General features: G+C 45.3%; 1 protein-coding gene and 1 long non-coding RNA gene across 3 annotated transcripts; both read right to left on the reverse strand.

The window, feature by feature from the left end:
* Positions 1-23,159: 23,159 nt before the first annotated feature.
* Positions 23,160-82,233, reverse strand: B4GALT5 (beta-1,4-galactosyltransferase 5). The gene is made up of 9 exons (XM_045529247.1): positions 81,937-82,233; positions 43,819-43,953; positions 35,621-35,734; positions 33,144-33,268; positions 31,806-31,922; positions 29,490-29,677; positions 28,660-28,782; positions 27,090-27,191; positions 23,160-26,245 (listed from the first exon to the last, which is right to left on the reverse strand). Exons 1-9 carry the CDS (start codon positions 82,049-82,051, stop codon positions 26,098-26,100), a joined length of 1,167 nt encoding a protein of 388 aa, XP_045385203.1. The 5' UTR covers positions 82,052-82,233; the 3' UTR covers positions 23,160-26,097.
* A 21,250-nt stretch (positions 82,234-103,483) lies between these two features.
* Positions 103,484-125,222, reverse strand: LOC123622707. 2 transcript variants are annotated; one of them, XR_006729611.1, is made up of 4 exons: positions 125,088-125,222; positions 104,815-105,058; positions 103,869-103,915; positions 103,484-103,709 (listed from the first exon to the last, which is right to left on the reverse strand). It is a non-coding gene; the product is annotated as an uncharacterized LOC123622707 (long non-coding RNA). The 2 variants fall into 2 exon arrangements; XR_006729610.1 differs by having other exon boundaries at positions 103,869-103,920.
* Positions 125,223-141,325: the final 16,103 nt, after the last annotated feature.

The following is a 141,325-nucleotide window of genomic DNA, read 5'->3' on the forward strand; positions in this document are numbered from 1 at the left end:
GTCTTCATAACAACCTTTGTCTGGTGGATGTACTGTCACCACCCTATTTGGCAAATGAGAGAGCAGAGGCACAGAAAGGTGAAGTCACTCGCCCCAGGTCACACAGCGAGGAGGTAATGGAGCTGGGATTGGAGCCCAGGCGGCCTGGCTCCAGGGCTGTGTGAAGCCAGAGGTCATGGAGGCTGGAACCCACCTTCACGCAGGTCATCTTATGCCCCGAAAGGCACAGTCCTTCTGCTCCCTTTGCACCCTGCCTGCCTAGCCCCCTGCTCTGGGGAAATGCTGCTCCCTGGAGATCCCTGGACTTGAGGGAGCCGGGAGGGAGGGAAGGTGAAGTTGGCCTGGGCGGCTCTGAGGTCAGGATCATAATGACCCAGTAATTTTCCTCCAAGATCAGTGTTCTCAGGATTAAGTTCTAACCATCCATCGTCCATCCGTCCGTCCAGTATTTGCTGGGGGCCTACTACGTGCCTGCACTGTGTGGGCAAGGACAGAGTGGGGACTAGACAGGCCTCTCTTGTCCCCCAGCCTCCCTCATTCCTGCCTCCACTCGCTCCTGGTCTGGAAAAACCCCTCTACTGGGAGATGCAGGGCCAGGGGAAGCGCAAGGGGGTGGGGTGGGAGTCGGGGGCTTCGGTGGCGTCTCTCTGTGGAGGCCTCCGCCCCTCCGACCACGTGGACAAAGTGCAAACCCTCGGTTTCCCTCCGGGGACTGAGGCCAGCGGGCTGGGCTGGGGCTGGACTCCAGGGGCTTTCACAGGGGGCTGGGGGTGAAGACTCGTGGTCCTGTGGGCGGGGGGCGAGCATGTGTCACCCATGTGTGTCATGAGGTGGAGCGAGGGGGAGCCTGTCTGTCTCTGTCTCTGTCGGGGACACAGAGAGCTGCCGCCGTGAGCTACAATCTGGCGGGGAGACGTCGTCGCTGTTTGCTCACAGCTGGCCAGGAACCCCAGCTCCTGCCCTACCGGGACACACTGGGTTCTGCGCCTCCAGGCAGGACGCAGCTCCCCCTGCCCTTCCTCCCTCCCTCCCTCCTCCTCAAACACTTGTCCCCATTAACCCCAGGCTGGCTGGGTTCAGCGGGGGACAGAGGACCACACACCAACCCCGGCCTCCTGTGGCCACTGAGGTGGGAGATTCCCGCGGGTAGAGTCAGTGGTGGGTTTGAATGCCGCACACCGCGGCTTTTCCAGCTAACCTTGCATCCCACACGGCCCCCCCGTCCTCAGTCGCACCAGTCCTCCAGGGAATGGACACGCTACGGCCCGTTTAGCCTCTCACCCCGCGCCAGAGAAAAGCCATTCCATCGCAGCCCACTGAGTGAGCTGCAGTGAAGTCCTGGGCGACTCACTTGCTGGAGTTTATAATTCACTTCATCCTGCCGCCAACGTCCCTGCGAGGTAGGCACTCCTATTGTCTCCGTTTTACAGATTTGGAGGCTGAGGCACAGAGGTTAAGTCCCTTGTCCAAGGTCACATGAGGGTGGGCAGCAGGCAGCCTGGCCCCTGAGCCACATGTCCCCACCAGATCAGTGGAAACTTAGATGCTAGGAGTGGGACCCTGGCCACCCTCCTGGCTCTTGCCAAAGCGTCTACACTGGACATGAGGGGAGGAAAGGGGTCTACACCAGCTCTGAACTTAAACCCTGGATCCTCAGGAAGCAGCTCTGACATCACCACCCGGGTCATATCTGTGACTTTCTCTAGCCCAGGTTTCACTACGTATTTCTTTGTTGATCACTTGGCTCCAGGAACTACATCAGCCCATGAAGGCAGGATCTTGTCTGTCTGGTTAGGGGCTGTGGCCTGGCACTGGGCACAGAGTCAGAATTCAATAGATTTTGGTCAAAGACCTTTTGGATCAATCGTCAGTGGTCCGTGTGGCTAAGACGCAGCCCTTGCCCCTGCGTGACCCTGGCAGATCGTGACCCCTTCTCGGAGCCTCCCTTCCGTGGTCTGTAACACAGGCTTCTCTCTCGGGTCCCACACGCATTGCACACCCACGGGATTTCTATGGAATGGATGAATGAGTGAAATCAGAGCTGGGAGGGCCTTTAGAACCCAGGGTTGCAAATTCAAACACCCCGTGAGCCAGGCAGGAGTCAGAAATGACCAAGCAGGCTGGGTGGGGACTGTGGCAGCCGCTACTCAGCTCCGGTCACTAGCACTGCCAGATCTTCTGATGTCTTAAGAGAAGCCAGAAATCTAGAGTTTTACAAGACATTTCCCGATTTTTAAGTACTGCCAACTAACTTAAAACATTTAAACACATCTATGGGCAGGATGTGGCTGCAGGCTGGTGGTTTAAGACTCCTGATGAATCTAACTATCGGCGGCACAGATGGGAAGACGGAGGCCCAGAAAGGGTGAGCCACCAGCCCCAGGGCACGGAGTGCAGGAAGTGGAGACAGCAGGAGGGAACAGTGACCTTTCTCCCACAGCCGCAATCTCGGGCACAGGCTGGACCCCAATCCTGCGGGAGGCCATGCAGCCTTCCGCTCCATCCCTGGCAGTTCAGGGTGAGGGAGAGGGCACGGTGTCTCTGCCCGGGTGCACCGCAGCCTCCCCACCCTTCCCGGGCCAGGCTGTATCAGGCACTGAGATCCAGAGAATAATTCCAAGAAATGTGCTGGCCCAGGAGGCAAGAGCTGCAGGGGAGGTGGGGGCAGGCACACTCCTCCTTCCTCCAGTGACTTTTGACATGAGTTCAGCAGCCCTGGGCAGAGCAGGGAAAGGGACAAGCCCCACTTCTGGAGAAACATGCTCTGCCACTGAGCCCGGGACCTCTGGCCCAGCATGGACGGCGCTTAGGAACTTGGACTGAGTCTCTGAGCAGCTCCCACGTACTAGGCCCGACTCACCCAAGCTCACAAAGTCCCTGGCCACCCCTCCCTCCACGCCCCCACCCCGGCTCACTCTGCCCAGGCGCAGGGGGCCCTGCTGTGCCTTGAACACACCAGCCCTGCTCCCACCTCAGGGCCTTTGCACTTGCTGTTCCTGCCACCTGGTGCACTTCCCATTGTGCCTGTGGCTCATACGCTCACCTCTTTAGGCCTCTGCTTACTGTCACCTTCTCAGTGACGCCCTCCCTGCCCGTTCACCCCGTGTAAAATTGCAGACCGTACCCAACACTCCCCAGCCTCCAGCCGGCCTTACTTTCCCCAGCGCACTTATCATCGGCTGACTTAGTGAAAGTCACACTTGTTTATTTGTGTATTATTTCCTGTCGCTGCTGGAACAAATCACCACAAACTTGGCAGCTGAAAACAACACACATCTACTGCCTTACAGATCTGGTGTCCAAAGCAGGTGTCCCCGGCTAAAGCCACAGTGCGCAGGGTGCTGTTCCTTTCTGGGGGCTGGACCGAGTGGCGGTTTCTTCCCCCTTCCCTGCTGCCCACGCCGCCTGCACTCCCTGGCTCGTGGCTCCATCCTCCGTCTTCGAAGCCAGCATGGCCAGTCCAGTCTTTCTCAGGCTGCAGCACTCGGACTCCGACACCCCTGCTCCCCTCGTGCACTTCTCAGGCCCCTTGTGATCACGGTGGGCACCTGCTCCACCCAGGGTGAGCACCCAGCTCAGGCCGGCTGCTTGGTGAGCCTCACTCCCCTCTGCCATGCGACCCAGCGTGTTCGCAAGTCCCAGGGATGAGGACGCCTTGGGGAGGGGGCATTATTCTGCTGCCACAAGGCACAGACTCGCCAGGTGTCAGCGCCAGGATGGCCCGTGCCTGGTGCTTAGTGGGTGCTCAGTAAGTCTCTGGTGGCTGCGTGGGTGAGGGAGTAGAAGGTGGTGGCTGAAGGAGAGGGAGGCAGGAGGTGACTCAGGGAGGACTCGGTCCTCCCCGTCTTACCGATGAGGAGACAGTGGCTAACAGAGACCCAACATGCTGGGGAGCTGTGACAGCCCCCAGGCCTTCCCCACCCACCCGCTGTCCTGTGCCCACGGAGAGGGTTGGGCCGGGCCCTCGCACCCTCCTCCCTAGCTCGGTGCTCTCCTGGGAGGAACAGGCTTCTCCTTTCTCCAAAAGGCCCCGGGCTGTGTGTGCGATCCCCAGAGAGAGAAGCCCTGTGGCTTTGGCAGTTTCAAAGGGGAAAGTCCTGGCCCTGAGCCCTCCCTCCGAGCGCCCCCACAGCCCCCGGGAGCTCCCGCCCAAGGCTGGGCCCGCAGCGGTGCGGACAGCGCCCCGGCCGGCCGTGCCACGGTGGACCTGACTCTCGGCCCGGCCTGAGGCCCGGGTGAGTCACGTAGCCGCTGGCGCTCTCTCCCCGGCACTGCACGGCCTCCCCGCTTCAAAGGACACAGGCTCCCAGCCCAGGTTTCCTCATGGCTGAAAAATGTTCCACCCCAAAAGACACAAGTAAACGGCCTGCCGAGAAGGAAGCAGACATGAATGGCTTTTCAGCGTGGAGAGCAAGGCTGGGCCGTGCACGGCCACAGGCAGTCTGGGGACAGAGTGTGGGCGCAGGATGCAAGAAAGAGAACTTCCCTGTGAATGAAACCCTCGTGCATAAAATAATACTGTTTGTTTTACAGGGACGCGTATACCTCCAGGGACTACAGCATGGGTGTCAGGGATGAAGGAGAAAATAAAACAAAATAAGATAAAACAGTGGGGCTTCAGGACACATATCAATGATCCTATGTTTAACTCGACAAACAAGAGGTACTCTGCTTCACTCTTCATTTAAACATAGAAGTTTAAACTATACTGAGATGCCTGCTGTCATCTGTTAGAGTGACAAAAAAGTCAAAAAGTTCATAGACATGGTATCAACAAAGTTGTGGGTAAACAGGCACCTCACACGGTGTTAGTGGGAGAGTAAGTTGGCACGACCGCTGTAAAGAATGGTTTGACCATGTGGTTCAAAATGCAAAATGCACAAATCAATCATAAAATCTGACTTCCAGAGATTTCTCCCACAGGTATAGTCACACACACGCACAAAGATGTTGAGGACAAAGACAATCACCACAGTATTGTTTTATAATAGCAAAAAGGGGAAACTACCTAAAGGTCCATCTGTAAGGAAATAGCTAAATAAATGGAATACTACGCAGCTGTGAAAAAGGATGACACTGATATGTACGGGATGAATTAGGAAGAACAACAAGATATGCTAAGTGAAATAAGCAAACTACAAGATGTTGGGCGTCTCGTTCTTCTGTCTGTTTAAATTAGTAGTGTATTAGTTGTGTGTATTTGCACAAGTACAGACTTTATGCAGAAGAGCCCACGGGAAACTGAAAGCAGGTCGCCTTAGAAAAGTGAACTGAAAACCTAGGATTCAAAGGTGGGGAAAGACTCAATTTCCACTGCATACTTTCTTGTGCCATTTGAGCTTTTTTCCATTTCTGTGTCTTACCTATGTTTTAAACATAATTTTTTAAAATAGGAAAGCAGTGCTCACTGATCACAAAATTTAAGCAATGAAATGCAAACAACATGAAACCAATGTTCCCTAACCTCTCCCCTGAAACCACGACTATTAACAGCTTTCCAGAGTTCATGAATCGTTTTAAGTTTGGCATGCTTCTGTATTGTTTGAACTTGAACAACAGGCTGCATGACTTGACATTAAACACAAAACCTTCTTCGCACATCAGAGATGGTCAAGGAGGCTGTTACAGTTGTAAAGGTGGCCTGGACAGGGTGGTGGCCATGGAGATAGAGAAGTGGCCGGCTTCAGGAGCCAAATGTCACAGGTTGAACTGACGGGACAACTACTGGGGACAGATGTACGGCTGGTAGAAACAGGAGGAAAGACATGCCACGAGCTCCCTTGTCCAGGTCCACACTGGGCCAACATGGGCCAGGTTCAAGGGCAGGACAGGGGAGACTGGGTCAGGCTCAGAAACTCAGCAATGGGGCTCCTGGGGCACCAGGAGTGGGTACAGGGGTCTCAGACACCACGGCTGGGACCCTCGAGGTCAGAGCAAAATTAATGGATGACGTACTCACTTTCAAGAGTTAAACCCCAGAGTTACTTAGCATCCTGGAGTCTGGACTCACTGCTGTGAAGCTTGAAGGGAGGTGATGATGATAACAATAATATAACAATAAGAACTGTAATATCAACAGTGGCCAACACTCTGTAGCACTTACTGGAAGCCAAGTGCTTCAATTCAGATGAGGGTGGAGGCTTCAGAATCTGGCAGGTCTTGGCCGGAGGGACTAAGTCTGGAGCAGAGGGTTCTGTTTTCCTGCAGTGGTTCTCTGGCCGAGGTTACCCTGGGGGCCCTTGTATTTCCTCCACTGCCTATGCTGCCTACGCTGGGTGGGTGGGGGTGCTGGGTAACTCCAGCTTCCTGGGCCACCACCTCCCAGAGGTCCCAGCAGGACTTAACCAGCAGTGCCGTCTGCCTTCCCTCTCCTCCCTGCTTCCAGAGCTGCTGGATCACCTCCCAGATTAACTCACGCCCTCCAATCCCCCAGGCATCTGCTGTGGAGGAGGCCCAAGCCGAGCCCCAGGAGGTAGATGATGGCCCAGGGCTCTGGGCTCATGACAGTCTGCACCTGCTTGTTCAGGGCCTGGTCTGCCCGCCTCCTGGGCAATTCCTGGTGATCACGAAGTCGGTGGTTTGCTCAATCCACACCCTAAGTAGGCTGGCGGTCCCCTGAGTGATTCCTGGGCATTCACTGTCAAACTCTCACTGCACATGGACTGCAGGCATAGCCTGGAGCCCCCGGCCATTTTACAGATGATGAAACTGAGGCCTGGAGAAGTCCCATCTGCCCAAGGTCACCCAGCCAGTAAGTGGGAAAGCCTGAAGTTGAACCCAGGTCTGTCTGACTCCAGACTCAGTCATCCAAACACTTATGCTGTGCTGTCACCTTATCATACCCACAGGGCACCTACTGTGCGTCAGCCCTTTGCCCCCAAACCTCTACCACACAGAGAGGGATGGAGCCCCCAGGGAGTTCGAAAGCGCTGAGGTGGGGATGATAAAAACTACCCCACATCACTACTACTTACTGAGCACCTATTACGTGCCAGGCTTTGGTCCATGTGCTTTACATACATTGTCTCATATATTCCTTCAGACCACCCACTTTTGTCACCTATATTTTACAGACAGAAAGTTAGGACTCAGAGAGGGGAAGGGAGTTCCCAAGGCCACACAGTAGGCATCTTAGGTAGGACTCTACCAGATGACAACGGTAGAACCTTGACTCAAATTGGCTGATGCCAGAGACGAATTTATAGCAAATATATCTAATAAAAGCGGGGATGGATGTAGGCTTCAGGCATGGTTGGATCCAGATGCTTAGACGCTGTCTACAGAGATACACTCCTTCTGGCTCCTGTCTCTTTCACTGCATACAGGCTGTGGAGGGTCCTTACCATGTCACCAAGATTGCCCCTGAGCAGCTCCCGGCTCTCACCCCACAAGCTCAGCAAACCCAGAGAAAAGGGAGCATCTATCTCCAACTGTTCCAGAACAAGGTCTATAGCAATGCTGCTCCAGCTTTAATGTGCACATGGCTCTTCTGGGGACTGTGTTAAGATGCAGATTCTGGCTCAGCAGGTCTGGGGTGGGGCCAGAGGTGCCACATTTCTAACAAGCTTCCAGATGATACCGACGCTGGTGATCTGTGGACCATGCTTTGAGGACTGGGGTCTTTGAATAATTGTTCTATGCACAAGAGCACATTGTGCATATGCATAAAACTATTTTGCTATGTGCCCTGGATTCTACCTGAACTAACGGATCAACTGTGCACAGGAATGTTAGAGGTGGGTGCTATCATTGCCCCATTTCTCTGCGAGGCCCAGATACTGTCTCAAGGCTGCACCGCCAGGAAGCAGCAAGGGTGGGATTTGACCCCCGGTAATGGATTCTCCAGAAAGATGAAACAGTCCCTGTGGGTGGCCCCTGAAGCTGTCTCTAGTTCTTCCCTATGGCAAAAGCACTGCAGCGAACAACGCGATAGATGTGTTTGTAAGCATGTACCAGTGTGTTCGTGGGACAGATTCCTAGAAGTGAAACTTCCACATCAAAAGATGGGTGTACATTTCTATTATTGTTAGGTGCTGCCAAAGGGAAAGAGACTGTTCACTTCCCCATATCCATGCCAGTACTGCATGTTACTGTTTTTTTGCCACTCTGGTGAATGAGCGGTGCCCTTCCTCACAGCCTAGGAAGGTTTGAACACCAAGGAGGAAGTTATATCCCGGCCCCAGACACTTGCCTCCTTCCTGGAACAGGACATCCAGGGAGCACCTCCCTGTCTTCATCTGCATGGGGAACAGTTCTGCTTCTTTTCTAAAAACAAAAAAGCCATTTTCCTTTGAAAAATAAAACACAGATACAGAAAAGCACACAACACAAACACGATTTGTTATAAGGCAACTAAACACCCTAGGGACCACCCCCAGGTCAAGAAAAATAACTTTGCCTGCTACCCCCAGAAGCCGCTGCACGAGCCCTGTCCCCTTACAGCCCCTCTCTCCTTCCCAAAGTGACCACTGCCCTAACTTTGATAGCCATCACATTTTACCACTGCTGCGTGCATCTCTGGACATCATATTTCATCTTGCCCATCTTCTGAAAATGTGTTGTCTTTTAAGTCTTTGAATTTCTCCTCCTCCTCTGTCCCCTTCTTTTCCGTGTAGTTTATGTGCTGCAGACCCTGGGCCGTCTGACCTGTAGACGGCCCCTGGGTCTGGGTCAGGCTGATGGTAGCACCATGGTGTGTGCCACATGTTCTGTCCTTGGATTTCCTGCAGAGTGGCAGCTGGATCCTGAGCCTTCATCAGAGATATTTCCAAGCTCCTGCCCTCCGGGCTGTGTCGAGGAGCGGTTGACATCAGTGGGCAGCCCCCGACTGCAGCCCCAGACTGTGCGGAGGTGCCCACGTGGCCTGAGCACGTGCAGCCGAGGAGACATTGAGTCTCAACAGCTTGTCCTGGCTTCTGTCCCCAACTCAGACCCACCCATCCCGCTCCGGGAAAGTTCCAGGGCTGCAGCCGCTTGTCCCGGTGGGAGCTGGCAGCAGAATGGCCTGTAATTTTAGCTGTTCCTCTTCTCTAAAATTATTTCCCATCTGGAAATGGTTTCCCAACCCTGCCCAGGAAAGAGCTGGTGGTGCAGGGAACATTTTTCTGCTAAAAAACAAAAACTAAATAAATAAAACCAGCCACCAAAGGCTGAATCTCCGCAGCCCCAGCTCTGTAGGACTGGCTGAGCGCCAGCTGTGTACCCTGCCTGGGGGGTGGGCCTCTGCCGGGGAGGGGCAGAGGGTGAGAAGGAAGAGTCGGGGCTCTGCTTCCGGGTCCCCATCCCACCCTGTGCACGGACAAGGGGTCTGGACGCAGGACCTGGGAGGCCAGGCAAGCTGAGGAGAAGGATCTGGCCTGGGGTTGAGTGGCCTGCTCAGCCACGGGACACTTGACAGCTGGGGGTTGTTCTAGGTCTTTCAGGGCATTGAGTCACAGAGAGCTGCTCTGAGCATCTCAAGGAAAAAACCTCCCTCGTTGCTGACATCTCCCGTCACCTCACTGACTCGCTCGCATCTCCCTTCTGACAAAGCTCTAGCAGGCCTGACTCCCGCCTGGACAAGCAAGAGCGTTGGATAAGAATATAATGACGGGTGGGTGTGGTGGCTCACACCTGTAATCCCAGCACTTTGAGAGGCTGAAACGGGAGGATCGCTTGAGGCCAGGAGTTTGAGACCAGCCTGGGCAACATAGTGAGACCACATCTCTACAAAAAATTAAAAATTGGCCAGGCATGGTGGCGTGTACCTGCAGTCCCAGCTACTTGGGAGGCTGAGGTGGGAGGATCACCAGAGCCCAGGAGTTCAAGGCTGCAGTGAGCTATGATCATACCACTGCACTCTAGCCTGGGCTGCAGAGAGGGATCCTGCCTCTAAAAAAAATTTTTTTTTAATTTTTAAAAAAGAATATAATTGGCCCTTATTGTATTTATTTTCATAATTGTCTTCATGATAAATAATAGGGGCTTTCCATATTTGCTAATAATATAAAGTTTCCTTTATACAGAAACAGGTTTAGTTTAAACAAAAAAAAAAATGGGAGCAGAAAGTCCATTTAAAATATAAAGAAAACAGAGCACAGTTGGCACAAAACTTGGAGCAGACTGGAGTTTGGGAGACTGGGTTCTCTGGTTAAGACATAGGCTCCATATCCCAGAGCTTGGGCTTGAATTCTGGTTCTGACACTTGTAGGCTCTGTGATCTTGGACAAGTTACTTGCCCTCTCTGAGCCTTGGTTCATTATCTGTAAAGGAAAGGAAAATAATAGCACCTCCCTCCTTCGGTTATCTCTGAGGATTCAATGCAATAACGCTGGGGAAACACTCAGCACAGTGCCAGGCACCTAAATGAGTCTGTAGATTCATTCGCTTGGTCAGAATTCATTGAACTGTCCTGAGTTTGTGGTGTTTGCTTGAAAAGCAGCAAAGCATGGAAGTTCCCAGAGCAGGTTCAAATCCAAACCCACCACTCGCTGGCTCTCTGGGAAAGTTGTCCCACCTCTCTGAGCCTCAGCTTGCCCATCTGTAGAAGCAGAACATTGATATCCCTTTGAAGCTCCCACAGGAGGTGGAGAGCCATTCTCCGAGACCCCACAGTGCCCACGTGCCCTGCACCTGACCGCCATGCTCTGTCCCTGCCTCTAAGCCTCAGCAAATGGAGCCGCATCCTGCCTTCACCATCCCTCTCACAGCACTTTAGCCAGACTCAGCTACTGGTTCCTTGAACCACCCCAGGGCCTTTGCACATACTGTTCCTTCAGCCTGAGATGTCCTCCTGCTTCTACCTGGATAACCGCTATTCCTCCCTGAAAAATCAGCTGGGCGCCCTCCCCTCCCCTCAGGAAGCATCCCCTGAGGCCAGGTCAAGCTTGGCATTCCTGGGCTCCCTCCCCCCCCCATCCCGGTTCTCTGACATGGAGCAGTCATGAATGTAATTATTTATTTATTCATTTATTTTTGAGACAAGGTCTTGCTCTGTTGCCCAGGCTGGAGTGCATGGCGTCAGCCTAGCTCAGTGCAACCTCCAACTCCTGGGCTCCAGCGAGCCTCCTGCCTCAGCCTCCCAAAGTACTGGGATTACAGACGTGAGCCACCGCGCCCAGCCGGTTTAAAGACAGTGTTATGCTCTGCCCCGTCCACCCTCTGGGTCACGAGCGTCCGCTTCCTCTGTTCAGCCTGCGGGCACACGCACCCCCGCCCAGGGGAGACCGCGCACACGTGAAACACACTCACGGCGTATGATCCAAAGGCCTGAGATCTGCCTCCGCGCACCCAGCATGCACATGGGGGACAGCATTGCCGCTGGCTACCCCTGTCCCGACTCAGTTACCGCCTCCGGGGTAACAACTGCATCCGGTTGTCGCGTAGGCTACATGAATTAACATATGTGGGCAGCCCTTGGCCCAGCGCCAGGCAGAGCATACGTGCTCGATGCAAGGCGGAAGAAGCGTCTCCTAGTAGGACACGGCCCTTCAGACCAGGGCTGGGACTCGGGTGACACAAGCCAGGTGCCGCGGTGCGATCTGCAAGGAGGCGCTCGCGCGGAGCGGTGCACCTGCAGCCCGGGCCGGTGCCCCAGAGAAGTCCCGGGCTCTGCGCGCCCTCTGCTGGCCACTCTGCAGAATGACAGCCCTTGCCTCCCCGTTCCCAGGGGTCCCTGAGCCTCACCCCGGAGCCGGCCAGGAGGGCACCTCAGCGGCTTCACGGGACGTTTCTTTACCTGTAAGATGGGGTAGGAGAGTCTGCCTCTCAATATGCATGGCAAAGAGGAGGCTCTCCTCACCAGGTGCAGTGGCTCACGCCTGTAATCCTAGCACCCTGGGAGGCCGAGGCGGGAGGATCGCTTGAGGTCAGGAGTTCCAGACCAACCTGAGCAAGAGCGAGAACCCCCCCCCCCCCATCTCTACTAAAAATAGAGAAAACAGGTGGCATGCACCTGTAGGCCCAGCTACTTGGGATCATTGAGCCCAGGAGTTCGAGGTTGCTGTGAGCCATGATAACGCCACTGCCTGCATTCTAGCCGGGGCAACAGAGTGAGACTCTGTCTCAATCAATCAATCAATCAATCAATAAAATAGGGCACAGATGGGGAAGGCGGAGGGCTGGAGTGTGTTTTAATTTTCAATAGTGGGGCAGGGCCTTGTGGGCCTCTTAGAGACCTCGGCTTGCACTGCGAATGAGGTGGGAGCTATGGAGGATTCCAAGAACGGGAGGGACAGTGCCTGACTTAGGTTCTCAGGGGACCCCTCTGGCTCCACGAGGAGGCCAGACTGTCAGGAACAAGGTGGAGGCCGGGAGCCCAGGGAGGAGGTGACTTGGGGTCCGGATGACGGTGGCTGGGCCTGGTGGGGGCAGTGGAGGTGGGGAGACTGAGTCAGAGCCTGGACATATCCTGACGGTGGAGCCCACAGGATTAGCGGGTAGATGGGGCATGGGGGTGACCCCTGAGCGCCTGGGGAGGGTGGAGCTGCCCTTGAGCCCGGGAAGGCTGCGGGCAGAACAGGCTTCAGGTGCGTCCATTCCGAGTTGCCTGGAGAGTGGATGTGGCGTTTGGATTTATCCAAATAAAACCGCTCGCGTTGACTGGCACACCGTGAGCCACGGGCGAGCCGGCGATCGCTGCTGTCGCCGCCGTGCGGTTACGATGCTGCTGGAATTATCATCACACCCCCGCTGGAGGGACCCTTTCTAACCCTGGGCGCCTGGGCGTGGGGCTGCTGCAATGTCTCGGGGCGCCACCAGGGGGCGCGGCGCCAGGGCCGCACACCGGGACCAGCTCGTCCGCCGAGCGGCCGTCCTGGGCGGGGCGGGACGTCGAGCGGCGTCTGGGCCTCCACGCACAGTGTCTGTAGCATCCCTCCCTCCCTCCAGTGTGACCACCAGAACGTCTTCAGACGCTGCCACGTGTCCCCTGGAGGGAAACCGCCCCCTGCCCCGGCACCTGCCCGGCCACGTTCATTTGCTGCGCCCACCGCGTGCGGGGCCCGCTGTCACAGAGGCGGGCAAGCGCCCCGCACGCTGCTGCCGGCGGGATCGGGCGCCCAGAGCTGGCCCCCAGGTGGCCGCTAGGCGGCCATTCGAGACACCAGGAGTCAAGTTCATCCACCCCGGGGTTCAATCTGGCTAGCTAGTAGGCCTTCCCAATGGGTCACAGTAGCTCTCTGAGTCTCAGTTTCCCCATATGTAGAATGAGGTAGGAGTCCATTTTGGAGCCAGGGCCCAGGATGAGGTTTGGGATCCAGCCATGGAACACCACTGTCTCCCCCCGACCCCGGGAGCCCGGACAAACGGCACCTGCAGTGAGCACGGCGCGCACGTGAGCTCTCCCGACCCACCGCCTGACCCACCGATGAGTTCACTCGTTTCTCGCGCTCGTCACCGGTCCCCAGCTGGACAGCGGGAGCTTCACAAGGGCGGACATCAACGTCGCTCACTGCTGAATCTTCAGTGCCCGGGGGCTCCGTCCAGGTGCACGAATCCATTCCCGGCTCCCACTTTCGCGTCCGTATGGCCGGTTCTCCACAAGGCAGCCCGTGGTGGGATCCCGTGGTGGGATCCCGCGGCAACCTGCATCAGATCGTGCCCCTGGGAACTCCTCACTCGGGGGAAAGGCCGAAGTTCCCCGCAGGGCCCTGCGTGATCTGCCCCCCGTCTCCACCCCTGCCCCCACTCACCGTGTGCCAGACACACCAGCCTCCCGGGGCTCCTTCTGGTGGGACCCCCTGCCCCCAGATGGCAGGGTGGGTCCTCCCTTTCACCCAGGTTTCTGCTCAGACGTCACTGCCTCGGAGAGACGCTGTCCCAGACGCTCTCACCCAATTGCCTGACTATCTGGACGGCACGTAACAGTAGCAGAAAGGATCTTGACATACTAACTTCTTTGTGTCTGTCCCCCACACATGGCAGACAAACCCCTGCCCTCTCGGAGCCCCTTCTAGTGAGCCAGATGGTGCAGGGCCTCTGTGAAGAGGGGACATTGAGCTGTGCCTTGAAGGATGGAGGCTGCTGTTCCATGGGAGAAAGTGAGGAACGTCCTTTCCCGGCAGAAGGAACAGCCAGTGCAAAGGCCTGGGGGCTGCTCAACCCCAGAGCTGCCCAGCACCTCCCACTGGGCACAGCTGCTGGTGACAACCCTGAGTCATCCGGAAGCCGTGTGCCGTGGACAGGGGCTGGGCGAGTCCTGGCCACACAAAGGCCCATTGGTGGCAGGAAGGGAAGGGCCCAGGGCAGCCCAAGTGGGCAGCTCCCCCTTGTCAGCTCCCAGCAAGCTCTGGGTGGGAACAGCGGAGAGGCTGGAGCTTCCCAGGACCCTCGAGTTTCCCTGGGGCTGGGGAGGAAAACGCAGGCGGCCTGGTCAGGTGGACATGCAGGGCCACCGTGTGAGGTGTTTGAGGTCCCACAGCCCCGCCCCCTGCTGGCTGAGTGACCTTGGCACATCATGCCCCTCTCGGAGCCTCAGTTCCCTCATCTGTACAACAGGGTGAAAAATAGAACCAACCTTCCAGGGGTGGTGTGAAGCCGCATGGGGAGAGGAGTTGGAGCCAGGCGTGACCCAGCAGGTGTTTAACAGCAGATGGCAGTCATCGGTGGTGGCCAGTCGTGGTGGCAGCTGTGGTGGCCAGCTACCATGGTACCAAGCATGAAAACCAGCGGGTGGGCACGGCTGGGTTCCCGGCTCGGACAGACCCGGGTCTGACTCGGATCTCCTGCTCTCTAGCTTGGGGCAGGTGCGATCGCCTCTGTCCATGTCTCCCCGGGAGCTGACAAGGGCGACTAATGCTTGTGAAGCACCACTACTGTGCACCTGGTGCCAGGTGTCGGGAAGAGCCAGGCGCAAAACAGATCTAGTCCCCGCTGCGTGTAGCTCCCATTCCCGAGACAGACAAGAAACGGGCCAACAAATACGACTCTCCAGACAGTGCCAAGTGCCGTGGAGAAAACAGAAGTGGCGTGCAAGGGTGACGAGGTGGATGTCAGTAGGGGCCTCTCTGAGGAGGTGGCTCTGGGGGGGCGGGTTGAGGGAACAGCCACGAGATGAGCTGGGGACGGCTCCGTGAGAGCGAGGTGTGTGCAGCAGGAGACCCGGTGGCCGGAGTAGGGAAAGCAAAGGGGAGGGCAGAGGAGGTCACACGGGGGTGGGCAGGCCAGACCCACAGGGCCCTGAGGGGGAGGGCACAGGACTTTCTTCCAAGTGCAGTGGGAGCCTCTGGACAGCTTTAGCAGGGCAGTGGCTTGATCTTAGCTGCATTTTAAATCCTCCTACCAAAGCGCTTAGCCATTGTCATTCCCATTTCATAGACGAGGAAACTGAGGCTCCAGAGGTTGAAAGATTTATCTAAGGTCACATAGCTGCTGAGAGACAGAGCCAGGATCCAGCCCCAGCCCGTCTAGCTCTGGGACCTGCAGGGCTGGAGGGGACTGAAAGATGCCAGCTGGACCCAGCACGGGGTCCCCATCTTCTAAGCCCTGCCCTGCAACCTCTAGGTGACACTGGGTGTGGGCAGGTAGAAAGGACCTGAACCCTGGGGCAGAGGGACATGGCCGGGTCCTGATCAGCAGGTTCTGCTGAGTCACCAGGCCAGGCCCCAGGCTAACCTCTAGCAGCAGGGAGTCGCCCCAGGGCCTGTCCTTGGCATCTTGCCCCACAGCCGCCAAGCACATCCACACCCTTTCTGCTCCCCAGGCACTTCCGCCACTGACACCAGAGCTGGGTGCCCCACAGGAGCCAGAGTGACAAACTGCCACCAGATCTGCCCTCCCCCCTTTGCTGTATGGCCTCGGGCAAGCCCCCTGCCCTCTTGGGCCAGCAGTGCACCTGCCTGTCCCTTTGTGTTGGGGTGGGGTCCGGGCCAGTTGCCGATACTGGGTCCAGGCTAGAGGGCAGAAGGGTGGGACAGATAAGGGCAGCAGTGGGGAGCCCCGTGGGCCCCCAGGCCCAGACTCCTGTGGGTCTGTCCTATCAGAACCTCAAGGTCCCGCCCAGATAACAGGAGCCAGGAGGAGGGAGACTCCTAGGCAGAACTCTGCTTCTACAAGCCAGCTAGCTAGACGAGAGAGTAATGGAGCTAGCATTTGTTAAACACTTACTATGTGCTGGGCGTACTACAGCTATTATCTCATTTAATCTTTTTAACAACTGATGATGATGATGATGGAGATGAAAAATGATTCTCATTTTGCAGATGAGAAACTAAGGCCTAGAGCGGTAAAGTCCTTGCTCAGGGTCCCCAACCCAGGAAGTGGCAGCTCCAGGATCAAATCCAGGTCTGTCTCATCCCAGACCCCCTTGGGCTGAACCTGGAGGCCCCTCAGACCCTAAAGATCTCATTCCCCTTAAAAGTGCAGCACTCTGGACCAAGCCCTGGGGGGGCCACCCAGGACGGGCTGGGAACCCGAGAGCAAGGCAAGGTTGGTCAGTGCAGCAAAGTGAGTCTGTTGCGGCCTGGTGGCCTCCTGGGGACAGTCCAGGACAATCACACCCTAAAGGCTGTCAGCCATCAAAACTGCCTCCATGCTGGAGCCTGCTCTGTCCTGCGGACCTCGCCCCCCCAGGACCAGACACCTCACCCCACAAGTCGTCTGGGGCCCATGTGGCCCATTTTAGAGATGCAAAAACTGAGGCTCAGAAAGTCCCTGTGACGTCCCCGAGGTCCCGCAGGGAGTGAGCACACAATTGGTGATCCTGGAACCCAGCTGTCTATCCTGTGCAGCCCCGGCTGTCCCTCTCCCAGGACCTCCTGTGTGAAAAAACACGCCGTGCTGCCCCTCGACCTCATCGCCTTCCAGCAAATGCCCACTTCCTCCAGCCCCTCCCACACCAAATTTCTGGTAAAAGTTGTGCGCACCCCCGATGTGTTTCCATGGCTCCACCCCTCCTGGGCGTCCTCAACCAGGCTTCCATCCTCGGTGCCGCCAAGTCCAATCATGGCATGCCACACTTACGGTCACCTCTCAGCAATGTCCGCCACTGCCAACCACCCTCTCCTGCCCAAACGTCCTTCTCAGAACAGCCTTGGGTCCAGGCACAGGGGCTCTGCATGCCCCACCTGTCACCCTCCCCTCCGGCGGCTCCTCATCCGTGGCTTGAAACAAGCATGTGCTCTGATAAGTCTCAGACTCCCAGACGCATCCTTGACCTCTCTCCTGGGCTCTGGGCTTGAATATCTAATAATCTGCTTGAAACATCCTAAAAAGATTTTCCCAAAGACTCATCCCCACCCCCAGTCTTTGCTCCTCAGTGACGCCACCCGCAGCTCAAGCCTGAGTGAGCTGGCTTTCTCCATTCCTCCATGTCCTACAGCCCCACTGCCCCCCACCCCGGGCCAGGCCACCACCACCCTTGCCATGGACTCCTTGCTGGGTTCTCTACTCACATTTGTTCCCGCAGCAGCCGGAGGGAACCTCTAGGAATGTAAATCAAAGACACTGCTGACAACCCGCCAGTGGCCTCTGGGTGCCCTTCCAGAAACTCTGAAGTTCTCACCTTGGCCTGTGTCAAGGCCCTGTCTACATTTCTCCTACTTTCCCTCCTCCCTTCCTCTTCAGCCACACTGACTGCCTTTCACTCTCTCCAACAAGCCAAGTGCTTTCTTGCCTCAGGGCCTTTGCACTTGCTGCTTCCTCTGTCTGTAATTCTCCTCCCTCTGCTCTTCCCAAAACTGCCTCTTTCTCTTCTTTTAAACCTCAGCTCAATCATCACCTCCTTAGAGGTCACTTCCCTGCCTGGTCACTTTCAGTCTCATCGTCCTGTTTATTTCCTTTATGACTCTTAGCATGTCTGAGCTCACTTATTTGTTGAGTTGTCGATTGTCCATCTGCTCTTCCTCCCCAGAATGCTGGGTCCCTGCGGCAGGGATTTCTATCTGTCTTGTTCACAGCTGTAAATGGAAACCACGTACACATGGCACAGTATCTGGCACAGAGTAGATGCTCAGTAAATATTGGATAGATGGATGGATGGATGGCTACGCAACCAGATAAATGAACCTAAACTACACTTTTAATCACACCACTCTCCTACTCAAGTACCTACCTTGGCTCCCCACTGCCTATATAATAGACAGCAAACTCTCCCTTGGGACATTCAAAGCTTTCTGAACTGGTCCCAAAAGGGGTACTCACTGCACCCCCCGAAGATAAACAAGTCATTCCTACTGAAGCATCAGGAAGTGGATTAGGAAGTGGATCAGTCAGCCATCTGTCTCCCTGACCTGGCCATCAGCCATTTGAAGGCAGGGTCATTTTTCATCTCTGTATCCCAGCATTGAGCCCCTGGTCAGCACATCAGGTGTTTGATGAATGAATACATGAGTGAGGGAGGGAGAGAGGGAGTAAAAGCAGCCCCACACGGCCCAAGAAACCAGCAAGTGAGACGGCCCGGAAGCAGGAAGCTTCAGGCTCGGGGCACTGAACTTGTCAGATTTAGACTCCAAAAAAAGTTTCACTGTTTCAGGTCACTGCTCCTGGCCAAGATTTTGAAAATATGTAAAGCTGGGGCTCTGTAGTGACAGGGAAATGCTGAGACTTACCAGAAACCAGACTGGCAGTGTCTCTCCGCAGCAGCTGATTTGAATGACAGTGGCCTGACCCTCCAGTGCTAAGAGAGCTGCACCGTGTCAGACTGAAAATAAAAAACCCGCTCGCACGCAATCTCAACCAAAGCCACAGAGCCCACGGCACTGACAGTGACAGTTCTTGAGATTTCCCATCCTGCTGACATACCGCTGGCCCTTGCAGACCTCGGGCCCTTCTGGTGTGACTCTCTTCTTGGTTTGCAGGTGGGATGGGGAGAAGCTGGGGTCACCTCAGCTCCGCCAGCAGCTGTGACCTTGGGCGGGCCTCTCTCTGAGTCACTGTGTCTGGAGGGTGGACTCGCCACAGAGCGCCGCATTCTGTTTGCGTGGCTCTGCGGTCGCCGTCTTTGGTTGGCTTCAGTGGGAAGCAGACTGAGAGCGAGAGCTTTGCGTGCAGGTGGCGTGCAGGCCGTGCTCCCGGGCACAGCGCCTGCGAGGGGGAGACAGCGCCAGGACGGGAGACGCAGGTGTGGCGCTGGGGTGCAGGGGCTGAGCTCTGAAGCTGGGACGGTCCTTCTGAGCTGTGCACATTGGGGCAAAGAGATGGGGTCTTTAGGCCCCCGTGTCAAGCAGACATTGGGTGTGGCTGCTCCTGCGGAGGGGACATGGGAGGCTTCGGTGAGGTCGTTCTCTCTGGCTGAAGGCGAATCCTGAAGAGGGACCTGGGGACAAACCAGTGTCCACTGCAGTCCGAACCTCCACCACCTGGAGCCAACCTGTCACCTCTCACTTGGACGCTGCCTTAGGCTCCTCACTGGGGCCTCAGCTTCCACCGACACACAGAGTCCAAGCTCCACCAGTGGCCGAAAGCCAGAGGGGCCCTTTCAATGCATAAATCAGGTCACTTCGCTCTGCTGCTCAAAACCCTCTAACGGCCTCTCAGAACAAAATACACTCGATAAAATCCTGTGTAATCCCCACCTCTCCCTCCACTGTGCTTCAGCCTTCTCTCTCTTTTCTTTTCTTGTATTTTCTTTTTTTTGAGACCGAGTCTCACTCTGTCACCCTGGGTAGAGTGCAATGATGTCGTCGTAGCTCACTGCCACCTCCAGCTCCTGGTTCAAGCGATCCTCCTGCCTCAGCCTCCCGAGTAGCTGGGACTACAGGTGCGTGCCATGACACCTGGCTAATTTTTCTATTTTTAGTAGAGACGGGGTCTCACTCTTGCTCAAACTCCTGAGCTCAAGCCATCCTCCCACCTCAGCCTCCCAGAGTGCCAGGATTACAATAAAACTTTATTTATTACACAAAATCAGGCAGCTGGGCAGTTTGTCAACCCCTGAGTTAGGCTAAAACTCAATAGAAATATGAACAGTGAAGGAGGAGATTACAGAACAAGGAAGGAACTCAGGAAAAAAATATGACAATGCGTACTAGCCGGTTCATCAGTTCATCCCCATGTAACACGTAATAGCAACAGCACGGAAGGAAACCAAACCCCCCACCATGAGAAGAACAGCCGAACAAGCCAGGCTCTGTCAACACAAAGGACAAGGAAGTGACCGTGAAGGGTGGCATTATGCAGGAACACGGAACACTGCTGAGTGGAGAAAGGGCGCGCTAATTACACCATTAACCTGTACATTCTTTGATCCTGGGACATGGCTGAAGAGCGGGGACTGGAGACCTGGGGCAATGAGGACACTACGTTTCTGTGTGTCATTCTGCCTGCACAGATGGTCAAAACCAGGATGGAAGCAAAACAGTTAGAACTGAAAGGAGCTGTGGGGAATTTTAGCTGCTCCCTGCTGCCTCCTAACACCATATATACTATGAAGTGCTGCTTTTGTCTTTTTTTTTTTTTTTTTTTTGGTCTTTCTTCCCCATTGGGACGGGGACAAGGACTGTTTGGCTCCCTATTCAATGCCCAGCACCTAGTCCAGGACTTGGCACACTGGAGGACCTCGGGTATGCTGTAGGTGCTCAGATGTTTGCTGAGTGAATGAAAGAATGAACCATCTCAATTTCAGACGTGTAGATACACAGGTACAGATATAGACACAAGCTAAACTGCAGACATTAAGGGAAGATTTAAAACTTACTTTCCAGCATGTACTCATGTAAGACTTCCGTAATAAAACTTTTCAGCTGTGTCTGTCAACAAAAACTATGAAGAGCACATATGCAAAGAAGAAACTGGTTCAGCAGAAGTAGCCCAGGGGCAAAAATACTCCTTTCTGGCTCAGCGGCTGGCTTTGTCACCTCTGGCAACCTGTGGCTTCCGTCCCTCTAAGGCAGCAGTTCCCTGTGCTCTCCTTTTGACAGTGCCTGGGGATATTGTTGATAGGCACCTAGAGGGCAGAGGCCGGGTGCTGCTAACCACCCTGCAATGCACAAAGCAGCTCCTGCACGCGTCAGGAGCAAGGTTGAGACCCCACTCTAGAGCAAGGGGCAATGACTACCTTGCAGAGTTGAGGCCTGATTGCCTACCCTGTGCTTTGCACAGACCCTGGCCTATACCTAGTGCTCAATAAATGGGAATTACTATTTTTATCACTGGACTTCCCTCAAATTAAAAAAATCTGAGAGTGGAAGGAAGTGGTAGCACCAGGAATCAGTTCTGCCAAATGCCGATCCTGGTGACTGGAAAGGATCCTTGACCTTAACAGCGAGGCTGGTCTTCCCTGGGTGTTCGTGTCGGCTCTTTCTCTAGTGGATGTTCCCTGTGGTTCAGGAGCACACTCAAGCTTCTCCTGCTGGAAAACCCAAACCCACCCCCTTGAGCCTCAGGTGCTCCCCCGCCTTCTCTTCGCCCCTTTGCAGGAAATTCAGACGCTGCCCAAACTCACTGTTGCTTCTACTCCTCCTTGGCCAGGGTGGCTTATGTCCTCCTAGGTCAGCAAAATGGCTCCTGCCACGTCCCCAACACCCTCCATTGCCAATCCACGACTTTCCATTCTTCCTCTTGTATCACTTCTCTGCCGCCTTCTGCGGTGCGGATCACTCTCCCTCCCGTCCTTCCCAACCTCCCACTCCTCCCTCCTCCTGCCCACCTGCTCACTCCTTTTCTCAACCAGTAAGTCTCAGAGGTCAGGCTAAGGCCACCACCTTCCTGTTCTCAATCCCTAAGCAATTTCTTCCACTCCTGGATCTTCACTTACCTCCTACACCCAGAGACTCACGTATCCACCATGGTCCTGACCCTGCCTTCAAGTCCCCAAGCCAGGATATGTACAACTGCCTGTTTGCTGTTCCCACCTGGTTGTCTCAACCCCCTCGAAACAGTCACAACTGAGCTCACCACCTTCCCCAGGAACCTGGCCTGACTCCAGTGCCCCTGTCTCGAGATGGCCCTGCCATCCACGCGGATAGGAAGCCAGCAGCACAGGTGGCTCCATGTCAACAACCCCTGTCCAGGTCCTGGAGGTACGACCTCAACACCTCCCCGTCTCCCCTCCTCCACCGTGTCTGCACCCACCTAACTCACCCCCTGCTCCTCCTCTGCTTCTCCACAATCCTTCTCCCTGCAGCCAGAGCCATCTCTTTAAATGCCATCGAAGCACATCACACACAGCCCTACCTGCTGACAACTCTTGAACCCATTGCTCTAAGGATGAAATGCGAACTCCTCACCTTGGCCTACGAGGCCCTGCACTGCATGGCCCGGCCCCGTCTCACCCCTTTGCCCTCCACTCCAGCCATACCAGCCTTCTTTCTTTTTTAAATAGAAAAAATTTTTAATATTTTTTTTATTTCAGCATATTATAGGGGTACAAATGTTTAGGTTACATATATTGCCCTTGCCCCACCCAAGTCAGCGCTTCAAGAGTGTCCATCCCCCACGACGGTGCGCATTGCACCATTAGGTATGTGTATACCCATCTCCTCCCCCCATCTGCCCAGCACCCGGTGAATGTTATCACTATACATGCACTTAAGTGTTGATCAGTTACTACCAATGTGATGGTGAGCACGTCGTGCTTTATGCCAGCCTGTTTGCTGCCCCGCAGCCGTACCCCATGATCCTCAACTTCCCCCAGCTCCCCCACTCCCACCTGCCCTCGATCCCCACCCCGGTGCCTTCCCCACCACGCTCACTGCTGGCAGCTCTCACTATTGCAGCTGCATTTTAATTTAATCACACCCAGTGGACAGTACGCTTTATGAGGCCAGCGATCCTGTCTTAGTTTTCATACCACTATGTCCCCAGCATAGAATTGTACAATCTATTAATAAACACTGTGTGTGGTGAGCATTCACTACACAGAAGCTATGATTACAGTCTCTGGGCAGAATCAAGCAGATAGCAAAGCCTGGATTAGTCCTAGAGAAGCTTCTGGAGCCAAACTCCATCAGTCCTCACTGCCCCTCCCCCCAAGTGTCTTATTCAACTTTATTGATATCACCCGGGGAAGGGACTCTTGAAAGGAAACCCAAGCGTGAGGTGCCCGGGAACACAGCGGGGCTCAGCGCTGCTGCTACATCCTGCATCTTGTCACTCAACCGGCTGCCGACATCGTCGGTCAGGCGGTATCCCCCTCAGGAACACCCAGAGGTCAGCCCAGCGGCTTGAAGCTGAACAGCTGTGAGAAAGGCAAGGCCCCCCCAAGGAGCCAAACTGTCTTAGAATAACAGAAATGACCACCAAGGTTTGGTTCTTGAATATGTATTTTTTACTGAAAAAATCATTCATAAATTAACATACAAAAATGTACAAACACATGAGTAAATAATGTAATGACAAAGGACTATTTGTGAAAAGTGTTTTTTAAAACATCTTTAGATTTCAGTGCAAAAATGTACCCCTGGCACCTCTTAAAACATAAGAGCAAGCTCAAAAAACACGTAGTGGTGGAAATAAGCTAGCTACGTTCAATGCCATCGTCAATGGTGAGTGGATACAATCAATACATGTGGCTGCTGCTCAGCTATTAATGTCTGTGGTAGGGGAGCTCTGACAAGAGTCCCTGTTATGTCAAAACGAATATTTTTGCAAATACCCCCCCAAAAAACCAGCATGAAAGGGGGAACCTTTCCTTCCCTGCACACAGCAATCAAAGACAAGATTGATTTGAAAGGTCACCCATCAGTAGCTTGAAGAATTTCAGCTGCCAAAATATGCACAAGGTCACATTTGATTTTTACATTTTTCTTTTCTTTTTTTTTTTAAACATGAGAATTTCAACAGCACATTCAACTGGCTGTATTTTTTAACTATTACATTTCCCATACGAGATTCAACGTGGCGGATGGATGACTGACAGTGCACATTAAGAGAGTCCACACTAATAAAACAAACTTAAGACATGACTGCAAGAGAAATCTAAGTGACGCTAATTTAAGCAGTGAAAAGAAACCTTTCCTTTTGTCCTCAAATCAGCATTTTCTTTTAAAAATCAGGTGTTAGGCTTTTGCCTCATTAATTATATTAATGTAGAGCTTCAAACAAGATCATTTTACAATATTGCCACATAAGCACACATCATCCTTAACCAAGAATGAGTCTGTCCTGGCAAATCCGTCCAAGCGACATCATAGTGCTGCCATACTGAAAGCAACTCACAGCCTTCACGAGGAGAAAGGAGAGCAGAGTGGGGAGGGCAGGGGAGCCAAGGCCAGCACACAGGCCTGGGGTGGGGGTGTCTTTATTGCTATATGCACCGTAAAACAAAGGAAAACCAAATGAACTTCTGTAATGTTTCCTCGTGAAGTTATTTTAAAGCATGAAATGCTTAAAATTCTTTTAAAACATATAATACAACTTACCAGCACTTTCAAGGGCAGGAGCCTGCTCTCTCATACGAGCTGATAAGAGCTTTGCGATGCAATTTATTTTCTAAATACCACTCTATTCTTCAAAAGAACAAAATCACAAACAAAAAAACGAGGCCTGGCCAATCACTCCCACAGTCTGTGGGGATCATACGTCCACGGAACCAATACATGCAATGGAATAAGCCCCAACCCACACGTATGTACACACACCCCAGCACACACACCCATGTAAACCATGAAACTTAAGGAAGTTGAAGGCAAACAAGGCAATTAAAAAAAATATGAAGTACTCTTCAGAAAGTACTCCTAATCACAATATATAAATATGTTTTATGGAAAAGAAGGGGGAAAAAAGCTGGCATTTTCCAGAGTTCTGCAGAAGCTGACAGGGACTAGGAGGGCTTTGGTTCAGGGAAAAGCAAAGAGGCACAAATTCCAATGCAATTTAGAATACGGGATACGAGCAGAGCACCCAGGCTCTTGCGTTCTGGAGCTCTGATCAGTCTAATTTCAAAGCTTTGATCTGGTCTTACCTGGACCCCAGCTGACCTACGACACTCAAGTGCCACCTGCTGCCTGGCTGAATTCTTCCTGATTCAATTGCTCATTAGTTCCATGTACTAGTTAATAATGTTGACAAAGAATCACTCCAGAAACCAAAAAGGGAAAGAGGAATCATGGAAACCAGCTGGTAATTTAGGCACATCTTTCAGGAACTGTGGCCAAGTTCACAAGAGAAAGAAAGCGGGGAGGACCACACACAACACCCTCTCTCTCTTCTTGTGATGGTGAAAGGATAAAAAGTAGAGTCCAGAGAGTGGGGATGTGTGTGCGGGGAGCCCCTGCAGGGTCTGCGGTGGGCAGGGAGAACAGCAGCCTCCTGCTCAGCAGAAGATGGGGGTGAGAGCCCACGTGGCCCAGAGGGAAGAGAGAATCCACAGCAAAGCCAAGAGCAGGACTTGTGGAAGAAGGAAGAGGGCAGAGCAGCCAACTACCAGTGATGAAGATTGGATTATTTTGTTCTTTTGTGACATGCCCTATATCCACTCCCTTCCCCAAGTGACAGCAATTTGGGAGATGATATTCTTCAACTGCATTTTAACTGAGTTCCTGCATCTGCCAACCAAATAAGTGATCTAATGTATAAATCCTCGTTTGACTTGGAGCGAGCTATAAAATTAAATTTAAAAAAGGCATTTTACATGGCTTATTTACAATTTACTTCTTCAAGAAGTGATTGTTATATATTTATGTCTATTTATCTTTCCCAAGTCCCTCCCCTCCACCCTCAATCCCCACCCAAAGCAGGTAATTTTTTTCTTTTCTTTTTTTCTAAAAAAATGAAACCAAAGAGAACACCGGAGATACAGAAGAATGGTGTGTGGAGTTCCATTTGCTCTTCCTAAAACACAGCTGCCCTGTGGTGGGTTTGCCTCTTTGCTCTGAAGGCCAAGAGGTTCAAAGGTCATTTGTAGGGACAGGCTCCACGGCAGGACCAAGGTGGATCACAGCTCGTCACGGGTTCTGGAGGTTGTGGCTGAGACAGGACGTGGGGGCAGGAGACGGGAGAGAGCAGCAGGACAGACGTCTGTCTTGTGAAAACAGAAAGCCAGTGCTGATGAAGGAAGTCCCGAGCCTACTCCTCAGTGGCGGTGGGTCAGTCCAGCGAAGGCATTTTGTGCGTGTGCTCAAACCCTGTGATCCTTCATTAGACACTGTATTTCTACTCCCTTCCTGTGCGGACCCCGCGACATCTCATCAGACTGCTTTCTTGGTGGCGGTGGGTAAAGCCAATGTACATTCTCTCCTCATCTCAGTACTCGCTCACCTGAGCCAGCTCGGGTGTCAAGTTCACAGTTATGTTTTTATACAAGGCGTCGTATGTGATGTTTGCAAAGTAGTTCAGGTTGTTGAGGCCGTCCAGCCCTTGCCGTTCTTTTGACTTCCTCAGCAGAGCGTACCTGTTTAAGCAGAGAACAGAGGTGGCTCTGAGCAGGGACCCAAAGCTCTTCACAGTCACGGACAGAGCAGGGCAGCCCAGGCAGTACTTCTGCAGCACGGGGGCCCTCCCGCCCCAGGCACTCTGCTACTCCTGCCGTTGTTGTTGCTATTGGGAGCACCTCCTGTCTCATGTATTACTTATTACATTACTTCACTTAATGCCCATCCTCGTCCCCCCAAGCAAATGAGAAAACCAAGGCTTAGTAACTTTAAGTGACTCGCCCAGGGTCACAGAGTAGGTAAGATATTAAAAATAAATCAGATGCATAGTCTGTGTTCAAGTGACCTTTCACTCCCATAAAAAGAGTTTGAGTAATGAGAATTGGTTGTCTAGAAAATAGGCTTCCCTCAAATTCACAAAACACAAAAAAAGAAAGAAAAGAGGGTTGTACAGCAACTGCAACCACAGACAGCAGCTCAGGAGAACCTGTTCAGAATTTGAGCTCACAAAAAGGGTGCCAACTGCTTTGTCACATCAGCTAAGTTACACATAGACCTTCACCCGAGTAGATTTTTCTCTGATTCCCTAAGGGACACAGGGGAGACCACAATGCTTAAGAGGCAGAACAAGTGATTTCCTTAAAAGAGCTTACTATTAAAATTTTCACCAATGGTCTGATTTCAACCCCAAATGTCTGCCTCAGAGTTAAGTTAGAACACACACAGTAACTGTGAAACGGCTGTCAGAACAGGGCCTTGGGGTGCGGGTGGGGAGTTAAGATAAGGGGGTGTGACATGCACTAAGACATCCAGACATGCAAAGCACAGAGGGTATGGTAAGAGAAATAAATACGCTGCACCAACCTTCCAAGAAACTGGACTTCTCCTCGATGGTGATGAGGGATGGACTTGTACTTTCCTGTGTCACCCTCTGGCCGGCTCACAGAATAACCTGCATTCTGTACTCTGTCCAAGACCAAGAGAATGGGCTTTTAGACACAATCCCAGGAGTAACATCCCAGGAGTGACCAAAACCTAGGAAGACATGTCACAGCTTACGCTGGCACTCCCGCACAGCAAAAGCTTTCTCACTCACCGGGTCACTTTTTTTTTTTTTTTTAAACTAAACTAAAACTCAATTTTAACTCAGTTACAGTTTTTAGCTTAGGCTCTCTAAGCCCCTATAAAATACACGAAGTGACACTCACAGCTCTCTGAGTGCCGGAGACTAACGAGACACTCTCTAACAGGAATGTACAACTCAACTCGCACCAGGACGGCTGAATCCTCACTAAAAGTCAGTAAGTGATCCCAAGCATTTATCTAGCTGCACTTGTTATTATAGTCATAAGATTTAACTAAATCATACATAAATTAACAAAATATAGCAAAAGAATTGTTCCCATAAAAATTTGTTGATGGAAAAGAACTGATAAAGATAAAGTGATTTAAAAAACATTCTAATGAATGAATTAGGTGTGGGTGAGACAACTATAAAATACTGAAGGGAAAATCATAAAAATTTAGAAGGATCTGACATTCAGGTACTTTTTAAATCACTCTCCAGTAGAGCTGACTTTTTTGTGTGAGACAAGGTCTCCTCTGTTGCCCAGGCTAGACTGCGGTGGTGTCATCATAGCTCACTGCAACCTCAAACTCCTGGTTCAAGCGATCCTCCTGCCTCAGCCTCCCAGAGTGCTAGGTACATGCGTGAGCCACCGCACCCTGCCTATTCATCTGTATTTTATAATGAGCATTATTATAAGAAAAAAATCAAGAAATTACCATCTCTAAGTTTATTTTTGCATGTCAAAGGAGAGAAAAATGAAAATAGTTTGGCAGGATGTAGAGTTTGTTTTTAGGATGGTAGGAGATATTTAATGCTATAATTATATAATTTTTTAAATGAATAAAAATTACTTCTATGACTCCAAATATTCTAGTCTTTATCACAAAAGTAAATAGCTGCTCCTAAAATCCAATCAGAGAAAGAACTGTGTGGAGCTGCTCTATTACGGCGGCCATGAACCACATGTGGCTACTAATGGCTAAAATGTGGCTACTCTGAAGTGAAATGTGCTGTGAGTGTAAATACAGACTGAATTTCAAAGATTTATTTTTATTTATTTTTCTTGTAGTTTTAAAGGGGATGAATTTCAAAGATTTAGTAAGAAAAAATGAATGTGAACTATCTCATTAATACTTTATACTGATTACATGTTGAAATGCCATTATTTTGGAGATAGTGGATATACAACACAATAATATATTAATATATTATTAAAATTAACTTCACCTTTTTTTGGCCTTTTACAATGTGGCTATTAGGACATTTTACATCACACACACGGCTTGCACTATATTCCTGTTGGGTAGTACTGGTCCACAGAGTCCAAGGTGGCATTTCTAGAAGATGCCAAAAGAAGGGTCGTACCTGTTCCAGAGGTCGTCATCTTCTCCACCCCAACCCCAGAAAGCATTAGGAAAGCCATTGATTTTCCGAAACTGTTCCACCGTTAAGCCGCTCACTCCACCAAAGAACTCAGCGTAAGGAAGCCTGAGAGGAGATGCAGACCATCAATCATGTGTGCGTTACGGGTGGCTCTGTCCCTAGCACAGGCCATCTCATTCAAGGACTAGGAACAATACTCTGCTCCTGACCCGAGCTACCTAAATCCTCATGTTGACATATATCAACCAAAGTAGCAAATTAAATTTTTCCTAATTGATTTGTAACAACAGCTTTATTGAGATATAAGTGACATACCATATAATTCATCCACTTTTAAGTATATAATTTAATGGTTTTTAGTATATTCATTGAGTTGGGCAACCATGACCACAATCAATACTAGTACATTTCACCACCCCCTCTAAAAGCTCTGTATCCATGAGCAGTCACCGCCCCCAAACGTTTCCCTCTGCCAAACTCCCTAGCCCTGGGCAACCACTAACCTGTCTCTGTAGATTTGCCTATTCTGGACATTTCAGATAAATGGAATCATATAACATATGACCTTTTGTGTCTGGCTTCTTTCACTTAACACAATGTTTTCATGGTTCATCCATGTTTTTGGTATGCATCAGTACTTCATTCTTTTTTATTGCCACATAGTATTCTAATCATATGGACAGCCGAGATTTTGTTTATCCATTCACCAGTTGATGGACATCTGGGTTGTATGTAGCTAATTGGATTTCATCATCTTTACATCTCTCACTATCCTTTTAGATTTAAACTCTTTAGGAGGAAATGACACTCACAGATACATATACTTATCCAGTTTAGTTGCGAAGTGCCTCGGCATCTGTCCACATCCATAATAGTTGCGATCACTTTCTGGTATATGATCCACATCATGAAAAATGAGACAGTCCCAATCCAAGTCCTTCATTGCCTCTTGAAAACCAACGTTGAAGAGCATGGCTCGATTAAAGGGTTGGGTACCAACCTAAAAGAAGCAAAACTTTATTTTTAAAAGGACTCTTGAGGCAAACTCTTTGCTGCCTTTGCCCTGCCTAAGGAAGAGCTCATTGGGACCGACTGGGAAAGATCACTGTGCTAGTGTGACCAGGTCCAGCACCACACATCAACGGCTCACTCACAGCATGGCCCAGAAGCCACTCAACCTCTCGCCTCAATTTCTTTGGAAATAAAAGTGGTCGTAGGCTGGGCATGGCAGCTCACACCTGTAATCCTAGCATTCTGGGAGGCCAAGGAGGGAGGATTGCTTAAGCTCAGGAGTTCGAGACCAGGCTGTGTGAGAGCAAGACCCCATCTATACTAAAAATAGAAAAATTAGCCAGGCATGGTGGTGGATGCCTGTGGTCCCAGCTACTTGGGAGGCTGAGGCAGGAAGGTTGCTTGAGCCCAGGAGTTTGAGGTTGCTGTGAGCTATGATGACACCACTGCACTCTATCCGAGGTAACAGAGTGAGACTTTATCTCAATAAAAAGAAATAGAAATGGTGGCAAACCCAAGCTCCTCTCTCCCAAGGCTGTTGAATTCAGAAATTCAACCACAGAGCAGCATTTAGAAGAGTACCCAGATACACAGAGGAAAACATCACCATCTCTACTTTTTATCACTTGTCATTCTCTTTAGCATATCAACTAAATCTGTAACTTTTATTTCATAAACAAAATCTAGTAAGAAGATGGGTTTTTGTTTGTTTTGCATTGTCTTGTTTTATTTTGAAGGTCTAAGACAACAGTCACTGAGTACACCAGGGACCCAAGCCTACGGACACAGAATTCAGTGGCTCATAAAGAGACCAGTTCAGATTAGTTACAGCCCAACTAGTCTAAACGCTTTGCCCGTATCAAAATGCCCAGCTCAGGATAGACTTAGAGTGGGATCCTTCCCAGATACCTTCACTTCTGGGAACAGCCGCGCTCATCCCCTTTTCCTCATTCCAGATGATGCAAGCCACACGAAGACCACTTAGAGCTGCTCAGGCACTGAGTCTCTAAAGTGTGCGTGCAGGCAGAGGTGAGCATGCAAAATGCTCTCAAAGCTGAGGATCAGTGTATTAAGGGGAATCTGTAAGCCTTTCACTTATCTATAGAGCCTCTACTTCAAGGATCACATACTTGAAAAATGCCTACAGAAGCCACGTCAGAAATGTCAATGTGTGAACTGGGCCAGGCAAGAGACAACAGCAGTAGTAGGGACTGAGGCCAGCTGGACAGTCATGTTCCATCTAAGGCAAATAAAAAAATATGCAGGACCCGGCCACGCAGTGCCTCACACCTGTAATCCTAGCATTCTGGGAGGCCGAGGCAGGAGGATCTCTTGAGGTCAGGAGTTCAAGACCAGCCTGAGCAAGAGCAAGACCCCATCTCTACTAAAAATAGAAATGATTTGGACAGCTAAAAATATATAGAAAAAATTAGCCGGGCATGGTGGCGCATGCCTGTAGTCCCAGCTACTTGGGAGGCTGAGACAGGAGGGTCACTTGAGCCCAGGAGTTTGAGGTTTCTATGAGCTAGGCTAACGCCACGGTACTCTAGCCCTGGCAACAGAGCAAGAGTTTGTCTCAAAAAAAAAAAAAAAAAATGCAGGACCAAAAAAAGGATTTATAGACTGGATTTGCCATGTGGGTCTTTAGTATGTGACCTCTATATCTGATTCAATCCCAATACTTTTAAAACCAAACCAAACCAAACCCTGAGGCTTAGAGAAGTCTGCGAATGTCCCAGGCCATGTGGCTAATTAATAGCAGCTAGCACCGAGGTCCAGCGACTCCAAGGTCACATCCTCTGGGCAGGACCTTGGTGCCGGTCCTTATCTTAAGGGGAATTTCCTGGGTCCAGAGCCTGAAGACACTGCCCAAAGCAGGCACTAGCAAACCACCAGATGAAGGGCTGTCGTTCACAAAGCTACCTCCTGGACTCGAACGTGCCCGGTACTGGGCAAAACCTGAAACCAGGAGCACAGAATTGCTCTCTGCTCCTCTTCCCACCTCAGGGCAACTCAATCCTAAGATTTCAGCTTCACACCAAAGATGAATTAGCCTGCAGCATTCTAAACTGCTGTCTCAGAAAAGAAAGAAGAAAAGAAAAGAAAGGATCACTCACTTGTTCAACCACATAAAATGCAAACCGTAGGCGCTGGCGCTGAAGCATGGGGATCAGGTGTCTGAACAGGACTGGGAGGTGCTCGTGACGGTTCCGGAAGGGGATAAGGATCGCCACCTGGAGTGGATCACAGCCAAAGAAGCTATTTAGTTAGTGCCCTGAACTTCTACTTCATAGCAGGACATCCCTGCAGAATCAGTGACCAACCACTGGGAGTCCTGGGAAGCTGGCTGTCTTGTCCTCGACTTCCTCTAAATAAACACCTATGTTGGCAAGTTGACCCTCGAAACTAGGAACTAAATAGATCTTATTCTTACATGCACCATACCTTAACAGTCGTACATGGTAGGCTTGCTGAATGAATTCATTCTAGACCAGCAGTCCCCAACCTTTTTGGCACCAGGGACCACGTTCAAGGAAGATAATTTTTCCACCGGGGGGTGGGGGGGTGGTAAGAGGGATGGTTTTGGGATGGTTCAAACGCACAGCATTTATTGTGCACTTCATTTCTATTATTATTACGTTGCAATATATAATGAAAAAAACTATACAACTCACCACAGGTTGGGGACCCCTGTTCTAGACCACAACCCATAGGAAAAACATACATTCTGCACTGTGACATGAATATATTTATATATACACACACACCTATAATTAAAATAAGCTTCAAATAACAGTACTTTCCCTTAGAATGTGCACTATATATACATGTTTTAATGCTGGTCATTAAATTGATTTTATATCCCAGTGCTGGGTTGGAAAGACTAATCTGTTCCAGATCTGTACTGATGACTGCTGTTCTACCAGCACCTAACAGGGATGGCACAGAATAAGCATTTGAATAAACAGGTTTTGAAACAATGGACTTAAGCAAAGGTCATGAGCTTGATCTACACGACTGATGTCTCCTGACTATGATCATGTGGAAAAACATAAACAAATCTCAGTGGCAAGCTACATAACTTTGCTTTATATTCCACTAATCTTATAGTAACCAGTAGAGAACAGGCACGAAGCACTGACTCTGTGGAGACGATTTCTGCAAATGTGTCGCTAGAGACCTACCAACCCTCCTACCTGCTTGCTTTGTTAATATTCCTGTTAGGAAGACAAAAGGGTCTTGCTCAGTCAGAATAATGCAGATTTCTGAGGCTACAGAGTCCTTGGGGAAACCCACTCCTCCAAAATATTTCTATCAAATGCAAATAAATACTTTGCATGGGGTGGTAGGGTGAAAATTACGAAATGTCATGGTTAGCAAATCCCATAGTGATTTGGACCGATGGTAAATCCTAGATGGGCTTCCCAACGCTTGGGTCTGACCTCACACCCTACCTTCCATCGAGGTACGCAATCAGAAGGCTTCCAGTGACCTCCGAGCTTGATGGCTGGGTCTTTGGAGAAGATTTCATGAATGTAATCCATGCTGATTTCACTCATGTTTATGTCTATGGGGCCCTCTGAACAGAGAGAGGGGGGAAAAGGGATCAAGGTCAGAAAACGACAGATTCTATGTCTAGGCTTTTATTCTCTGGAGAAGTTCAATGTTTCTTTCAGCTGACTATGTTTTTAGGAGGGATGGAAGTCCCTTCCTCTGCTTTTCATCTCATTGCATTTCAGTTCATCAGTATTACCTGGGTAAAAAAGCGAATCAAGGAATTAAGACTAATTTAGAGTTCTGTTAACTCAGTTGGTCATCTCTGACTTAAATGATGAAGCAATACTGTAACCATCAATAAATGCTGGTGAAAGGGTGAGCTAATATTAGGTTTAGATCTGTCAAAAGTCTATTTCTAATTTCCAAATCTTAGCCTTCCCAAACCAAGCTCATGTGCAAATGCAGACAAACGCAGATTTTAAAGGGAAGACCTATGTATGTGTGGTGAGATGTGCAAATGAAACAGCAAGCTTCCAACACAACTTACACACCCATAACTAATTTTTCATGTATGAATGAGAATATGTTCCACACCATGCATGACTATTTCTAACACTTCCTCTGTTGTCACCATGTTTGAGATATAGTCAACTCTGTAAACATAAGATTTTCCTTTGCCTGCTCATTTCTTTAAACAAGAAGTAGAACTATCTAAGAAGCCTGAAAGTACAGAAGAGGTCTAAGAGTTTACTGCCATTGTTTTAGATTACACATGGGATTCCAAAGAAAAAAAAAGAAAGAAAGAAAAAATCCAAGAATGTTTTTTAACCAGCACTTTGTTAAAAAAATTAACTTTCAGCCAGGCATGGTGGCTCACGTCCATAATCCCAGGAGTTCAAGACCAGCCTGGGCAACACAGCAAGACACCATGTCTACAAAAAAATTTTTTTTTAAATTAGCCGGGCATGGGGGTGCATGTGGGAAGATCACTTAAGCCCAGGAAGTAGAGATTACAGTGAGCAATGATGGCACCATTGCACTCCAGCCTGGGTGACAAAGTGAGACCCTGTCTCCAAAAAAAAAAAAACAGGTGGGGGAGAGAAAGAGGAAAAGAAAGGAACTTCTCTAATATCAAACAAGTTATAATCTGTGGGAGATTTATGCTAAAAAGACAAAGCTGGTTGCCTGCCCAATCATGTGCCTCATTTCTGTCAGTGACAGTGGTCCTATAAGATGACAATGGAGCTAAAAACTCCCTGTTGCTTAGTGATGACTTAGCCACCATAACATCCTAGCGCAAGCCATTCCTCATGTTTGTGGTGATGCTGCTGTAAACAAACCTACTGCCTGCTCTGCCAGTTACAATAAACAGTCATGTCATTGGTTTATGTATTTACTATACTACACTTTTTGTTATTGTCTAGTGCACTCCTTCTACTCATAAAAAGAAAAGTTAACCACAAAACAGCCTCAGGTAGGTTCCTTCAGGAGGTATCCCTAGAAGGCACGGCAATCATAGGAGATGACAGCTCCACGCATGTGACTGTCCCTGGGGCAAGATGTGGAGATGAAAGACAGTGATACTGATGATCCTGACCCTGTGCAGGCCTAGGCTAATGTGTTTGTATTTCAGTTCTTAACAAAAAAGTTTAAAAAGAAAAAAAGCACATAAAGGTATAAAGAAAGAAAACATTTTTGTACAGCTGTACAAAAGGTAGGATTAATTTATTATTGAAGAAAGAAAAATATTTTTTATAAATTTCATGTAGCCTCAGTGGACGGTGTTCATAAGGTCTACAGTAGTATACGGTGATGTCCCAGGCCTTCACGTTCACTCACCACTCACTCACCGACTCACCCAGGGCAATTTCTAGTCCTGCAAGCTCCACTCACGGTAAGTGCCCCACACAGGTGTACCATTCATCTTTTACAGCATATTTTTACTGTATCTTTTCTATGTTTAAATACACAAATACTTAGCACTGTTACAAGAGCCTAGAGTATTCAGTTCAGTAACATGCTACACAGGTTTGCAGCCCAGGAGCAATAGGCTGTACCATCCAGCCGAGTGTGTAGCAGGCTGTACCATCTAGGTTTGTGTAGATACACTCTCTGACATTCCCACAATAAGGAAATCGCCTGGTGGCGTATTTCTCAGAACATATTCCTGTCATTGACACGTAACTGTACTTTCTTTAGGACATTCTAACAGACCCCAAGTTACAAACGAGGGGCATGTGCAAAGAAAGAATGAAAATGTAGAAGCAGCACCAAGAGCACAGGCAACCTTGCAGCAAGCTCCGAAGGAGCCGGGAGCACGAATGACCTTCACCACCCTGTCTCCACAGCAGGACGTAGGCAGACAGACACAGAACAAAAGCACCCTCCCGTGATCCACCTTCAAAGCACAGGAAGATAAGCCGGAGCTACTCACTCATGGAAGGGAGCCTTTCAGGGCAGGTATGGTTTGCAAAGTAGGTGAAGTCTTCAGGAAGAAATGTTGTGGTTTGTAGCAAGGTTTCACTGTGGTTCAAGTCAAGAGGATAATCTAGGGAGGTAAGGGGAAAAAAGGCAACTCAGGCTGGCACATGGAATCAATTCTGCAATTCTTAGATGCCCTACCAAGGAAGCATTTTTCTTACATGTCATCTTGGGGGAAGCAGGACTCTGGACTAGCTCTTCACTGCAGCTAAAAACGTGAGCCCATCAATGAAAATGTTAATCAGACGATACACTTTAACCAACATTCCTATTCTCATTGGTATTATAGGCTTATGTTCACTCAGTTTACAGTCAACTGTAATTCAATGTAATTAAGAAACAGCAGACCCCCTCCTTCCATTTCTTATTCTCTAGAGCAGAAGTCCCCAACCTTTTTGGCACCAGGGGCCAGTTTCAAGGAAGACAACTTTTCCACAGGCAGGGTGGGGGGTAGTGATGTGTGTGTTCATTAGCCATATCCTTCCCAAACACTTAGTTGATATTTGGAGCTGTCTGCTCTGCCTTGGTTCCAGGACAGAACTCATAATCAAAAATAGCATGAATTTTTGACTTATCCACAGTTTTGCAAAATTTGTTCTTAAAAAAAACTTTGAAAGATAATCACAAGCCATATCATGCATTTGGAAGGCTGAGGATGTACCTTCACAATAAAAAATATAAGAAGTATCAAAGTGAAATGTCAGAGATATCAACTATCAAACTTAGTACTTAAGGAAATCGGACATTTCATACTTAATAACCTAAATATATTCTGTGCTCTCTCTCTGGAGAACACAGAATATGAGTTGGATGCTGGACTCATGTTCCTGTAGTTGTCTCATCTGTTCCATCTTATTATTTTTCTGCTCTACTTTCCGAGAGATTTCCTCAACTTTACCCAACCTTCCTTTAATCATTTCTGCTATACTTTTTATTTCAAAGAGCCTTTTGTTTTCTGAATGTTTGTTCCTGACAATATATTCTTGTTTCATGTTTGCAGTGTTTTTTCTCATATGCCTGATAATATGTGTAACAGTTGTTTTAAGTTTTCTTCTCTTTGAATAGTCTGTTCCTTCCAATTTCCTTTTTCTTGTTTGCTTTGATCTCTAGCACAGTGATCCCTAGTTGCTAATATATAAGAGGGAGGCACTGAACAGCTAACTGTAAGGGTTTGGACTGAGGTTCTTCATTGTAGTGTGCTCTGGCCAGGAAGTTTGAGCCAAAACAGTACAGTCTTGGCTACAAGCATCCAGGAACTGATGAGGAAAAATGGCCAGGGCATAATAACCCCCATCTTTTCAAATACTGTAGTCAGGCTGGGTACCCCGAGGCTGAGGAACCTCTGTTTTGCCATCTCTGGAGGTTATCAAGTCTCCAGTCCTTGCCAGGATGGGGAAAAGGATCTGAGCACCTGACAGCTTTCTAATAGCTTTCAACCTACCTTTACCTTCACTGCCACCTTTATCCCTATTTCCACGAGTACTTGGCATTGCTAATTCCCTGGCTTCTGGAGCATTCTGGGGTAGCAACCGGGGTGGTTGTTTGTTTCCCTGCTGCTGCTTGGCTGTCAGTTTTCTTGGGTCTGTTAAGTCCTTTATCACTGGCTCATCTGCTTTCCAACTTCCAAAATTTTTTGCTGTGGTCTCTTTCCTATTCTCATTCTTAAGGGTTTATGCCATTAAAAAAAACATACATAAATCCTTTTACTGTCAACTTAAATAGTGGGATTTTAAGAGTGTGGATGCAGATGCCTTTTTCCTAGGGTACTATAATTGCGGAATAGGAAGAGGTCCCTCCAACCTCATTTTTCACAGATGAATAAACTGAAGCAACATATACACAACTCACAAGGAGATTAGGCTAATGCACGACAGCTCCAACTAAACTCTGGGTTAGTGATCTTTCCATTACACTGTACTATTTTTTCACAGAATATTAAAGTCTCTCTCACCCATCCTTTTGAACTCATGCTATTTCTATGAAAATTAAAACTTCCTGTTCAAATTTACTTTGTACCCCAGATTTCTAGAATCTTCAACTCAGATTTTTTTTTAAAAGCACTATGAGAGGGTTTCAAAGAATGAAATCGCCAATACACTGAATCCTTTTACATAGGCACACAGCTGCCTATTCCCTAAGTACCCAAGGGACAAAACTCAATGAGAGGCAACTGGAGAATTTTAAGTCTCTCAGCAAGGGAAGAAAGGAACAGAATGCTTTTTGTCTTTTTTAGTTGTGGCTTTCCTGAAAAAACATTAAGCTGGCATTCATAGAGATGAGTAGAGATTAATTTATATAAAAACATAAACCAAGCCAGCATGAACTTTGAAGGTAAAATTATTTACCCAGAAATCAGCACAAAGTTCTCAGCTGATACATGCAAACCTGTCCTGGGTTGATCCTTCTTCGGAAGGTAGTAACTACTTCAAAAATCTATGTGAAGAATCCCCAACGCTAATTATTTCTCTGGATGATTCTAATACATAAAATGATTCTCTTTAAGAAAAAAATTAAAAGATCTCACATGTACTAGGAAACGTACATGTGTTTGTAACGTCTGGAGAGAGAAGCTGGTGGGAAACAGCAGGACACTAGTTACATTTGCTAGAAGGTAAGGACGTTCCCAAAGGTATTACACTAAACATTTTCATAAGCAAATCAACGAAAACAAAGAAAGTAATAATTCTGGTCAAAGACAGACCCAAGCCTTAGCACCAGAACCTAAACAGAAAACAGGAATTTAAAAAACATGAGAAAGATGAGACTTTTCTAACTTTAATGATTCTACTATTCGGGGTTTGTTTGAAGACACACTTCCTTCAAACACTGATATGATAGGCCTGGTAGCAACTAGCATCAAATAAAATACCACTTATTTTTTCTTTTAATTACTGAATTAATAATATGCCATTAAAAAAAACCCCTCAAATACACAACCCTAGAAATGAAAGTCCTCCATAAACTCAGCCTACATCTTGGAAGGGGAAAAAAAAATCTCTGATTTCTTCATTTCAAATTTTAAATTCTTTAAATAAAAATTCAAATAAAATAAAATCTGCTTTTCAGTAGCAGTAGAAACCTTTTAAATAAGTGAAAGAGACAGAGGAAATTAACCGCTCCTGCCCTGGCGAAACTGTGTGTGGTTATTGTGAGGAGTCCTCATGCCCCGGCCTAGCAGTGGGTGGGGGTCACACTGCCCGCTGGCTTCAGGGCTCCAAACATCAGTGTCTCACTCTTCTAAAGCCTGTGTTAATATCTACTGCGTGAGGGAAACGCTGAGAGAAAAAGCAAGCTTGCTGAATTGGTAAGGCCATGCTTTTACTTTTTAATTTAAATCTAATCTATTTCAAATCAGGACATGTTCTCCCAGCAAAGGAGGCAGAAGGGCAAAGGCAGCAGCTGCTTTCACATCTAGAAAATGGGAAAACAGACCCGCTTCCTACAGATCCCAATGGCGACTGACTACACGGGGCTCACAGGCCAACACTTTCGTCCATCGGCCGCTGCTTACTCGGCTTTGCCCCACGCCAGTGGTTCAGCAGCCTTGGCTGCACATTAGAACCATCTAGGAAGCTTTCAAAAATCCTAATGCCCAGGCTATACCCTAGACCAATGAAATAAGAACCCCGGAGAGTCAGGCACAGATATCAGGACTTTGTAAGCTCTGCTGGGAATTCCAATATGTAGGCAGGGTTGGTACAGCTACCCCCATGCGTGGTAGTGGTAAAAATCTTTCTTCCTTGTATTAGCAAATCCAGTTGCGTAGGGACTGGAAGTGTTAACCAACAGATTCCAGGAAGAACTACCACTTTCCCCTCCCATTTGGAAAAGACCGAACACTTACAACTCTGCTTGGAAAAAATGTAGAAATTTATACATACTATAAAGATGTCATTGGGACAAATATCTGTGAAACATAAATAATTAACATTCCTCAACAGTAAGCCCGTTTAAGGACGACTACCTACTGGGAGAGCAGCCACCATGAAGACTCCAGTCAGGACATCTGAAACCACAGAGGAAGAGGCTAAGGATCACCATGTCACTGAATATACTGCAAAGCAGGCTGGCGTGGCATCACTTGTCCTTCTGGCCTATGACAACAGGCTTGTTTTGAAGCATGTGGGCAATGGAACACTGCTCTGTGTGACTAGAAGAGGAATGTGACCACACGTGTGGGCAGGCTTGTATGCGTATGTGAGTGTGCACATCTGCAGAGGGGTAAGAAGTCCCCTGCACGCCCTCTGGTTAAAAGTTACTAAGTTGCATGGCACCTGGAAATACATATTAAGAATGAGAAAAGCCAGATCACTCAACCACTCACCTCAAATATAACACCGAGTGGCTGGATTGGATGAAACCAAGAATTCTCCTCCAGTGCCAATATTCTTCTGCGCGTGTGTGCCTCACCACCTTCCCCCCACACCCCGCTCACAGTAAGTTTTACATGATTGACAATCTCATACACCAATGGCTTTTAGTGATGACAGGAAGTTTCCCCAGGTCACTATTTCAGGCTTATTTCCAGGCTCCCAGGGCTAACCCCAAAAAGTGCACACTTATTAGACAATCACCACTGTAGCTTTTAAGAAAACCAACATTACTTAAATGTCACGCTAAGGTTTTCAGCTATGCTTGGCCTAATGAAGACTTCTGCATGTATGAGCCTCAGCGTTGTTTCAGGGGAGGGGTGCACACTGGCCAGGCCACCCCCATTTAAGCCAACGGTGCTCTGAGGAGGAGCAGCCAGGTCAGAGGTCAGAGGTGGCAGTGCTTTAGGCCCAGAATACCCTCTCTGACTACACCAGGCAGAGATGTGCTTTGAAATGAATAAGAATCATGGGTTTTCATTGGATATACCTTCAATGAAACACAATTTCCCTTTCAGTACGAGACTAATATCTCTTATGCCAAATGCTTCGGACCAGAAGTACTTTGGATTTTTTCAGATTTTGGAATATTCGCATTATACTTAACTGGCTGAGCATCCCTAATGCAAAAATCTGAAATGTGAAATGCTCCAATGAGCATTTCTTTTAAGCATTACATTGGTGCTCAGAAAGTTTCAGATTTTGAAGCCTTTTGGATTTGGAATGTTCAACCTATACTTACTCATCAAGGATGTGCCACTAACAGAGAAGCTAATCAAGATGGTAATCTCTTTAGAAATATGTTACGACACTTATGTGTTTTCTTGTCAAATCCATTCACCCACACACTCCAAAGTAATTTACCAGGTGCCTCCTATGTGCCAAGCAGCGAACAAGGTACAAGGCACTAGAAATACAAAGATGACGAAGGCAACAAAGGTACCGCTGGGATTCAGATGACAGGCTCTGGAGTCAGTCAGCAAAGCCTAACTCTACTGCTACATCAAGTGCTGTAACCTCTGTGTGCCTTGGTCCTGCCATCCCTACAACGGGGACATGGTAGCTACCTTCCTGATTTCTTGTGAGGATGACATGAGATAATGCAAGTAAAGCACCTGGTACACAGTAAGACAGTCCTTGATGGCAAAGACTTCCTCCCAATATACTAGGGAAATAGACAAATTAACAAAAAATAGGTTAACTATTCCAACCAGAGGGATGCAAGGAAGAATTATTTTGGTGTATGATAATCTGAGAATAAAAGCATGCAAAGTCAAACAATAATGGGTCACTGGATTTAAGTTCCAAGGATGCAACTCACTTCTGTGCTCAGTTTTCAAAGACAACTCTCAGAAATTCGTGAGAGCCTGTGCTGCACAACCTGCAGTGGTGCAGGGTGGGGTCCTGCTATACAACCTGCAGTGGTGCAGGGTGGGGTCCTGCTATACGACCTGCAGTGGTGCAGGGTGGGGTCCTGCTATACGACCTGCAGTGGTGCAGGGTGGGGTCCTGCTATACGACCTGCAGTGGTGCAGGGTGGGGTCCTGCTATACGACCTGCAGTGGTGCAGGGTGGGGTCCTGCTATACGACCTGCAGTGGTGCAGGGTGGGGTCCTGCTATGTGCTCCTCTAACTTCTGAGACAACTGACCATCTCGCCGACTGCCAGATAGACAGACTCTATCCTCATCCAACCTTGGACAAGCAGCATGACATATGGACGGGATAAATGTCCTGAGAGCACAAATGTGCCTTTATCTAGAACCACGCACAGGAGAGAGCTCTAGAACGGTAGTCAAAAGACTCCTTAGTTTCATCACTTAACTAGAAGCAGGTCTGGGGCAGGGTTGAGGGAGTCACATGACCAAGCTACTCCATCTCCCCCAAGGTTATGGTCACTATGTGCTGTGAATGGAAATAACACAAAATCCTGCCTCACCTGACATAGCCACATTCGAGTCATGGGCAACAACATGTGTGCGAATCCTTTGTAAAATCTAATACTACACAACACGAATGTGCTCAGCCTTCTCTCACGATGGGAACTACAGGGTTTTCTCTCTCAGATACGGTTCAGAGCTCAGGCAATTTGATCCAGACTGACCACAATTTGCCTAGAAAGCTCTAAAAAGTCACTCACTTGCCATTTGCAAACAAGAAGCAAAAGCTTACCTACCAGTTTGGCTAACTACAACCCTTAGTCGCTGCTAAATTGGCCAGTAGGGGAGACACATAAATTAGGATGTGGTCAATTCTTTTAAGGATTTAACTTCCCTTTGACAAGTAATGCTTTCTCTTGATTTCCCAAGCACCACAGAATAATTCTCATTTGAAATGTCTGCAAAGCAATTTCATATTTTATGGTGAACTTCGAACAATCTTATAATTTATTACAGAAGAGAGGACTGATTTAGAGGGAAGAATATTTCTTTAAATATATATATTTTTAAATATTAGGCTTGGCTGAAATCATTAAGAAGACACAAGAAAGCACATTAGTCCTTGGTTAAAGAAATGAGGCAAATCATGAATGCTTAGCACAATGAAATCTCAGAATCCATTTTTTAAATAAAAACCATTCCTGGCTGGACTGGGAAAGCCTCAAGACAGTCCCATTTAACCATGTGGAAATATTTCCTATATTCAATTTTTGGAAGAGTTAAAAAAAGAGAGAGAAAAAAGCTTTATTTCAAAGGTGAAGAACTTGCCATACGTAGTCTTATGAAAATAGCTACAGTCAAAACCATGATTCAGGAACAGGTTCTTTTTTTTTTTTTTAAGAGACAGGGTCTCACTATGTTGCCCAAGGCTGGTCTCAAACTCCCAGGCTCAAGTGATCCTCCCACTTCAGCCTCCCAAAGTGCTGGGATCACAAGTGTGAGCCACTTCTCATAATACAATGTTGGGCAGCCCATCTAGCCTCTGTGTTCTATTTTCTCTTTATACAATTAGTGCTTATAAGATAACAAAAGCCACAGGTTAAAGTCCCAAAGATTGAGGAAGAAATGTTTACTCTTGTACCCATCATGGCCGTGTTTAGCTCAATGGTCTGAAAAGCTTCCTAAAAGAAAATGAATGAATCTGACCACTAAACCCGAGAACGTCACTGTGATTAAACTGTAGGATGAGTACCACACCTGACTGGGGAAGGTAAACCAGGTGATCTAGTAAACTTTCTTTCCAGAATTTGCTTTTATAACTATAATTTGGGAAAACTGCCCCCAGATTACATGACCATTATGAAATGGAAATTTGTTAAGTTTCAACAAAAGTAGATCCTTCATGAATGGCTTGGTGTTATCCTCATGGTAATGAGTAAATTCTTGCTCTATTAGTTCCCTGGAAACCTGGTTGTTAAAAAGAGCCTGGCATCCCCTCGACTCCCCACCTTGCTTCCCCTCTCACCAGGCGACCTCTACACAGCAGCTCCCCCTCACCTTCTGCCATGACTGGAAGCAGCCTGAGGCCCTTGTCAGAAGCAGATGCTGGCGCCATGCTTCTTGTAGGGCGGGCAGAGCTGTGAGCCAGATAAACCTCTTTGCTTTGTAAATTACCCAGCCTCAGGTATTCTTTTATAGCAACACAAATGGACTAAGACACACCGTTTTTAAAAACGGATGAACATTCATTTGGCAAGAGCTTTTTCAGCAGTAAGGTAAAAGTCAGCCAGACCTCCACTCTTTTACAATGCACTTTTTCCCACTGAAAATATTATTGAAACCAAATTTACCTCTCTTGGGAAGAGAGGTTCTAATTAGGCCATCTCTTTACTAAAAACATACCTGAGTCATTCACACTGCTGTTCCTCTTGGCATAAGCACTCCGAAGCACCTGCTCGTAAACCTGAGCACCGATTGTCCTCACGTTGTCCCGGATCAGAATGCCTTGAGCCTGCATCATGAAGAGGTAGGTGTTCACTGCACAAAACAGAAGGGAAGGGGGAAAGAGGTGAACTCAAAAGCAATCATAATAAAAATGTATCACATGACTTTGGGATTTTTTCTTTTTGCACCTTTATCACTTCTTTCAGCTCTAAAACCCTAAAAGGTCATAACTCCATTTCCATACCGGGTTCAATGCTTTCTGGACACCAACATTCCTCGGGTATGTAACGGCAATCAGAAAGACCTTTAGCAATTAATTAATTAAAACATTTTTAAAAGGTTTCTACTTTAAAAAAAAAAAAAAAAGATAGGGTCTTGCTCTGTCACCCAGGCTGGAATGCAGTGGTATGATCATAGCTCACTGCAACCTCAAACTTCTGGGCTCAAGTGATCCTCCTGCCTTGCTCTCCTGAGTACCTGGGACTACAGGGACATGCCACCATGCCCAGCTAATTTTTCTTATTTTTTGTAGAGACAGGGTCTTGCTATATTGCCCAGGCTGGCCTCAGGTGATCCTCCAGCCTCAGCCTGACAAAGTGCTGGGATTACAGGCATGAGCCACCAGGTCTAGCCAGTTTCTGCTCTCTTTAAGTTCACCTCAATACTAGATGGCTATATACAACCACCGACTGCTCTGCCTACTGGAAATACTTAAAATTTTGGTCTGGTCTTGGCAACCCTTCAAAGCGGTAGACTAAGGTGCCAACCACTCTCCTTTGGGGATTTTGAGAGAAAAAGGAGATGATAAATGAATGTTCTCAGTCCTCACCACCCACCCAGCCCAGCCCAAATGTCCAAAGCAATAGGGAAAGAGTAGATGGCACAGTCTGGTGTCAATTAAAACATGCTCTTAACAAATGAGTATTCAGATTATGCAGCCAATCACTGTCATCTTTGGAGAGTGATCTCTATTTGGATTTTCCTGAAGTCTCTGTATGATACAAAACTAGGAGGTCACAAACGCAACAGAATATAATTCCTATATTCCACCTGCAATCACAAGTGCCAGGTATTTTCAACACACTGTAGGATTTTAAAACATAGTTTCTTAACCAGCCATTCTGATTTCATCACTTTCCCCTCATCATTGTGAAAGAGGGATGTCTCACAGAGACAGCACACTTATAACTCTAAACTCTGTGGGTGTCTGGAGGTGGAACCAGCTAAACACTTGGCTGACCTCCAACGAGGCCCCAGGCAGCGCAGGGCCTAGTGCCTGGGCCACTCCTCCGCACTCAGTATACCTGGCCTAGGGCTGTCAATTCTGGCTCTTCAACAAGACCTATTTTGTTGACATTCTGTTTCATAATTATTACCATAGTGTCCCGTACATAATGGGCAGTAAATCAGTGACTGAATGGATGAAGCTTAGAAGTCAATATACTTTATTTCAAGCCACTGTGCTTAGTGCTAATGCTGGTAATGGTGACGAGAAAGGGGGGGCAGAGGGGTGGGATTGGGGACAAACCAATTGGCACAATGTTGAAAACCCCAGGTGGCCAACATTAAACAGGGACATAAAATCTTTCAAAAGATCAAATCATCTCTAAGGTATCTTCCAAGCCATAAAATAATAAGCAAAAGAACCTTTTGGCTTTTGTTTGTCTTGGTTTGCTAACAACTGTGTTAGTCTTCTCATTCAACTAATAAATTCACACAGACCACGTATTATTAATGCTTTTTCTAATTTCCACAGGAACTACCACAATGCTGAAATAAAAACTAAGGAAGTAAATATTGCCAAACAAAAGGAAATAATCACAAATCCACAGACTTGGGATGGCACAGGATTTTCAAGAACACTCCTCAATATCACCTAATGCTTCCACCCTACCCTATGATTCCCGAGAACACAGAGCCAACATGCCAAATACAGCCGTCGGCAAAGAAATTCTACTTTGGATTAGGTCCAGAATGTTTCCCAGTCACTTTTACCCACTGGTTTTCTTTCAACTTTCCCAGCACCCCACCCCCACCCCACTTCCACGTGTGCCCTTCCCACGGTATCATACGCGGCTCCCCATCCTGGCTGCTCCTCTGAATGCTGGCCCAGTTGTCTCCACTGGACAAAGGGTGGTGGCCACACTGACAGAGTGGCCCGGGGACAGTCAGATGAGCCCAGAAACAAGCAAAAAGGCCAGCAGCCCTTTCTATCTGTTACCAAAGATCTGTCAGCTGGAGCCCCCTTTTGGAGACTCACAATGCACAATAACTCAAGGCCCAGAAATTCCCAGAATAGGAATGTTCAGTTATCTATCCTGCCATTTCCCAGACCAGCACCCCACCCCACCCCCGCCACTCCTGCATAAAAACCAGTTAACATCAAGTGATCCCAATCACTTTGGAAAATTATGTTTTGGATATTTCTATTAATAGACTTTAAAACTTCCATTACATGGTCAGATAATCAATCCATATTTGCTGAATGTTCTTGGTAAATAGCAGTCACACTGTATTATTGAATCATATTAAGCTTGCTGGAGGCAAAATCCCCTTAATCTTATTTGAGATGTTGCTGCTAAGTTGCCCTTCTGTTTGGTGTTCATGCAGCTGGTTATACAGATCAAACTGCAGGACTTTACAAGCATGCCTATTAAAAGTCTTGTTACTAAATTTAGTCCGTGGTTCCGGCCTAAACTAGGAAGTATATATGGATACACATGTTGCTTTCAATCTAAATTATCTCATTTAAAACTTACATCTCCGTAAAGTAGATGTCCTCTTGACTTTTTTAGATAAGGAAGTCAAGTCCTCCAGAGGTAATTTGCCCAAGGTCGTAAGTTAGTGAAGTCAGAACTAAAGCGGTGAAGTTAGGTGTTCCATACCATTTTGATGAGCTTTGCTTTGGAAACTATGAAAAGCAATACTTTCCAATAATACGGTCCTGATCAACAGTGGCTGAATCACAGTGTAAAAAACAGTTTTGAATTGGCACGCACTTGTCACATCTTCCATTGTTTCAACAAGCATCTCCTGAGCACCTACCTTACTGTGTACTTTTTAGGTACACTACTGGCCACTGGGGGCCAAGGAGGAGCAGAGCACTGGGGGAGGTGCAGACACAAACAAGACATGGGAATGCAGTGTGATGAAACAACATTTAACACAAATGTAGGCTTACTATTAATAATAATTTTTATACTTTCATGAGACATTATAATTATCATCCAGCCCCAGTATCTAGATTGAGGGAGCTCTTATCGACATAATTCAGTTGAAAAATAAGCCCCATGCAGGTCTACACAATTGGAAATTTCCATCCAGATGCCAGTGCAAGCAGCCTTGGGCCATGGCTTTAACTGAAGAGTTTCCTGAGGCCCCTCAGCCACCTGTGGGCCACAGGACAGAGCCTTTCTTCCTCTTTGTACTTGAATATAACAGGAAGACACACACTTCCTTCTCCATTAGAATTCCAGCCAGCCATAGCCTTACGAACCAGGTAACACGGTTTTCACTTGAACACACATTAATAATGCCTGTGACTTATAAAAATTCCTCACAAGATAATGAAATGTGACTTTCCAGATTAGGAGCAAAACCATTTGACACAATGAACCCAAGAGGAAAAGAAACTAGATTCTGTACACTTGAGTTCATAATCTTTTATCCTAAATATGTGTATTCTTAATGTTTGTTACAGCTGGCTTGATAAGCTAAGAGAGTTTGAAGTAGAAAAGAAACCATTCCTTTCCTGACCACTCTATCCAATCTGTGTCTCACCCCCAACACGTGCCAACACACACACACACACGTACACATACATACACACCCATACACCAATCATTTTTAAATTTATCTTGTCTCCTATTAAAATGTGAGCCCCATGAGGGCAAGGCTGTTGTCTACTTCCTTCAGCGCTGCACCCCCAGGAGTTAGGACAATGTGTTTGGAACACAGAAGACGCATAACAAATATTTGAATGAATAAGTTGGGACAGTACACAACTGAGTCTTCAGAACTCAGTTGTGCTCACAGAGGCATGGATATGGGATGTCAAGCCTTTCCTTTTATTTTGCATCTGCTCCCTACTCCTTTCTGAGAGGAACACAAAGTGTTGAAGGTGAACCAGCATCACTGCACCAACCTGTTCCTAGGAAAAGCTCAGCTATTCCTTTTCACCAGTTGAGCAGAGCTGCTGCATGGATTAGCTTTCCCCAAAAATGTTCCCTGTTACTCTCATTCCTCATGAAGCTTATTTTTAAATGTTCCTTACTATAATGCACAAGTTTATTAAATATCTTGTGCAACAATATTTGTAACCGTGGAGGAAAAACAAAAATGTCCACCCAAAGGAGACTGGTTGAATGAATTACTATTATACATCCACATGGATGGAATAGTATGAGGCCATAAAAAAGAATGAGGAACCTGTCACAACAGTCCAAAACTAAAAAGAACCCAGAAGTCCACCCATAGTGGAACAGATTAAAAATGTGTAGCCTATTTCAATTTCTGGAATACTATACAGCAACAGGAATAAGGAAACTGCAACCACATGAACCAATCTCTCACATATCATGTGGAGCAAAGGAGACAGACACAGAGGAGCACATGTGGTAAGATTTCAGGTCCATAAAATACAGAAACAGGCACAAGTGATCCACAGTGTAGAAGTCAGAAAAATGTTTATGCTTGGGTTGGGGAGGGTTTGCAGGTGGTTTCTGATAATCTTATCTCTTGACCTAGGTACTGGTTACACAAGTACATTCATTTTGTAAAACTTTGCCTGCTTGCAAATAATCGAACCTACTTGCAAATAATCACAGATGATCGGTGTTCACTGCTCTGCACAGCATTCTGTAAAGAATGAATTCGCTTGTTTTGCTTATAAAGAAGTAGATTCCTATGAAAATAATAGCACATTTACTGAGTGCTAGTACCTTTCCAAATATCCCATTTCATCCTCGCAGTAACTGAGAGGTAGGCTGCTACCCTCATTTTAGAGATGAGGGAACTGAGGTCTGAATGAGTAATCTGACCATGTGCGGTCAACATTTCACAACCGCTCTCTGTCTCCAGAGTCCAAGTTTTTAACAAATATGTTCTATCATCTCTCAGGTGCTTAATCCCCTGAATCCGCAGCTACTATTCCCACACTTGATTCCTTTTATTATAGCTGGATCTTCACTGCCAATATTTCACACATCCCTGGCTTCCAATACTCCGCTCCGACAGTGGGTAACAATGCTCTTCAGACAGTACGGTGCAGCCCAAACATTTATGACTTTGAGGCTCTAATGAGAATCATAAATTTTTGTATTCCAAATCTGCTTAAAATGTTGGATACTCATACTATTTGGAGATATTAACAGACATTTAAGAAAGAATACACAGCTTTTTTTTAAGATGTAGGGAATTTTTGGGCAACAAATTGATACCCACTGTCACAACTATTTACATGTTTTGAAGCAATTATGTGACAATTTTCTCACAGAAAGTGTTTAAAGAAAACAAGGGGGTAGGGGACACACACACACACACACATTAACAGAGTAAAGCATCCCAAAAATTATTTTAGGGGAAAAATTCAATTTGATGAAATCTTTTGCTTACCTAGTCTTTCCCACTTGAGGTAGAGAAACCAACTTAAGCACAATTATATTTTCCACCCTCTCTAAATATTCCTAACTATTAAATAAAAATCCAAGTAGTAAAAATTAACAGCTATGAAGTACCCTGTAAACATTCCCATTGAGGTGTTAGTCTACTGTCTGATAAATTATTAAACTACACGTGAGATTAGGCATGAAAAAGCCGTCTAAAGCGATATTAACTGCCTGGGTAGCCCACGGGAATCATTTAACTGGTCTAAGCTCCAGCTTTGTTTCCCCCAAAATTCTTAACACAATGACCAGTTACCACCCTGGAAAGGACCAATATCCAGACCCACGTACCCAGCAGAGGGGCTCAGCAAACAAACAAAGATGCCCAAATTTTATACCACATAACCTGAATGAAACTCTGGGTCAGAGAAAACTAAGAATTACCCTTCTGGTGCTGTTAGCACTGAATGCCTGCATCTACCAAAACACACCCTGCCCCTGCTGCGGGGAAGGTCATCTGATGAGAATGGCTAGAGGCACACAACCAGCAGAGCAACATTGCTCTCTGGAGCTGACACTGCGACAGTGCTTCGGCCCAGCCCCTGTCCTGACCTCTCCCCTTCCACACCCACCCTGTTTTGCCGGCAGTGCTAGCCTCCCGCCCCCGCTGACACACCCTCATGGATGCACTCTGGCAACTCTTGCTCATACTAAGCCTTAATGTCACTCTTCTTAGTTTTTCCTGATATCATCCCAACCCCAAGATTAGAACTGTCCACTCCTATCTTTGGCTTCTTTCCCAACTGATATGCTTCTATCCATGCCCCCTATAAATCGGAGCATGTCTCTTCCAACAAGCTGTAAGCTCCTTAAAAGTACAGACTGTCTTATTCTTTTCTTCATCTATAATGTCTGATGAATAGCAGGCATTAAACTCTTTATTAAATTAATAAATTACAGCTTAGTACACAGCATGCTGTTATGGCCATTTGGTGGAGGTATCTTGTTTTTTCAAGTTAGAAGTACACAGGTTTTACTGTAACCGCACAAGAAAGATTCTATAAGCCAGAAAAAGGGCAATGAAACTGATACTTTACTAACTTTGCTGGTGTAAGTGTAAACTGGTATAACCCTTTGGGAAAACGACTTGCAAATTCAACAAAGAGCCATAAAAATGCTCTTACCTTCTGATCTAGCAATTTCAAGGAAATTATCCCAAACATGAGGACATTCTATGGACAAAGTTTTTTATTATTTCTAAAAGCAAAATCTTGGGAAACAACTCAAAATCAACAATATCACAGCTAAGTAAACCGTGATACAAAACTTGATATAATCTTACATAGCTTTAGAAGTAAAAACTATGAGATCTTATAAACAGAACAAATGTGTAATATTTAGCATAGACTATCATATTTTTAACAACATGAGTAAAGTTCTGTTATATCATAATAACTATCGCTAAAGAATAAAAACACACATAAGGCTAAAAAAGACTAGAAGCAAATTTACCAATAAGCTTGGGGATTAGGGAATAACAGTGATGTGAGCTGACTTCTTTCCTTCTTTACTCTGTTTTACCAATTTTCTCTACAACAGTTTGTTGCTGTTTTATCTTATTTACTTATTTTTTTAAGAGATGTAGTCTTGATATGTTGCCCAGGCTGGCCTCCAACTCAAAAAATCCTCCCACTTCAGCCTCCCGAGTAGCTGGGACTACAGGTGCACATCACCATGTCTGGCTTTGTTGTTGTAATTTTAATACATAACAGAGAAAACAATAAAGGACCCTGCCAGCCAGCCTGAATTTACCTAACATGATCATCAATATTAACAAACAAATATTCTCAGTTCCATTCTTTGTTCCGGGGGCAGGAGGTATACAAAGTGTGCGATCTCCACATCAACATTTCGTTCTGGAAAGGCTGCCAGTGATGGCTGCCACATTCTCCTCAAGTCCTCCCGACCTTGAAGTCCAGAAGAGGTTCTTAGAACCAGAATGGCCTATGGAAACCAAGAATTTGTGTATTGAAAAGGGCCTCTGGTTTTCCCTCTCTTGGGAAAAGCGCACACCTGTACTGCACAAACAGACATGATGGGAAAGGTAAGAAATCTCTCATAAAAATCCCCCTTCTAAAGGAAAAGGGCAGGGGGGAATCCTGGGCTGAGAAGGCCAACAATACTGTTGAGTCCAGTCCCTGGCTGACTCCAAGACCCTCTCTGGACCTCAGCTGCCTCGTCAAGAATGTCAATAAGGACATTATTGAGCTGGATATGGTTTTCTTAACCTTTTCAACCAAGCCCTGCCTCCCACCACTGATTGCACAGGAATCCTACAAACACGTACAGAACTCATTTTGTTGTGTTACAAAAAAGTTTCCTAAATAAAAAATGTTACCAGTTTATATTTACACCGAATGTTTTCCAAATATAAAATTATATAATATTGAATGGGCTTATACAAATTGCACAAACCCCCAGGAATTCTGATTCCTCCTCTCCCTTTCCCTTGGACCTTGAGAATCACCAGACTGCAAAGCCTCTTGCAACTCAAAATCCACAATTATAAATTCGCTGTGTCCTCCTCTCTTCCTTTTAGAAAAATTGGCTAACAAACACCTCAGGTTTACAATTCTCTGCCTCCTTTCTTCTCCTTTCCACAGGGGGTTTGGGTTTCTGATTGTCCTTCACTGCTGGCCTTCCTTTCCAGGGTGCTGATGCTTTAGCCCCTGCATGACAGAGCTGGGGACTGGAGCCCAAATTCGATGGAAAAGCCCATGCTTGTAGCCACCGCCTTCTCCTTACATCCTGGTCAGCAAGTTACACTGGAGCTATTCAGGGCAAACATGGGTTGTAAAAGGACATCTAATTCTCTTTCCTCTCTTACCATGCTAAAAAAAAATGCACTTTCAATATTTGCCCCTTTGGTCTCCTATTAAGTTCCTCTCGATGGGTTAAATTTGTTGTTGTTGTTTTTTTTTTTGTTGTTGTTGTTTTTTTTTTTTTTTTTTGAGACAGGGGTCTCGATATGTTGCCCTGGCTGAATTGGACTCAAGCGATCCTCCTGCTTTGGCCTCCCAAAGTGCTGGGATTATAGGCACAAGCCACCTCATCCAGCTGAGTGATTTAAAAGAATGTAATTCTACAGCAAAGAGTTGAATTTCTTCAACTTTGAAATGCTATCTGCCTTCAATTAAGTTTCTTCTAACCCTCTGCAAACATGTAACATAAAAAAGTTGCTTGCCTAAATGATTCGAAAGACTAATAATAATGAATGTTGGTGAGGATATGCTGGAAAGGGTATCCTATAGCTTGCTGATGGAAATATAAATTGGTATAACCTCTAGAGGGCAACTTAGTAATATTAATAGATCATTCTCTTTAACCCAACAGCTCCTACTTTCACGTATTCATCCTAAAGAAATAACTGGACAAATTAACAGTTGTGTTCAAGGATGTTTATCTCAGTACTGTTAAGCAAAACTGCAAACCTACTGAAATGTGAAAGAAAAGAGACTAGGAAAAATAAATTATGCCAAAGTCATCCGATGGCACACTAAGCAATCATTAAAAAATAGTTATTGCTTTAGAAGTACCCATAATTTATTTAATTAAAAAAATCATACTGTGTAACAATGTACATAATATGTCACGTTTGTGTTTTAAAAAGAGGAAAATATACACAAAAAACAGTTTTAGAAATTATATATCAAGATGTTCAGAGTGTTTATCTCTGCTTAGTAGAATCAGGTCATCTGTACTTTGACACAATGAAGCATTTCCATGATCTTCAGAAAAATCCTGCATGATAATGGAGTTAGTTCTCTGTTCCAACAGTTAAAAACTGCAATAAACAAATCTGTTTAAATTAACTGACCCAAAATTTCAAAGTTTCCAGATTTACTGAGAACCCCTTTTTCACATAGTACCTATTTAATATCTATGCACACACTTTAGGAATTCTGTCTTAGGAAACGTTTTTTTTTCTTTCTTTTCATTTTTTTAAACAATGATCATACATTTTTGGGGGGTGGGGGGAAGCCCTAAAAAATATAACCAAACTTTCCCCTTATTATGGGATTCCACACTTTCACTGCTCCAGACCCAAATAACTTCCCTAATCCCAAACCATTATTCCACTTTAACCTACACCCAAATGATTCATAATGATCCTAAAACTTCCGGTGCTTCTAGCTTTAACTTCGCCAGGCAAGCTTCCTCTATCTAGCCCACCATCCAAACATATCCCACACAGTTCTTTGGTCTCCCTCCTGATCCTCTTTTGGAAAGATTATTCTTCACGTCCAGAGGGGATGATATATTTTAATCACATTATTGTTAGCCTGGAAGATTATAATAGACTAATGGTGTTATCTACTCTTTGGGAATTAAAGTATTTCCAAGAGGGCATCATTCCAGCTGATAGTTAACACCCAAATTGTCAAACGCCTGAAATCAGAGCCATGCTTTGCATAGAAAGGCAAAAGATACCACAGGAAACATCTGAAAATTTCTAGCCTTCAAGGCATCAACACTTAGCAGAACAAGGTCTTCCCTTAACGCCTTGCGGATATGAAACCCTTCTTTCCTTCCAGATGGCTTGTCTTTAGCAAACGTCAACTTGCAGTCCTAGAAAGGGGTTCTCTGAGCCTTGCAGAATGCTGGACTATTTTTCTGTCAACTAGTATATCACTCTGTCTTTCCCTTGATCCTAAACAATCAGACATTTAACTCTTCTCTCTTTAGCTAAGTGAGGTCCCCATGTTAAAGTACAGTCATTCCAGACCCACCAAGTCCACAGAAACAGAAGGGCCAACCTACTCTACAAGGGAATGCTGGAACAGCATCACGATTGATCAAAACTTGTAAGGCTGTACTCTGGAACATTAAAAACAAATTCTTCCCACAGATTGCTTAATTGCAAAGGGGAAAATGTACATTTACTATGAAAAGATCTAACAGGTACCACTTAACCAAGGGATCAAACTAGGGGTTACAAGTTTGATCCCTTGGACAAGCTAACATTACCCTCTGAGTAGTCCTGCCAAAAGTGTTTAACTTAAATCTAATCAAGCTCTTAGAACCATCTTCTGGTTTACAAAAATACAGAGGATTGAGAAATACATCAAAATGACACCAGGCAATTCCAGAATGTGAGACATCCTACAAAACAACTGGCCTGGACTATTTTTCAAAAAAGTTACTATAATAGCAGGGGTGGGAGGTGCACAGGGGGGAAGGCTACTATAGACTAAGAAACCAAATATAGTATGTTATTTTGGGGACAAGGGCAGCTACAAATAACATTTTCAGCACCACTGCGAAAATATGGGTATGGACTGGATATTAGAAGATATGATGATGATGAAAGTATTATTAATTTTCTTAGTTGCAATAACAGTACTGTGGTTATACAGGACAATATAATTTTTTTAATGGATACATGCTGAAATATTAAGAGGTTGACTTGATATCTATCAACAATTTAATTTCACATGGCTAAGGGGGAAAAATAGAGCCAGCGTTCAAACAAATAAAGCAAAATGGCAATAAGTGTTGACTCTACATGGAAGGTGGCTGTGTTATCCTTTCAACTTTTCTGTATGTTCAAATTTTTTCATAAAAAAATTGAGAGAGAAGTTTGGTTTTAGATGTATCTAAATTGCCAACTAAACCTAAATCAAAGTATGCTAACACTAAAAATCCTGTAAATGGGTCAAGAATTGTCATCCAGGTAATAAAGATCCTAGCAATGTTCACATAAGAAATTTATTATAATAATAATTAGCAATGTTCACATAAGAAGTTAACGTTTACATAACAAGTAGCTATTCCATGCCCTTGAAATAGTCATTATTAGGTTTTTGGAATCAAAAATTACATTTACTGTTTACCTATAATTTCATAGGAAAGCTAAAAGAAATTACAAATAAATCCTCCTGTTGCTCTCTCACTAAGTCTTTGAATGGCTTCCCACCACCTTCAAGGTCAAGTCCAAATTCCACAGACTCCATAAAACCGGGCCTCTGCCTCTGCAATTTCAGTTCTTGCCACTCTCCAACTCTGGCCATAATGGACTACTTGCAGCTTTCTGAAACCAGCCAAGATCTCAGACAATGCCGCTCCTGCTGCCTAACCTCAAAGACACAAAACCCAAGATTTCACAAAGGAAAAATTCCTGGGGAAAATTACCTATGATAACAAAAGCAAGGGCTCAGGAAGAAAAGGGGAGGGAGGATAAGAAGAGAGGATAAAAGACAAGGTCTCAACGAAGACCAAACCAAGCTGTGCCTCCCTTCCCTTCACATGCAGCAGTCCTGCCGGTGGCTTGCCCTGGGGCTCTCTTCAATAACATTTGTAGGCTCACCAAAAAACAAATTACTAATTCCTGAGATTGGTATTACTCTCAGACAAAAATCAATTCCCAGGCCTGCACATCCCACAATCAAAACAACCGAGGGGTTCAGAGTTAAAATTCAGTGACTCCCAAAATCTTATAATACTGATCCTATGCTGGCAACCATATAGCTCTGAAATGCAACAAAAATTAAATTACGGTGTTCTGTAATACATTTACACTTTATTTTTAAATATTAACAAGAATGCCAGAGGGAGCAAGTTTATCAAGGGATAACAGTACCTCCAATCTAGTTCACTCAGAGGCCAATTAACATTTCCCACCACGCCCAGCGACCAGACTCTCTGGGTGTTCAAAGTTGCTTATGACCCTGTGGATTTATCAGCAGAGGCCTCTGCCCCAGAACCTATTACGGCCAATGCACAAGGGGTTCAGTGTGCAAGGAGGCAGCACCTGAGCTATTCTAACCACCAAGCAAATCTAGTACATGTTCTTTTGCTTCTTTTGCTTCTTTTGCTGTCTGAAGATCCAAAACCTAACCTGGCTATTTGATTTTTCCTCTCTTCTCACCTTGGTTTTCCCTTCTCACGGTTATTTTTAAAATCAGCAAATGCCTAACATTTGAAAACTGTCAGTAGCCATCTGTGCTTTTCACAATTAGATCATTGTTAAAAAGGAGCAAAATTTTTAGCTCTAGACTTTACTTCATCAAACTGGCAAACCATTAAAGGTGATTTAGTCTTTACAGCAGGGTTGCTGCACTGTGGGGCTACTCTAAAATATACCTAATTGTGGGATTCCGACAACTGCAGGACCTCCCTCTGTCTTTAAGTTAGAGTTTTTATTACTGTAACTCCCTCACCCCAACCTAGCGGGACATTTTCTGTATCCTGGCCCATAAAATGACTCAGTCCACTGATGGGGTAACTGACAAATCCTCAGGGGATTAAAATATTAATATTAATTAGCTAATTATATTTTAAAAGTAAATTAAAAATATATATATAGTTTAGGAAAGCTGTTAACTATATCATGAATAAAAGAAAAATTAACCTGAAAGAAAAGAAAAATGATCAGGTAGCACCAACTACAACCTTCTAAACCAAACTACGCCTCTAAATGAATCCACAGAAAGACTTCCTTGAAGTGTCTTTTGCTAATTTGCAGTTAGAGCACAACACACTCAAGAAAATGATGCTCACAGCAGGACACTAATACTAAGGAATCTTGTGAGATTATGTCTGCATTTGTGCTAAATAATTTATGCTGCAAGAAGTAATAAAAGCAGAGATGAAGTTAAGCTATTGCCTGAAGACTGTACTAACTAACCCTGTCTAAAATAGAGAAGGACAAATGAGTACCTTCAAGACTCAGCTCAAGATGTACCTGCCAACTCATCTCTTCCCTCCTTTAAAAAAGCCCATTGTTCTCGGTTATTGTTCAGGGGCTGTGAAGCTGTGACAGCCCCTCAAAACTTGGACTAGAGCAGGTACCCACAAAGCAAATAGAAGCCTGAGGACGGAAGGAGAGGCACACCTGCAGAGAAGATGGTGAGCTACCTGTGTGGCCCATAGTGGGAGGGGAGGGAATAAAACTAGAAAGCAAAGGTTTTCACTATTGGAAAGAATAAGCCTAAATGCCACACATCCTCTGTGTTTAAGATGACTAGTACCTGCTGCTTTCTGGTGAGTAACGAAGGAGAGTCATCCTGAAAAGTAGGGAATTACTTATAAAATCATTCTAAAATTATGGGATTGGGACATTCCAATATCATCCTACGATGTGTGTGCCTATATTTTTATGAGTTTGTGTGCTTATCCTTTTTTTTCCTTTTTAAAAATGTTAATAGATTTAGGAGGTACAAGTTGAATTCTGTTACATGCATTGTGTCGTACAGTGGTGAAGTCTGGCTTTTAGTGTACCCTGTGCTTATCTTTTAAATGGCATTATATTTTTGCTGACTTCTTTGTTCCTTGGGGTATTTCTGCAGCCTTCTCAGAAGAACTTTAGGGTATTAGTCAGAGAGCACTATGACTTGCTAGTGGCATCCGGTGAGCATGGGCTGGAAGGGGAACCACAGGATGTCAGAGCTGTCAATAACCACACCACCGGTGGTGTGACAGTGGTCCACATACAAACATCTTGAGTGTGAGAAGTCTTGAAAGTAATCTCCCTCCCAAAACGCTAGCGATAACACTACAGAAAATGAGCCTGATGAAGTGCTTATAACCTCCTTCTACCCACACAGCCCACCTCCTTCTCCACCCTCCCCCAGCGCCACACCCCCTTCTCCAGCCTTCCCAAAGCTGCGTTTCCAGGACAGCACTAGTCTTTAATTCACTGACAACTTCAGCATTGGTTAAGGTTTACTATTTTTATTTTTTCCCCTTTCACACTATTTAGACTGTAAATACACCAAATGCTAGGTGCAAACATTTGTTGGTAATTATGTTAAAGTAAGGCTTTTGAAGAATGAGTGGTAAAATGAATAAATGAAAACTTGATTCTATTCAACCTACTTCTGAGGTGGAACTGTGCATACAGAAAGAACAGAAATTGTTTTCTTATGCAGCTGAATGGATGAAACACAAATTATATATAATCACAGTGCAACATAAAATAAGGGTCAGACTCTCCAAAATGACATCTGTATTTGGCTGAAGTGATTGGTTAAATATCTTTTAAATCAAATATTAGCACGTGCTCTAAAAGACACGTTCCACCTTAGGACAAAGGGTAAACAAACTTTATTTTTTCTGAGCAGAGGAGAACGGAAAGGTAGAGAATCAGGTGACACTGGAAGTGGACCCAGATCCCACGCCTCCTGATATGGCAATCAGACACAGCCTAGGAGTCCTGGACTAAATTGAAAGATCAAGGTCAACTTGGTTACTAATTTCCCAGAGGCAGCCCAAGGGAATCAAAATAGAAAAGCAAAACCAACCCTGGAACTCAGAAAGAATTAGCCACATGTCATGGCATTATTTATAGTCCAGGACAGGTGAGCAATAATTTGCCTGGACAAGAATTTAGGCCCTTTCCTGAGTTTACTCAGCTACTATTCTAAGAATGGAGATGTCTTCCTATTGTAGCCACAAGACAGACACCAGCCCCTTTGTTAGGCTGCTTGAGCACTAGCAGAATTGAGTAGTTGCTACAGATTGCAAAGTCTAAAATACATTTACATTACATCTGGCTCTTTAGAGAGCAAGCTGGCACGCCAACTCTTAAATTTACCCCTCTGACCTCATCTCTTTAACTCTCTGCCTCACTCACTCTGCACCAGCCACACTGGCTGCCTTGCAGTTCCGCAGATACCCATGCAAGATCCCACCTCAGGGCCCACTCTCCCCATACCACATGTGGCTAGCTCATACACGGTAACGTCATGTCTTTATTCAACCGTCACTTCAGTGAGAACTTTCCAATTCCCACTATATTTAAAATTGCAAACTCTCCTCCCCCACCCAAAATAATCCACACTTCCACCCTTCTCTGCTTATTTTTCTCCACAGCATTAGTTACCTGATACATAATTTTGTTAAATTTGTCCCACCTGACCCCTACACACTAGAATATAAGCTCCATGCAAGCAGGGATTTTTGTCTGTTTTGTTCATGTATCCCAGTGCTTGCCCTACTATATAGTAGCAGCTCAACAAATATTTGTTAAATATAGTCAAAAGAGTATGTGTGCTATAGGCAGTGAGCCTAAGGCAAAAATTCAAGATTCCTATTCTAACTTGGGGGAGGGGGACTCAAATGGTTAATAAATGAGATGGAAAAAATTAGCCCTTGTACTTAAACTAGAATCTGAAAATATAATTTAGAACACATTCCAAACACAAAAACGACACCTTCACAGCTAAAAGTAAATTTCTCAATTAAAAATATCAAACACCAGTCTAGAGTTTCAGTAGAGTATAAATATGCTCACAATTTGAAATGTTTAAAGCTAAAGCTCTCCAATTTGTTTATATCCTACTGAACTTTGTTAATCTTTAGAAGTTAACATCTTAATTTCTACATATCCTATTATTCTATTCCAATGTCCTCTAAGTGTTGCTTTTCATTCCATCTTCTTAGCTGAAATGACTAGAACCAGAGGGGGAAAAAAACTCCTATTTTGATGAAGTTAAAGAAATGGTATAAGTTTGTGAAAAACAACAAACGCTGTGTTAAAAAATTGGCAACTCTAGCTCTTAGAAGCAATATTTAAAAGAAGAAAAGTATATTGCATCATGCAAGAAAAGCCAAAGATGGAAGAATGACAGTAAATTCTCTGCCCCACAATCCAGAACACATCAAGGAAAACTGAAAGGTTAATTTGTAAGAACTCCAAGTTTTGAATTTACCAAGTAAATTAATAAACCAACCTTGTAGGTAGAGGGCTTAACAAATACAGTTTTTATATTTAACAACAACCACCAGCACTAGGCCAGGCTCAGTAGCTCACATCTATGATCTCAGCACTCTGGGAGGCCGAGGCTGGAGGATTGCTTGAGCTCAGGAGTTCAAGACCAACCTGAACAAGAACAAGACTGCATCTCTACTAAAAATAGAAAGAATTAGCCAGGTGTGGTGGTATGTGCCTATATTCCCAGCTACTTGGGAGGCTGAGGCAGGAGGATCACTTGAGCCCAGGAGTTTGAGCTTGCTGTGAGCTAGGCTGATGCCATGGCACTCTAGACTGGGCAAGAGACTCTGTCTTTTAAAAAAAAAAAAAAAGTTTACTATTATTCACATAAAAATCCAGATTTCTAGCTTCTCTTGAAATACTGCAAGATCTAACAATGGCCACACAACCCCACCATGACCAGCAGATCCTCAGGTGCTGAGTGGCCCACGAGCTGTCTGCTTTTGGAACCCAGTCCTCACAGACATGCATTTGAGCTTCTGCCCTCTAAGTGAAAAAGGAAAATACTTTATAAAACCAGAATTTCATTGTTTCCACCCTCTAAGGAGCTGCTTTTATACTGCTTCATTTATTCATCCATCAATATTTGAGTGTCTCCCACGTTAAGCAATGGGGAACCAAAGACACTAAAATTGAAATCCAGCTTACCCTGGCCTCCAGAATAAGATTATCTGGACTTGAGTGCTGGCTTGCTCACATAATAACTGTGTGACTTTGTCAAGTTACTTTAGCTCACTGTACCTCAATTTCCTCATATACAATGAGGAAAGCAATAGTACTTATTACTTTCCTATCATTGGGTTAGGAAGAGAAGCAACACATCCAGAGCTCTAAGAACAGGGTGTTGTACATGGTTAGCACTCACAAGTTAGTTCAGAATTTATTTTAATTTTAAAAAAAGAAAAAGCAGATCCATGAAGTGAAAGAGGCCACATACCAAGGACATAAGCGTGCAAATCAGTAAGTGGCTTGCAATATTACCGATGATATAACAGAAAAAAACCAAGGTATCCTTGTAGACCTAAATGATACAATGAAGTCACTTATTTGTTCAAATAATTCTATTCCAATTCCCAGTGAACGCAGGTGACATGGGGTGGGTTTAGGCTTTCATTTAGCTAAGTTGGAGGTTTGAGTCTCCACCCCGCTTAGTTGTATGAATCTCTTACAGTCTTGTGAGAGCTAGAAATAACAAATGTAAGACCCATACATAACTTAGAGATGAGAACAGAATGGGCCTTCAGTAAGTCATAGTTACTATTTTTATAAACCTTTCATTTTAGAATAATTCTAAAATAATTTATATTGTTATTATAGAAAAGTTATGAATACAGTACTAAGAGTTCCCATGCCATTATTAATTTTATCCATATTGTTATTCTGAATGTGAAGAAAGGTAAAACAATTTCTAAGCTACCTTTAAAAATCCTTAACAATGAATGCTGTCACTCTAGGAAAATCCTGAGTTAAGCACTTGAACACCCCACCCCACATTAGGTGAACTGATTAAACAAGTTTGTCAGATGAGTCACAGTTTAAGGGCAGACATTAGTAAGAGGCTAAGGACGCTCATCACAGACTAGTAACACTTTCCCCACGTCACCAAGTCTAAAAGGAACTTCAGCAGGTGCAGTGGATGCCCTTTCAACTCATACTGCAAACCCAAAGGCTTTAAAAAGTCTTTCTTTTTTCCCCAGGGCCCATCACCACACAGTATTTCCTAATCAGCAGCAAAGGGGAAACTCTGTGGCCCAGATAGACCTGCATTTGAAAGCAGCAGGGACAGCAGCACTGAGCTCTCAAAGGTTGGGCTCCGTGGCCGTCCAGAATGCTATGCTCGGGCTGGCAAAGGTAGGGGTGGAAACTGTTGGATCCAAGCCTGGATCCCGGTGCTCACCAAACCATTATTCATCCCGTTCCCTCATAGCTGTTTGTCTCCTTCAGCTGTCTATCACAAAGGTAGTGTGAACATGTCATTTTAAATTTTACAAAATAGAAATTAGGGACTCAAAGAGACATATCCAGACAATAACTAGAAAGGTGGGAAAATAAGAGCTATTGTCCCAGAAATCAAATGCGATTCACACTAACATTCAGGCCCATTTTTAAGAGCTCTCAAAAACCATTTTTGGATAGTTTTTTAAAGCCTTATTCTTTAAGAGTAAGGAAAAAACATCCTCCAAATTGAAGCTTTAAAGCATTTAAGGTGAAAAGATTGCTACAAGATAAACGTGCAAACAACACAGCAGTATTCGAGCACTGCAGAGGGATTTCTCCTCTTAACTGGTCCTGAGCTGCTGCTGTAACAATCTCCTCTGACTCAGCACCTAGAAGCCATGCTGGGAAGGGAGTACTCTAAAAAAGCCATGCATTATTAATAAGACATTTGGCATCAAAGCAGAATGATTTGGAAAACCGGAAAATGTCTGCAGAATAAGAGAAAGAGTAGCTAACAGCTTAATCATTTTTGGCAGTCATGCCATTCAGAAATGTGCACTGCAAGAAGTCATTTTTCTTCTAAGCTGTCTTTTTCTCCCATGACCCTTAGTTTTAGCCCTAATTCTGATCTCTTTATGTCCTTCCTACCTTAAATTGCAAGTGATTGTTTACATTCTGAGTGGAAGCTCCTGTCAGTTTTAAAGAACTACTGTACAAGCGTTAGACCCAATGAAAACACACTGCAACAGCACTGCTCCCTGCAGAAGCCCAATACCACACACAGGTTGTTAACTTATCACCTAGAAATCAAGAATCTGTCTCCTCAATCCTAGAACAACTGAACAAATGACCTAAGCTCTGAATTCCCTGACCCCGAGCTAATGGTAAAAACAAACAAACAAACAGAAAAAAAAAAAAAAAACATTTCCTCTCACAATCATTTAAGGGACCTACCTTCAAATTGTCAGTCAAGAACGAAGCTGGCACATTTATCTTGTAGTCCAATGGTCAAAAACAATGACTTGATTAACTCAAAATCCAACTCCACTTTTCTGGTTATGTATCAAATTAGGAAAACTAATCCCTTCTTTTGAACCAGCAGTTCTCAACTAGAGGTGATTGTGCTTCCTAGGGGACACTGGCAAAATCTGGGGACATTTTTGGTTGTCACACTAGGGGAGAGAGGTACTACTGGAGTCAGAGATGCTGCTAAACGCCTACATTGCACAGGACAGGCTCAACAATAAAGAATCAATCATCCAGCCCAAGATGTCAACAGTGCCAAGACTGAGAAACTCTGCCTTAGAGAAATCATTAAACTTTTTAATGCTAATACTGACTTATAAATTAACATTTATATTGTTAGAAAGTATAGCAGTAATGCATAAGTGTCAGTTTATATTGGCTCGTTTGCACATTTTTTTTTTTTTTTGAGACAGAGTCTGGCTATGTTGCCCAAGCTAGAGTGCAGTGACATCATTATAGATAGCTCACTGCAACTCCAAACTCCCAGGCTCAAGCAAACCTCCTGACTCAGCCTCCCAAGTAGTTGGGACTACAGGAATGTGCCACCGTGTCTGGCTAATTTTTCTATTTTCAGTAGAGACGGGGTCTCGCTGTTGCTTAGGCTGGTCTCGAACTCCTAAGCTCAAGCGATCCTCCCACTTCAGCCTCCTAGAGTGTTAGGGTTACAGGAATGAGCCACTGCCCCTGGCTGACTGGTTCACTCTTATTAAAACAATCACATTTCTTTTCAAGTCCCTATAAACTGAGTATTTCTTCCTTAATAAATGGAGCACAAATTAACATCATCTCTTCTGCAACATAAGGAACAAAGCCCACCTGCCAAGATTTGCATAAAGCAGCTTCAGCTTCTGATTATGACTGACCAGACCAGAGATCCCTCAGAGAACAATTGGAAATGCCAGATAAAATACAGTAAAATAAAAAAAAAAGTTTGAAGACTTTGGAGAGCTCAAAGGCTACCACGACTTGAGGAGACAAAATCTCAGGGGTGAGCCAACATACTGCAGTTGCTTTGTCCCTCAGAGCATTTGCCAATTCTGGGTGCCAGGAAGGAAGCTGAGGAAGCAGCAAACAGTCTGGGCACAGGACCAGAGCCACTACTGACAGGCAGAGAAACCAGCAGAATTTATGGTAGTATGTCAGGTCCGAAAAAACAAAAATAGAGACAAATGGCTGGGAAACTGGTAAAATGAACTGAACCCATTTTCCCCTGAAGATATCTGCCAAGTCCCAAAGCCGCACGGGTCAGGAGACTAAGAAACCAAGCAGAAAGCCTCTGAACTGCACAGCAGAGTCTGCATCAATGCCATGTGCTGGGAAGACAAATATTCAAGTTCAGGACACACCATGGGGAAAGAGCCACAGTGAACACTCAGTTTCTCTGCTGAACTCCTACGGGGCAACTCCCCTAAGAGTACGGGCAAACCAGAAGTAGGAGCCTGACCAAAACCACACTCTTGCTGTGTGTGGTCAGCTCAGCCACTGGATAAATGGGGTCAGCACTCCCACCCTATTTGCCTAGTAAATGGGTGAGCCCTCTCTAGAGTAAGATAAAATCATTTAGGGCCACTATAATTTTTTATATACAATGTCCAGCTTTCAATCAAAATTAACAGGCACATCAAGAGACAGGACAAAATGAGTATCAAAAGAAAAGCCAGACTCTAAGATCCACAGGTGATACAGATAATGGGAGTCATCACTCATGGGTTTTATAAATAACAATATTCAAAAAAATAGAGGGGGGAATAAAAAAGATAAGAAAAATAGAGAATTTCGCCAAAAAACTGAAATCTATAAAAAAGTATAAAAATTCTAGAACTCAGAAATACAGTTATTGAAATTAAGAACATGGTTGGGTGTGGTACTTCATACCTGTAATCCTAGCACTTGGGAGGCCGAAGTGGGAGGATTGCTTGAGGCCAGGAATTCAAGATCAGCCCGAGCAAGAGCGAGACCCCATCTCTACAAAAAATGGAAAAATTAGCTGGCCGTAGTGGCACGCACCTATAGTCCCAGCTACTTGGGAGGCTGAGGCAGGAGGATCACTGAAGCCCAGAAGTTGGGGGCTGCAGTGGGCTATGATGACGCCACTGTACTCCAGTCTGGGTGACAGAATAAGAACCTGTCTCAAAAAAAAAAAAAAAAAAAAGAACTTGATAGGTTTAATAAATGAGACACAGCAAAAAAGAATTAGTGCTCTAGAGGTGAAGTCATCAGAAAATACCCAGACTGAAGTTTGGAGAATAAAGGGAGAAAATTAGAAAAATACAGCTCTGTATCGAGTGCTGGCCTTAGACAGTGTCTTGGCAAAGGTGTTTACGTATCCACTGGATGACATGTGTGGAAATGAACACAGGTGCTACCTCTGACAATTATACAGGATTTACGTTACTTGATCAATTCCAGGGCAGTAAAATAATCAGAAAAATATTCTTTACACTCAGTGAGAGACTCTTAACACGGTAAAGATGAAGAACTTGATAATTCTTCGCTCCCTATCAATCTCAAAGTTAAAATGATCAGGGTGGTGATCTGATTCAATGGGCTCCATTTCTATCCTATAGTAATTAAGACCTTAAAGATACTAACATTCACTTTTTAAGCAACATTTTATTATGAAAAATTTCAAATAAAGTTGAAAGAATTACAGTGAACTCCCGTATACCCACCATCTTAATTCTGCTATTAACTTGCTGATCACAAATATATACATCTATCTATCCATTACTCCATCTTCCTTTGTGATGCATTTCCAACTGTAGAGAAGAGTACACTTCCTGCTAAATACTTCAGCATGCATATCATTAATTAGAGATCAATACTGGTTTAGTTTTTTCCCCTCCTGGTGTAAAATTTCATAAAATCATTAAGTTTTGACAAATGCACACACCTATGTAACCCAAATCCCTAACAAGATATCATCCCCGAAGGTTTCCTCAAGCCCCTTCCCAGTCAATACCTAACCTTGTCTCCCCCTCCCAGAACAAGTTGTGTTGTTTTTTGGTTTTTGAAGAGATGGGTCTCACTGTGTTGCCCAGGCTGACCACAAACTCCCGAGCTCAACTGATCTTCCCACCTCAGCCTCCCACGTAGCTGAGACTACAGGAGCTCACCACTGCGCCCAGCACAGCGTCACTTTAACCTACTGCATTTTGAACAATCTCCAAGTCTCTGGTGTGAAGAGTCAATCTTACAAAAGTAATGTTTAAAAAGGACAATTATTTTAACTCTAAAATATTAAACAAAAGTATATTCCTGAAGTTAAATTTTATATTTATTTCAATTTATCTGTAATTTATATTCCTTAAATACTTGGCTTTCCCTTCTGCGTAAAACCAAACTGAATCCTTTCTTGGAAAGAATGGATTGCTGTCTCAGCTATGAACTGTAGTTACCTGGCTTTATCTGGCAACCAGTAAATTTAACATACATTAGATTATACCTGTGCTCTGGTCCTAGAACAGAGTTTAACAGATAGCAGATAAGAGCTATAAATGATCAAAACGGTGTCTGTTGAATGAGGAAAACTTCCTTGAGGGTTAAGCAATTTATTATTAATTTCTGAGACTACCTATGGAAGGGAAAATGTGAGTCACTCTGATAAAAATGAAGGTGCAGGACAATCAGCAGGCTGAAGACAGCACTACCAAGTATCACCATATAAAACGCACCAAAGCATGTTCTCCTAGGGTATAAGGTAGAGTCCACATTTTCTTACAGGACTGAAAACTTGATAGTCATTTTGCCTCTAAGTTACACTTTAACATTTTTAGTTAGTATATGAAACTGTACGTACAGTGTGAGCTCAAATATGGCCTTGAAAAATTATACACATACCAAAAAAGCTAGAAGAAAATAGCACCAAACTGTTAAAAACGTATTATCTTTGGGTTATGAGATTTTAGACTGTCTTTATTTTCTTTATGCTTTGCTGTACTTCCCAAATTTTATATACTAAATATATTATTTTTATAATCCAAAATAAATAAAATTTACTGGGGAAAATTTTCCCTTTCACTTACTGACTTTCGCCAGTAAGGGACCTGTAACGATCCCCAAATAACTTAATCACACTCTGATTGTGCAGCTACAATGCCCTTTGTACCTGATTTATCCTTGCTGCCAGCCAAACATGTATATAACCTGGTTCTCCCAGCAACAAAACTCCTTGGCATCCCACTAACCCCATGTTTGTAAAGGCCATCAGAGTCGTTCCAATGCCTTAAAACCATGTCTGCCCCCTACAATTATGCTTTCTCACTATCTTCAGTGTATTCGCACCTGCCAAGTTTTTTTTTTTTAACTTATTCACTGTAGTCTGCATTATAAAAACAATAGGTATGTTGACTGTGCTGTTTCTATTTATACACAAGCCTCTCACCCCCAACCAAAAGAAAATGTCCTGGTATCATCATGTCATCATCATCACCATCATTCAATGCCAACTTTATGAGAATCCCTGTTATACCTGGCGAAAATCCTGGGTATAACAACTAGACTGGAACTCAGTTCTAGTGCCGGTATTGCCTGGCAGACTCAGTAAATCCTTTAATATCACTGAGATTCCATTTTCCTATCTGCAAAATACAGGGCTAGGCTTAATAATTTTGAATATCCTCTCACAGCCAGGCAAGGTTAGTATCACAGGTGATCACACCTGTAATCCTAGCATTCTGGGAGGCCGAGGCAGGTGGATTGTTTGAGCTCAGGAGTTCGAGACCAGCCTGAACAAGAGCAAGACCCCATCTCTACTAAAAATAGTAGTTGGGCGTGGTGGCACATGCCTGTAGTTCCAGCTACTCAGGAGGCTGAGGCAGGAGGATCGCTTGAGCCCAGGAGTTTGAGGTTGCAGTGAGCTATGATGAAGCCACTACACTCTACCCAGGTGACAGAGTGAGACTCTGTCTCAAAAAAAAAAAAAAAAAGAAAGAAAGAAAGAAGAAACTGAATATCCTTGCCAATCCAAAATATTGTGATTCTTCAGGTCCAATTTGATCTTACACAGACACGCACCAAGGACATTTCAGCCAGTGATAAACTACACATACAACAGTAGTCCCACATTATTAATACCATGCCTGGCCTTAACACCACATTTTTACTGTACCTTTTCTATGTTTAGATATGTTTAGAGGCATAAACACCATTGTGTTACAACTGCCTACAGTATTCAGTACAGTAACGTGCTGTCTATATATAGCAACAGGCTATACCATATAGCCTACGTCACCTAGGTTTGTGTAAATGGACTCAATGACGTTCACGTAATGACACATTTCTCAGAATGTATCCCATCCTTACGCAACACATGACTGAAGATGTGAACTTGCCCTGAAAACACATCTAAGATTATAATCTGCCAACAGGCAGTATATCAGTCATAGTAGCAGCTAACATTCATTGGACACAGTTACCATTGCAGGGACCTTGCTAACTACTACTTCACTATTAGGTAGAAACTATTATCAACCACCATGAGGAAACTGAAGTGGAAACACAATGGTCCAGTAACTTGTCCAAAGTCACAAAACCAGCAAACTGCAGAGCTAGGACACGAGCGGTTCCAGAGCTCACTGCAGTTTATATACCTCAGGGGCAGGCAAATTCCCTTTTTCGTAAACAGCACAACACAGTACCTACAACTTGCTAAGTGTTTCTAAAGGGCTATAAGCCGGATGACTCAGTAGGCTTTCTACAAGTCTAAGAATTCTGAGAATAAATATTCATACTATTCTCAAGGCTGTATAACATCAAAAAATAAGCTTACTTTCTTCACCACTTTTTAGGAGACTCTCAAAAAGCCTGGCTGGCAGCAGTGTGTGCTTGTGTTCAGATGACTAGCTCCACCCCAGCATACAAATCAAGTTAAGGTGCCAGTTGGACTCCAGGGCAGGCCTGCAGCTTTGCATAAAGAACAACTCTACAGAAGGAGTAGCATCAGGGGAGGTTTCCCAATCCCAGACAGCTACCTCACAAATGCCTACCAAGGGCCACAAGAAACAGCTGACACGAAGGAGACAAAGGCACAAACAAAGTTAATCTCTGCACCCTGAAAATAAATCAAAGCCACATGATGGACACCCTGCTTTCAACAATTAGCTACCTCATTAGAATTACAAAAATAATTGAGATGAGCTGATAAACTGAGTAAGCTCTGCAGAAGTGTAGAGCTTCCTTAAAAAGCATCAGACAGCTTAAGCATACTTTTTTTTTTTTTGAGATGAGTCTCTGCTGGGTCACCCACACTGGAACTCCTGGGCTTAAGCGATCCTCCTGCCTCAGCCTCCCAAGTAGATAATTTTTCTTTTTTGTTAAGAGATGAGGTCTCGCTATGTTGCCCAGGCTGATCTCTAACTCCTGGCCTCAAGTGATCATTCCAGCCTCTGCCTCCCAAGGTACTGGGATTACAGATGTGAGCCACCACACCAGGCACTACTGCAGTTTTTGAGTGTTGTATACCTAACCCCATTTTCTTTCATATGCTCTATGGCTTCTATTGAATGATTTTGCACAGCATGGTGATTTTTAGAAATGCTTATGCCATGGTATAGCATAACTAACCGTATTTAATATAATCACCTTTACAGAAAAGAATAAATTGAATGATACCAATGGTACTCCCATTCTGTACATATAGATTTTTTTAAAGGGGGGAAGGGTGGAAAAAGAAAATAACACATTTAGTTTCAACCTAATCATTTCCCACAACTCAGAAGCAAACGCATATTCCGAGTTTTCATTAGCTCTAATGCTTCCAGGTGGGATCTTCTGAAGGGTGAGGAAAGCCTGGGTCAGCCCAGAAGAGGGCCACATAAATGAACTTTAACTATTAATACATATTTACACATTTAAAGGGCAAGCTGTGTCACACAGCTATACATGAAGAGGCAGAGGAGATAATGGCAGTAAATGTGGCCATGGTAGCCAACTCCTTTGGTTTCTGCTTAATTGATTTGACCCCTCTCTTAATAACTTCTCAACCATTCAAAGTTTACTTACTCTTGACAAACTGGAGAAAAAATACTAGTCTGAAGAAAAATAATCACTAAGTCCAAAAAGGTTACTGAGAAAGGCTTTATTTCTACTTTGTGGAATCCAATCAAAGAACAAATAAACTATTACACTCTCACATTAAATTAGCCATACTGTTATAACATTTGATGAAAGAGATTGTAAAAGGTTATTCTAGCACAAACATAGCATTTATTAAATTGATGCCATCCTTTTTCTCTCAGCCTAGCAATTCCTGAGGTGCAAAATTTTCAAATATCTGTATGGATATAAAGATGAGAGGGAAACAAACAAATGAAAACACTTGGGAGAAAAGATGATTATGAATAAATTATTGTAATTTCCTTTTATCATTCTTAAAGTTGATTCAATGGTTTAAAAATATTGTTCAACAGAACAAGGGTGGTAACATTTGTTATATCCTAATTAAACATGATTCATTCTGGAATGTTGTCTGATGACACAGCTTACATAAATAATCTACTACGGGGAAGTCTATTCAAAATTGACAACGAAGAGAGTCAGTTTTTCACACATACAATACAACCCGAAACTACAGCTTTAGCCCATACAGACTGTTTTACTATTTTAATTATATAATAAATTAATAGAACTAAAATTACTAAAATCAGTGTCGTTTAATTTTTGGCTACTGGGCAATATTACTAAACACAAACCACAAAATGTGTGCCAAAATAAATCCTAAAAGGGGTATTTTTGCCATCCTTTCCCTTGTAAGCTTTGCACTTGGCTTTGGTCAGAGCTGACGTAAATAGCTACAGAAATGAGCAATAGATTCTCAGAAAAAAAGGCCAGGGGAGTCAAAAGGACACAGGTGCTACACAGCCTGGCCCCTCAGAGACTGCAGTAGCAGCCGCAGCACCTGCTCAAGCTCAGCAGTGCCTTCAAGGTAGCACCGCGGCCTGGGAAGGTGTACCCTTCACACCGATGCTTACTCTTGGACTTCCAGCTCTAAATTTCGTCAAATGAAGGACTGGGAAATGGAAACGTCACCGTGATCGTCTGCTTCAACCATCCTCTACCAACGGGCCAGTTCAATGGAGCTGCTGACACTGATAGTTTCCTTCTTTACCTGCCCATCTCGATTCCACCTGCGCCCTGTGACAAGGGATTGGGCAACACGAAGGCAATTAAACTGCTGAGTACCAAACTGGTATCAGGTCCTGCAAACACCTGACAAATAACTCTCTCCTTCAGTCCTCACAGTAATCCTATGAGTTTATATATAGTTTGTTGTCCCTTTTTACAGATAAACACCCATTTAGGTACCTGGGTCGACAACACATCTGAACCAAAATGGAACCAATCATCTAAAAGCTTTAAAAATACAGGTTATGAATTACCCTAAACCTGTGCCTGTGCCCAGCTCCTTTCACCGTTATCTTTTTCATTATAAATCCCTGGTCACATCATAAAATTACTTTTGTTTACTGAGGTCCATTATACCATACTGTTCACTTTACTTTTGTATGTTTGAAATTTTCCATAATAAAATGAATTCATCATTAAGGAAAAAACCGCCTTAAACATAAAGCTAACCCAAGAAGCAGCTCTCACGTAGAGTTAATTTTCCCTAGTGCCAAATGAAATTCAAATACATCCAAATCTTCTAATTCACACAAATCTTAAGCTTTCTAATACGTTAAACCAGAATTTAAAAGCCGCGTATGTCCAGTCAACGATGGAACAGGAAATTAATGCAACACCAAAACCAAGACATTACCTTCCTCTCACTCCCACATTCAGACAACCAGGCATGAACTGTACATTCAAGGATTCCAGCTGCCCCTTCTAGACAATGCAACTGATGGGTGCTGGCCTAGCTTTTATTAAAAAAATAATCTTAACAGTAGACGCCAAGGTCATTTCCACCTTCCATCCAACAGTATGGAGCACAAGAGACTAGATGTTCATGAATAACAGACTTACTTTCCATTCCATCCAAATGGACTTCCCATTTCAGGAAGTGTTTCTTCCTTGTCTCTCTTTATAAGTAAACGATGAAACAATTTCTCACATCTTAAGCAAAAACTACCTCTCAAAGCAAACACTGGTGAGCAGATTCAAGACATAAAGGTATAGTTTTCATAAATTTGAAATCAACATGACAGCCAATTAACAAATATTTTTCTAACGAAAAATTAGAAACAATGCTCACAACATGTAAGAACTAACATTATCTACCCTATTCTAAATCAACACTGATTGTTGGCCGAGTGCTGTGGCTCATGCCTATAATGCTAGCACTTTGGGAGGCTGAGGCAGGAGGATTGCTTGAGGCCAGCCTAGGCAACATTGCGAGACCCCAACTCTAAATAAAATTTTAAAAATTAGCCGGGTGTGGTGGCTCACCCTACTTGGGAGGCTGAGCCCAGGAGTTTGAGTTTGCAGTGAGCTATGATCACACCACTACACTTCAGCATGAGCGACAGAAAGAAAATACTGATTGTTTTCTTATGTTTATCAACATTTTTCATCTAAATTTCAGGTTTATGTATGAGACAAACCATTAATACATTCATTTTGATTTGCAATTTCAAAGTATTACATTATACATAATGTATAAGATACACAGCACTTCAATGACTTAAAAGGTTAAAACCCATCTTGAATTGTAAATGGCCAAAAAAATTTCCCACGGTCATCTCCCCACAAACCAGCCCCCATATAACCACCAAGCATCTCACTGCATGGGGCATGATTAATCTGAAACCGTGCTATGAATCATACAGTAGCACCCCACCCCCTTATCTGCAGGGGATCTGTTCCAAGATGCCCCACAGATATCTGAAATGACAGTACTGAACCCTACATATAACTATGTTTTTCCTATACATACATACCTATGATAAAGTTTTAAATTAGGCAGAGTAAGAGATTAATAATAAAACACAATGATTACAACAATAATAAAAGTAATTTAAGAAAGTAAAATAGGGTTACTTGAATACAAGCACTGCAACATTATGACAGTGATCTGATAAGCCAGAAGGCTACTAAGTGACTAAATGGCAGGTAGCATATACAGCGTGGATACGGTGGACAAAGGACCGATTCACCTCCTGAGCAGGATGCGGTGGGACAGAGCAGGATAGCATGAGACATCATCACGCTACTCAGAACAGTGCGCAATTTAAAATTTATGAACTGTTTCCAGAATTTTCCATTTAATAATTTTTGGACCCCAATGAAACCACAGAAAGTGAAACTGTGGATAAAGGAGGACTACTGTATTTACTATTATTCCTGGCAATTAAGGATCGTTAACTCCAATTGAATACCAGTTGAACTGACCCTCAATTAAACACATCTGTCCAGGATTATAAAATCACTCAGAACTGAAAACTTACTAAAGTGAAGCCATGATCTTTGGCAGAAGGCTTAAAAAATAACAGAGATATAGCAGAGTGTCTGCTTTGTTCATCACTGTACCCCCAAGCCCAGCACACAGTAGGGGTGTAACATACAGAAATTAAATTAATGAATTTAACTGTAAGAAAAGAACCAGAAGTCCAGCGTGGTGGCTCACTCCTGTAATCCTAGCACCCTAGGAGGCTGAGATGAGAGCATTGCTTGAAGTCAGGAGTTCAAGACTAGCCTGAGCAAGCTCGAGACCCAGTCTCTACTAAAAAATAGAAAGAAATTAGCCAGGCAACTACAAATGGGAAAAATTAGCCAGGTGCAGTGGCACACGCCTATAGTCCCAGCTACTCGGGAGGCTGAGGCAGGAGGATCACTTGAGCCCAGGAGTTTGAGGTTGCTGTGAGCTAGGCTGATGCCACGGCACTCTAGCCCAGGCAACAGAGCGAGACTCTGTCCCAATAAAAAGAAAAAAAAGAAAAAAAACTTTTTTCTTTTATCATGCCAAATATAAAAATGTTCTACATACCCACCTGCCTTTAATCACTATTATTATCACTCACATTTAGATAAATACATTTGCAATTCAGCTGATACCACAAAAAAATACATCAAATGACAGATTTTACTGCGTCAGAATTACAGGAGTCCAACAGGTTTTACACGTTAGATTTTCCTATTTCCTCATTCTTTAGCATTTAACATCATTTTCTGATGATGTTTTGAACAAAACAGAAAAAAAAAATCCTGTGCTCACCCCACACCCCTACTAGTAATCCAGGGACCATCTTGGCAGCCCGCTTCTCAGCACCACCTGCCACCCTGTGCCTGGGTCACGGACTAGGGAGGCATGGGGAAATAGAATGTTCTGGTGAATAAAGAATTATCAATTTTCAAAGAATCAGAAGATGGAGGAAAAAAAAACTCACAATACCAAACTCAAAGTCATGCTTCAGGATCTTCATTATAACCACCACTTGTTATTAAATGTCCAAATATAAATGGTGGTTGCTAACGGAGATTTGGGGACAAGAAAATGCCCAATAAAATTTATTTTTCCCTATCTACAAATCATCAGGTCCTTTCATTCCTATGTGGAAAAAAATGAGCCCAGTGTTTCATTAACTACGTTCACTAACCTGTATTGCCCAAATTTCTCTTCTATATTGTTTGTTTAACCAGTAAACTGGACTGTCCCCTACACCAAAAATTTGCTGCTCCAACATCTGGCCCATGCACTTTTAAAGAACTGTAATTAGAAGCAGAAAACATTAAAACTTAAATTATATTTGTCTTATTGAAGAAAATAATCAACAAGCAAAAAACACCGAATAAGAGACACAGAGTCCTCCTTTCATCAGAAGAGGTCATTGATGGAACTCTTTAAACACTTGAAACATTTATTGGACTCCCCATAGCATTTCAAATTTGGTAAATAAAATAACCACTTTAAAGACAAAGAATCAGAAATTTAAAAAACCAACACCAAACTTAAACAAGTTACAGCAAGAGAAACCAAAAAACCTTGACTGCTGCTTTCTTAAAAATCACATCAGTAGCTTATAAAAATCTTTGTGGGCAGAAAAAAGAATGGGCACACTGCCGGGAGTGAAAGTTAAGTGATAATATCTACAGAGTAGTATATTTTAAAAGTACAAACAAAATAATGAGGCCACTAACCGCCTCAGAAAACTGTTCATAATTGATGACAGTAACTAAGGCACCTCAGCAACAATGACAAGGTTCTCTTCTGGTCACTACGAAGTACCTGGATATCTCCAGAAAACAGAGTGAGGAGGAACAAACCCAGGGTCTAATAATTGCTCACTCAAACTAACAAAAGGAGGGGAAAAAGAGGGAAGGAATTTGAGAAGAGACAGCATTCTAAATTATTTAATGTGATTCCCATGCTTAGGAAAACACTGAATTCATGCAATCAGCAGGAGTCTGAATATTCCTCAGTATAAAACCACCATATAAAAAGAATTACTGAATCAAAATGTAATATTCATTTTCATTTAACATCCAACTACCTAGAGGATTGAGGTAATGAGTCCAGGGCTCTATTTCATGCTTAAAAGCTAAAGTGTGAAGCTAGAGGAAAGGACTGACTTAGCAGATTAAAACTTAAAAGGATTACCCAAAGGACAGAAAAGATAGTTCCATAAAATTCTTTTAGTTTTTCTTCCTTTGACCAAGACAACACAAATTCCTTTTTTTCCCTTTCTTTATGACAATGACTTCAAAGACAGATTTCAGTGTAGAGATTCCAAGTCTTGAGTCCCCAGGCAAACGTCCTAAAGCAGCCACACTGCACAGTAAGAAGGAGCTCTCCGTTCACCCCACGAATGAAACTGTGAAGTCTGAAGATACACACAAACATGTCACCACTCTTGCAGCAGCACAGTCTGCTAAAACCCATAAGTGTGTCTGACAAGAGCAGTTAGCCCCCCCAAAAAACATTTGTTGAATAAATGACCGCCTCTCTACCGTCCTCTCCCTGTGTCTGAACTCCCATCTCATTAAGGGTCAGTATCTTATAATTTAGCAATTGATTACACATACTGTCTTCTATTTTTCTCTATTTCTTGTGACTCATCTTATCTTTTCAACCATATATGTGCCTCAGAGATAGCTTAATAATTCTCGACTTTGGGCAAGTTAATGACCTAACCTGGGCTTACGTGATCATCTATAAAATGAAAGCAGCAGTCAAAAGTTCCAAGTTCTCCCAAAGCTAGTAACATGACACGCAAATGCTAGATTATCACTGACCCACAGATTTTAAATTTCTTTAATTTTTTCACAACTTTCTACAAAAACACAGCTAGCATGCAAAGGCAGGCGCTACTCCAATTAGAAACTGAATAACAACTGTTCTTTCACTGCCAGTAAAAGGCCTCTTCTCTGCAAGCCCACACCCTATCTGTTTGTTTCCGATTACCCTTTATCTTGACCAGTGTTAACCTCTACTTTTCTATATTTCCTTGGCAGGCCTCAGTAGCATTACATTCCTTCTTGTTTGCTCAAGTTTTTGTTTGCTTTATACAGTTGGATGTGCCCAACATAACTACTCTCGTGATATAAAAAGCTGCAAAATTTAGGAAAGCAAGTAAGTCAGTAGCATGTTGGCTTTCTAGTGCTTCAGAATTTCTACTCTCTCAAAGAACTCTAAGGAGTCATGGCAACACAGAGACCCTCCTTCCTGGTGATTACTATGCAATCCCACTGGCCTACCCAGCTGGTTGGGGGTGGGCGGTGGGGGGGTGGAATGTCAGAATTGGAGCAGAACCATCTATTGGCTAGAGTATCCATGTCCTGGAACAGTAACTAACACTGAATGGCTGCTTCCAAAGATGTCCAAGACTAGCATATTTCCACTACTAAAGAAAATCTTAACTCCAAACCAAAGAGCTTGCTTCCAGCACATAAAACATCACTGAAGTCCTGATCAAAAGTGGTGCTATTCAGTTTTGTAATTTCAACCTGTTCTCCAAATATGGATTTCTCCTAAGAAGGAATGCACGACACCATACTCAAACAAACATGTGAGCGAGTGTGTGTCGATTCGGAGGGAAAAGGAAAAGAAGGTGTCTTTAACAAGATGAGGGTTTTAATTCTTTAAAATGAAATAACCTACATCTCCCCTTATTTATTTCAGTCTAGAAAAGCTCAGAAACTAAGTGCACTAAGGGATTCAGAGGGCATTTTCATGTGAGGAAACAAAAAAAAAAAAAAACGCAAAAAAAAAAAAACGCTATATTCAGGCCACATTTGACTGGGAGAAATCTGAAAATTTCGTGCAGTTATTAAGAAAATTTGTATTTGATTACGTAAAACGTGTATCTTCTCTAAATCTCAGCTCCAGTATTTGTATAGAATGTAAATGAAATATCAACTTTCTCTATATAAAAACATCTCACTAGCTTTTTTGAGATATCTTTTTTTAAAACTCACTAAAAGTTTACCTAAAATGCAGTTTTAGTTTTTCAGGTTTTTTTTAAGTATCAAAAGACAGCCTAAGCAACATAACGAGACGCCATCTCTACAAAAAAATTGTAAAATTAGGCAGGCGTGGTCAACATTAACCCATAGTCCTAGCTACTGGAAAGGCTGAGGCAGGAGGATGGCTTAAGACCAGGACGGGGAGGTTGCAGTGAGCTATGATTGTACCACTGCACTCGAACCCAGGTGACAGAGTGAGAGCCTGTCTCAAAAAAAAAAAAAAAAAAAAAGGAAAAAGAAAAAAAATGTTGCCTTCTCCTAAGGTACAGTGGGTTAGGAAATAAATTAAAAAACATATCAGAAGAAAACTTGCTCAGGGTCATTTGGTAAAATCAGGTGGGATTAGAATTATTCGTTCCTGCCTTCCAAGAGCCAGCCATAAATAAAACTTTTCTTGGAACTAAGCAGGCCAAAAAAGAAAAATCATTCCCCATTTCCTTTTTTCAATAATCAAAGGTCAAGATAAAAATTCATTTCAATGGCAGAAGAGAACTTCAGTGAATAAAATTTCATCATTGTATAAACTATTGCCCCCTAACCATGCACAGGTATCTCTCTCAAAATCAGTAACTGTTTGCAAAAGCAACAATTGGCAAGGTCAGTAACCTCTCTACAACCTTACCATATGATGGCACCATGAACTTATAAAGATGTTTTAAATCAGCACTTCATATGTATATTTATAAATAGCTTACTTATGTTATCTTTTGAAAGACCTGATCAGACTGGAATATAGATGTAATCTGAGCTCTTAGATTGTTTTTTTTAAGTCAAAGGGTCATAAATAAGTTCAAAGTTTTCTTCAGAACCCTGAAAGGAATAGAGCTATTTCAACATTGCAGATAAAACAAGTGATAAATTAATGAGAATCATGCAGGCTAGGGGGTAGAGGGCGGGAGAGAAGGAGCATCTATCAATTTTTATGCAACATATCACCTTCCTCTTCCCTTCTCAAATCCACCGCTTCTCACACTTTCTGCCCCATCCTTTTAATGTCTACTTTTAAACTGCTGATATGAAACACTACTTCTAAAATTAATAATAAAAACACAACTCCGATGAAGCCATACCTTAAAAATATTAACTGGATTGGGATGGGGATATTACAGTAGCTAAGGGCACTTTGTATTTGTAGCAAGCACACTATAGTCATATTTAGTAATTTTCCTCCTATCTAGTTTTCTAGGTGAGATGGTACCCCATTCCACAGATGACCCTCAAGTCCAAGAAAATGTTCCTTTCCTCTTAAACTATGGGTCACTGGCATTAGATCTCAAAAATACTAAGTTAGTGGTTAGGATGAAATTTGGGCTTAGTTATGTTACACACGAACAACTTTAAAACATTTGTAAGTAACATGACTTTTCTCTTATTTCAAATTCAAGTCTACCTATTTCTGAACATAGTTGTAATATACCCTTGGAGTGATGATTTCTCTTTAGCACTTGAGTACAACATAGCCACAAGGTATACAAAGCAAATCAAAAGCAAGGACTGGAAAAAATTAAACCTGGAAGGAAATACAAGTCTGACACTTTCCATTGTGCCAGAAAACAGAATTGTCATTATTAGGAAATGTATTAGATTGAACTATATGAAACTGCTGATATACAATTGGTTTTTGACCTGCAAGAAGAGAAACTTCATGTGGTTCAACCTAATATTATTACTTAAGTTCATTTTAATAACTGTTTCAAATAAAGTCTTCATATTCCAAGACACAGATTGCCTTAACCTTTTGAAAAGATTTGCTACCTCACTGTCCAAAGCTAAACAATTGAAAAAATTAAGTTCATTAACAGGAAAACCAATGTAAGTATAACTGCCTAACAGCTAAATGTAGCCATGGCTGTGTGAACCCTAAAATTACTCCACATCCTTTTTACTGTTCCCCTTTCCCATGAATAGAATTTGAATCCTAAGTAGAACTGTTCTTTAGAAGACTTACATTTAAGGAGATATGGTACTAACAATGGTACTAACAGACATTTAAGTGCTTTGCATCTTTTTCAGTTATCAGTGACAGAGGATTCTAAGCATGATAGTAGCACATCACTTGACAACAGGGGTTCCAGTGACCTAAAAATCTAGTGTTGAAGAATCTTAATTAAGTTGACAAGTTCCATTTCTGTTGGAGAATCTGGCTTCTAACTTTCTAATCAAAAGGGTGAATACCATCCCAATGGGATATATTTTTCCATTTAGAAAAGCTGATTTATGAACCTAGATCAGAACTACCTGTCACTTTCACAGAAGAAGGAAATACAGGTTATGGCTCTATGACTGCCTGTAGGTCCAAATCCATCATTTCACACCCATTTTTATTAGAGTCTAATACCCAATATGCTAATGAACTCTTTTCTCGATTAGTTCCATTAATCAATTATCTGTTCTTACTCTGTCAGAATTCCTATCCTCTGATAATTTACTCATCAGATCCACCAGGCCACAAATTGTACCTTCCTAGAGGGATGTTTTTCCCTAAGACACTTGTAAACTTAGGGCAATCTGATGCTCCCTGTTCTATTTTCCCAGACCTAGTTGACAGTACAAAATATCAGTATCAACCATCAAGTAAATTATGCTTAAAAAAAATAATCAGGGGAGAATCTCCTGCTCTATCTGGAAATTTCTCTATTCAGCTAGTTCAGTGTTGACAGGTCAACAGAGAATGGCACTAGTTATTACTACAATCCTAAAAGGCAGCTCCCTACAGCTAAACCATCAACTCTTTCCTAACATCCAAATAATCCAGAATTTTTATAGCAGAATTTACTCTCCCTGCCCCACCTCCAACAGCATCTCCTGATCATCTTTCACCATAAACTAAGGTTTCTCTAGAGCCTCATGGTGATGCCAAATCAGGCAAACACATTCCTTCAATTCCACCTACTCCCTTTTTACCCCCCAAAAGTTACATATAATAGCTGCTTTTATTTATTTAATTTTAAAAGTCTCCACGCATCAGGTACAGTGAAAAGTGCTTTAAAGGGCATTTATCTACTTTCATCCTTAAAACCTTATGAGACTGGGATTGGTATCCCCATTTTACAGACGAGAAAAGCTGAGGCTTAGTAACCTGTCCAAGGTCATATAGGACAGGGATTGGAATCCAAGTCTGACCTCAATGTCCTCTGCTCTTAACCCTCATGCCGTCTTTCCCTCCGGTTTCTTCATACCCTGTCTGCTCTGTGGTCTTACAAAGTCTATGCCTGGGGAGGATTCAGTTTCTGCAGAGGCTGTCTTCCCTTTCAGGGACAACCCTTTGAGAAGAAAGAGTACCCGTTCCCTCTTTTCTCCATGCTCCCCCTTCCCACCTGGCACCATTTCCCAAAAAGCCCTGGTCACATCCCCTCCTCTAGGGTCAATTTAAACTTCCCCTCTGTCCCCAGGGCAGGCACCTTCTACCCTCAAGGCTAGGAGGCGGCCCAAGTGGAAGAAAGGAAGACCGCAGACAGCCCCCCTCCCCCAGGTCTTCGATTCAGGAGGAAACGGTGGCTGAGGGCGGGGGGGATTGGGGGCGAAGGTGACAAGGGTTGCCCTTGGGGGCAGGAGGGGTAGGGGATAGATGAGGAGGCGGCATGGGACGCTCGCGGGGGTCAGTAGATTGAATGGGAGGAAGACCTCCGTAAAAGGGGGAAGGGATGCCACCCGGCGACGCAGGGGATCCGGCCACTTACGAGGAGCATGTGTGTCGGGGAGGAGAAGCTGGAGGTGGATGTGACACGGGGAAGCGGTGGGAAGAAAGAGCAGGGCTAACGGGAGCAGGAAACGGTGGAGAAACCGGGAGCGGCGGGAGGATGGACGGGAAACGGGAAGGCAGGCGCCCCGAGCCCGCGCGCAGGGGCCGGGCGCGGAGCGGCGGGCGGGCCGCAGCGGTGCGGGGTGCGGGGGATGCCGGGAGCGGGGGCTCCGGGAGACCCCGGGGGAGGGAAGCGGGAGTTCGCGGGCCGAGGAGCCGGAAGTGAGGGCTCCAAAGAGGCAAGAGCGGGAAAGGAGGGGGACCCGGCACCACAGGGGGGTGTGGAGGCACCGCGGGGCTTGGGAGGGGATGGATGGGGCTGGGGGGGCGGCGGGCCGGAGCTGGCGGGGGAGGGGGTCCTGGGATCGTCGGGGTGCAGAAAATGGGATTGTCCCGGCGTCCCCCAAAGGCCGGCGCGGGGCCCCCGCCAAGGGCCAGGCATCCCGTAGTCTCCCGAGGACTAGGCTCGGGGTCGCCGCCAGGCCGGGCAGGGGGTCTTCCGAGCGCCAGGGCCTCTCGGGGAGGGGCGGGGGTTCCCCGAGTCCTCCGGAGGCCAGCGTGACAGGCGCCGGGGTCCCAGGCCGCCTTCCTACCTATGCCGGGTGCCACATAGACGAAGTAGAGCAGCGAGGACGAGAGCGAGAAGAAGAAGAGCGCGGCAATCAGCGAGCGGCGCGGCAGCCGCAGCAGCCCCCGGCGGGCGCGCATGCTGCAGCCGGGCGGCCGCTCGAGGGCCGGGCCGGGCCTGCTCCCGCCGCTCCCCGTGCGCAGCCTCCTGGGCCGCCGCCGCCGCCGCCGCCTGGGCCTCGGCCACCGCCTCCCGGGCCTCGCGGGCCGCCACGCGCAGCCGCCGCCCTGCCGCTCCCAGCCGCCGGCCGCCGCGGGCCCGGCCACATGAAGCGGGCGGGGGCCGGAGCGGCCCGGAGCTGGCGCAGCGGCGGGGGCGGGGCGGGGCCAGCGCGGGGGGCGGGGCCAGCGCCGCCGGGCACCGTCGCAAAAGACCCGCGCGTCCGCGCTCGCCGCCGACCCCGGCCGGGCCCCCGCGGCGGCGTGGCGGCCCGCGTGGAGCGTCGCCAAATAGCGACAGCCCCTCTCCCGGCGCGGCCACCGCCCAGGCTTTTGGGGAGCGTCTCTCAAGTGCTCTGTGCTCGGACGCCCCCCTATCGGGGGCCAAGGGGTAATCTACGAAGTCGCCCCCATCTCGTTGCCCACTGCGGCAGAAGCGCGGGGATTGGAAGGCTTGGGGTTCGGCCCGGTATACACCCTCATTCATTCATTCATTCATTCTTTGCATTCACCATTTTATTGAATGCTGGACACGGTTGTTGGCTCCGGGGATGATACAAAGAACAAAACAGTTAAATCTCTGTCCTCGTGGAAGTTACGTTCATGTGGGAGGAGAAAGAAACCAGTTAGTGGTATCAGTACTGATAACAGGTAAGAACACAATAAAACTGGAGAACGTATTGCAGGCAGGCTAGAGTGGTCAAGGAAGGCCTCACTGAGCAGGTGACATGAGCTGAGACATACATTGATGAGAAAGAGCCAGCTGTAGAATAAGCTGGGGGAAGAGCATTCAGACCAACGGGGAACAGCACTGCAAAGGCCCTGAGGTAGGAAAAGGCCTGATCTGTCGCCAGGTTGAATCCAAGGCCACCGTGGTTGACAAAATCTGGTGAAGTAAGGAGAGGAATAACGATGAGCTTGTAGCTCTAGGCAGGGTCCACATATCCTAGAATCAGAAGTAGCATAATGATAACAGTTGCCAATGTGAAGACATCTGTCTCCTCTCTCTCTCTCTCTCTCTCTCTCTTCATTCCATCTGGCCCCTAATTCTCATCCTGCGAGCAAATTGGTATCCTACCCTCATCACCTTGGTGTGGGGCCATATCCAAAACAATGCTTTAAGGTCAGCTTCAGTCCAGAGGACCTCAGGAGGCAGTTAACAGTCACTAGAGACTCATGGTGAGGACCAGCATTGCCTTCAAGGAGCTGCCAGCTGAACTGGGGAGGTACGTGTCCCCCTTGTAGACACATCTGAACCGAGGACACTGTCTTGGAGTGCCAGAAGCAGTGAGGAGGGGAGAGGACTTTGCAGGAATTCTGTGACAATCAACAATAATCCTGATTTCTATTCCCAAGGTGATTTATACTTTTTACAGTGTTTCCTTGATCCTTGAAGTGAAGGCTCTAGAGCCAGACTGCCTGGGTTCCCTGACCCCCAGCTCTTCCATTCTTAGCTGTATAACCTTAAGCAAGTCACTTAAACTCTCTGTGCCTTGGTAAAATGGGGGATGTTATTAGTAACAACGTCATCAGGTGGTTGTGAGGATTTGAGTAATACACGCAAAGCCTGGCACATAGTAAATGCACGTAGCTCTCACCTAATCCAACACCCTGGGAAGTGCAACAGGAGAGAAGAGACTTCAACATCAAAAAAGGAAAGCAGAGAATTCTGACACAGATAGATGTGGGTTCAAATCTCGACTTGGCCTCTCCTAACCGTGTGACCTCGGACAAGTCACTTATCTCAGAGTTTCTGTTTAAATGCCCCAGTGCCGCCCACCCCACAGGGATTAGATGTGGATTAGGTAGATAGGGCAGGTAAACCTCAGCTAGAAATCCGAAACTAGCTGGAATAATCTGACTTGCAAATACTTTTCTTTGGCCCACAAAATGCCCCCCTCCTCAACCTCCTATCTAGAAAACATTTTTATTTACTTTTTTACTTTTATTTTTTGGAGACAGAGTCTCTGTTGCCCAGGCTAGAGTGCCATGGCATCAGCCTAGCTCACAGCAACCTCAAACTCCTGGGCTTAAGCAATCCTTCCGCCCCAGCCTCCCAAGTAGCTGGGACTCAGGCATGCACCACCATGCCCAGCTAATTTTTTTTCCCATATATTTTTAGTTATCCAGCTAATTTCCTTCTATTTTTAGTAGAGACGGGGACTTGCTCTTGCTCAGGCTGGTCTCGAACTCCTGACCTCGAGCGATCCTCTCTCCTCGGCCTCCCAGAGTGCTAGGATTACAGGCATGAGCCATCGCGCCTCGCCGAGGAAACATTTTTAAACAGAAAAGTTGAAAGAAGCCAGGCACAGTGGCTCAGGCCTGTAATCCCAGCACTTTGGGAGGCTGAGGCGGGAGGATCACTTGAGGCCAGGAGTTGAAGACCAGCCTGCGCAGTGTAATGAGATGCCAGAGACCCCCATCTCTACCAAAAAAATAGAAAAATTAGCCAGGTGTGGTGGCATGCACCTGTAGCACCAGCTACTTGGAAGGCTGAGGTGGGAGGATCACTTGAGCCCAGGAGTTTGAGGTTACAGTGACACCACTGCATTCTAGCCTAGGCAACAGAGTGACACCCTGTCCCAAAAAACAAAAAATTATATATATAAGAAAAGAAAAGTTGAAAGAATGAAATTGCAGGGAATCTACAAGGAACACCTGTACAATCTCCATCTAGATTCAATCATTGTTATTTATCCAAATTTATCTATCTATATTCATACGTGACAAAATTGTTTTTTGCTAAATTATTTAAAAGTAAGTTGCTGCCTTACTAGTACTTCATGCCTCAATACATCAGCAGCAAATTCTAAGGAAAAGAACATTTTTCTCTGTAACCACAATAACATGAAGAAAATTAACAATTATACCATAATATCCTGTAATATCCAGCCTATTCTGGGTAGACAGAGACAGGGAGGCCATTCCACCTCTAGACTGTATACCTATAACCAATCTCTACTTCACGTCCTATCTGAAAAAACAAGACATCAAAATAAATTGGTTATTTTTTTAATGGAAGAAAAAGAAAGATGTCAGGGGATCAGAAGGTCCTTACCTCAAACTCCTCCCTCCACGTTCCTTTTTCTTCTCCAAGTTAGGTTTCCAACTCACTCAAGCATTCATTCATTCATTCATTCATTCATTTGACTATTCAGTCCCTCAGGCAAACAACTGACTGTATTCTGATCTCTGTTTAAAGGTTACCTCCTCGAAAAGACCTTTCCTCTAAAGTAGCTTCACCCTCCCACCCCAGCACTCTCCATCCATACTCTTACCCAGCTTTATTTTGCACCGTAGCACTTTTCATCCCCTGATGTTCTATTATACATGTATGTGTCTATTTGCTCATTTCATCGCCCATATCAGAACATAAGCTCCATGAGGGCAGGGATTTTGTTCCATTCTTTGCTGGATCCTTGCACCTAGCGTAGCGCTCAGCAGACAGTAGTTGCTCAATAATTGTTGAAGGCGTGTTGAAAGAATAGCAGATGTGCACTGAGCAGATGCTGAGCATGGTAGATGCAGAGATGACTAAGTGGAAGTTCTTGCAGTTCAGTGGCAGGACCAACAGGAAAGTGAGTAACCGAGGGACAATGTGATGAGGGCAGGACTCAGCATGGCCGACAGTGGGGAAAGGTGTCCTGTAAGATTCTGGACAGTCTTTGAGGGGCATTGAGACAGGTTTGCTTGAGGAGCGGAGTCCTGCCTGGCTGGAGCAGCTGGTTCCTCCTGGAAAAAGGCAAAGGCGAGGGTAAGGCTAGAGGGGTCTGACACAGTGAGTTCACAGGGGTCCTAGAGTCAGACAGACCTGGTGACCCCCAGTCCTGCCTCTTCCGTGCCCTCTCTCTGTTATCTTGGCAAGTCACTTCACCTCTCTGAACCTGCATTTCCACATCTGCAAGATGGAGGTCAGACTGCTCCTGGGGCTGCTGTGAGGATTCAGAATAGTGTTTCTCTCTATAAAGTGCCTCACAGGTAGCAGGAGCCATCAGCGGGAACCATTGCTATTCCTGCGCTTTTTCCTGTGAGCCATAGGGAGCATCTGGAGGTTTTAGAGCATGGGAGTGTATTCAGAAAGGGAGATACTTGGAGAAATCTCAGGAGACCACAAGTTGGGCTTGTCAATACCCAATTTCAGGCTGGCCCAAATCAAACACGTAAAGAAAAGCATCCATAGCCTAAAGTTAAAAATCACAAGTAACCCTGCTCATCCTTTCAAACTGTGCTGGAGAAAGTCCCAGGCACCCACCCTGAGGAAGCTATTGCACAATCCCTGAAAAGTAATCATCAGCAGTAAGATAACATCACGGAGCAATGACTATGTCAGTTCCAACTCCCAGAGGCAGTGGGCAGATAAAGAGCACAGGCATGTGTGTAACTGCTCGCGAGGCCCCAGGGTCTTGGCGTCAAGTGCTTCCCATGCTGGGAACTCCTGTTGACTGAGTATTAACCTTGAGGTTCACCCTGGCGGCCCCCAGCCAAGCTGTGGGCTCAGAGCAGAAGCCACCACTATCACTTCCTGCCAGCAGTTTTAAGAACCAGTGCATCACTCACCACTCTTTTCCCTCCACCAAATAACCATCAGTGTTCTGCAGAGCCCCACCAGCTGAGTTCCAGGAAAAGGAGACTCCCCAACCCCATTTGGCCAGTGATGAATGTATAGCATGAGCAAGAAATTTTTTTTTAAGCCTCTGAGATATAGGGGCTATTTGTTAGTACAGCATGACTTGGCCTATCCTAACTCACAAATATACTCTGCTATAACTTGCTTTCTCTTGACATTATTTTTATGCGATATATCCCTAATGGTACATGGAGCTTCAGTTTATTCATTTTCACTGCTGTGTAGTAATGCAGCATATAACTAGTCCACACTTCTAAAAATTATTTTTCCCAATGATGTCTAAGTTGTTTCCAAATTCTGTTCTTACTGGTCTATAGGTCCCCAAAGGGTAATTAAGGCACAGTTACTCAAGTGGAACGGATGCAGGGCAGGCAGAAACAACAGATATTTGTGAACCATATCCTGTTTTGATGCCTTCGTGCTTTTACATGCTCAGTTTCTGCTCCCTGGAAACCCTTTGTTCTCTTTCTCCTCATCCCCTAAGACCCAGCTCAAATATTTTTCTTATCATGAAATCTCTCAAAAATTGGCTGGATTCTTGGATAATGTTCCCAACCTCTATTCACTCTTCTTCTTTGGGAAGAGGCTCAAAAGGTGAAAACGGCATTCCACATGTTCTCTTGCAGCTAGGTCAGTGGTAAGTTAAAATGCATTTGCGTAGACTTGGAGGGTGGAAGAGGGGCAGAGGTCATCTTCCTGGGGCTGTGTTCCAGCAGGCAGCAGGAGTGTGTGCAGTGGAGTCCCCAGTCTGGTCCCCAGATGGGAGGGTGTGCGGCAGCAGGGCAGAGGCAGTGGTGATGGCAGGGGCAGTGGCAGTTTGATGACCACGGAGCATGGCTATGGAGGCAACTCGAACTCAAAACTCCAAGATGGCCCCTGCCTTCCACTCTTTCAGCCCTTGTGATGATTTTGTAACCACCTGTATCCCTGTATTAAATCCTTTTTTGCCTAAAATACCAGCAGTGGTTTTTATTTCCTGAACTAAATCCTAACTGATACAATTCTCCTATGTAGAATAACCATAGGCACTTCTATGAGCACACTTGTCACACTTTTATATGTACATATGGATGTGTGTACAGGTAGATGTATATAAACAAGCACTTGAATAGCACTTACTCTGTGTCAGGCACTAGTCTAAGCACTTTATAGCTAACTTACTTGTGAGGCCCTGTGTGTACAAAAAATTTTTAAAAACTAGCCATCCTTTGGTGGCCTGTGCCTGTAGTCCCAGCTACTCGGGAGGCTGAGGCAGGAGGATCACTTGAACCCAGGAGTTTGAGGTTGCAGTTGCTATGATGACACCACTGCACTCTAACCCAAGCAATATAGGGAGACCCTGTCTCAAAAAACACAACCAAAACATTTTGAGGTGGGTACTATTACCACCCTCATGTACAGATGAGGAAAGAAGAATCTATTAATAGAAGGGTTAAGGAACTTGCCCAAGGTCAGACAGTTGATTTCTTGTAAACCATGTGAGGTTATAGCTAGATTGCACAGGTCCTTGAGGGCAAAGACTGTCTGTTTTTCATCTTTGCACCCCAGTATCTAAATTGGCACCTGGCACATGGTAGGTGTTCAGTAAATATTGGTTGAATGAATGGATGAATGAAACTATGAATTCAACTGAGTCTGCTGTGAGAAAAAAAAAAAACAGAAAATCCAAACATTAAAAAAAAAATTCAGGCCAGGTGCGGTAGCTCACACCTGTAATCCTAGCACTCTGAGAGGCCAAAGCAGGAGGATTGTTTGAGCTCAGGAGTTTGAGACCAGCCTGAGCAAGAGTGAGACCGCATCTCTACCAAAAAGAAAAAGAAAAAAACAAATAACAATGACAAAAAAAGAGAAACAAACCCAGTTGCATATTGCGTGCCTGTAGTCCCAGCTAACCAGGAGGATCGCTGGAGCCCAGGAATTTGAGGTTGCTGTGAGCTAGCCTGATGCCATGGCACTCTAGTTTGGGCAACAACAACAACAAAAAGAAATGGGCTTCCTTGATTTTACAGTGTGCTTGTGCACGCAGTTGGTCATTCTATACCTGGAGGGTGTGCTTCAAACAGTCACTGATTCTACATAGAGAAGGATGTACACTTCCCTGATCCTGGCTAGAACAGGGGTGCTCTGTAAAGACTCGGTGGTTCTTAACATAGGGAACCATGCATGCGGTTAATGATACTACAGACAGGATGGCGTTCTCAGTTTCACACAGAGCAAGGGCAGCACAAACAGGCCATGATTGCACAGACAAGATGGTGTTCTGCAAATAGCACATGATTTTATATATAGGAGGGGGTCAGACCGCATTTGAAGATTCTACACAGATGAAGGAGTCCAGCAAATCTCTTCTCTTGATTCTGCTGAAAGGAGAAAGAATCTCTGCAAATATCCCTCGATGCTATATACGGAAAGGAGATTTGGAAGTAGTCCATGATTTTAAACACAGGAAGGTGCTTGGCAAGTGCTCGGGGATTCGCTGGGCTGCAGTGGGCGTGGCGACTCCTGTCTGGAGGACAGGAGGAAAGCTGCAGGCTGCGTGGTTTTACCGGTGGAAACCGCAGGCCGGAGCCCAGCGTCTCTGAACGATGTCTGGGACCTGAAAACCAATCTTGACTCCAAAACATAGAGAGAAAACTGCAAAATGGTACTCGGACCTGAGGGCAGGAGGTTCGCTTGAGCCCAGTTTGAGGCTACGGTGAGCTATGATTGTGCCACTGCACCCCAGCCTGGGTGACAGAGTGAAACTTTGTCCCTAAAAAGTAAATAAATAAATAAATGAAATGAAATTAATTAATGTCTAACTTGACTATTAGGCCTAATATTAATGTTAATATATTATTTCATAGCTATAAGTGTTAATTCAATGTTAATATTAATGTTAATATTAGGCCTAGTGGTCACGTGCCTCTGAACTCATTACATCTAATTGTATCTAGTGAGCCATGGGGGCGGGGTGTGTGATTTTCTTATGCTTAATAGGATGTGGCAGCATCCTTAAAAGTAACAATGTCAAGGGCCCAAGATCCTAGAATGGCCCTAGATGGGGATCCCTTGGGAAGATCTGAGGACTCTGGGGCACCTTCTGCCCCTGCTCCAGCTCAGCTCCTGAACAGAGAGAGTGCTGACATTCCAAAGCTGGAATGTTCATTCACTGCTGGGGTCAGAAAAATACCCTGCCTCTCAAGAGACGGATAGTGCTCCAAATATCACCCACCAATTAGAGGAAAGGCCGTCCACGTTGGCAACAGTGGAAGCCGATTAACCAAGGACATTGTGCTGTGGCAGGTGTCTGCTGGAATCAGACATTGTCATGGGTTTAGAAGGGAATAACAGCTGTTTCTCTCTCTCTCTCCCTCCCGCCCCCTTCACGTCCCCTGAGTCCCAGGGGAGGGCTTTGAGCCAGCAGAGTAATAGGGGCCAGACAGAAGAGCTGTGGCCACAGCTAAGCCCCAGGGTCACAGGCAAAAATGAGGCCTGTTGATCAAAGGCTAGGAGAGAAAATCTGAGTCTAGGGTCTTAACATCCCAGAGCCCGGCCATAATCCATCAACCCCAAATGACAGCAAATATAATTTTGGCCTTAGCTAGAGGCCTGTAAGTGAGGAAAAAAAGATATTTTCTTTTATCCTTTACCTTATATTCTTCAGCAGGGGCCCTGTAAATTAGACTGGCCAAAGACAGATTAACAAGAGAAAAACAAACAGAAGTTTATTAATGTGTTTGTGGTATGTGTACACATGGGAGCACATGTACAAATGGATGGTTAGAACCTGGGTTTAAATACCCTTTTAGACTAAACAAAGGAAAAGGGTTTTTGGGCCTCCTGGGCGGGAGAGGCAAGTTACAGGAAGGTGACCAGGAAAAACATGGTAAATGAAGATCCTCCTCTTCCTGGTGTAGGAGACGGAAATACCTTTTACAAAAGTAAATTTCCTATTTTTAGATATTTTCCACTGGTTCTCCATGGCCTTTAGCTCCATAATCCATATGCCAAACAGGCATATTTTAGGGTGGCATCTTCTGGTACCCTGCAAGCCACAGGATGGGAAGAGGTTGCAGCTGTTTCTCAATGTTTTAATCCATATCCCTTTTAAGCAGTTTATAGTCTCCTTTTCCATCACATTAGATTTCAAAAATTTTTTTTTTCCAAAAACTCTAAGATAATTAAAGGAAGGAAAATATAGAAGAATATCTTTATGACTTCAGAGAGAAAGCAATTTCTTAAACCAAGCACAGAAAGCATAAACAATAAATGAAAAAATTGATATATTTGGCTACATCAAAATTTAATATTCCTGTATAGCAAAAGGCCTCACAAATGGAAAAGACAGATGAGAAGCTGAGTGAAGATACTAACAACCATATAACAAAGGAATTATATTCAGAATTTATAACAAACTCTTATAGATCAATAACAAACAAATAAAAAAACAATGAGAAGGGAAAACCTAAAAGGTCCATAAACATATGAAAAGTTGCTCAGTCACAGGAATAATCAGGGAAATGCAAATTAAAACCACAGTGAGATACTGTTTCACATCCAGAGATGGACAGAAAGTTGACTTCTAGATTCTGGCCAAGTAAGCATAATGAGATATAGCTAAGGGTTTTTATTGTGGCATTCAGGGTAATGGTGAAAAATTGCAAGCAACCTAAGTTCCATCATTAGGGGAGTGGGTGAATAAAATGTGGTTTGGTCACATGATGGTGTAAGGGAGCCAGAGACCCCTTAGCTCTTTTTTTTTTTTTTTCCGAGACAGAGTCTCGCTCTGTTGCCTGGGCTAGAGTGCCGTGGCAACAGCCTAGCTCACAGCAACCTCAAATTCTTGGGATCAAGGGATTCTCCTGCCTCAGCCTTCTGAGTAGCTGGGACTACAGGTGTGCACCACCATGCCAGGCTAATTTTTTGTATTTTTAATAGAGATGGAGTCTCGCTCTTGCTCAGGCTGGTCTCGAACTCCTGACTGCAAGTGATCCACCCACCTCGGCCTCCCAGAGTGCTAGGATTACAGGCATGAGCCACCATGCACAGCCCCAACATAAGGTATTGATTGCCTATGCTATACATTGTTCTTTGTATCACAAATTCCAGGAACTAGAGATATTGGGTGAGGCAGGTAGTCAAACTGTCTTTAAATCATTACCCCTGTAGGGTGTGGGAGAATGGCTGAGGTCTCATCCTCAAGTCTCCCTGGGCCCGGTAAATTTTGCGTACCTCACATAGCTCAGACTGCTCTGAGCTATTTTTCTTTTCTCAGAAGAAAGGAAAGAAGAAGAGAGGAAAGGAAGGGAGGAAGGAAGGAAGGGAGGAAAAACATCACCAAATGCAAAGTCAAAATACAAATGACAAACCAGGGAAAAATTCTTGCAATTCATACCACAAAGAGCTACTCTCCTTCACGTAAGAAGAGCTCTTAGAGACAGATAAGGAAGATGGATAATAACTCAATAAAAAAAAATGAGCAAAAGATGTTAACAGACAGTTCACGGAAAAGGAAACTCAAACGGCTGTTAAACCTGTGAAAATTGGCTCAGCCTCTCCATTACAAGAAATGCAAATTAAAAGATAGGGACCGCCATGTTCTATCATGTTGGCAAAGAAGTTTGATAACACACTGGGTTATTAGGGGCAATGAGCACCTTCCTGACTCCTGGTGGGACATAAATTGGCTCAGCCTATATGAGGGGCAATTTGTCAGAATCTATCAAAATGATAAATGCATATGCTCTTTTAACCCAGCAATTCCATTTCTGGGAATTAGTTCTACAAACAATCCTGCATACATGCAAGATGACATTTGTATGAAATTATTTATCAAAAACATGGTTCATAATAAGAAAATTTAAAACAACCCTGTTTGGCTGGGCACAGCAGCTCACCCCTATAATCATAGCACTCTGGGAGGCCAAGGTGGGAAGATCACTTGAGGTCAGGAGTTTGAGACTAGGACCAGCCTGAGCAAGAGCGAGACTCCATCTCTACTAAAAATAGAAAAAATTAGCCGGGCATGGTGGCGCATGCCTGTAGTCCCAGCTACTCTGGAGGCTGAGGCAGGAGGATTGCTTGAGCCCAAGAGTTTGAGGTTGCTGTGAGCTAGGCTGGTGCCACAGCACTTGCCCGGGCAACAGAGTAAGACTCTGTCTCAAATAAATAAATAAAAATAAAATAAAACAAAACTACCCTATTTTCCATTAAGAAGAGACTGGTGAAATAAACTGGTGTCCGTGAAATAATACAACACTATGGAGCAGTAGAAAAAGAACGATGAACTTCTGTATGTACTGATATGGAAAAGACTCCAAGATACAGTGTCAGGTTAAAAAGCAGGTGTCATAGTATCTGTCTTTTGTATAAAAACAGTAACAGAACAAGAATGTGGGTTTGCATTTGTTTATGTATGCGTAAGCTCTAAATAAACACATAAGAAAATAAAATAGTGGTTACTTGTTGCAGGAGGAACCATATGAATTATTACCCACTTAAGGATTAAATATAAAAACAACGAAAACACACAAATACATTCACAAACCTGCAAATCAGTTCATATTTCTTTTATCAACCTGAATAATTGAAAGGATCAGAGTCCAGTTTTAAAGAGTTCATTCAAGTGAAAAGCTGGGAATATCTGTCGGGTAAACACAAACTCCAGAGAAATGGGGTCAGTGCTCTGAAGTTAAAAGTTAAGGTCTTGTGCTTGGGCCCAGTGGCTCACGCCTGTATTCCCAGCACTTTAGGAGGCCGAGCCAGGAGGATCAAGGATCACTTGAGGCCAAGAGTCTGAGACCAGCCTGGGCAACATATCGAGATGCTCATCTCTATGAAAAATTGGATGGATGTGGTGGCACGTGCCCATAGTCACAGCTACTTGGGAGGCTGAGACAGGAGGATCCCTTGAGCCCAGGAGTTCAAGTCTGCAGAGATCTGTGATGGTGCCACTGCACTCCAGCGTGGTGGACAGAATGAGACCTCCCACACTAAAAAAAAAAAAGTTTAGGTCTTGCTTATATAGGCAGTAAACAAAGAAATTTAATAGGATTACAGTATTTTCTGTAAGGCTGGTTCATGCATTACAACAATTTAATTAGTTACAGTTTGTTTTCTTTCTAGTAATTGTTGTTTTCTTTTCTTATTACAGTTTTTTTTTTGTTTGTTTTTTGGGTTTTTGAGACAGAGTCTCATCCTGTTGCCCCGGTTAGAGTGCAGTGGCTCATCGTAGCTCACTGCAACCTCAAACTACTGGGCTCAAGTGACCCTCCTGCCTCAACCTTCAGAGTAGTTGGGACTACAGGTGCCCACCACCATACCTGGCTAATTTTTCTTTTCTTCTTTGTAAAGACAGGGTCCCACTGTGTTGTTCACACTGGTCTTGAACTCTGGACCTCAAGTGATCCTCCCACCTTGGCCTCCCAAAGTGCTAGGATTGTAAGGGTGAGCCACTGCGCCCCGCCTATAACATGATCTTCTTAGAAACTCTGTGTTGCAGCCCTCGGGCAGTTTGTTGGAGATTCAAGCTTCTGCTGGCTGCCAAGTCTCTTCTCCTGCCCCCTGGTTTGTTGTGCTTCTTGGGACAGGTTTGTGCAGAATCTTGCCGTGTTAACTCTGCCCAAGGATGCCAGTGATCCACGCTTTCCTGGCAGCTGGAGCGACGACTGGCAGAAGCATCCAGCCGCGGGAGGGCAGGGCTGGCGGCCTTGCAGCTCTTGTCCAGCGCATACTGCAGATAAAGAAATGGGGGTCCAGAAAGGTTAGGCCACTCGGCACAGGGTTCAAGATAAGAACCCAATAGGAATCCTGGTTTCTTCTCTCCAGGCCTGGGGTACTTTTGTTTCCTTTTACAGATTTTGAATTATACCAGTAAGGAGGTCTCCTCATCTGAAAAAAAAAAAATACATGTATGTGGGGAAAAAATGTCCTTAATGACCATGCTGTGCCATCTGCCAATATTCTCTATCCACACCGCCTGCTCTATTTTTTGCCAAAGCACTTATTTCCACTCGACTTGCCACCCACTGGAACAGAGGGCAGGGATTTACGCAGAGCTGTAGTCTCAGTGCTGAGGTTAGCACCTGGCACAGAGCAAGTGCTCAATAAATATGTGTTAAAAAAAAATGTCCTGCAATTCTTGCTCCCCCCATGGCAGTGTAATTGCTGGTATCAATTGGCTTTTTTGTCCTTGTAGACCAGTACCATCCAACAGAATGTCCCTCGAGAATGGAAATAATCATATATCTGCTCTGTCCAACATACTTAGTGTGGCTGATGCCATTGAGGAACTAAACTAAAATTTTATTTAATTGTAATTAACTTGCACTTAAATGTCAATAGCCACATGTGGCTAGTGACAACCGTATCAGCAGGTACCATTCTAGACTTTTTTCTGTGTGTTTACATATGCATGTGTACTAAGGGACTACTTTGCATTTTTGTGCTTTACATAAATTTTCATGCTCCATGCATGTTTCTGCTACTTGCTTTTTCACTGAACACTCTTATTTGGGAGTCTTTTCCTATCAGGCCATGTAGATCTGCCTCATTCTTTTTAACTGCTGCACAGAATTTCATAGCATGGATGTGCCCTAATTAGTGATGCTGTTCCCTATCGAGAGACATTTAGGTGGTTTTCAATCTGTCTCTATTACAAATAGAGCTGCTGTGAATGCTGCTGTTCACACCTCCTTGGGCACATGCATCACCTTTTCTCTCTGGTGAAGACCAATAACAGTAGTTATTATTTCAATAACAATAATAATTGCTTGTACTCATTGAGCCCTTCTTATGTACCAGGCATTGTTCTAAGCCCATTATCTGTATTAAATGATTGAATCCTTACTACAGTCAAATAAGAAAGGTTTTATTATTATCTCCATAGTGCATATGCAAAAACTAAGGCTCAGTTTCAGAAATTTGCCCAAAATTACACAGCCAGTAAATGGCAGAGCCGGGATTTGAACCCAAACATGTGCCTCTTAGGTCTATGTGTGCATTTTCTGTTTTCCTCTCTCTGACCAAGCTAGCCTGCAGAGGGGCTTTGCTGGTGTCCGCACAGGCATGGGGCCTTCACCCACAGAGCTGTACTGCACCCCAGGGATCTCTCTCCAGGGTCGAGAGCCCGGGCTCCTCAGTGCAGGTAAGACAAGCATCCCTGGAGCCTTCGGGACCGAGCAGACCTGAAGTTTGGGCCTATCTTGGAAGCCCTACACTCCTGCAGACACACCCTGTGTCTTGCCCCTTCCGGCTGTAAGTCCCACGTCTTCCTCCCTGACCTGCGATGTCCTCAGAGTAGTACAGAGATGACAGCCAGAGAGAGGGAGTGAGAGCCACAGGCAGACTTATGTAACCTGGAGGAAAGTGATACAGGCAGGTCCGCTGATGGGAACAGACAGAAAAGGAGTCCAGCAGAGAGCTTCCTGGAACCCAGGTCTGGGAGCTGCCAAAATCGGGCCTCTGCTCTTAGGAACAATTGAATGTCACTGGAGTAACTGAACACCGCTGGCCAGAGAGGCCTCCTGCCCACGGCCTCACAGAGCGGCCTGTGTGAGCCAGGCCTGGCGAGGTGCCCTGTGGGGCCATCTGAGGAGACACTGTGCCGTCCCGCACTGTGGATGGGTCTCCACCACAGCAGGCCGGCGGACTGGAGGCGGGCGACAGCCTGGGGGATAAGCCCCGGACTCAGAAGCCAGGATCCCCGAGTTCCAATCCTAGCTTTTTCCTGCTGTGTGGCCTTGGGCATGGCATAACCTCTCTGAGACTCAGTCTTCTCATGGGCAGAAAGGGGATAAAAATGAGATTAGTAGAAAGAGTATAAAAATGTTATAAGAACCAAATAAGACAAGGACTGACAAACCCTTAGGTAAAGAGCCAGATAGTAAATAGTTTAGGCTTTGTGGACCACACAGCCTCTGCTGCGACTATTCAACTCCACTGTTGTAGAAAGAAAATGAACGGGTGTGGCTGTGTGCCAGTAAAACTTTATTTTTGGACACTAAAACTTGAATTCATATAATTTTCACATGTCACAAAATATTATTTTGTATATGTATATTTATATATATATATATATATATATTTTTTTTTTTTTTTTTTTTTTTTGAGACAGAGTTTTGCTTTGTCGCCCAGGCTAGAGTGTCATGGCATCAGCCTAGCTCACAGCAACCTCAAACTCCTGGGCTCAGCCTCCTGAGTAGCTGGGACTACAGGCCTGCACCACCACGCCTGGCTAATGTTTTCTATTTTTTTAGTTGTCTGGCTAATTTCTTTCTATTTTTAGTAGAGACGGGGTCTCGCTCTTGCTGAGGTTGGTCTCAAACCCCTGACCTCAAGCGATCCGCCCTCCTGCTTCAGAATTCTTCCTGCCTGTTTTCTACCACTGAGCAGTTCGCCCAGGCCAGCCTGGAGTTTCAAAGGATTTCCAGGAAGGGGAAGCTGGCACCAGCTGTACTCCCTTGAAGTTCTTTTGAATGTTCGCTTCAGATGCGTCAGCCTGCTTCTTCTTCTTCAAAAGACGGTAGAGAAGATGTTACTGACAAGCGAAAGGACCTCAAAGATGGTTTTGTCATTTGTTTTACATATCAGGAGGCTGAGTTTCTGAGAAGAAGAGGGATTTTTTTGAAGATCACACACAGTCAGTTGGTGACAGGATTCCTCCATGTGCCCAGTGTCCATATAGTTTGGCTCCTTAATGCTCCTGTTCTGCCCAGGGTCCTTAGCTCCTCCTCCAGGCTGTCCTACTCACAGGGCCTCCCTGGCTCTCAAAGTGTTAGTACTGGGAGAACCCCTAAGGAAAAAAAACGACCTTGACATCCATGGTCAGTTAGCCTGAGGAATGCTGTATTCTACAGCATCCTCCTAAAGATACACAGAGCATGTCAGCAGATTAAAGATTCTGGACAGCCCTGCAGTAAAGAAAACTACTTAAAAAAAATTTCCCCCAAACAGAAGCTCCAGAATCGGCCTGTTTGAGTTCAGACCCTCACTCTTCCACCTCCTAGATGGCCTTGGGAAAAAATCACTCTGATCCTCAGTTTCCTTGTCTATAAAATGAGGATATTAATAGTACCCACCTCATAGGATTAATATCACAAGTCTACAATCCCTTATCAGAAATCAAGGTTTCAAAATGTAGAAATGTTTAGATCATAGAAAGGTAATGTAGTTTGTAGACCATATATTCTACAGCATCCCATAATCAAACCCCATTGCTATAAAACATAAAAATATTCACACTAAGTGGATTCAACAAGACTGTATATAACTGGCCGGGCATGGTGGCTCCCGCCTGTAATCCTAGCCCTCTGGGAGGCCGAGGCGGGTGGATCCCTCGAGGTCAGGAGTTCGAGACCAGCCTGAGCAAGACCCCGTCTCTACTAAAAATAGAAATAAATTATCTGGACAACTAAAAATATATATAGAAAAAATTAGCCAGGCATGGTGGCGCATGCCTGTAGTCCCAGCTACTCAGGAGGCTGAGGCAGTAGGATCGCTTAAGCCCAGGAGTTTGAGGTTGCTGTGAGCTAGGCTGATGCCACGGCACTCACTCTAGCCCGGGCAACAAAGTGAGACTCTGTCTCAAAAAAAAAAAAAAAAAAGACTATATATAATTTCAAATCAGGTCAGGATTTGCTCCCAAATGAGCACTGGCACCAGACTTTGGAAAAAACTGTTGGTTTTCATAGCCTTTTTTTTTTTTTAATAGAAGTGGTCTTGCTCTATTCCCCAGGCTAGAGTGCAGTGGCACAATCATAGTTCACTATAACCTCAAACTCCTGAGCCCAAGTTATCCTCCCAGCTCAGCCTCCCAAGTAGCTGAGACTACAGCATGCCACCATGCCTGGCTAATTTTTAATTTTTTTGTAGAGATAAAGTCTCACTATGTTGCTCAGGCTGGTCTGGAACTCCTGACCTCAAGCAATCCTCCCTCCTTAGCCTCCCAAATGCTGGGATTACAGGCGTGAACCACTGCACCTGGCCTCATAGCCTTTTTTTGATTTCAGGATTGTGGATTTAAAAAAACGAGGACTTGTAATGAAAATCATGGCTAATATTTATTGGGCGTATCCTTGAAGCCAGACAATGCTTCAAGCACTTCACACAGATTAACATGTTGAATCCACAGAACAACCTCAGGTGGTAGATACTGTCATAATCCCCACTGGGAGGATGAGCAAATTGAGGCACAGAGGGACCAAGTGGCTCACTCAAGTGGCAGAGCTGGAGTTAAATGAGATAATGTCTGTGATTAGCTTATCACAGTGCCTCGCACAGAATCACCACCCTATAAATGTTAGCTATCATTATCTTCATTAATTTTATCCTCATCAATGATGGGAGAATTATGACTTTTATCTTCTTCGTGCACACATACAGTTTATAATTTTATTAGGTGATTAAATATGAAATGTCCGATTTTGAATCAAATGTGTAGTTTATTATATCTTAAACAAGAAGCAGTACAATTAATCAAAATATGCCCCTAAACTATCGACACAGTTTTGTCATCTTAACGGTAGCTTGTTATGCCAGCAGCAAAGAAGCCTGGAGAGTGAGTGGTGACGAAATTGTGAAAGGCATTTTCCACAGCTTGTTGAGAATTGAATATTTTTCCTTGCAAGAAGTGATCCAAAGCCTGGAAGAAGTGGTAATCAGTTGGTGCAAGGTCTGGTGAATATAATGGATGACAGAGAGTTTCCAAGTCCAGCTTCTGTAGTTTGAGCAGAGTTGTTTGTGCAACATATGGTTGAGTGTTGTCTTGCAAGAGGATTGTCCTGTCTCTGTTGATCAATCTCGGTTGCTTAATTGCAAGCATCCTCATCATTTCATCCAGCTGGTTGCAGTACATACTACTGTAATGGATTGACCAGGTTTTATGAAGCTGTAGTGGATAATACCAGCGCTGGACCACCAAACAGACACCATTAGCTTTTTCGATGAATATTCAGTTTTGGACTGTGTTTCAGCACTCCATCTTTATCCAGCCATGGTGCTAAATGCTTGTGATTGTCAAAAAGAATCCATTTTTCATCACATGTAAAAATACAGTGTAAAAATTGTTCACCTTTATGTTGTGACAGCAAAGAAAGGCAAGCTTTGAGATAATTTCTCTTTTGACGCTCATTGAATTCACGCGGTACCCATCTATCCAGCTTCTTTACCTTGCCTTGTTTCAAATGGTCCAATATTGTTGGAATAGTAAAAGCAAACTTTGCTGCTAATTCACACAAAAGTTATGATGGATTCGCTTTCCCTACAGTTTTCTGCTCATTATTATCCAGTTTGGTCTCAGATTGCCCACATGGTTCATTTTCTAGATTAAAATCACCAGAACAGAACTTCTCAAACCATTGATGCACTGTGCGTTCATTAGCCACATCCTTTCTGAACACTTCATTGATATTTGGAGCTGTCTGCGCTGCATTGGTTCCACGTCGGAACTCATATTCGAAAATAGCACGCATTTTTGACTTATCCATGGTTTCACAAAAATTGCTCTAAAAAAAAAACTTTGAAAGATAATCACAAGCCAAACCATGCGTTTGAAAGACTGAGGATGTACCTTCACAATAAAAAAATACAAGAAGTGTCAAAGTGAAATGTCAGCGATATGAACTGTCAAACTTAATACTTAAGGAAATTGGACATTTCATACTTAATAACCTAATACTATAATGAAAACATTCTTACATGGGGGTAAGATATTTTTTAAAAAATGAGACTGAATCTCTGAATTGAACCTGAGAGTACTCTTCATTGTTCTGCTGACTCTGTCAGGCCTGATGCTGGTCTGGGCAAAATGGATTTGCCACAAGTTGATTTCTTTGCTCACAGCCAGGCCAGACACTGGGCATCTTGTGGCAGCCCTGCAGTGGCACAGCTTCGAGAAAAAACTTGCCATTCCCCTGCAAAGACTGCAGTTTGCCAGCAGCCTTCGCTGGTTGGCTCTTGCTGAGCAGGCTCTACCCAATGGGCAAGCACAGTGCGGACTAGCACCTGACCGTCTCTGCCCAACGTGGGGCTCCTCTAACGGGCGGTCTTTGCTCCGGAGCTCCCGACCGAGTTCACGAAGACTTCCTCTGGACTGCATTGCATTCTGAGGCTCCCATGCTCAGTTCTGCTTTCTCCCATTTTTGTCTTTTACAGGCATAACACTCCTCCTGCCCCCCATAAACTTCTTGCCCTCCTAACTCCATTTAGCAGCAGCTTCCCAAAGGACCTGAATGGACACGCTGGCTTTTGCTATCCCACAGCCATTCACCCCACCTCCGCATCTGCTCTGCCCAAAGAACCTTCATTTTGGGCTCAGGTAAGGGGTAGAAAACCCTTTATCTTTGGAGGGTGGGTTGCTCTCCAGTCCCAGCAGATAAATCACATTCCATCTTAGGTAGGAGCAGTGATTCCATTTCCTTAAGCAGGAATTTGTCCGGGATGGGCACAGGATCCAACTCTCAGCCAATGAGAGGTCAGAGGGAATCTGGGCCTTTGCTTTGTTAATAAGATAGAGCTTCGTGCAGTGAAAGCCTTTTGCCCCTGCGTCCTCCTTCCTGCTTTGATCGATGCTCTGTGAGCAAATGATGTGTGGCACTGTAGCAGCTGTTTTGGTCAATGAGTTTGAGGACAAAAGCCAACTGCTGGCAGTGCTGGAGCAGAAGGATGAGAAGAGCCTGGGTCCTTGAAACCACCACTGAGCCACTGCAATAACTTTGGAGCCGCCCACCTCCAGATGTTTTGCTATATAAGATGATTACATTTCTTCTTTGTTTAAGCCACTGTAACTCAGGCATGCTGTCATTTGCAGTTGAAAATATTATAACTTGAGCTGGGCTTGGTGGTGCACCTGTAGTCCCAGCTAATCAAGAGGCGGAGGTGGGAAGATGTCTTAAGCCCAGGAGTTTGAATCCAACAAAGCAACATAGCAAGACCCCTGTCTCTTAAAAAAAAAAAAAAGAGAGAGAGAGAAGAAAATATTATAACTATTACAGTCACATTCCCAATGCCCTATTCCCCAGATTGCCTTCAAAGGAAGGAAACCAAAGCTAGCAAACCCTCAAAGGTACAGGACTCAGAGATCCAGCTGAGGTATTTTGAACCTTTTCTGGAAGGGAGATGTCCAGAATCCTCCCAGCTCCAATTTGCCAACACCTAACTGTGACAATTACCTCTCTCTTGCTTCAAATCCTTCCACGGCTCCCCATTGCTCTTAGGACAGTGTTCAGACTCTTCATTTATAAAGTGCAAAATCTGGCCCCTGCTGGCCCCCTGGCATTACCTGTGACCCTTCCTACTTCACATTTAGACCCCAGCCAGACTGAACTACTTTTAGTTCTCTAATATCCTGTCTCACCTCTAATTCTTTTCATGTGCTGATTCTTCTTCTCCCTTTCCCCCCATTTCTTCTGTCTCTGTCCTCATCCTTCAGGTCTCAGCTCAAATGATGTCTCCTCCAAGAGGCCTTCCTTGATTTCTAGACTGGGTTCTGTCACCCCGTGGGGCTTCCATTGTACCTCGCATTCAAACGCTTCTCAATCTGGGTCGTAACTGTTTTCATGGCTGCTCTCCACTGTGCTGCCTCCAGCTCTCTTTCCTAACTGCTGGCCCTGCCTACCGAAAGCTGGCTTAGGCCCATGGCCAGATTCCTGGCTGTCGACTCACAGAGACAGCTGCACAGACTTCTTCACGACCTCCCTTCACAGTTTCACTGCTGCACATGGATGTGCTTCGTTTCTCCGTTTGACTGGCGACTCTTCTCTGATCCTCTAAGTCCACTTCTGAGCCTTTACTTCCCCATTCCCCCGACAGCTGTGGGAGGTCTAGTCCCTATAATAAATCCCTTATCCTAGACACTGGATAGGTCTGCTCCCCTAATACACCATCCAGGGGCAGAGATGGTCACCTAGCTTTGAAAGTACAGATATCATCCAGGACCCTATTCATAGACTTCTACCCACCTGTCCACAGTGATTGGTTCAGGCATGGACACATGACCCAGTCCTGGCCAATGACAGGCTGCCCCAGGATTTTTTCTAGAACTGTCAGAAAGCAGGAACAATCCTTCCACTGCGGTTGCTGAGCTGGTTGACAGGAAACCTGGAGCCGCTGGGGGTTATCTTGGCAGGATGTGGAAAGGGCCTGTTGGAGAATGAAGCCCACAGAGAGGAAAGCAGGGTGCAGAAAGGGAGAGGTGCAGATCCAGCAAAGCCCCTACATCCAGCTTTGCCTGAAGCTAAACCTCCCTCTGGACTTTTTCTTTTTGTAGCTTAAGTCAGTATGAATTGAGTTTTTGTACCTTCTAATCAAAAAAGTCTTGGCCAATATGGGCAAACAATAAATATCTGTTTTGTTTCTTTGTTTTGGTTTTTTTTTTTTTTTTTGAGACAGGATCTTGCTCTGTTGCTGGGGCTAGAGTGCAGTGATGTGATCATAGCTCACTGCAACCTCAAACTCCTGGGCTCAAGCCATCCTCCTGCCTCAGCCTCCTGAGTAGCTGGGACTACTGGCACACACCAGTACCTGGGCTAATTTTTTAAATTTTATGTAGAGATGGGGCCCTGCTACATTGCCCAGGCTGATCTCAAACTCCTGGCCTCAAGCAATCCTCCTATCTTGGCCTCCCAAAGTGCTGGGATTACAGGCATGAGCCTCTGTGCCTGGCATGTGACCTAACCACTAAATATCTGTTGAATGAATGAATCCCAAATTGACAGTAGCTATTTACTTTTATTTTTAATGTGTTTTATACATTTTTTTCCTTTTAGAAGAAAATAAGGAAAGAATTTAGAGAGTTGGTGTCATATGGAAAATGACAGCAAAATCCTAGGAAGGGGTTTTGATCATTATTTAATCTAACACTTTTTTTGTTACAGAGGGGAAACTGAGGCCCAAAGAGGGGATATAATGTGCTTAGAATCACATGGCCAGGTTCTATTAGAATCAAGATTGGAGGCCAGGTAGAAAGTGCATAATCTGAATTTGATCATAAGGAAACATCAGACAAACCCAAAATGAACATTATTCTTTAAAAAAAGAATGGTGGGTGGAGGGAGAGTGCTCTAGTATTCTTCAAAAATGCCAACATCGTAAAAGACAAAGAAAGGCTATGAAAAGTTTCAGATTAAAGGATACTGAAGAGACATGACAACGAAGTGCAATTCTTGACCCTAAACTGGATCCTGTACTGAAGGAGAAAAAGAAACTTTAGGACATTATTGGATTAATTAACAAACCTGGAATACAGACGGTAGATTAATTAAAAGAATTTTAGCAATGTTAAAGATACCATGTTGATAGCTACGCCGTGTAAGATAATATCTCTATTCTTAGCACTTACACACTGAAGAGTTTAGTGGTAAGTGGCCACGATATACAGGGTGTCCCAAAAGTCACCGTACATAGGGAAAATGGGAAGTGGTAGCTAAATGTACGTTTATTTACAAAATATTCGTTACAAAATATTACCAAATTTTTCCTTTGTATGGAAAAATTTACCGTCTTACCCTCTGTGTCATAAATGCTTGCATAAGTCTTCAGGCAACTTTCAGGCTTATAAGGAAGTTTACCAATCTCAGTCCATAGTGGAGGTATCCTAACAAACTATGAATGCTTAGCATGTGCAAGAGCTTCTTCTTCTTTTTTTTTTTTTTGAGACCGAGTCTCACTCTGTTGCCCGGGCTAGAGTGAGTGCCGTGGCATCATCCTAGCTCACAGCAACCTCAAACTCCTGGATTCAAGCAATCCTCCTGCCTCAGCCTCCCAAGTAGCTGGGACTACAGGCATGCGCCACCATGCCCAGCTAATATTTTCTATATATATTTTTAACTGTCCATATAATTTCTTTCTATTTGTAGTAGAGACAGGGTCTCGCTCTTGCTCAGGCTGGTCTCGAACTCCTGAGCTCAAACAATCCACCCACCTCGGCCTCCCAGAGTGCTAGGATTACAGGCGTGAGCCACCGTGCCCAGCCAAGAGCTTCTTAATAGAATATTCAGAGAGTGAAGTGGGAGAGGTTGACCAGCTTTAGAAATAGATTAATTTCTGAAAAGAGATGGCCTTTTTTGTTCTGCCTCCTTACCTAGAGGTAGATTCATTAGGGTGATTTGGGCTGCAGGTACCTGCATACCAAGTCAAGAGGGCCTTAAATGACTAGAGCATTTATTGTCTCAGGTAACAATAAACTGATAGGTATGATGTTTCAGGGTTGGATATTTCAGCTTTTCAGTATTAGGATAATGGTCAGCTTCTCACAGATTCTTTGTGGTCTCAAAATGGCTGCTGCAGCTCCAGATGTCACATCCTAGCACCACAATATCCAAAGGCTAGAAGAGAAAGAAAAGAAGTTTGGTGGGAAAACTTTTCCTCTCTCTTTTATCATGGAGGAAAATCCTTCCCAGAAGCCCTCAGCAGACCTTCCTCAATGTCTCAATGGCCAGGACTGGGTCCCATGCTTACCCCAATACCAAGACAAAACAGTCTGTTTTATGACTTTGGTGGTTTTCCTGAGTGGACACCATAGATCCCTTTTGTGATCTGGACCAAAAAGCAACTTGAACCCCCCTAGGGTGCCAAGAAGCCCAGAGCCTCCAAACACAAGGGGGAGATTTATGGCCTAGACCAGGGATTCCACACTGGACACAGATTGTCTTTGTCTGCCCAACATTCGCTCCCCATATGTCTGTTCACAGCACCAGTATTTCTTTGGGGAGCTTCCGTTTTCTCGTTTCCAGACTGTGCATTCTGATGGGGCTGTGCCTATCCCTTGGCTCCACCAATAAGCCTGTGACCAGGCCCGGTCAATGAGAGCATTGCCTTCCTCCAGCGACAGTGAGCTGTTCAGAGGTGAGCCATGGCCTGGGTTCATCCCATCAGAGCGAATGCTGGGACTTCAGCAGCGTTTGTAGGAAATGATCCACGTTTCCACCACATTGTACCTGGCAGGGTGCAGGCCTGGACCGACTGGCCGCCATCTTGCTGTAGGTGGAGACTGAGCGCGGAGCCAACTCACTGGAGAGCAAAACTGAGCAGTGCGAGAGACTGTGCCTGCTAACCTCATTTGAGCTCCTGCGTCCAGCCAGCTCTGAAGCCAGAAAACTCTTCAGTCACTTACCCTTGTTCTTTTCTGTTGCTTAAGCTAACAAATCAGTTCTGTTACTTAACAATCAGTTTTGAATGGGTTTTCTATCATTTATAAATAAGTGAATCCTACATTTCTCAATACTTAAAAGGCAAATTCCCAGGTCTGGTCCCCAAAGATTGTGACTAAGACACCTGGGCTGGGGCCTGAGCCTCCACCTTTGGAACAAGCCTCTCCAGGACCCCTGTTGCAGGTGCTTCTGCCCACCATAGTCTGAGCCTCTCTGGCCCAGTCCTTGGGAAAGGAGGGCCTGTTAATTCTGCCTGGGGGTAAAAGAAACCCAGACCTTTCTATCGCAAAGCTCCAGCTACCTTCTTGGCAAACAGCAGGGGAAATAGTTTTCATTCTTCCCCAGTGACTCTGGAGTTGAGAAAATGAAGGGCAGTTGATTTCTCAAGCAGGTTATTCCACCACGTTAAACTTTCAGTAACTCCTCTTGCTCCACGGTGTTCAGGAAGAACACTCAAGCAAGAACCGCTTCACAGCCAAGCCCAGAGATTGCAAACCACGGTGGCTTCAGGGGCCCGGCAGGGGATGCAGATCTGTGAAATAACAGGGAGTGGTCTTGACTGTGGGGATCGGGAGAGTTCACACCTCACCCTAAGAAGTGAAATTAACAGTTATTTAAGACACCGCAGTGGAACGAGGGATGCACATAAATTTTCTCTTCTTTATCTCAGCACTGCTGTCCCCTGATGTGGCTTCATTCTCAGAGAATTGTGGGCCCCAAACCAACAACCTGACAGTTTAGAAACCACAGCAGAAAAGGTTCCTCTTTCTCAATAGTTCCAGCATAAATCCTGGAAGAAGCTGACATTGGCTTGGTTTGGGTTCACACGGCCCTCCCTGAACCATAATTGTACCTGAAGAGGTATGATGATTCAGTCCTGAGTCATGCGCCCATCCCCGCGGGTGTCAGTCCCACTTGACAACCTAAAATAAGTGACCGAGGCAAAGGTCTTGATCAATAAAGGCCAAAGTTTGAGGATACGCCCAGGAAAAACACAAACCACAGACAAATCCGCCACTATTTTTCTGAAGGGGAATTTGGGAACTTCAGTATTTAAAAGGGAAGGCTTACAGGGAAACAAAAGGAGAAGGAGGAGGTGAATGGTTACATTCTTGTGAGGCCCTGGATATCTACATTTTATATAAGATAAGGTGAATATTTGAGGAGAAAAAAGGAGTGAAGGAAGCATCAATTACGTAGGTGGAAGAATGTTTGATCTTGTCTTGTCTCTGTTCTGCACCTGGGAAGATGGACTCGTAGTCCACATTTACTAGCGTGGAGTGGAACAGACTTTAGTTTTAGGAGCTAGGCTCAGCCTGTAGAGCCAAGGTTACAATCTGCATGTCCTTGTTTATGGGAAGCCAGAGAATAATTTCCTTATAAATGATGGGAGTGGGCGGCAGTCCTTTGCAGGTGCCTGAAGCCTATGCCCTTTCCATGGGGGTCCGGCTAATGCAGAATGTTGGTACAGCTATTCATTTGGAAGGGGCTGTTGCATGACTCAGCCTCAAAGCTTGACCTTCCCCTTTGCGTAAGGAGCAGGGGTTAGGGTATTCCTGAGATCTTTATTTTCCTTCACACACTTTAACCATATAGACCAAGACTAGAGAATGGGCTCCCCCAGAAGCAACCCTGAGACCTTGAGGATGTGAGGTGCAACTGGATTCTTTGGGAGCCAGAAAGCATCATTAGGGGATCCAGGGAATGAGGCAGGGAAGAGAAGGCAGCCGAAACAGGACATGTGATAACAAAGTGACCACTGTGGACAGCTGGACCCAAATCCCATCAGGGAACTCTGGCAGCCAATGTAGAATATTCTTTTAGTCTGTCTTGTGCTGCTCTAACAGAATACCACAAACTGGGTAGTGTATAAACAATCGAACTTTATTTGGCTCACAGTTCTGGAGGCTGGGGAGTCCAAGAGCAGGGCACTGGCATCTGGTGAGGGCCTTTGTGCTGCACCATCCCATGGTGGAAGGTGGAAGGGCAGGAGAGGCCAGAGTGAGCAAGACCTCATGACCTAACCCCTTCCCAGTAGGACCCGCCTCCAACACTGTTACATTGGGGATTAAATTTCCAACACATGCTTTTGGGGGGCACATTCAAGCCAGAGCAAACATGGACCTCAGAGTTATCCCATCTTAGGGCTGAAGGAGCTGAGATATTTATCTACCAACTCCTGTCAGTCATCTGAGAGCTGCTCTAGGAGTAGTAATTGCATAGAACTTCCAGCATGTGAGAGCAAAATGGTCCCTGCTGGTCTTAGAAAGTCCTCAGACAAAGCAATGAAGCGTGGGCCAATATGCATCGACGGTTAGGACAATGGCCAGAGCACTGATAGCATTTGCTATATTGTCAAAAAAAAATTGGGGTGCTCTAATCAGAAGGCACTGATGTTGGGCAGACCAAACAGATGTTCGTCTAAGGAGCGAACTGGTTGGCTTACTCAGTGTCTGTGTCCATTAACAAGGTAGTGGCTGGGTAGCGCCCAGAGACCTGAGTTGAAATCTTGCTCGGCCATTTCTAGCTTCGTAACTTTGGGCTTGTACCTTGCCATCTCCAAGCTGTGGCTTCCTCATCTGTGAGATAGGGATCATAGTTCCCATCTGCCATGGGTGTTGTGAGAATTAAATGGACAAATGGTGTCGAGTACCTGGTACACAGCAGGTGCTCAGTAAATAAATAGTAGCAATTGTGGCAGACATTGCCAGTTACCACTCTCCCCCAGTCCATTGCATTCTTCTTCATGAGTAATAGAAACCCTGAGTTTAGCTGGGCATATGGCCACTTGGAATAAAGACTACATTTCTCTGCCTCCATTGACACTAGGTGTGACTATGTGACTACAGTCTAGCCAAATGGGATGTAAGTGGAGACAATGCACGTAACTTTTAGGATGTGTCCTAAGAGATGGTAGTGAGCCTTCTTCTAACTGTTGGCAGGAAGGTAAACATGATGGCAGGAACCAAGGCAGACATTTTGGGCCATGAGATGAATAAATCATGCTGAGAATAATGAGAAGGAAGGGGGCAAAAAAACATAGTGGTTTAAATAGTAACAATGTTTCCATCACTGCCATTTGGTTCAGAGCAGATATGAGATGGGAGACATGAATCTGATAGTCTTTCCATCAATCTCAGTTTACCTGAGCCTCTCATGGTGTGAGCCACATATATATAAATATTTTTTGGGTTTTTTTGAGACAGAGTTTCGCTCTGTTGCCCCTGGTAGGGTGCAGTGGCATCATTTGTAGCTTACTGCAGCCTCAAACTCCTGGGCTCAAGCGATCCTCCTGCCTGATCCTCCCTGAGTAGCTGGAACTACAGGCATGCGCCACGGCTCTGCCCAGCTAATTTTTCTATTTTTAGTGGAGACAGGGTATCTCTCTTGCTCAAGCTGGTCTTGACCTCTTGAGTTCAAGCGATCCTCCCACCTCGGCCTCCCAGAATGCTGGGAATACGAGCGTGAGCCACCATGCCCGGCTCACGTGTCTTAATATTGCCCTAATACAAGGCATTCTTCACCTGGAGCTCAACTAGCTTGGATGTGTCCACTGCTGCCAGTGGGGGTGAGGAGATTAGCAGTGTTTGTTCATATTGACAGACACCATGTATACAAACTCTGCTTTATCATAATTTCAGAATTTTTAAGGAGCATTTGGCCATACATGATTTTTACCTTATGTAACAAAGGTACACATTATCTACACATTAGATAGCATATTGATTAAGATATAGGCTTGGCTCTGGTATTAAAGATCCAAAATAACTGTTATTGAAAGACAAGAGTTTCTTGCTTGCTTGTGTAATAGTCTGAGTTAAGCAATTCAGGGCTAAGGTGTCACTTGGTCTCCTTCTGGCTAATTGCCGCGCTGTCTCTAACACACGACTTCCACCTTTGAAGTCAGAATGGCTGCCCCAGCTCCCACCATTCTAGCCTGCCAGAAAGCATGGGAAGGGCGTGCTCTGTCACTTTAAGGAAATGCTGTGGAAACTACACTTGTCACTTTTTCTTTTTTTTGAGACAGAGTCTCACTCTGTTGCCCAGGCTAGAGTGCCATGGCGTCAGCCTAGCTCACAGCAACCTCAAACTCCTGGGCTCAAGTAATCCTCCTGCCTCAGCCTCCAGAGTAGCTGGGACTACAGGCATGTGCCACCATGTCCAGCTAATTTTTTCTATTTTTAGTAGAGACGGAGTCTTGCTCTTGCTCAAGCTGGTCTTGAACTCCTAAGCTCAAGCAATTCCTCCTGCCTTGGCCTCCCAGAGTGCTAGGAGTACAGGTGTGAGCCACCACACCTGGCCCTACACCACTTTTGTTCACATCTCATAGGCCAGGACATAGTCAGAGGGCCATATTTATCGGCAAGGGGTGCTGGGAAATGTCGTCTTTGGCTGCCCAGCCAAAATTTTAGGGATTCTACTGCTTAAAGAAGGGGAAGAGACAAACACCTTCTCCTGGCAAGGCTTTATGTTTACATTCTGGAAGGAAAGCCTTCCCAGTGCACTTCCGCTTACACCACATTGGCCTCCACTGGCAAACCAAGTGTTTAGCGTCCTGGTCTCTCCAGCAGCAGACGGCAAGGGGAGGGTACTGGGATGGGCAGTTTGAGCAGGTGATCGAGTGTTCTGGTTTGCCTGGGACTAAGGGTCCTCTGGGGACACAGGATTTTCAGTGCTAAAATCAACCTACAGGATCTGCAGCCACACTCTGTGTGGCTTGAGACCCTAACTGCAGTTGGAGAAATGTACCCACCATATTGCCTCCTCCTCCTAACAACTTTCTCTTTCCCTTTGCCACTTCCTTTTTGAGTGAAAGGTGGCCAGGCCGTCTACCATGCCCTACGTCTGCTTGCACTTGCTGTTGGACCTCCTTGGTCCTCCACTCTGCCCTGACCTCTAGGAACCCCAGAGGTGCCAGAACCTCTGTCCAGCTCCCAGAACCCCCCACCCCCGCACCGGCTTGTTTCTGACCATCAGGGACCCTTGGAGTCCAGAACTTGTAGAGTTGGAAATGGGGAACCGGAGGCAAGTAGGCACTTGCTGGTTTCACTGAAACAGAGTCAGGACTCAAACCCCCAGCCCAAGGCTCTTCCCTCTGCACCCTCCAAATCCTTGGTGCCTGTTACTCAGCTAGACGGACCTTTCCCCAGCTCTGAGATGATGAGCTCCCTCTGAGAGGACTGTGGTCAGGAGAGGCACATAACGGGGCCTCAAGTATCTCTCTGCAAATCACTCCAGGGTCCCCTTCTGGCTCTCAAATGATCTCAGGGAATACTTGACCTGTCCCAACAGAATTCAGGGGTTTTTCCCCCTCAAACCTGATCCCCTACCACCCGCTTACAGGTAAGGGGTGGCTTTTAGACCCCAATAACAACATTTTGGTACAACAAGGGATTCTCAACGCCAGTTCTACTGACATTTTGGGCCAAATAATTCCTGGGCAGAATGGGGGTGGAGGTCATCCTGTACACTGTAGGGTGTCTAGTAGCATCCCTGACCTCCACCCACTAGATGCCAGGAGGACCCTCCTCCCCAGTTGTGACAATTTCTCCAGACATTGCCAAATGTCCCCAGGAGATAAAATCACTCCTGAACCACTGATATAGACAGTTGAGATTTTCTTAATATTATATAAAGTGTAGCCACAAGCAGCTTCTGAAAACATAGTCACTATCATTGAGCTGCACCCACCTTCTATGGAGAAACCTCAAACTTGCCACCCAAACGCAGCTTGGAATGAAGGCCCTGGCAACCCCTGCGAGCCAGTTGGCTTCTCCCAGTGGGTCATGCTCGGAGATTCTGGCACCACTGCCACTCTCTCCACCCCCTCTCATGGGAACAATGGTGCTTTCTCTGGCTCTGACCTTCTTCACACCCAGTGTTTAACTCTATTTTCCTCGATTGGGAAAGACCTTTATGTTGTTGGCAACTTTGTTTGTGCTAAGTCAATAGAAAGTGCTTCTTGGCCTCAAGCCTCCTTAGAGAACACGTACATTAACACAATGAACCCAGAGTTTCTCAGCCTTGGCACAATTGATACTTGGACCAGGTAGTTCTTTGTCGTGGGGGCTGTCCTGTGCATTGTAGCATGTTTAGCAGCAACCCTGGCCTCTGCCCACTCGATGCTAGGAGCAGCATCCCCCCAACTGTGACCAAAAATGTCTCCTGACATTGTCAAATATCCCCTGGGGGACAAAAATCACCCTTAGTTGAGAATCATTGTCAGCCCCAAGGTTAGTGATATTACCATTATTTTACAGATGAGTAAATTGCAGCTTATAGAAGTAGGATGACTTGTCCAAGTGTAAGGGGCAAAATCAGGGATTAGAATTTACCTCTGAAACCTGTGATTCCCCAGTTCACCAGCTGATGAGCTCTACTGGGACCCCATCCCAGACCCATCGCATCAGAACCTTTAGGAAAGGGGCCGGGGATCCTGTATTTCCTGCAAGATGGCTTTCCCGACGACCAGAGAGTCTCAATATTACACAGTCAACATCCTGTTTTTACAAGTTTTCTCACATGCACCGTCATCGTTTTAAAGTTAGCTTGCTTATTGAACTAACATAACAATTCATACATTTTCCAAATGGGATTATCTGGGTTAGCAAATTGAGTTATTAAGGCAACTGTCCTTCATTGAATGCCTATAAAAAGAACAAGGGTGTCCTCAAACTGAGAATTAAGCAAACCATATTTGTGTAAGAAATGTTGCTCTAACTCCTGCTATATGTTGGGCCTTTTAGACAGTTTATGTTTAAGTCCCATAGCAAACATTGGCGTTTAAGAACCACCCACATTTTAGAGAAGAAAATGAGGCACAAAGAGATTGTGATTTGCCCAAAGCCACATAGAAAATGAGAAGAAAAAATAAATAAATAAATAAATTTAAAAATAACAAAAAATAGGAAAGTAAGACACATAAATACACAGACAAAAAAAGAAAACAAGAAAAGAAAAAAAAAAAAAGAAACAAAAAGAAACCAAAAAAAAAAAGAAAGTGAGAAGAGGGCCGTCATGTACCTAGAACCATCTCTGACAAGTAGATGCTGTGGAGTTACTGTGGGTCAGATACACACACTCACACACGTGTGTGCATGCAGTTGGACACATAAACACTGTGTGTTTAGAGCTGGGGAGAGGCCCAAACTCCCCTTAGACATATGGTCGTCCAATGCCCCTCTCTAGTTGGGGGTCTGGAAGCAAAAAGGAAGGGGCGGGATGGGCATTGGACAGGCAACCACCAGAGTCTGCCATGTGCCCCATCTCATTTTGTAGATAGGAAAGTCCCCACAGCAAACTCATTGGCAGGACTAGACCTTGAGCCCGCTCTCTGGGCCGCAGTCTCCACACCACCTGTTACAACTGGGGACTGAGTGTCTGCCGAGGCTGTCTCCTAGGGAACAGCAACCAACCTCTGGCCACACAGGAGCCCCTTCTCTCCAACCACCCCTCCTCCCGGGGAGTCTACCCAGAACACACCAGCTTGAGTAACAGGAGGTGACTCTCTGGTCACCAGGGGACTTGCTGCCCATGCAAATCCCCATGAGTCATTCTCCAAGATTCCAGGGAAAAAGGACTCCCAGATAGGGGCCCATCCCAGAATGAAATAAAACCTTGGCCCAAGGCCCAGACTTTCAGAGAAACCAGCTGGCTCACTTGGAAATGGGGGTGGAGGTGAGGGTGGGGGCGGGTCACCTTGAGCTGAGGTCTCTCTGGACAGAACTGTTTTCTTTTTTTTTTTTTTTGAGACAGAGTCTCACTTTGTTGCCTGGGCTAGAGTGAGTGCCGTGGCGTCAGCCTTGCTCACAGCAACCTCAAACTCCTGGGCTTAAGCGATCCTCCTGCCTCAGCCTCCCAAGTAGCTGGGACTACAGGCATGCACCACCATGCCTGGCTAATTTTTTCTATATATACTTTTAGTTGTCCAGATAATTTATTTCTATTTTTAGTAGAGACGGGGGTCTCGCTCAGGCTGGTCTCGAACTCCTGACCTCGAGGGATCCACCCGCCTCGGCCTCCCAGAGGGCTAGAATTACAGGCGTGAGCCACTGCGCCCGGCCCAGAGCTGTTTTCTTATTTAATCATTCATTCATCAAGTCTTCATAGATGTGACATTTATTCATTCTTTCAGCAAGTATTTATTAGGAGGGGCAAGGTCACCCACTGTTATCTACACCTTTGAATTGCTTGCATTCATTATGACACAAGCCTGGGCTGCTTTTGTTTGTTTTATTAAGCTTTGCTTTTAATTAATTTTTAATAGCAAGTGATAAGTACACCATGTATGGGAGGTGACTCACACCATGATGCATGGCTGATAGCTTTACAGATGTTTTTCTGTGCATTTCCATGTAGACCCATAGAAAAGGTATAGAATTTTTTTATGTGTTTGCATGAATGCTGTCATGAATGAATTTGTAATTTCAAAAAGGGAATTAAAATTAAATTTATTGAGGTGCCATTATGTGCTAGGCCAGGTCATAGATACAGCAGGAAACAAGATACAACTGCTCTTAAGTCTCTCGGAAGATACAACCAACCAGAGAGATCATTATGATACAATCTAATAAGTGCCATGAAAGTGGAGGGAAATGGCACCCGCCCCAGCCCAGGGTGTCTGGGGGTCAGGGAGTATTAGTCAGGAGTATTTAGGTTGTAAGTGATAGAATATCAACCAAACTAGTTATATAAACAAAAAGGGGGAGGGTGATTAATTGGTTTATATATTGAGAAATCATGCGCTAAGACTGCCTTCAGTATTTGAGCCCACTGTATCCAGGGGCTCAAATACTGTCAAAAAATCTCCATCTCTTCTCTCTCATTTCTCTGTCTTTCTCTCCCTCTGTCTTTTAGCTCTGTTTTGGATTTACCTTTGACAGGTTTTCTCCACTTGGTGGCAAAGAAGGCAAAGATGGCCGGCAGGAAATCCAGGCTTGCTTTTTTTTTTGTAAGACAAGGTCTCACTCTGTTGTCTGGGCTAGATTGCTTTATTGCTTTACGCTTATACCTGGCAACCCCAGTGGAAAGGGAGCTTCTCTTTTCCCAATAATTCTTTTTAAAAAATTTTTTTAGACTAGCTCTGTGACCCGGCTAGAGTGCAGTGGTGTCATCATAGCTCACAGCAACCTCCAACTCCTGGGCTCAAGCGATCCTCCTGCTGCAGCCTCCCAAGTAGCTGGGACTACAGACATGTGCCACCGCACCAGGCTAATTTTCCTATTTTTTGTAGAGATGGGGTCTCGCTCAGGCTGGTCTTGAACCCCTGACCTCAAGCAATCCTCCTGCCTTGGCCTCCCAGAGTGCTAGGATTACAGATGTGAGCCACCATGACGGCCTCTTTCCCAATAATTCTAACAAAAGTCTCAGGGATGCGTCTTGTTGGTCTAGCTGGAATCACATGCTCATCCAGAGCCAATCACTGTGGCCAGGGGGCTGGAATATGCTGTTTGCTAGGTTCTCCTCTGAGCCATACTCAAATCCCATACGTAAGAGTAGGGGAGGGAATGGCTCCCCAAAGGGCAATTGAGAAACTGCTTTCTGATCCAGAGGACATAAAAGTCACACGGGCAAGACAGAAGATTCCCACTACAGAAAGCTTCCTGGAGAAGTTGACCTCTAAACTGAGAACTCAATGATGACACTGGACTTTGCCAGGTGACAAGGAGGAAATGTCCAGAAAGAGTGCTCTGGGCAAAGGGAACAGCATGCCCAAAGGTCGGGGGAACATATCTTCTTCCAGAAAATGCAAGTGATTTAGACTGATACTGTAGGAGAAGGAATAGGAAGTGATGAGGTCAGAGAGAAAGGCAGGAAGCCCGTTTTTGGGAATTGCGATTTCAAACAGCCCCCACCTTCCTGCCCCATCCCACTCCCGGGACCATGACTCAGTCATGAGGTTTTCACACTCTGTTGCTTCAAGCTTGGCAGAGTTTCTGTGTCATTCATCAGCAGATCATGTCACCCCACTGATCCATGCTTTGATTCCAGCATGTCAGCTGATCCTCGCAGATCGGACCACAAATCTTACAGAGTTTCATAAGGCAAAGGAATCTTAACTTGAAAGCAAGGGAGCATTAATAAATCTTAGACTGCCAGGTGCACAGCCCACAGATATTCTGGCAAGTTTTATTCAGTTGGAACCACATTATAACTAGGTCTAGCGCCACCATGTACTGGGTGTGTCCTGCTTCTAGCAGCTGAGTCTCATTTCATCCTCAGAGCAATCTTATTAGAGAAATGCTTTTGCTCTTCCTACTTCACAGATGAGAACTGAGGCCCCAGAACTTAAGAGACTTGCCTCAAATCTCACCTTCATGATTTCTTTTTAATCCTTACCACAGTGCACCCCTTTTTAAGATACGGGAGAACTGAGGCCCAGATAGTTGAAGCAACTTGCCCAAGACACAGCAAAAATAAGGGGGTGCTCATACACTGCTGGTGGGGATGCAAAGTGGTACAGCCACTTTGGAAAATTGCCTAGCAGTTCCTTACAAGGTTAAACATAGAGTTACCATATCACTCAGCAGTTCCACTCCTAGGTATATACCCAAGAATGGAAAACGTGTGTCCACTCAAAATTTTTACATGAAGATTCATTGCAATATTATTCATTATAGCGCAAAGTGGAAACAACCCAAATGTCCAACAACCAATAAATAGGTAAATAAAATGTGATAGATGAACACAGTGAAGTCTCATTCAACAATACAGAGGAATGGTGGGACACAAATCACTGTGTGGTAATCACACGACCCCATCAGACTGAGGGTTCCCTCTTTGACCCTTGGCACCTGACAGAAGGCCTGGCCTAGCAGAGGTGGATCCAGGGTTATAGGTTCTGAAGTTCATGCAATTTTCAAAAAAGAATACTAAACTATAAATGTGAAATAGTTAAGAAAGTATTTACTGGCAAAGAAAAAATCAGTCAGGACCCTTTCTTCTGAGATCTCTTTAAGCAATTTAAGAAAGACTAACACAAAGGCTGCCCCTCCCTCACCCAGAACACTCTAGAGCTCCCAACACTGGTAAATCATGGCAAATCTGCCTTTGGGCCCAATAAAGAATCTAAATAAATGTCTGTTGAATGACTAACATTATGTAGCTACACCTCAGATTATTCTTTACAATGAACAATCTGTGCCCACAAAGCTAACAGCCAGATGCTTAGTTTTTTGTTTGTTTTCTTTAAACAACGAAGACAGTTTTAAGAAATCTCCTCTCCTTAAAAGCGAAGGGATCCTGCCCGACTGAGTTCTGGGGCTCTCAAGTGGACTGACCTGGATTAATTTTCGGCTCTGGGTTCTGACTGGGGTGAATCACGGCCCTTCTCTAAGCCTCAGTTGCCTCCTCCATGCAATGGGCAGAGCTGAGAGGAATAAACGAGAATCATCTCAAGCATTAACGGGCGTAGCCCAGTGTCTATGTGTTTAATAAATAAACATTTATTTTCCATTTTTTACTTGTTTATTTAAGTCATACTTTCAAAAATAAATACAAAAGGGTGTCAAACAGCACCTCACGCTACAAAGAAAAAAAAGAATAAAAAAGAAAGGAAAACAAAAAGTACAAACAGGGGAAAAATGAATCTCCCTTCCTTGTCTGTTCTCACCCACAATTAGAAGTTTTGAAACAGTTTCAAATTTATAGAAATGTTGCAAGAATAATTCCAAGAAATCCAGTATACTCTTTGCCCCAAATCACCTATTTTTAATATTTTGCCATGTGTATTTTATTATCCTTTCTTTCTTCATGTGGATATATTTATTACTATTAATATTTATTTTTCTGAACCATTTGAGAATAAGTTACATACATCCTGTTCCATTGACCCCTTAATTTTAATATTTCAGCATATGTTTCCTAAGAACAGGATATTATTTTCTGTAACCACAGCACTGTTATCAAATTCAGGAAATTTACCTTGATACCATTCTTTAATCTACCATCCCCCAGCTTTGTCAGCTGTGGCAATACTGTCCTTTACAGCACTTCCCCCTTCTAGTACAGGAGCTAGTTCAGGTCCATGATTTGCATTTTGTTATTACGTTTCTTTAGTTTTCTTTACTCTGGAATGATTCCTCAACTTTTCTTTGTCTTTTATGACCTTGACATTTTTGGAAGAATGCAGGCCAGTTATTTCACAGAATGTTCCTCATTTGAGGTTTGTTTAACAAATTACCCCCTAAATTCCTGTAGGATAGGAATTTAAGAAGGACATAGGAGGGAAAGCATCTCTCTGCTCTGAGATATCTGGGGCCTCAGCTGGAAAACTCAAAGGCTAGAGGCTGGAATTACCTGAAGGCTCATTTTTTTTACTCATCTGTCTGGCAGCTGATGCTGGCTGCTGGCTGGGGCTTAACTGGGGCTGTTGGTCTGAGTACCTACACATGGCCTCTCCATGTGTCTTCAGCTTCCTGACAATATGGCAGCTAGAATGGAAGGGCAAGTGACCCAGTTAGAGAGAGAGAATGGAGGACACCATATTGCCTTCATGACATAGCCTTGGAGGTATGCAGTGGCACTTCGACTGCATTCTATCAGCTGAGGATATTACAATGTTCTGCTCAGGTTCAAGGGCAGGGAATGTGGACCCCACCTCTTAATGAGGCATGGCAATGGCACATTGTAAGAAGAACATTTGGGATGGGGTACACATTGGTTTGGCCATTTTTGGAAAATACTACCTGCCCAGTTTGATTCAGGTTCTGTGTCCCTGGCTGAAATTTGACTTAAGTGATGTTGTCTCCTCAGGGTATCACAATTGGAGAGGCGTGAGGTCCATCTGCCCCTAATTGATGATGTAGATTTTGATCTGCTGATGAAAGTAAAGTTCTCCCTGAAACTAATAAGTAATTCATGCATGAGGGAGGGGTGAAGATGAAGACCATTTAAATATTTTGTTTCTCATCAAATTTCTCCCCTTAGATTTAGCATCTATTGATGAATTTTGCCAGAAGCAATCTTTTTTTTTTTTTTTTTGAGACAGAGTCTCGCTCTGTTGCCCGGGCTAGAGTGAGTGCCGTGGCATCAGCCTAGCTCACAGCAACCTCAAACTCCTGGGCTCAAGCGATCCTCCTGCCTCAGCCTCCCAAGTAGCTGGGACTACAGGCATGCGCCACCATACCTGGCTAATTTTTTCTGTATATATTTTTAGCTGTCCAGATAATTTCTTTCTATTTTTAGTAGAGATGGGGTCTCGCTCTTGCTCAGGCTGGTCTCGAACACCTGAGCTCAAACAATCCGCCCGCCTCAGCCTCCCAGAGTGCTAGGATTACAGGCGTGAGCCACCATGCCCAGCCCTGCCAGAAGCAATCTTTACAATAGTTATAAAATATTACATATATTTTAATTCACATAAATGTAAACATTTCTGCACCTTGGATTTGTTAATTGGTTTGTTTTGTTTTGTCTTCCTGTAACAATTTATCTTGGAGGACATTCCACCCTAGTACAATCTTTTTTCAGGAGTGGCTATTATTTTATTGATGGTGAGTCAATGTTATTTTAATGATAGCTGCTCCTTCTTAGTCTTCCCTCACAAATTTGAGGAATGGCACACTTCGTCGTCTTCAAGTCTTTGCTTAAATGTCACTTTCTCTGGGATTCCTTTCCTGAACACTCTATTAAAAATTACAAACCCAGCCCAGACACGGTTGTTCACACCTGTAATCCTAGCACTTTGGGAGGCCAAGGTGGGAGGATCACTTAAGGTCAGGAGTTTGAGACCAGCCTGAGCAAGAGTGAGACCCCATCTCTACTAAAAAACAGAAATAATTAGCCAGGAACTACTAAAAATAGAAAAAATCAGCCAGGCATGGTGGTGCTCTCCTGTAGTCCCAGCTACTTGGGAGGCTGAGGCAGGAAGATCGCTTGAGGTGAGGAGTGTGAGGTTGCTGTGAGCTAGGCTGACGCTACTGCACTCTAGCCCAGGCAACGTAGTGAGACTCTGTCTCAAAAAAAAAAAAAAAATTGCAATCCCCCAAACATATCTTGCACTCCCTATCTCTGTCTCTGCTTAATTTTTCTCCATAGCGCTCATACCATCTAACACACCATGTATTTACTTGTTTGTTTATTGTCTATCTCCCTCCACTAATAAGTCAGCTCCAGCAGAAAAGGGACCATGTCTGTTTTCTACACAGATGCATTTCCAGCACCTAGCATAGTGCCTGGTAGATACTCAATAAATACTGATAGCATGAATGAATGAATGAAGTGTCTTTGTCCCACCCATGAGCCCTGCCTAGAGCCATGTACAGATTAGGTGCCCAAAAAGTGTTTGAATTCATGCATAAAAGAATGAACAGCACCAACCCCACTTGTGAGTTCAACCTGAGGTTGATCTGAAGCTGCTGCTCAAGGTTACTTATTGAAATTTCCCTTTCTAAACAAATCTCTCCCACAGTCCCAGAGCTGATAGCGCGGACAGTCAGGCTGGCTGGCACCAGACTGGACCTGGATGTGGGCGATCAGGCCACATCACAGGGGGGAGGGGAACTCTGTGGCCAGAGGCTCCGGGGCAGGCACCAAGTGGAGCATTTGGAAGGAAGCTGACGCCTGTACCTTGAGCTGAAACAGAAACTGCGGTGGATGGCAGGGAAGGATGCCCCCACCTGTGCCCCTCAGCCCCTGGGCCACTGCCGGCTTCCAACAGACCATAGAGACTTTGCGGGGGCCACTTTTTGATTGAAGTGTAACAAAAAAAGTGCACACATTAGGAAACTGCACACATAGTGACAGCTCAGTAAATTTTCACATAGGCAACCCAGTAGGGTGACCAGCCCCTAGATCAAGGAACAGGACGTTCCCAATGCCCGGAAGCTTCCTTCCCGTCTTTGCCATCCTCAGTGCTAACCATAATCCTGAATCTAGCACTCATGATTGTTTTTGCCTGTTTTTGAACTTTGTGTAATGGCATCATATAACACTAATTCCTTTGTGTATGACTTCTTTGCTACAGACTTCTTATGTTTGCAGCAACAGCCTTTTGACCCTGCCTCTTTCTCCATGAGCTCAATGAGGGAAGGGAACTTACTAATAACTTACTTTGCTTGACTGGTTTCAAGGTGCCACCCATTCCTTCACAGCTCAACCACCCAGTGGACTGGAACTGTTACTGCTTCCATTTCACAGAGGAAGGGACTGAGGCACTGAGAGTTTAAATAATTTGCCCAGCCTGGAAGTGAAGGTGTGCATTTGAACCCAGATCTGTCTGATCGCCAAGTTCATATTCTTGCCAACCGTACACTCATTGTCAATAAAATGACCATATATTGAGCAACCTCTTTGGACTGGGCACTGTACCTGAGCTTTATGTCCATTGCCTTGTTTGATTTTCCCAGGCCCTGATGAGTAATATACCATACGCCTGCTTAACAAATGATGAAAGGAGGATTCAGAGAGGTTACATAACTTATCCAAGGTCACACAGCCTAAGAAGGCATGAAAGAAAGATTTAAACTCTATTGTATTGATTCCAAAGTCCAGTACAGGATGATATCAGTACCCAGAATTTATGCACATCTTTCAAATATATTAGAATACCTACTGAGTTTTCAAAAAAGAGACAGCAATAATAGCAGTCTCCTTTTGTAGAGCTTCTCTTGGTCAGAAGCTTTGGGCAAAGATTGCAAATGATCTCCTAATATCTGTTCTTGCATCCTCTCTCCTAGTAAGAGTACACTTGATTTTTACCTTGGCTTCCTATGGCTTTACTCCATATCCCAGCCTTTCTTGCAGCTAGGTGTGGCCACATGACTAAATTACAGCCAGTGGAGAACTCTTCCCCCACAGACCCACATGACCCATGTCAACCCCTGCATCATACCAATTTTGTTTTTAAGAGATGGGGTCTTGCTATGTTGCCCAGGCTGGCCTTGAACTCCTGGGCTCTAGCAATCCTCCCACCTCAGCCTCCCAAAGAGCTGGGACTACAGGCACACCACTGCATCTGGTGTACACATTTTTTTTTTAACCTCTCGGTTTCTCTGGTTGAGAAATGGGGGTTTAAATATTTATTTAACAAAAGCAGGAAGTTGTGTGTTAGAGTCACCTGGGGCAGCAGTCCCCAACCTTTTCAGCACCAGGGACTGGTTTCATGGAAGACAGTTTTTCCACAGCCGGGGTTGGGGGTGGGAGGCAGAGCTCAGGCGGTGATGTGAGTGATGGGGAGCGGCTGTAAATACAGATGAAGCTTTGCTCACTCACCTGCTGCTCACCTGCCTAACAGGCCACAGACCTGTACCAGTCTGTGGCCTGGGGTTGGGGACCGCAGTCCTATGGCATAGATTGGGAGAAGCAGCTAGGACGGGAGGGACACTAAAGGGTTTGTGTGGATAAACAGACTCCGTTTGTTGGGAGACCGCTGGCTCCTGGCGCTGGGTTGCTGCTGTCTAACTGAATGGCCTGGGGCCAGGCCCTTTCCCTAGCTGGGGTGCTGGTTCCTCATCTCCACGTGGGGGGTTTGGATTACATCTCTCCTCCTGGCTTTGTCTACTCAGTTTCAATTCCCCCATCCTCTCATAACAGCACCCTGATTTCCCTGGGAGCCTCCTTCTTTACTCCCTGTCCATATCAGGCAGGTGGGGCTAACTCCTTCCTTGGCTCAAGGGAACATGCCCCACAATGGCCAATCAGCACACCTCCTCCCTCTGCCCACAGGGATTGGTTCACAAATGGGCATGTGCCCCAAGCGGACCAACAAGTCAGCCCTCCGGCTTTTGCTGGAATTATTGGGAAAGCATTGTCTTCTTTCTGCTGTGCTAGTGCCAGGCCAGTGTGATGAGGGCCTGAAGCTCAAAGGTGGCCACTACTGGGAGAATGAGAGACTGAGCCCTGATAATTTATGAGCCCCTGAATCTAGCCATACCTGAAGCCACCCACATATCTCTGAACATGGTATTCTCTATGAGCCAATATGGTTTCTGTCTTGGCTTAATTTGCTATAGCAGATGATGTCACTCCTCTGCCCATATCCCCTTGGCACTCATCCTTCTGCTGCACAATGACCTGATGACTTCCAATTCCCAGCACCTGGGGACTTTGCCCCCATAAACACTCAGCACATGCAGGCTGAGAACGCTGGGGTGTTCACTCTCCCCTACAAGCAGCCTTTAGCCAACGATTGCCAGGAGCTCGGCGATAAATGCCCTTTGCCCGGACAATTCTGAGGTGTGTTATACTCTGCGTCCCAGAGTGATAACCTGCTCAGCTATCTAGAAACCTTCTATTGGCTGTTTTTCCTTCTCTGTCTCACTTCTCACTCCCTCACCAGGGCTTCCTGGGATCATTTCCCAAATAAACTGTCTGCACGCAAATCCTTCTCTGGGATCTGCTTCTGCAGGAACTCAACCTAAGCAATTCCTAAGATCAGTTTTCCATCATGTTTTCCATCCACCTAAAATGGCAGACACATAGTTCAAGCATTCTTTAAAATATTTGCCTTATAACTATTTTTTTCCTACCTGCTTTTCAGCTGAAAATTAGTGCATGCACTGTGTGAGGTGACTTATTTGTGTGCACAGCAGAAAGGGGCCCAATAAGAGAAAAGCCCCAGAATGTCCCTGGGGTAGCTCAGTGGTCCACCCTGGCCGCTTCCTCTTTCTCACCCACCAATCTTTCTCAAGCCCATTCACTCTGAGGCTCTGGACAGCTCTCCCGCCCGCCCCAGGAGATAACCCCAGTTCCTTCCATAAGGCCTCAGCCATCTGTCCTGTCAGTGGTAAGGACATTTCACGTCTCTTCCTGTCCCTGACCTCTGAAAGAACCCTACCAACCCAGGGCCTGTGATGTAGACTTAGACCAAGGTGTTCCCTCTTGGGGATAAAATCACTGGGAACAGAGAGGTTCCTAAGAGGTCACTATTCACTTATTCAACAAATATTTATTGAGTGCCTGGGCAAGGCATTCTAAATTGCAAACAACAGAATCAACTAGAGGCAGCGGAAGCAAGAAGGAATTTATTAAAGGTATGAGGTAGTACCCTAGATGTTAAACCACCACAAACAGTGCAGCCAGGAGCAGCAGAGCCAGGAGGAACACCCACCTTCGCTGCTGAACTGTTGCAACAGAAACATCACTGCTGCTGCTGCCACCTCTGCTCAGGACCTAGGAAGCTAGAAACTGGCTGCCAGAACTCCCCTACCATTCCCCCAAAAGGACCAGATACCTCTACCACTGTGCTTGCCAGAAGATTCTACCTCTGGCATCTCACTTCTTGCTTCTGCCTCCAAGGCTTGCAGGGGAGCCTGGGGCCCATGAGGTGCTCCTGCTGCAAGGAAGTGTGGAAAATGTAGTTCCTCTCTTTCTGGGCTTCGTAGTACAGGAAGTCATACTACAGGGGATCAGCATAGGTGTTCCACGAGCCAGTCTGTAATGCCTGCGACAGGCTCACAATAAGGATAAAGTCAAAAAAGTCCCCCGCTCTCCAAGAGCTCACAGTTGAGATAGGGAGACCAACACCAAAGGAGTAACTCCAGGAGGGATAACATTACTTAAGGGAAATTTGACACAGTTCTGAGAACATGGACCAGGAAGACTCAACGCATTCTAACAGGACCTCCTGAAAGAGGTGCCATTGTACGTGAGTCAGGAAGATGTTTAGAGGCTGACCAGGCAAAAGAAAAGCAAGAGGGAACAGCACTTCAGGCAAGGGGAACTATCATATGCAAAGGCTCCACGGCAGAGAAGCTCAGAGGCGTGGGAAGAACTGAGAGAAGGCCAGATGACTGGAGAACAGAGAACAAGTGGAAGAGAGGGAAGGAAGTGGGGGGGCAGGGAACAGACCATGACCTTGTAGTCCACGTTGAGGAGTGCAGACTGTCTCCTAAGGGCAATGGTGAGCTACTGAAGGCTTATGAGCAGGGCAGTGACATACAACCAACTGCTAATATTTGCTGACCACTTATTCAGTGCCAGATCTTTTTCTAAGCTATTGACATGTATCATTTAGTATATATTTGCAACAATCCTATAAGTAATGTTCTACAGACCATGAGAAAATTACTCAGCCGCTCTGTGCCTCAGTTTCCTCATATGCACAATGGAAGTGATAATAGAACCCACCACAAAGAGTTAGTCTGAAGATCTCAGTGAGTGCTTGGCACGTGGGCCATGCTGTGTGTGTGTGTGTGTTAGCTTTTACAACTATTTTTCCCATCTTACAGATGAAAAAGCTGAAGCCCAGAGAGATGAATCAACTTACCTGAGATCACACAGCTAATAAGGTACAGAATAGACAGGACAGCGTGGCAAGGGTAGAAGGGCCGGTGAGCATGGAGAAGCCACATCTTTGTGCCAGGAGCAGTGGGAACGAGGACCAGCCATTGGGACCCACATGGCCAGCCTGTGCTCTGATTGGTCAGTGCCTGGGTCATGCCAGTTAAATATTTCAATATCACCCCTGATATTACCACATAGGTGACATTGTTTTGTGGTTTTAATATTTACATAAATGGCATCACACTAAATGCTTACTTCTGCAAGTTCCTTTTCTCACTCCACATTATATATTTAAGATCTATTTAGATTGAGTCCATTCTTTTCAATTGCTCACTAGTATTCCATTATGGGAATATATCATGGTTTACTTGCCCATTCTGCTGCCAATGCCTATTCAGTCCCTTCCACTTTGGGCCCATTATAAGCAACGCTGCCACACCCAACTTTATACACGTTAGAGCCTCTCTAGGGCGGATGCCTGGCAGTGGGATCACTGGTCACAGGGTTCATGCATTTCAATTGCCAAGTGACAGTGCCTGAGAATTCTTGTTTCCCCACTTCCTCTCCGATAAGAATAATGTCACCACGCCCTATAACACTTACTATGTGCCTTTCTATCAGACATGAAATAACTCATTTAACGTCCCAGGAAACTTTGAGGCAGGGAGCATCATCATCCCCACTGGACAGACGGAGAAATGAAGGCACAGAGAGGTGACATAACTAGCCCAAGGTCACCAGCTAGGAGTGGCAGCGCACAGCATGCACCCAGAGAGGCTGGCTGCACAGCCTACGCTGCTAATCACTCTTCTGTACTTTGGTATTTTCTGGTTTTCAAACTGCTGCCAGCCCACGGCCGTGCAATGTCTCTAAGTGTCTTCGCTTGCGTAGCCTGCTCAGGAGGGACCTCGAGCCTCTTTCCATCCATTTGTTGGCCAAGCAGGTGTCCTCTTCAGGAAAATGCCTCTTTGTAGCTTTGGCTGCCCCTGAATTTCTAATCTTCAAAGCAAATGCTCTTGAAGGCCAGGACTTGGGGCAGGGCCTGGCACAGAGTAGGCACCTGTTGAAAACAGGCCAGACTGACTGGCAGCGTCTCTCCCGGCTGTCACCCTCCCTTCCTGCCGGAAGTCTGATGCCAATGAATAAACCTGCCTACCTCACTGGTCCACACCCGCGCTGGGCACAACAGCAGCTCCCTGGCCCCAGACTCATTTCCTCCTCTGTGACCTGACCTCATCTCCTTCGACCCTCCCCCTCCCTTGTTTCTCTGTCCCTTCAGTTGGCCAAGTTCATTCCCACTGCAGGGCTTTTGCACATAGTGTTCCCTCTGCCTGGAACACTCTCCCCACGGTGGCTCCAACTCATTTATCGGGTCTCAGCTCAAATGCCACCTCCTCAGAGAGGCTTTCCTGATCACCCTGTTTAGAGGAAACACAGACCTGAAGAGATTGAGCATAATTGCTAAAAATTGTGCAGCTGGAGTATTGGTGAGATTTTTTTGAACTACGTTATCTTATTATGTGCCTATATTTCCAATATTTTCTAAAATCATGATTCCGTGTGTGATTTTTTTTTAAAGTCAAATTTAAAATTCGTGAAGAACAAACCCTGAGGAAGGACAAATGAGTTTTAGGGGCTCTGTTTCCCAATCCTCTGGGGTCAGAATCGGATCTTAGCATTTTGGGACCTCTAGGATTTCCTTACACCCCACTCCCACGTCTTCCCCTTGCATCCGATGACCGTCCACTCCTGGCTCTGAATCAGAAGCCCGAAAGCAAAACCCAGGATCCACAAGGCCTCTCTGCTAACCCGCCTCCCCTCCCCTACAGATGCTTCTCATCTGCAAAACCGGGCTAATAAAAGACTTCACAGGGATTTAGCATCAAGGGGCTTAAGAACATTTGGCGGAAGGAAGGGCGATTGCTGTGTGGGAACCGTACTGTGTGGTGAGTTTGGAGTCACATAAACTCTAGATCAAAGCCTGGCTCGCTGTGTGACCTCAGGCAACTCACTTAATCTCTCTGAGCCTCAGCCTCCCTGTTTGTGAAATAAGGATAATAAAAATACCTACTGAGTCCTTAGAAGGGACGTTTGTAGGACTGGACAGTGGCAGATCCAGCAGCCCAGTGACATCATCAGGGACCCAGGTTCTTTCCCCCTCTCTGCCCACAGTGTTTGTTTCGTCCTCAGGCTGATGGAATCCTCGTGATCACAGGGTGACTGCCAGGAGCCATCAGGGCCACCGGCATTCTCTTTCATGTCCAGTGGGAAAACAAATTCATTTCCAGCCTGTCTCCTGGAAGAGTGTGGAAGAACTTTCCCAATGCTTCTGGCAAACTTCTCCCCACATCTCATTGGCCGAAGATGGGTCTCCTGCCTGTTCCCAAACCAGTCTCTGGCAAGGGTATGCAAGTCCCATGATTGGCTTAGACTGACTGGGCCTGAGGCCTGTGGCTGGGCTGAACCGAATGTCGAGGAGTCGACTATTGTCCACCCCATCTGCCTCACAGGGCCACTGGGGGCATGAGACGAGCTCATGCTTGCAAACTCAGCTGATAGCAGTTCTTATTACTATTAATGTTACAGGTTGAGCATCCTTTTTCTGAAATGCTTGGGACCAGAAGTGTTTCAAATCTCAGATTTTTTCAGATTTTGGAATATTTGCATTCTACTTACTGCCTGAGCATCTCTAATCTGAAAATCCAAAATCTGAAATGTTCCAAATGATCATTTCCTTTAAACATCATGTTGGCACTCAAAACGCTTTGGATTTTGGAGCATTTTGGATTTCAGATTTTCAGATTAGGAATATTCAACCGTATTATTATGATTATCATCACTACCAACATCACCATCATCATTTGGAGGCTTTGGCATCAGACAGACTCCAATCGAATGCCAGTTTCTCTACCTCTTAGCTGTGTGGCCTTATGAACGTTGCTGAGCTTCAATGCTACTCTAAAATGGCAATAAGTGGTCCTATCCCATATCATTATTGTGTGGCAATAATTAGTGCTCAGTATGTGCTGATAGCGCATGTTTTTGGCCTTCCCAGTAGGAATTTGGGTGGCCTCTATCCACCCTCAGCAGATATGGTTCAGGTGAGAGACCTCCCTTCTGGTTCTAGGAGTGGACACATCATCCTTGCTTGGGTTCCTGCATCCCTCGGGCCAATCTGACTGGTTCAGGGAGAGCAAGTGTGATCCAAACTGGACCAATGACAGGCAGCTCCAGAACCTTGCCAGGGAAAGGGGTTCTCTCTTTTCTCTAGAATTGCTGAGTTGGAAAAATGAAAGCTGGGAACTGCTGGAAACCATCATGGTCACCTCCTGAAGAGACCCAAGAGGAGGGAAAGCAGAGATGAGAGATGGGGAGAGGTGAGACCTGTTGATACCGTTGAACTCCTGGATCCAGCCATACCTGAGCCAGACATACCACTGGGCTTTTCCTCGTGTGAGCCGATAAATTCCCCTTTTTGGGAATACAACCTCCACCTCAAAGCTAGTTTGAGGGCTAGTTTGAGGTGGAGGTTCTGTTATTCACAATGACGTGCACAAAGTCCAGCCCAGCCCAGCAGAGGTGAGGAACTAGAAAAGGAGGTCACCCTCTGAGGGCAGGATGGTGCCTAAGTCAGCTTGTTATCCCAACAGTTTTGCCCAAGCCAATGCACAGAATGATACTCCAGAAGCTTTGGGAGTTAAAAGCACAGTCTAGCGAGTATCCCTCCAGATTTCTTCTCTGTGATTATAATAAACAGACATATACACGCACAGAAGGATATTTTTAGAAAAATGGAACCATGCTCCCCATTTTCAGTTCAAACATCACCTCCTCAGAGAGGCCTTCCGCGACCACCCATCTGGAGTACCTCTGCCCGTGTCATGCGCTCTCGCACCCTGGCATTTTTCACTACCTACGTTAACCCACTGGGTTTTCTCGTGCACTTTCTCTTCTACCAGATTGTCAGCTCTGTCAGAACAGGGATCTTCCTCTGCTTGCCATTGGTGTGTTCCCAGTGCCCTGAACAGACTGGCTGAGTATTCAATACACATTTGTCAAATAAACATTGCTCCGTAGTTGGTTGGTTTGTTTAAACTTTCAGGGTAACAGACATGGGTTTGCCTCCATCTTTCAGTGCGTGGAACTCTGTCGATTGGCCGGGTCATGTTTGTTTTCCAAACCCTGTTGAATGAGTGCGGGTGAAATAATGGCCAAACAAACCAGGTGATGGGTGAGTCAGTCCCTCCTGCCTGGAAACACAGAGTAGGGGAGGGGGAAGGAGGACCCACCCAGCCTTAAACAGGCTGGTCCTGATTCACAGGGAGAGGACTTGACTTTGTGTCCAAGCAAGAATTTCCCAGGCAAAAACAGCCCATAAACATACAAAGACCAGGACAGGGAAGTAACTCATTGATTGCTTCAACACTACAGGGTGGAGCTGTTTATTAAGCCCCCTGCCCTCAAAAGGAATTAACTTAAAATTCTTTTCTGATTATAAAAGTAGTATTGGCTCATTATTATAAAATTTTTTTCAGACAATAAAGAAAATTGTGAAGAAGAGAATGAAACACAGTCATAATTTTACAGCATTTTATAAATAATCTCATAGATTTTTAAATGCATAGAGGTATATTTAAACTCTAAAGTGAAACGGTGCTTTTTATTTAACAGGAATACCTAAGATTTCTTGAGTACTTCACAACGCGTATACTAGTTGCTGTCTGTGTATGAATCCATTTTATACTCACAGTAGTCCTGTGTGATGAACACCTTTATTAAGCCCATCTCATAGATGGGGAAGATGAGGCACTGAGAGGTTAAGTGACTTACCCAAGATCACACAGCTGTAGGTGGCCAAGCTTGGACTGAGACACAGGTAATCTGGCTTCAAGGCCTATGACCCTAACCACCATACTACACTGCCAAGACAGAGAGCAGCCACTTCTCAAGTTAATGTTCACAGATATGAGTCGTTGTTCTCAGTGTCTAATTTATTCTTCTATTAATAAACAATTGGGGTTTTATAATTTTCTCCTATTAGGAAATAGAAACTTCCCTTGGGGGCCTTTAATGAGGTAAGAAAACTGTGGTTAGATGTCACCACAATCCATGTGTCCTACCCAGGAAAAGCAGCAAAGCGGCACCACTTGGTTTTGTTTGTTTGTTTGTTTTTTCTCCTACTTCACACAGTCCCAAACAAACAGCCAGTGAAAAAAAGGTAACTGAGCATACTTTAGAAGCTTGAAGAAGTGACCACTGTCAGCAGGGGAGAAAAGAGTTACCAAAAAAGACAAAAATTCAGAAGTCTAAGACTTAATTTGGATGCAAATGATCTAATGTAGTTTAATACTGTCTGAAGCCTTCACTGTATTCTAGAGCAACACAAATGTTCACCATCATGACTGAAATATCCATTCTGAAAAGCTCAAATGATAGACACATACTCCATCTGACGACAGTAAACTATGGACACTGCATCGCAGATGGTGACAGATGGAAACATACAAGCAAACACAGGGAAGACTCAGTCCTCTGGCACGCTGGCTGGGCTGGAATCCCTCATTCTGTCTTTGCTGACCATGTAGCAAGGGTAGGAGGTCACCTCACCTGCTCTGTGGCTGTTCCTTCAGGACTGTGAGGGTGGCAGGAACATTAAATGACATCCTGGATGTGAATTTAGGTCATTAGCCCCACCGTGAAGCAGCCGCCCCTTATGCATACATATATGGGCTTCGGGGTTTACTCATATTTGTGAAACATCCATAAAGTACTTGTGTGCCAGACATGGTTCTAAGAGCTTCATATATATTAGCTCATTTCATCAAAAAATAATACTCTGAAATACATAGTGGGGAAACTGAGGCACAAGGAGGTTAATTTGCCCAACATGGTGGAGACAGTAAGTGACAGTGCTAGGATTTGAACCCCAGAAACTTGGCTCCAGGGTCTGGGTTCTTAACTCCTATCCTAATCAGCCTCTCTGTCTCTGTCTTGGCCCTAGCCTTGGGACACTCAAAGCAAGTTCACTTTCAGCTGGGGGTTGAAGGGCAGCAAGGTAAATACTTTTTTTTTTTTTTTTTGAGACAGAGTCTCCATATGTCACCCAGGCTAGAGTGTAGTGTCATCATCATAGCTCACTGCAACCTCAGATTCCTGGGCTCAAGCCTCAGCCTCCCATGTAGCTGGGACCACAGGTGCACACCACCATGCCTGGCTAGTTTTTTAATTTTTCTGTAGAGACAGGCTTTTGATATTGCCCCAAATGGTCTCAAACTCCTGGCCTCAAGCAATTCTCCCACCTCGGCCTCCCCAAGTGCTAGGATTACAAGCGTGAGCCACCACACCAAGCCTTTTTTCCCTTTCAAACAACATCCATTTATTAGCCCACAGTTCTGTAGGTCCCAGGTTCACGCAGGCTCGGTGTGTTCCATGCTCGGGATATCGCATGGCCGAAGTAGAGACGTCAGCCCACCTGAGGCTTCATCTGAAGGTTCTGAGAAGAATCGACTTCAAGTTCATTCAGTGTTGGCAGAATTCATTTCCTTGCAGTTGCAGAACTGAAGTCCCTTGGCCTCACTTGGTATGAACGGGAGGCTGGTCTCGCTGCAGCTAGAGGCCTCCTGCATTCCCTGTCCTGCGGCCCCTTCCATCTTTTTATTTATGGCAAATATCTTAAGTATCTCACAGATTTGTCTCGAATAAGAACCAAAGGTAATAGAGTAGCTCCTGTGGGAGGCTGGGGGAAGAACCAAAGGGCCAGGGAAACCCCTTAGCAACAGGGGGACTTTTGTTTCCGTTTTGGGTGAGGCCCCAGTGTTGGTGTGAGGTGTCCTTCTCTAGAAAGAGCTGGAACACGTCTGCTGTTAGAAAAGGGGAGACTTCCCCAAACCAGCCCACTAACCCTTAGCCTTGAGGTGCGTCCCGGGAGACTTAAAGATTACTGAAGAGAAGATAGGAGTTCAAGAGTATTTTTGGAGAGAGTTTTTTGTGCTACTGTGTGCATAGCACATAGTAGGTGCTTAATCCAGATTTAATGACTTATGCCAAGCACTAGTCTAGGTACCAGAGTCCCTCGGAGTCTAAGGGTGATAACAGATAATAAGGAAGCAGATTTTTTTTTTTTTTTTTTTTGAGACAGAGTCTCGCTCTGTTGCCCAGGGCTACAGTGCCATGGTGTCAGCCTAGCTCACAGCAACCTCAAACTCCTGGGCTCACATGATCCCCCAACTCAGCCTCCCAAGTGGCTGGGACTACAGGCACGCTCCACCAACCCAGCTAATTTTTCTATTTTTAGTAGAGACGGGGTCTCACTCTTGCTCAGGCTGGTCTCAAACTCCTGACCTCAAGCGATCCTCCCGCCTCAGCTTCCCAGAGTGCTAGCATTGCAGGCATGAGCCACTGCACCTGGCCAAGGAAGCAGATTTTTAAAAGAAACAGAATATCATGCCAAATGAAAGAATCCAGATACAAAATGCTGCATATTCGATTTCATTTATATGAAATGCTCAGAACAGGCAAATCCATAGAGACAGGGAACAGAGTGACCATTGCCAGGGGAGTGACTGCTGACAGGTACAGAGGTTCTTCTGGGGGTGATGGAAATGTTTGGGAATCAGATACAGTGAATATACTAAAAGTCACTGAATTGTACCCTTTAAAATGGTGAAGTTTATCTTATATGAATTATATTTCAATAACTTATTTTTTATTTTTATTATTAGGGACAAGGTCTCACTGTGTCACCCAGGCTGCATGATCCCACTGCTGATCAACATGGGAGTTTCGGCCTGCTCCGTTCCTGACCTGGGTCACGTCACGCCTCCTTAGGCAACCTGATGGTCCTCCGCTCCCAGGAGACCACCACATTGATGCCAAACTCAGTGCAAACACCAGATCAACAGAGTGTGTGACAGCCCAGAACTCCTGGGCTCAAGTGATCCTCCCACCTGAGCTGGGACTACGGGTGCTCGCCACTGAACCCAGCTCAATAACAATTTTTAAAACATTTTTTTTACAAAGAACAAAACAAGAGAATTTCACATAACATGTGCCATGAGGACAAAATTGTGAAATGTTGGAAGAGACAGTAGCTGGTAGGGGCAGGAGGGGAAATGACCTCAGTCAGGTGGTTGCTCTGAGAAAGTGACATTTGTGATGGGACCTGGATTACGACCAGGAGGTAACTATATGAACATCTAGAAGAAGACAGACAAAAGAACAGCAAGTGTAAAGGTCCTGGGGTAGGGACAAGCTTGGCATGTTCAAGGAGCAGATAAGTGAGCTGGGGTGCAGGGGAAGAGGTCCAAGAGGGGTCAGAGACCCCTTCAGGGAAGGAAGCAGACCAAACAGGGCCTTGCAGACCACTAGGAGGAGTTTGGGTTTTGCCCACAGTAAAATGGGGAGTCACGGGAAATGAACATGATCCGATCCATATGCTTGAAGAAGACTGCCTGGACTGCCATGCAAAGTAAATGCAGTCGTGTACACATAATGTTTCAGTCAATCATGGACAGCGTAGATGTCGCATAAGATAATACCACATTTTTACTGTACCTTTTCTATGTTTAGATAGGAACAGATACACAGATACTCACATTGTGTTACCATTGCCTACGGTATTCAGTGAGTACAGTCACATGCTGTCCGTGCTGTCAGTATAGTCACACGGAAGCAATAAGCTCTACCAGACAGCCTAGGTGTGTCCTAGGCTATACCATCTAGGTTTGTGTAAGCACACTCCACGATGTTCCCACAATGGTGTAATCACCTAACGACGTGTTTCCCAGAGCACAGCCCGTCATTAAGCGGGGCATGACTGTCGTAGGCAGGAGAGAGTAGAAGCAGCAAACATGAGTAAAGCCCTTTGACACCACGCCTGTGGCTAGCGACACTCAGCAACTGCCAGTCATCGCTCGTGAACTAGAGACATGACCGTTTGCCATACTTATTTAAACACAGGAAGTCAAGGCTGTGGCTATTTTGATATTTCTGTCTTGATACTGCCTCTCCTCCCTATTCTGTGAGTCACCCAGCGCCCCCGATTCTTCCTCCTCCGACCTCATGCCCTCTGTGATCTCCCCACCGTCCCCACCCTAGGACAGAAACTAGCTCCCAGCCTACCCGGGCTTACCTTTTTTCTTTCTCCCTTTAAAAAAGATCTATTTTTTTTCTTATTTCACACCATATGTCATTTTGCAGAAAAAAATGATAAAAAATATAAATGAGCAAAAGGAAAAAAATACCCATGATCCACAATTCAGCAATAATGATTATCAAAACAACATTTGAATATATGTTATTCCTGTCCTTTTTTATTTTGGGGGTTTTGGATTTTATTAATATTTGTATCGAGGTCATCACACATGCACAGAAGTTGAAGAGTCAAATTTCCTAAAAATAGAAATCTCCACTTCATTCCCTCCTCTCATTTTCCTCTTCCCAAAGACAACCACTTACGGCTGATTGTTTTGGTACTTAACTCCATGTCTTGGAATAACATGCTTCTATCACCACTTCTTAATTTTTCAGTTTTTAGCAAAGTCTGCTTTCCCACTCTGGGTGATGAAAGTCTTTCCTTCCACACTCCTGCCCAGCAGGTACACACCCTGCCTACCTCCCATCCTCTCAATAAAGTCACATGGTAATTTTGGTGCAATCAACATTTACTATTATATTTACATTATTGTAACAATATAAATGCCATTCACAGCTGAGCTCCATTGTAAACTATAACGACCTTTGCTTTTCTGAAAAGATTCCCATTTTTCTTGGGTTAATTATTATCTTGTTCCCATACCCATTCCACCCAGGCCTAGTTTTCTCAGTATTTGTCAACAGTTCAACTCTAAACTCTTTGCAAGTGCCCAAGTGTCCTCTTAACAACTTCCAATGCATCACAAATTTTACCCATTTACCTTCTAGAAGAAACTTCGCTGGAGTTTTCAGAGCTGCTCACATCTGCACTGGTTACCTCTCTGGTGCTCAGCTGTCATCCTGGGATCTCCCTCCATCATCACCTAGGGATCCCAGTTGCCTTTCTCCTGTGATGGGTTTCCATTTCCTGGGCAATGGGTCTTGTTCTTCCTTCCTTGACCCCCGTCCATTTGGAGTAGCATAGCTTCCAGCAGCTCCTTGAGAAAGGGTGTGTGGGAAGTAGACATTGTGGGACTTCCATATGCTGAAAGTTTTCTCTTCTTTTCATTTCTTTCATCATGGTTTGGCTGGGTATAAAATTCTAGGTTGGAAAGCATTTTCCTTCAGAATTTTGAAGGCATTGCTCCATCATCTCCTTGCTTCCGAGATTTGGCTGAGAAGTCCAAAGTTATTTTGATGTTCTAAATGTGACCTCCTTATTTCCCTCTCTACTGGAAGTTTGCAGGGTCACTGTTCTCAGTATTTTGAAGTTTTATGATGATGTTCCTGGAAGGATCTGGAAGTCTGACTGCTTCTCAAATAAGCTTTTAATCAATTTCCCTTATGTCAATGGAAAAGAATGCAGACTGTAAAATAATTTAAAGAGGTTTATTCTGAATTGGATATGTGCAACGATGGCCCAGTGAGCCATGCCCAAGAAGCCTTGACCAAGTCGTTTCACCATGGTTGGGTTACATTTTGGTTTTATACATTTCAGGGAAACAAAAATTACACATAAAGTCATAAATCAACACATGGAAGAGGTTCATTGGTTTGGCCCAAAAAGACAGGACATCTCAAAGCGAGGCATTACAAATTATAGGTAGGTTTAAAGATTATTTGATTTGTAATTGGTTAAAAAAAATGAAGCTTTGTCTAAAGGCTTGGAATGTTTTTAAGTTAAGATAAGGAAGTCTGCTAATCAGGAACAAGCCACCGGACATATACTGGACATATACCCAGACTCAAGTAATCTGCTAGGTAAATTGACCTGCAGGTGTGGTTTAAGCTTTGTCTTGTATTGCCTTAGACCTGTTAATGAGTTACAAAAGATATCTCCAAGAAGGAAGGGGGGGCATGACGAGACATGTCTGACTTCCCTTCTCGTGGCCAGCTCCCCAGCTGTAGGATATTCTGGGGTCCCCTTGGCCAAGAGGGAGTCCATTCAGTCAGCTGGAGGGGGGCTTAAGATTTTATTTTTAGTTCACACTTATTATACTTTCCTGTCTACAACCCCCGACTCCATTTCAATTTTACTTTCAGAGGCACAAGGTGCCACCAATTCCTGAGCCTTCTGGAATTTGGGGGAGTAAATCAGGTTGGGGAAAGCCCCATTGTTGGCTGAAGATTCTGTTTGCCTTCTACCCTACAAAATGATCTTACTATTATCTCCTCTCCTATTCCCCAGTCTGTTAGGTCTGGAGCCGAGAGGGAAACATACGAAATCTGAGGTGTAGCAAAATGCTGTTAATTTGAGCATCTGGGTGCAGATGGGTGGAGGCCGAAAAGAGCATCCACGAGAGAAAGGGGAGAGCCTTGGGTTTTACAGAGGGTTTTTCCAGGGGGAGTGAGCAACTGGGCCAGAACAGCCACTGTAATAAATTCTTTTCAAACAACCAATTTCTGGGACCCCTGCATCAGTCACATCCTGCAGAGAGAGGGAGGGATAGCTTTGTCTTTATGGGGGCAGGGGCAGGGATAGGAACGCGGCATCGCTGCAACTGTCTGTGGTCAGAGTTAGATTTACAACCTCCGGACTCTCCAGACTCCGGTGGCTATTGTTTCACAGGCCTTATGATCACTGTCTAAGTCTTCCATTAATCGCACTTTGTCCTATACATACTTTCTGGGTTCCCACCCCGAGCAAACCTAACACAGTCCTTGAGGGTTTATGCCTTTAAAAAATAAACCCCTTTACTGTCAATCTAGTGGGGCTTAGGGGTATAGCAAAAGTAGAAGCCCATGTTTGTTCTGCCATCTTTTCTCAAGAGTCTCACTGGCTAATCTTAAAATGGCGCTCTCTACCTCTGCTGAAATCCCACTTCCTCCTTCCCCAGAGGCCCTGCCTGACTCACCTCTCCCTTCCCCGTGCCAACAATGGGGACTGCCACACAGTAAGCACAGGGGATGTTTGTGAACAGGGTCATCCTCGGTGGTGGTTACCAAATGTGATCACCCTAAGAAATTCCTGAAGTGAATGTCCTAGTTTGCTTTGCCCAGATACAGAAGTGGGGAATTAAGACAGGGAAGTGAAAGAAGTCAGTACAGGTGTGTTTTCAAGCACAGCACCACCGTGGGCAGCTGGAGCTTAATCCCACTGGGGAGCTCCAGGAAACAGTTTGGCCACATGCCCCTCAGACCTGTTCCAACCAAGGGCGAGGGGGTGCGGGTATTTATCCTCCAACGCCCTCCAGTCCTTGGTTGAGGAGCACTGACTCCCCAGCACAGCTGGCTCGTGCTGTGCTGACAGGAAGCCTGTCTCGGTCTATTTTTGCTGCTTTAACAGAATGCTTGAGACTCTATAAAGAAAAGAAATTTATTTCTCACAGTTTTTTGTTTGTTTGTTTGCTTGTTTTTAAATAGAGATGGGGTCTTTCCCTTGCTCAAGCTGGTCTAGAACTCCTGAGCTCAAGGGATCCTCTCAACTCGGCCTCCCAGAGTGCTAGGATTACAGGCATGAGCCACGGCGCCCGGCCTATTTCTCACAGTTCTTGAGGCTGGGAAGTCCAAGATTGAGGGACCAGTGTTTGGCAAGGGCCCTCTTGCCGTGGCATCCCACAGCAGAAGGGCAAAAAGAGAATGAGAGAGAGGCCAAGGGGACATGACTCATCCTTTTATAAGCAACTCATGCTCAAGACAACAAGCCCACACCCACTATACTGGCATTGATCCCCCACAAGGTCAGAGCCCTCCAGCCTAACCACCTCTTAAAGGTCCCACCTCTTCACACTGTTGCAGTGGGGATTAAGTTTCCAGCATATGCTTTTAGGGGGACACATCCAAACCATAGCAAGCCCTTAGGCAGAGTGTCACAGGTATTTGCAGTGGGAACTTGCAAGAGTTATGCAGGTACTACAGTCTGCTATGCGGGTAGAGAAACAAGTGGAAATTCATATTCCCAGCCCTGCATCTGACACCCAGTAGGTCTGTGGTAGGACTGGAATCTGTTGTTTTTTCACGAACTCTGTCAGGTGTATCTGTTGCACCTGACTCCACTGAACTCTACTTTGTAATTTCTGCCTAGAAATTCTAGTGTCTGTTATCTGCTAAGTGGCCAAGCCTAGATTAAAGCATTAGCATCCCTAGGCATCAAAGAAATCATGCCCATTCTCTCCCATGTGTAAATCAATATGAAACAATACTAAATGGCAAAAGTAAATGAAGGGAAGTCCAAACGATCTTATGTTTCCTATGTGTGTGGGTGGAATAATGACTCTCTAAAGACATCCATGTGCTAATCTCTGGTTGCCGTGAATATGTCATGTTCCATGGCAAGGATGGATTAAGGTTGCAGATGGAATTAGGTGGCTAATCGCTGACTTTGAGATGAGGAGATTATTCTGATTATCTGGGTGGCTCTAACATAATCACGAGGGTCCTTATAAAGAAAAGAGCAAGGCCAGAGAGTCAGAGGCAGAAGCAGAGGGTGGAGCGATGCAGTCCCTGGCTTTAAGGATGGAGAATGGGCCAGAAGCCATGGAATGCAGCAGCCCCTAGCAGCTGGAAAAGGCAAGAAAATGGACTCTCCTGTAGGGCTGCCAGAAGGCATGCAGTACTGCCAACACCTTGACTTTAGCCCAGTGACACTTCTAAGCTACAGAACTAGAAGTATTTAATAATAAATCTGTGTTGTTTTAGGCCAATTCCTTGCCGTAAATCTCTTAATATATATCTCCTACTGGTTCTGCTTCTCTCATTGAACCCTGACTGATATTCATGGTAACCACTTTGATTCCCTGTTTAATGAAAGTATGAAATATCAAATTCTTTTAAAAGTTTTTGTTTGGACCCATTTTATGGACAGCTTCAGCATTTTCTGAGCTTTGGGAAAACAGTGATGACTAAGACTTCAAGTTTCTGTAAAATTGGGCTAATAGGAGTACTGACCTCATAGGGTTATTATGAGGATTAAATACATGAGTGAACATAATGCACTTTGAATAATGCCTAGTACAAAGTAAGTGTTTGAGAAACTTTAGAAGAAATAAAGACCGAAGCAAGCCAGGAGAGAGACGAGATCCTTGCTTTCAGGGAGCTTATATGCTAAATATAAATGGGTGATAAACTCAGGGAAGAAGGAAAGAAGAAAGGAAAGGAGGGCGGGGAAGAAGAAGGGAAAAAATAACTGATGGCGACAGTGCTTCAAAGACACTTATTTATGTTTAAGACTTTATGTCGCATTGGCAGCCCGTGGCCAAATCCAGCCTGCCACCTGTTTTCATATGGCCCATGAGCTAAGAATGGTTTTACATTTTTATTTTTTTATTTTGGTTTCTTTAATTTTTTATTTTTTCCACTCTGAATTACCAACTGAATACATTTTTAAATGGTTGAAAAAAATCCAAAGAAGAATAATATTTCGTGATATGTAAAAATAATATGAAGCTGGGAGTGATGGCGAGCGCCTGTATCCCAGCTACTCAGGAAGCTGAGGTGGGAGGATCGCTTGAGCCCAGGAGTTCAAGGCTGCAGTGTATTAGGACTGGGCCTGTGAATAGCCACTGTACTCCAGCCTCAGCCGCACAGCAAAACCCTCTCTCTAAAAAAGAAAAGACTCTGGGAGGCTGAGGTGAGAGAATCGCTTGAGCTCAGGAGTTCAAGACCAGCCTGAACAAGAGCAAGACCCCGTCTCTACCAAAAATAGAAACAATTAGCCAGGTTGGTGGCACACTCCTGCAGTCCCAGCTACTCTGGAGGCTGAAGCAGGAGGATCACTGGAGCCTAGGAATTTGAGGTTGCCATGAGCTTGAGCTCTGATCATGCCATTGCACTCTAGCCAGGGTGAAAGAGCAAGACTCTGTCTCAAAAAAAAAAAAAAAAGAGAGAGAGAGAGAAAAGGACATGAAATTCAATTTTCAATATCCGTAAAGTTTTACTGAGGCCAGGTGCAGTGGCTCATGCCTGTAATACTAGCACTCTGGGAGGCTGAGGTGGGAGGACTGCTTGAGCTCAAGAGTTCGAGACCAGCCTGAGCAAGAGTGAGATCTCGTCTCTACTAAAAATAGAAAAAATTAGCCAGGCATGGTAGCACACGCCCGTAGTCCCAGCTACTCAGGAGGCTGAGGCAGGAGGATCACTTGAGCCCAGGAGTTTGAGGTTGCTATGAGCTAGGCTGATGCCACGGCACTCTAGCCCAGGCAACAGAGCAAGACTCTGTCTCAAAAAAACATAAAAAGGTTTTACTGGAACACAGCTATGCTTATTTATACTGTCTATGCTCTTGCACACTACAGAGTTGAGTTGCTGCTACAAAGATCATAAGGCCCACGAAAACTACTCTATTTACCGTCTGACTCTTTACAGAAAAAGGTTGCCAATCCATCCTTTAGACTGAGTACCCAAGGGAGGGCTTCCCTGAGGAGGTGACATTTAAGTTGAGACCTGAATAACAAGAAGGAGGAAGAGTGGATAAAGAGGAGGGCAGAGCTGTCCAGGCAGAGAGAACAGAGAACAAAGGCAGGGCTTTCTCCCTAAGCCTTCTAAAGAGAGGCTCTGTCAAAAAATGTGATAGGGTTCTATGGCTCTAAGGGTGCTATGACCTCTCAGGGTAACGGAACCTGTAGGTGCCAAGCGGGGCTTGGTATCCAGGACTGCCTGGCTCCAGAACTTGCTCTGCCCCATGCCGGCCCCTTCTCAGCCTGGCATGGAACAGGAGCCCAGGAACGACATGTTGAATGGCTTTATTTGCCTTCCTGGGACAATGACTGGAATTTTAGATTCATTCCCAAGAATAGTTGAGAAGAGCCACGGACTCACCCATGGGCTGAGAGCAAGTGCTCTACAGACTCAAGGTTGGCAGCAAGCCCAGAGAAGGCCATGGTTGGGAGCCTCGTGACCATCACAAAGCCCTGACCCGGCCTTGACAGGAGAATCTGTGGCAAGGGCAGTGGGTGGGACAGTGGATAGAGAGGAGCAGCCCTCCATGAATCCAGCTATCTGGGGGTTCTTGGCACAGGGAGAAAAGTGTTAACCAGTGTGGCCAGAGAGAACCCAGCTCTTAATCCTTTGTGGGCCAGTTCATTCCTGTCAGGCTCTGTGCTAAGAGAGGAAAGTAGACTATCAGCCCCATTTTAGAGCCAGAGAAGTTAA

The sequence above is a fragment of the Lemur catta genome, chromosome 17 (assembly GCF_020740605.2).
Source record: "Lemur catta isolate mLemCat1 chromosome 17, mLemCat1.pri, whole genome shotgun sequence".
NCBI lineage: Eukaryota > Metazoa > Chordata > Mammalia > Primates > Lemuridae > Lemur > Lemur catta.

Bases quoted from the DNA above. Each gene is read 5' to 3' on its own strand.
- B4GALT5 (XM_045529247.1), bottom strand. From the start codon at position 82,051: ATGCGCGCCCGCCGGGGGCTGCTGCGGCTGCCGCGCCGCTCGCTGATT. The intron at 33,269-35,620 runs GTGAGTAGCTCC...CTCTCTGTTCAG, and splicing joins TGAAAGGCTCCCTTCCATGA to AGGGCCCCATAGACATAAAC. The intron at 26,246-27,089 runs GTTGGTGCAGCG...CTGCTTAAACAG, and splicing joins GAAGTCCAGTTTCTTGGAAG to GTACGCTCTGCTGAGGAAGT.